The sequence below is a fragment of the Notolabrus celidotus genome, chromosome 20 (genome assembly GCF_009762535.1).
Source record: "Notolabrus celidotus isolate fNotCel1 chromosome 20, fNotCel1.pri, whole genome shotgun sequence".
Classification (NCBI taxonomy): Eukaryota; Metazoa; Chordata; class Actinopteri; order Labriformes; family Labridae; genus Notolabrus; species Notolabrus celidotus.
The window spans coordinates 13,968,578-14,089,676 of NC_048291.1; the positions used below are offsets into that span (position 1 = coordinate 13,968,578).

General features: G+C 40.1%; 8 protein-coding genes across 9 annotated transcripts; 5 read left to right on the forward strand and 3 right to left on the reverse strand.

Annotated features, from left to right (window-relative positions):
* Positions 1-23,459: 23,459 nt before the first annotated feature.
* Positions 23,460-25,019, reverse strand: cenpx (centromere protein X). Its single transcript, XM_034711394.1, has 5 exons — positions 24,918-25,019; positions 24,369-24,420; positions 24,210-24,263; positions 24,035-24,123; positions 23,460-23,629 (listed from the first exon to the last, which is right to left on the reverse strand). The coding sequence occupies exons 1-5, from the start codon at positions 24,951-24,953 to the stop codon at positions 23,615-23,617; spliced, it is 246 nt and encodes an 81-aa protein (XP_034567285.1). The 5' UTR covers positions 24,954-25,019; the 3' UTR covers positions 23,460-23,614.
* A 1,226-nt stretch (positions 25,020-26,245) lies between these two features.
* Positions 26,246-28,940, reverse strand: LOC117832698 (heterogeneous nuclear ribonucleoprotein A1). Its single transcript, XM_034711934.1, has 5 exons — positions 27,397-28,940; positions 27,124-27,215; positions 26,935-27,030; positions 26,669-26,812; positions 26,246-26,569 (listed from the first exon to the last, which is right to left on the reverse strand). The coding sequence occupies exons 2-5, from the start codon at positions 27,208-27,210 to the stop codon at positions 26,444-26,446; spliced, it is 453 nt and encodes a 150-aa protein (XP_034567825.1). The 5' UTR covers positions 27,211-27,215; positions 27,397-28,940; the 3' UTR covers positions 26,246-26,443.
* A 124-nt stretch (positions 28,941-29,064) lies between these two features.
* LOC117832697 (transmembrane channel-like protein 6) lies at positions 29,065-39,479 on the reverse strand. Its single transcript, XM_034711933.1, has 20 exons — positions 39,256-39,479; positions 38,458-38,546; positions 38,139-38,270; positions 37,911-38,060; positions 37,714-37,822; positions 37,541-37,628; positions 37,204-37,470; positions 36,374-36,594; positions 36,143-36,287; positions 35,530-35,673; positions 35,059-35,216; positions 32,622-32,712; positions 32,335-32,432; positions 32,157-32,252; positions 31,983-32,058; positions 31,754-31,887; positions 30,125-30,301; positions 29,883-29,961; positions 29,598-29,674; positions 29,065-29,476 (listed from the first exon to the last, which is right to left on the reverse strand). The coding sequence occupies exons 1-19, from the start codon at positions 39,309-39,311 to the stop codon at positions 29,621-29,623; spliced, it is 2,364 nt and encodes a 787-aa protein (XP_034567824.1). The 5' UTR covers positions 39,312-39,479; the 3' UTR covers positions 29,065-29,476; positions 29,598-29,620.
* A 1,517-nt stretch (positions 39,480-40,996) lies between these two features.
* On the forward strand, positions 40,997-44,350 carry syngr2a (synaptogyrin 2a). Its single transcript, XM_034711821.1, has 4 exons — positions 40,997-41,259; positions 42,413-42,650; positions 42,794-42,927; positions 43,039-44,350. The coding sequence occupies exons 1-4, from the start codon at positions 41,161-41,163 to the stop codon at positions 43,243-43,245; spliced, it is 678 nt and encodes a 225-aa protein (XP_034567712.1). The 5' UTR covers positions 40,997-41,160; the 3' UTR covers positions 43,246-44,350.
* A 1,695-nt stretch (positions 44,351-46,045) lies between these two features.
* Positions 46,046-57,418, forward strand: cant1a (calcium activated nucleotidase 1a). The gene is made up of 4 exons (XM_034712236.1): positions 46,046-46,275; positions 54,119-54,787; positions 56,207-56,410; positions 56,497-57,418. The coding sequence occupies exons 2-4, from the start codon at positions 54,142-54,144 to the stop codon at positions 56,865-56,867; spliced, it is 1,221 nt and encodes a 406-aa protein (XP_034568127.1). The 5' UTR covers positions 46,046-46,275; positions 54,119-54,141; the 3' UTR covers positions 56,868-57,418.
* A 1,039-nt stretch (positions 57,419-58,457) lies between these two features.
* LOC117832917 (galectin-3-binding protein A-like) lies at positions 58,458-63,251 on the forward strand. Of its 2 annotated transcripts, XM_034712241.1 has the most exons (6): positions 58,458-58,572; positions 58,900-59,007; positions 59,268-59,471; positions 60,546-60,680; positions 60,801-61,092; positions 61,208-63,251. In XM_034712241.1, exons 2-6 carry the CDS (start codon positions 58,923-58,925, stop codon positions 62,277-62,279), a joined length of 1,788 nt encoding a protein of 595 aa, XP_034568132.1. In that variant the 5' UTR covers positions 58,458-58,572; positions 58,900-58,922; the 3' UTR covers positions 62,280-63,251. The 2 variants fall into 2 exon arrangements, with proteins under 2 accessions (XP_034568132.1, XP_034568133.1); XM_034712242.1 differs by lacking the exon at positions 60,546-60,680.
* A 9,579-nt stretch (positions 63,252-72,830) lies between these two features.
* Positions 72,831-80,064, forward strand: timp2b (TIMP metallopeptidase inhibitor 2b). Its single transcript, XM_034711794.1, has 5 exons — positions 72,831-73,194; positions 78,088-78,188; positions 78,272-78,377; positions 78,467-78,591; positions 78,728-80,064. The coding sequence occupies exons 1-5, from the start codon at positions 73,065-73,067 to the stop codon at positions 78,923-78,925; spliced, it is 660 nt and encodes a 219-aa protein (XP_034567685.1). The 5' UTR covers positions 72,831-73,064; the 3' UTR covers positions 78,926-80,064.
* Positions 80,065-81,804: 1,740 nt separating this feature from the next.
* Positions 81,805-112,218, forward strand: usp36 (ubiquitin specific peptidase 36). Its single transcript, XM_034711793.1, has 20 exons — positions 81,805-82,052; positions 89,223-89,488; positions 89,586-89,807; positions 91,920-92,030; positions 95,948-96,050; positions 96,143-96,210; positions 97,216-97,286; positions 97,405-97,487; positions 97,641-97,752; positions 97,844-97,984; positions 101,225-101,325; positions 101,426-101,555; positions 101,662-102,024; positions 104,644-104,868; positions 105,298-105,422; positions 105,521-106,216; positions 106,343-106,572; positions 109,528-109,710; positions 109,821-109,936; positions 110,031-112,218. The coding sequence occupies exons 2-20, from the start codon at positions 89,236-89,238 to the stop codon at positions 110,160-110,162; spliced, it is 3,465 nt and encodes a 1,154-aa protein (XP_034567684.1). The 5' UTR covers positions 81,805-82,052; positions 89,223-89,235; the 3' UTR covers positions 110,163-112,218.
* The last annotated feature ends 8,881 nt before the right edge of the window (positions 112,219-121,099 follow it).

Here is a 121,099-nt window from a genome sequence, read left to right on the forward strand (position 1 = left end):
TATCCTGACAAATTTGTAGGAAAACTTAATTCCAGGGGATAATTTAAATGTAACGTGGATGTTTTTTCTATTCTTCACAAATATCATGAAGCTGAAAATGTATTGTCATGCAGCTGCCAGTATTTTTGGTCTTTATTCGCCTACCAGCATGTTTGATGGATCCTTACCACACCAGCACCCATCAATTTATCATTCATGTGTGCAATCAGCACTGTCTTTGAACGCCTTCACACAGCAGCCAAAATCCTACTTCTACTCCAAATGTGTTTCTATCCAATGCTTTAATAGCTGCCCTTTTAAGGTTATTGATTTATTTTATTTGAGCAGGCAGTGGTTGCCTGAATATAAGTGTTCTATCTCTCTGCCACATTTGTCAAAAAACAAGCCATAAAACTCACTGGAGGTTGAGGACAGAACATCAATTATAACTACCAACCGTCTTGTTCAAAGCGACACAAGATCCCACATAAGATGTGCTATTTGGTAGGAGATGAAGTGATGTTGGCTGCTAAATGTTGTGTATCAGCGTGGTCACTACAGCTCTTCTCTTATTCTGAAATGCAACATGTTAGATTCTCTCATGTTCAACCCTGATAGATTTTAAATGATTTTAAAAAGCAGGAGAGGATAATGAAGACCAGAGTGTAAACGCACTAGAGTTATGTTCAAAAAGAGAGGAAGAACTTGGGGAGATCAAACAGCCAATCTAATGACTTTGATGTTAGTCTCTTTCTTTTTGAATTGCCGTGGTTTCAGAATTTTTTAAAGTCTTTCCATCTTCCGGACACCTATTATTTGCGTGGTAATTTTATGTTTTAGTGGTAAAAAAAAGCAAGTTTGGCTTAATTTAAAGCACCACACCTCCTTTTCCTTTTAGCCATAGTTAATGCATGTTTTAATAAAATATTTAATTTAGAGGATCACTACCTCATGATGTGGACTTCACCTGTTTCTGTCCAACCTGTGTGCTGTGCAAGGAGGAAGCGTTCGATGTGCATTCACAGGGATGCTTTCATGCTGTGACTCAGCCTCGTTTTGTTTTCCTATAAGCTCTTACTCTGGAGCGAACCAACAGAGCCACACACACTGAGGTGCCAGCATGGGAGGCCCGGCTGGCTTGGCAGGCTCGCTCAGTCCATCAGAGCGGTCTGCCTTTTATGAGATTACATGAAAGTGCGGGAAATTACGACGAGCGTTTGATCAACAGAGACCAAGCTGATTTACAGCTGAACTCAACACTGCGGCTTCGACCTGGCAGAGCATCACCTACGCCTGCCTGTGAGGAAGATGAGAGTGAAACACAGCCCGTAACACACAGCTTTCACTTTCTTGTGGTTTACTACAATGGCTTTAGGTAGAAGTTCGGTGCCAAGCCTCCACCACAAAGCTTCACCTTTACAGGGAGGAACTAATGAGCTAATGCAGAGGAAATCTTTAACTTGAATCAGACATCTCTACTCAACAGAAAGGAATTAACAGGAGTCTTGTCGAACAAGATGGAAACGTCTGTTTTTCATTTCTGGCAATTATGTCAGAGGATCACAATCTACTTTTGAAGTTGTATTACCTGAGTGCGGTGGGAATATTACCCACATGTTTGTGCTGATTAAATAGTTCATAGATGATTGTGTTATTTGTGTTGGCAGTTGGAACCCTGGGGCAGTTTGTAAAGGTGCACCTGGCTAATTCTTAGCACCAGTTGTAGCTGCTTGAGTATGGTTTAGCATTGAAACAGATTGTTGATAGAAGTCATTGCCATAAAATTGTTATTGCACGTAACTAACACCAAATGCTGTTACCTAATGCTTCCCCTCTGAGTGTAGTCTTTGAAATGACTATTAATATCCGACTCAATGGCGACATTCACACCTGGTATTAAAGTGTGCCCTGGGTGATCTGACCACATGTTGACAGCATCAAGTATAGGTGCAGTAAAAATAGAATCATCATAAAATCTAGAAAAGCACATTGGGGGGTTCCTGAACACCGTCGTATGTGGTCAGTGCCACATTTGTTGTCCATAATGGAGTGTGCATTTGAGTTTTCAATATTGGATGATCCTACACATGGACAAGGGGAGATGGCAGACATCACCTGGACACAGGTGAAATCGGTATGTGACAAATGAGTTCTTGGTAGTGTTTAACACTGAATTATTAGTGTTTGTTCTGTATGTTATATATGCAAGTCTACCTATAAATGAAGAATTCAGTCTTAAGTGAAGGACGCATGTTACGTATAAACCATCGACTGTATAAAATGTGGACGTAGTATCTGCCGTCACCCATCTGTTTCTGAAGCGCTGTTTTGAGGCCAATCGTCGTCGGGAGCCATATTGCTGCTGTCGAGTGATTGTGAAGTAAAGAGGCGGGCTTTGAGCCTCCTACCCAACAGCTACAGTGTTCCTGCAGTCAGCTGTGCCTCTCATTGGAAGACTCGTAATCTCAAGTTGCCACGTTAGAAAAAAATTCACCCCCCTCACAGTGTGAACTGATCGAGAAATGAACTATTCAGACTACACTCGTCTTTCGTACCAGGCTGTAAAGATCGGCCCTTTCCCATTCATGTGTATGTGACTTCCGGTACTTCCGGAGCCAGCCTCAAGCGGGTCCTCGATGAACTGCAGTTTTTAGCACTTCCGCATTGGACTCATATTAACCAGACTTTGCCGCTTGATATAAACAGTCTTTTACCTGTGGACAAAAGTAGACTAAAAAGAGGCAAGCTTCAAAGATTGTATTCCACTGATACACATGTTGCAGTTTTGACTTTGTGTGATCATTTTGTGTAATTATCTAAATCAAAATCTGGTGTTGGAAACTGATTATGCCAAATTGTGTTGACAACTTACCAATATACTATTTCTGTGTGTCCAAAAGATAGTCCTTTGATGAGCAAGTGCGTGACTTAGATGGAGACAGAAGAGAAAAGACAGAGACCCACTGGAAACCACAGGAGTCAATGGCATGCTTTACAAGAGACAAAACATTGAACAAAAGAAAAAATAGGATAAAGGATGCATTTGCTTCAAAGGTCTTACTGTAAGTGTAATTTTCAAAAGGGCTGGGTTGTTCTGTAATTAAGTTCTTCACATTGGGTTTGTCTGGATTTAAAAGGACTATTGCCACTTTTCAACATGGATGTTTTTATATGTCTATGTTGTCTGTGGTGAGGGATGAAAGGGAGATGCCTTCCTCTGTCTCCTAAAAGGTCTTTACTCGAGTTGAAAGTAGACAAAGAAGAGACTCTGAAGTGTTTGAACTTGGGTCTCATGCCTTTTTTTGTCTTCAACCAGTCAACAGAGGTGGTTTTATTTTAATTGGTTGCTTGACACTATGGTGCTTTTGTTTTCTGTCCATAAACTCTGCCCAGATGACTCTAAACAATCCCAATAGTAAAGATGCTTTCAGAAGTATGTCTGTCTAAAGGTCTTTAGTGGCTCGTACTGATGAGGGATTGTGAAACTACATCTTCACAGACACTTATGGACAAGCTAATAAATCAAGTGTCTTGTGTGCTAGAAATGCATACATCTACGTTACTGCCCATGTCCCAAACAGCCATATGTATAGGCTACCAATTTTCAGTTCCTTCTATTTAATCTTTATAGCAATCATCTGCGACTTTAACGCATGTCTCATGCTTTCAAACATCTCCTGCTTGACATCAGTGCAGTGGCCTTTGCTCTGAAGGAAACCGGAATGACAATCTTTTTCAAGTATCTTACAAAGTGAAAATCTGATGACAGTAGTTGAGACTAGTGGACTGTAAAGCATTATCTGTGGTTCCGTGGTTTCTTCCTCAAAGTACAGCTCCGGGGCAGCTCTCAGAGTTCAATCACAACCCCTGCTCTGCTTCCAAGTAGACTCTTGAAATGACAATGATCCCCTGACGTCAGATGTGGGAGTTTTGCACACACAAAAAAAAAATCACAGGCAGAAGAATAATAATGATACAATAAGATGGGCCGGCTGATTTTCCTGGAAGCTCTGATTCATTGGAGCCAATGAATTTAAGCTTCTTTGCTTTCTTGAGTTTTTTCTTTGTGCGCCAGACATTATGTCTTTCTGAAGAAGGAAAGTCTGCAGCACTCTTCAAAGGCACTTAAGATGTATAATTAATAACAGAAATCAGTAATTCTTAATTACAGCAGACGACACCAGGGTCTCTTTGAACACATCAGAACTCTATAGATGGTCCTTTAATTAGCCAGAATTGAAAAAGTTGGGTGGGGTCTTTCTACCCTTTACCCACCACCTACCACAAGCACCTCCACCCAACACCCTAGATGAAGAAAAGGACATCACTTTGTTCTTATTTGACCACAAAACATAAGCTGAAGTCAACTTTTATTTTATGATCATGCCTTCTCTGAAAACATATCTCTTAAATCAGACAGCCACAGCATGACTAACAATCCTCACGAGCATCAAGCAGGGAAATGACATATTCTGCCCTCCTCTTAGGCAGGACTCTTCGGTCAGTCAAAGCTCCAAGATGAACCACAAGCCTCAACCATAGTCTGTCTGTATACTTCATGTGATGCAGTATCACACTAACCCAGTTTTTCTCTGGACCCCATGCATGGTCGGTATCTCAGGCAGCCTGGTGCAGCCATCAAATGATTGTTTAAGCTCTGCCAGCTTTGTTTACAGCTCTCCCACCCAGCTACGACCGACAGAGACACAAGCGCTAAATATAGCCAGGCCTGTGATTATCAGGATCATTTGAGAGTAAAGCTGTTGTTAGCTTGTAGTTACTTTTTTCCATTATGTGATAAGCCAGCAACCCAAACAATGACATGCAGAAGGTTGCTGGAGCATGACCGTGCATTGGCACTAACTAAAATATCTCTCAGATCCATTCCACATATTCACACAGCAGACATTTTCCTATGAAATCACTTAGGTTAAAGGTGACATATCATGCAAAATCGACTTTTTAATGGTTCTCTACCTGAATTATGTTTCCCTGGCATGTCTACAAACCCCCCGAGAGTGAAAAAAATCCATTCTGCCCCTGTTTTGATTTCTACACTTTTCTGTAAATGTGTGTGAAATGAGCCGTTTCAGACTTCCGTGTTTTTGTTACGTAACAACAATATCCGGTCTGTCACGGAGTCAGAGCTCGGAGCTTGTTCAGCCCATAGACTGTATAAAATAATACTGAATCCCCCCTCCGTTTTTCATTACCTGCATAAATGTGTGCTAACAAGGAGCTTAGGAGGGAGGCATGCTGTTGTAGGCTGTCTTAATAAACACAAAGGTCGGTTTTACTCCCCACGTCTGCAGATTTGAAGATCTAGTGGATGATTTGTATTTATCATTGATAAGTGCTAGCGCTAGTTAGCATAGCCACATAGCTATATGTTCGTAGCTGTGTACCAAGACACACGTCGACATACTGATAAATAAAACAACAAGAAACACTAAATCTATGACCAATCCTTCAGGAAGGTCCTGCTACAGGCGCCTCTCCGTCAGGATCAGATTCTGGATCAGATGAAGTAATATGATCTCTGAGCAGCCGTGTATATTCAGTCAACATGTAAACATTAGATCAACGTGCTGGAGAGCCGAGGGCACATCCACTTCCTGAGGGGGCGTGGCCAGAGAGAAAACAGAGTGTTCTGAGGAGGACTGAAGAAGAGGGATTTTCAGGCAGACCAAAATCTGATTTCAAAGTGTTTTTTTGAGCATAAACTTTAAAGACATGTTTTGGGGACCTCTTAGACCAATATATATTGATGAAAAAAGCGTGATATGTCACCTTTAAGTTCAGTGCTGTCATAATATTATTCCTCAGCTTTACTACAAGGTGTGATCTATAAAAAGAAAGGTACGTAATGGTTCTCATTTATCACCATCTGGATAAATTAACAATTTAAACAACAACTAGTAGTAAAATTTGGTTGGAAATCTGACAATTTTTTAGGTAAAACAATATGTTTGAGTCAACAATTAGCTTGTAGTCAAGTGCTTCCCATAGACTGTATAAAATATGGACGTAGTATCCGTGACATCACCCATCTGTTTCTGAAGTGTTGTTTTGAGGCAAATCGGCGGTGGCAGCCATGTTGCTGCTGTCGAGCAATTGTGAAAAAAGCGGGCTTTGAGCCTCCTAGCCAACAGCTACAGTGTTTCCGCATGCAAATCAAGTCAGCTGTGCCTCTCATTGGAAGACTTGTAATCTAAATATCTTCGAAATTGCCGCGTTAGAAAAAATTCACCACCCGTGCAGTGTGTGCCGATCGAGAAATGAGCTATCCAGACTACACTCGTCTTTTGTACCAGGCTGTAAACATGTTTATTTCAGCTGTGAAGATCGTCTTTTTTGAATTGGTGTGTATGTGGTTTCCAGTATTTCCGGAGCCAGCCTCAAGCCGATCCTCGATGAACTGCAGTTTTAACACTTCCGCATTGGACTCATATTTTTAGACCGGAGGTTGCAGCTTGGTGCTTTCTAGATAACATGCTGTTAGCTAACACTGAGTTAGTTAGCAAAGTATTTTGCCTTATTTGTTTCAACTTAAAACAAGGTTAGCTAGGCTTCTTTCTGTCCTCCCCATTGTATCATGACAAACTTAAATCTGGAATTGATACTAGCTTACAGACACTACCACACTAATGGTTATTGTATTGTAGCAGTTCACTGGAGGCTAATGTTAGCATTTGTCTGACTGTAGCTAATAGGAAATCCAGTATGTTGTTTTATCTTGATATGACAAAATTTCCCTCCAGAGTTGCACCGCTTTTTTGTGTTTTCAATGACGAAGTGAAGAAATGATCAGAGATGTAGGAAACCCCAAATTTAACAACCAAGAAAAAAGCAGTAAAAAAATAGAATCGCATTTAGCATCCCACCCTGAGCGTAACATCAGAGGAACATGGCTGCTGTGTCGATTTGGTCAATTTGGTGAGACAAAGCCTCCTGTCCTTCTTCTCTGTCCTCCCAGTATTGGTCATGCCATTGAGGCCTTAGTGAAAATCAGAGCATGTGGCCAGTCTCGTGTTTCTCTCTACTCTCTGTGGGTGGTCCAATGGGGGGCCGTTTGATTATTCTGGGATAATCTTTTGATTACAATTCAATATGGCCTTTTGAAGGAGAAAGCAAATGGAATTTTTCTTTTTTATTCTACCTTGTGTGACCGTGAATGAACTGATAACGAGAGGAAAAGCAGGCATCTTTCTACCTTGACATCAAGAAAAGTTCTGCATGTTTTCTTTTATTCTTGAAAGAAAATGTTTCCCTTTCCAGTGTATCAGATCTAATCTGTCATACCCTAACACTAGGTAGATGTCTGGGAGTAGAAATGTAAATCAAAAAGTGTATCCATGTATGCATACTTGGCAACATTTTGTCAGTGAACCATTTATCTTTTTTGACGTGTGCGTACAGGGGGACTTTGGGTATTCATGAAAGAGGTTATTTATTGAACGTAATGCACAGGAGCATTTGGAGTACGATTAATGAAACACCGCTATTTACGCAAGTGCAGTCTGGATGATGCAATCATCTACCAGGAAAAGTAACTTCAGCCAATTTGTTGCACCCAAGATCAATAGTCAAGATGTCTAACAACTTGGAGGACTGCCCTTGGTATTACCTCCCAGACTTATCTGGAGGACTTATTGTTTGTTGCTTAATAGTGTTATTTTTTCTTCATGTATGATGGTGAACAGGTGCAACTGTGAGGGAAATGTCTGGTTGGAAAATTGTTTAACTGTAGGGATAAAGCCTTAGTGTCTGGGAGGATACAAGAATGCAAGGACGCAATTGAAAATGTACTTGCATACTCCACTTGTCTCCTCCAGCCTCTTCACTGTCCATTTTTGTTTCCTGTGCCCATAAAGGGACATTGGAATAGCCTCCCCTATTTCCATGTGACTTCATCTGTGTTTGATTTGTCTGCCAACTTGAAATTGGCCATGGGGTTAACATTCAGTCCTTTGATCAGTCCTGCCAGGAATTAGACTTGTTTATCTTGTTTATCTGATGATGGCCCCTTAATGGGGGGCATACATTTGGAAGGGGCATGCCTTGATGTGGGCCGTGATAGCTGCAGGACACAGGGAGAAGAGAGGACCAGAGCTCTGTAATAGTCCGAGGTGAAGGAAAGACGATTACAGATGTGGCTCAGGGGTATCTGAACCCTGTTTCTCTCAGCCTTTTTCCTCCAGCACTTAGCTGACCCTTTACAGATGGCCCCTCATCATCTTCGAAAAACCACGGATATCCAGCATCCTTCCCCTCATTTTTTTTTTTTAGCCCAGCAGCTCCCGTCTGTGGCTCCCTGAGATTGACAGTTATTAATTCATATACTGACGGCCTTTCCAGGCGCACTATAAGTGCAGGAAATCACCCTTAATCAACAAGCTTCTCAAATGAGAAGTTCCCCAGTTCCCTTGTTCCTCTGTTCATTGACTTGCTGATGGAGATGTGAGGAAACCATGCGGGTAGACAGGCAGGCCCCATCCCATCACTTGCCTCCCTCAACCTCAGCCCCCTGAAATAAAAGCTTTCCTCTCCTATACCGCAGCTGGGCTCCAGGGAGCCTGCAGAGGCCCTGTTTATTTGTGCAACAATGTAATCAGGGGGTCTGTCGTTACAAGGCCTAGCCTTTGCACCTTCTCTCTCTAACAGCCCCACCCTTTCTTCTGTTCCCATCAGCTCCCCTCCCTTTCTTTTAACCATCTCTCTTTCACCACCCTCAATCTTTTTCTTTGAGCCTCATCATTATCCAAATCCTTTCACTGACCCTTGTTGACCTCGGGATGTGTTTGATGTGGCACTGGCGAAGAGAGAGATGAAATAAAGTTGAAAGTTTATTGTTTAAAGGGGAGATTTTCATGATTGGAGTTTCAGACATAAACTTCCACCTCTTTACCTAAGAGACTGCTGAGTCCTATGTGTGGGTGTGTATGTGTGTGTGAGAGAGAGAGAGAGAGAGAGACTGCGGGAGAGAAAAGTCTTGCATGTATGGTTCTCTGTGTGTAAATCTACCTCCATGCCCGTTGATGTTGGTTGACACATGCACACTTTCTCTTGCTCCAATCAAAGGGGGAAAAATGTGTAGTGTGGTAACATGCTAATAATTTAGTCTGTTCTGTTGTGGTTTAAATCATGAGATTCCTTCAGTTAAAAGGCAAGCGTAAGTAAACAAGCTCACACATGTGGCCACAATATTTCTGTTCCTCTGTCCAGAAAAGTTCTTTCTGTGGGAAAAGGGAGTGCTATCAATCCCCTCCATTCAGCATTTTCCAATGATGCATGACAGAACCTACAAGAGCCTCAATGTTTGAAATTGCAAATTCTAAATGCAGAGAAATTTACAGTCAAACAAACATTTCCTATTAGACAGCATTTTAATGTTTTGTCTTACAAGTTCATCTTTTGAGCATGTAGGCTCCATGACCAAGTCTATTTCAGAGGTATAATTCACATAGGTATTTAATTTCTGTATGAGAGAGGCTGTGTGAAGTTCTTGCCAATAGTTGAGAAAGCATGAAGGCCAGGCTACCAGCGGCTCGCAAACTGGTTCAACTTAAACAAGTGATACAAATGTGAAAAATGTTACTAAAGTGTGACCTCAACATAAATGCCAGTATATGTGTCTTAGTTTAAGCACTCTTCACATGTGCTCAGCTATCTTGCCTTACTGAATGCTGTTTTCTATGTTTATTTTGGTCTTTGGTACCTTCATTGAGAGGATATGTTAGTGGAAAGAGTAGGAAACTGGGAAAGAGATTGGAGAATGACAAGTGACAAAAGGCCATGGATTGGAATTGAACCCAGGCTGCATGCTTTGAGGAGTATAGCCTCTGAACATGGGATGCAGGACTCAACTGTTGGGCCAAACTGGTGCCCTTGAACACTGTTTTATGGACTTTTTTTTTCATTTTTAGAAGGTAAATTGGGAACTCAGAAAAGTTGAATGGAAATTTGTCTTGAAAGTAGTTTTTTTTAATGTTTTGTTACTGCACAATGACACAACCAATGGTTGATGACCACAGAATATGCTTAACTTATCAAAATACACTGTATTAGCTATTTAACAGGAAAAACTGACCATACATAACAAACTCTAGTCATTAGTGTGTCAGCTGGATAATGTTTAGCTTTTTGTTTGAAAAAAGTGCTCAAACAAACTGGCTCTCTGACGACAAAGTGAAGCTCTGAATAATTTCTAAATAGAGCATACAAGTGCATTGAGTCTAGGTCAGGGTCTCTTGAAATGAGCTAAATTACATAGTAAAATTGACCCATCTGCAGGGATTGACGGCCTGGCCTCCTTGACGGTTGTCTGACTGTTTTTTTAATAAAGAGGTCAAGCTGACCGGCATCTGTTGTGGGTAATACAGTGACCAGCACCTCATACAACCCCACTTAAAAAAACCCAAACTATCCTTTTAAAGCTCCAGTGTTTTAATGGTTTGTAGCCAAACAGCTGATACAATCTTGCCGATCATGCAAGGCAGCTGTGGTGTGGAGGAGGAACAGATCATCTTCCAATCAGAAGAATGGTGGTTCAATCCCCAGCCCCTACAATCCACATGTCCAATTGTTCTTGGGTAAGACACAGAACCTCAAATTGTCCCCTACTGTGTGCGAATGAAAAGCTGATAAAGTCCTTGCATTTAATGCAGTTATGTTAATTTGTAATGTGTGTGTGACGGAGTGAAGTTAAACTGTTGTAAAGCCTTTAAAGTGGTTGTAAAACAGACAAGGGGCTGTGTAAGTTCAATCCTTTCACCATTAAATTTAAGGTTTACAGGAATCTTACAAAAACTCTCCCATCGTAGAATGAATTCTTCAAATTCCCTCCATATTTACACATTAGAAGCCTGTTGTACTCTGCTGCTTTGAGTTAAAGCCAGTTGCTTTTCCTGCTCTCTAACTCAGAATGTGTTCCAAGTGCTTTGCAAATCTGTAATGTCTCTCATTTCCCTGTTTGTCTCCAGAGACAGACAGGCGGCTCTATTTGGGCTGGTCTGCCTTCTGAACAACAGCATCTCCCAGTCTGTTCTGCTACGCACAGAAGAAGCATCTTGTTTTTCAACTGGTGGTTTTCTTAAACCACAATGTTTGATGTGGGCTTCCCTTAATCACACAACATGCTCTCTAAACATGAACTACATTCATCTTCGCTCCACAACTCCTTCACCCACACCAACCCCCCTTGGTTTTATGCTGCGTTATTGTGCAACAGAGAAGTGAGACGAGAAGAAGACAGTGGCCTTGATCTCGATGAAGTGATTTTGATCTGGCCAATCTGGCAATTTAGCTACTGAGGGAAGAGTGAACCTCTAATCCTGGTTGGGACACATGTGCTCTTTGTAGTCCTAATGTCTCTCTTCCTCCTCTGTCCACATCACTATCTGATGGGACGCAGAGTGAGTATTAAACCAACCAGCTTCAGATGGAAGCCTACCATTAGGATGAGGATGCTGTGCTCTTTGAGGCTGAGGATTTTTAATTATAAGCTGCGGGCCCAATGTAGTTGTGTTTCCTCCATTTTGCTGAATAGAGGGTTTGCTTGGCGCTGGCTGGAGACCTGGTGCCAGGCTCTGGAGTCAGCGTGTCACTGGCGGGTACTTTGTGGGTACGAGACAAGGCATGCCGCTACACCAAGCGTGACTCTACAGGAGTCCCATTTGGGGGCAGAGATGAAAGACTTTTATCTCCCCTTAACCCCTTCCTCCCCAATGTCTCCTCCCCCTTCGAAGCACTGACTGGCAGAGAAGTAGGTGGAGGATAGACCTAGAATAACCAGACTGGTTGTTAACATATCTGCCATTGTTAGAGCTTCAAGGGCATCCAGCGAGATCAAAGTGAAGCATTCAGTCCGAGAGCATTACATTGTCTTGCTCAACAATTCATCAAGCCTCCAATTCAGCTGTCAGTGAATGAGGAAGTGGTCATGAACGGCAATGGGAGCCTTTCACTGTCTCCTAATGAGCTTTGATAATCCGGCACAAAGAAAGTGTCCTAATGGTCTCAAACTAGATCTAATGCCGTGTTTGTCATCTGTTTATTGCAGTCATTAAAGTGAGAGAAACCCAACCCACACCTTTGTGTATTCAGTAAATGATGCGTAATATCTGACAAGCAACTGCTACTTCTAAAGTGAGCCTCTTTCTTTCTTTCTTTCTTTCTTTCTTTCTTTCTTTCTTTCTTTCTTTCTTTCTTTCTTTCTTTCTTTCATCCTTACCTCCTGTACACAGCAGCTCTTTTTCCTTCCCTCTATGGGGTGCTGTTGTGAATGTCCCTCATCCCCTCTGGGACTTCTTTATTTTTCAGTTTAGTTTTGTTTGTCAGGCACTCTGCATTTACACCCAGCAGCCCTTTGATGTTGTTGCCTGGGTGCCTGTGGACAAAAGAGCCTCCATCAGCTGGATTTAAGGATGGAATGGCGGGGGTTAAAGGGGGTTTTGTGGAGGGGAGGGCGAATAAAGAATCAAAGTAACTGGAACGGGTTTGGGGGCGGAGGACACCATGTGAAACTTTGAACCATGTACCCCTCTTAAACATGGGCCAGGAGTTCACAGTTGTCATTGCTTTTCTTTTTCGGCTCTGTTCCCCTTTGTACTGCGTGTCATTGTCTCCATATGTCTATTTGTGGACATGCTTGTTCATGCCTTTGTTGGCACTGTATGCTCTTATTCTTTAAGGCCACCAATGGGGCTTTAAGGGCCATAATTTACTCTTTGCAGTCAGGTGTTGTGAAAGACCACCAGCTGCTGTTGCTCCAAGTTAAAGTTTCACTTGCTGCTTTTCTTTTTTGTGCCACAATTCAGCACTGTTCTGTTGCACCTTGCTCTCTGGCACTGCCTTAACCTCTTCCACTCTGTCCTTTTTCGCCCACCTAGACACGCACAGCATGGGCTACTGATGCCACTGCAGCACCTCACACTCCAACAGCAGGGGGGAGAAAAACTGGGCTCCCTTAGCCCATCAAATCCCCACAGGACCACTCTGGTCCACTGGAAGTTAATTCAGGGAGTAGCCTTTGGTGGCGCCGACACAGCAGCCCTCTTTCACCGAGGGCCTCATTAAACCTGACAACATCCCCTCAGCCTGGGCTTTATTGTTCAGCCAGCTTAATGCTAAATGGCAATTAAAGGCATCACCAAGGTGCAGGTATTAATGCCTTTGAGAAGCACAAACCCTTTGTGCTATGAAAATGACAGCTAACTGGTAATTGAAAGTTTTCTTTGCCATTGGAAGAAAGATACACTTTTTATAAGCTAGGTCAGCCTATGTAACCTTTATAATTGGGAAATTGGCATTGAATGGGCAAAATATCCCTGTAAATCTGTCTATCATAGATAATTTTCAAAACAGAGTGAGGAAACAATTTGGCTTTGCACAAGAGGTCACTCACTATGATGAACCAACAAAAAAATGTCAGCTAAGTGTGAAAGAACTTGTTTGGCTTTTAAATCTGCTCGGCTTGCACCTGTTGAATTTTTCAAGTCATTTTTCAACTTACCAGGCAACGAAATATTGCAAAAGATTCTTAATAGCTTTAAAAGATGGCCACACTTGCACCAATGTGGCAAATATGCACAATTGGCAAGTAGCTGGAGAACAAAGTGAAGCATTTAACAGTTAAAGAGCCATATGTTTCATTCAGGGGATGGTGGAGACCAAAACTAGAACTTAAAGATAGTGAGTAAGGGATAATGTACAGTGAGTGTGTGGTGACAAGACTACTCATGACTACACACTCAGTATGTATTATCTGACCTATTACCTGAAAACCAACTAGAGATACAAACAAGTTGATTTTAATTATTAATTTAAAGATGACTTGACTAATTTAAAGATGTTTTCGTTATACTATTGAAACATAGTCCCTTGAATCTAGTGTTGGTAGTGCTTCCATCGCCAATGACAAATCAGAATCAAGTGTTTCACACAGCCAGATGACAGTAAGAAAGCCGGAGAATAATGAATCTAAAAGGGTGATATGTCAGTGGGGCTCCCTTCTTGTTTCTGCTTCCCCCAAGTGGCCAAAATAATGTAAGCGTCCAGCTTTAAGGTCTTGGGTATACTGAGTGATGTTTTCAGGAATCATTGTCGACTTGTTTGTGCATCTATAAACGTTGTGATTGACAAATCAACTAGAACAAAGAGCTTCACCTGCTGGGCCTCCACATTTCTGTCAGGTTTGTTGTTTGCCAGGTGGAAAATTCAGGTAATGCAATCCAACTCATCACAGCAGTTTGGTTGCCAAGTTGTTTTCCACTATAATTAGCAGATCAAAGCGTAACATTCTGTGTCACTTGTTTAACTCAGTCCACATATACAATCATCAGAGTCTGTTTAGATCCCATACCCGCCAGGCATGCTCCGCTATGGCTTACTTGTGGACATACATCTTCACTTTTTATTTATTTGCTTGTGTGCAGTCACGGAACAAGCAGAGGGTAAAGAGCATGGGCTCCACATGCCGGAGGGGCTCTGCTATGTAAACCACCAGACTCGTGTTAGCAAATGGATCCAATTGGGGAATGGTCATAGCACAGATGACTGAAAACTCTGTAAACAGTCTGTGAACCATCAATATGTACTTCTACATAGTGGAGGGATGCAACTGTAACATCTGTCCCATCAGCTCCAGTGAATAGTGATTAAACTGTATTTATAGGCAGCACAGGAAACAGACCTACAGCTTATCTTGATGCGAACAGGTTTAACACAGCTGTTTTGAGAGGACAATGAGAGATTTCAAGGAAAGACAAGGCACTGGCTGCCTGTGCAGTATTTGGTAGCAGTATAGTGTGTTGTCAAGGCGTACTCCTCTGTGAATCCCGTCCAGCAGATTTTATCAGGAGTTTCTGATTCAAACGAAAGCCCAGAAACTGATGACAGTTCAGTAAGACTTCATTCACTCTCTCAAGACTTCAAACACACAGTGAAATAACAAAAGGAAGTCTGGCAATCAAACATGGCTGTGTTTGTCTGTCTCTATCATTACCACATTTTGAGGTTTCTCCTTTTTAAAAATCATGTCTGTGGCCATATTAGATAGACTTAAGTAGTTTACTCAGCTGTGGAAGAACAAGCTCTGCTTCCCTTCTCAGTGTCTGATCTGCAACAAAGGCGAAAAAAACTGCTCTGATGACTGTGTTTTTACATTGTTACCGAGCATCTGACCTTCCTTTACATATTGTGACAGTATTCCCACAGCTAAGAAAGATGAAGGAAGGAGATAGAGAGCCGTCAGCAAAAAGCAAGGTTTCAAAACCACAAATGCACAGTTCAGTTACGTCCTGTCCTTTCTCTGCTTTCTCCACTAGGGTCAGCAGCTTAACACCACAATCCCCAAAAATCACGTGTGTAAACTTTCTCATGACCTGAACTGGATGAAAATCTACCAGCTATTGAACAACTGTTTTGTTGCAATCCAGGCAACAGCAGCAGACCTAGTGAGTGCATCTCCAATTTTGTCTTTTAATGTAATTAAAAAAATATTTTTAGGCGTCAACATAAATGTTCCTACAGGGAGAAGAGTTCATTTGCAAAAACAGATAACTCTGTTTCATACATTTTAAAAAAACAGATTTATTTTTGATATAGACTCCTAATAAAATTACATTTTCAAGATAAATCTGATTAAACTAAATGAAGTCATTTAGACGTAGTCAAAGCCTCAGTTGATTGATAAAACCAAAAGATAGTAATAGAAAAAATGTGTTTTTTGAAAAAAAGATTTAGTTTTTCAAAAGTGAGTAAACTTTTTGCAAACGAACTCTTCGAATATTCACCGTCCATGTTAATTTCAATGGAAGTGTTCAGCTTAATGCTTTTTTCACAAATATGCAGGCTAATGTTTTAACTTGACTGTGAATTAACATGTTAAATTGAATGTAAGCTACAAGTACACTGATATAAGAGTTTTACCAAACGTGGAAACAGAGGGACTATTTTTAAACATTTAAAATCAATATTTTTTTAATCAATAAAAGCATCTTTAAATCAAAATATTGTGACAAATAATATGTTTTTAGTTTGTAGAGTGGTAATAAGGGGGGTAATATTTGTTAAGACTCCCTACATATAATGTTGTTTCATGCTCATCCTGTGTGGGATTCTAATTCACATAACCACCTGCTCACTACACTATCTCAACTTACTAATGTATACATGTCAAATGTAAGGTGACAGTAGATTTTACAGTGTAGTAAGTTATGGGGCTATTTTACTAAAGTACTGATATAATCAGTGGTGGTTATCAAGCATACCCTAAACATGTCTTGACATACAGTATTTGTATTTGGTTTCCTCCATTCAAATAACAATTTTTAATCAACTAAGTCCCCACTAATTCCTGTCTCAGCTCCACAGCTCAGTGATCTGGGTTCCAGTCCCACAGGGTGCCAGCTCCCCTGGTGCTATTAGCCAGCAGGAACCATTCTGGATGGGAGGAAATGGAGGAGGACCAGGGGACACCTGGCCTTTTCTGTATGGGCACTGAGACATGTCACAGCTTTGCCTCTTGACAGAATCAGGATGCAGGATATTGCCCTGCCATTGATGTGCATCCTGGAGCTCTTCGGGCCATGTAGTGCATCAATGCACCATCCAAGAGCACCAACAGGATAAGAAAGACAGTAGCAATGGATGGTCCTACTTCTATTCTGGGAGTTAGTCTGGTAGTCGTTGTTGCAAATGAGCTTCCATACCACATTAACCCGAGAACACTATCGCTAAAATTAGTAACACCATCACTAACGCCGGTTGTTTTTTACCCGATATAATATACCCAATAAAAAGTACTCGTCATCAAAATATATCAAAATATGACAATACATGACAATTAGAGTAGTGTTCTTTTATTTGCAACTGTGCCATGTCTAACAAAATAAAAAAAAAATTATAATTGGGGGACCCTATAAAAACGCTCCAAAATTCCTGAAAAATTTGGAATTCAGGACCAGAAATTCCTAAAACAAAAAATGATGAAACTGTGACTTTCCTAGTGAAGGCACAGTCTCCTTGAAATAGCTGCAGGAAAGAGAAACAAAAAATCACTATTGCCGGGTAAAAATCAGCCGAACATGGGCCTGTAGGCAAAAGTGGGTATAGGAATAGGGAAACACCAATGCCTTCAAAGACGTCAAAGATGATGCTGAAGCTACCCAGGGACCCATGACACTCAGACAAACGCAACATAATGAAAATCATGCAAATGTGTTTGCTAGGGTGAAAATCACCCGGCGATAGTGTTCTAGGGTTAATCAGCAACACCCCAAGGTACTGTGTGGGCTTAAAAGGCTCATTTATAGAATCATGATCAAATAGAGCTCCATTGGAAACCTTACTCCTTTGTCTGTTAATCAAAACTTAAAGGCTAACCAGAACCTTTGGATAGGGGAAGCTTGAAGAAGAATAAGTGGGAGAGAAATTAGATTTACTGCCAAGCTAACAGTTAGAGTCAGATGCTATAAAAAATGTATGCACAATAAGTCAAGTTAGATGTCTTGCTCTCCCTCTTTTTTCAGCTACATCTCTCTCTCAGTCGCTGTGTTTCATCGCCGTGTGAGCGATTGAGTTTTTTTTATAGCATACCGGCGCTTTGTTTTATGCACAGAAAAGTAAAAGCACCAGCGGCCCCTTTGAAGCCCTTTCAAATTTATTGTTGTTTTTTCAGGAGAAGGTTGGTTAAATTGCAGCTCATTTTGATTTGATCTGCTCCTTTGTTGTTTTTGGAGAGGGTTTACTCTTTATGCCTGGAAACAAGTGTGACTCGCTCCTCTCTGTCGGATGCAGGGAGAAAGGTCATCGGAGATTGTGGGGTAATATACCTCTTCACAGTTTGAAGTTTGAAACTTGTCTTTGACTGGGTATCTAAGAAATTCTCACTAAGAGCAAAAATCCAAACATGTGATTTAAAGACATTTCAGAGCCAATTCTTCCCCTACATTCGTAACCATACATCATCCAAGCTCAACTCGTATGATATAAAAGTTTGCATCACCTCTCTCTTTGTCTTCTCCTCCAGTCCAGTTGCTCTGGTTTGTCTCTAGCCTGATGTCAGGACAGCCTTGTAAATCTTCTCTCTTGGTCATCCCGCTTTCATGCAAGAGAAACAAAGAGAGTCACAGTTAACTCTTCCATTTCTATTGCACTTTATATGACAAGCAGAAACACCTTGCAGCAGAGCACCCTTCTGTGTGTCCTTTTGACCCTGGAGTTTTCCCTTACCTCCAGAGCTCCAGAGTTGCATGTGTGCAGAAACAGGTGCGCATTCATAATCCAAGGCAAATTTCCTAATACAACATACATAACAAGAAGCAAGCCAATTACAACAGGCAGGCCATGAGAGCAGCTTCTTCTTTCAGGCCGTATTCCTCATGAGCAATCAAACAGTAAATCACTAAAGACTCCTGTGACAGATCACATACATGTGCAATACTTTGATTTCCAGTGCAATGTCTCAACAACCAAGTGAATTATTGTAATTTATCCACTAAAATTTGCACTCTGACTTAGGCTAAGTTAACTTATTCATGTCTTAAAAGTACTTCAATACCTTTCTTTGTACAGATAGTATTTTTATTTAGAATTGTTAAGGTTAGTTTTTAGGTTTCTATATTTATTGTCCTTACTGTCTTGTTGTTAAATACCAGTGTTCCATTCACCACGTCAAATTCCTTGTGTGTGCATGCACTTGGCAATAACGATTTCTTGATTCTTGATTCTTGATTCTTGATTCTTGATTCTTGATTCTTGATTCTTGATTCTTGATAACCATTGGAGTTGGGATGTCAGTTTGGGCTCTGCCTGCTTTTGCCCTTCACACAGACTGTTTTTCCTGTGTATGCCAAAGCCTGCTGGTCAGTAGCCTACCACTTGGACACAAACTTACTTCTAATGCTTAAAATCCAGACCCCTGTGAACCCCAGGTTCAACATTTTTCTATAAAATCAACAAGTAGAGATTACCCAACAAGTGACCTACTGATCTATATTGCCAGTCAAAGGTACAGGCCTCTTTTAAAAGTAATCCACAAAAACAGAGCCATGGTCCAGTACTTGTTTAACTTAGAAATGTCCCAATATGAATTCATCAATGGAAGTTATGTGACCCAGTAAAACTGGAGCGAAGAGTCCCATACCTGTACCACATAGTGAGGCAATCACTTTGCTTTGAACCCGTATCACAAGGGATTACCGTTCAGGTTTGCACAACACAGCAGACAGGAAGCTGTTAAAGACAAGGACCAACACTGCCTCCTGACCTCTGACCCTTACATCCTGACCTCTCCTGCAATCTGACATGAACCCTTGTCCACATGAAAGCTGTCCTATTTACTCACCAGGGCTAATTTAGAGTTCCGGTGCCCCCGACCACTGTGAGGACAGTCAACACGCTGGAGGAGACTTTGAACAGACCTGTTTGAACCAATGCGAAAAATGTGCACTCTTGTTTACATTTGATTCTTTCAATTTGAGATTATTTAGTTTTTATAATAAGAGACAATTTGATGCCCAACAATCCAAAGTCTGATCTCCATAATCGCTTACATTTGTCACCAACATCAGGCAGCATTTTGCCCCAGTCCCAATTTTCTGCACAATCTGCATTAATTGAATATTAGCCAGCCGCAGAGAGTTTCACATGTCTGCTGATGAAGTCCTTTAACAAGTCTAACAAAGGCCAACCTCACACTGTGCCACCTGCCACCAGCTAAAGAGATTTTGGTCATTACTTGCTCCTTTTTAAATATCATCAAACATCAGGCCTTTCATCATCCCGACCGTGTGACCTTCAGGTTCACAGCCGCTCTAAGCCTCACTGACAGATCTTGTGAGGGTCTGTGCTGGGGTATTTTTATATCATTGCTTTTGATCTGACCTAAAAATAGAGCAGTCTGCTGACCTCCAGTCACGTCTCAGCAGCTCAGTCAAGGTATGAATCCACACCCCCCCCCCCCACACACACACACACACACACACACACACACACACACAGACTCCCTTTTGACGTCACCTGGAACAAACTGCTTCTTTATTTTTAGACGAGATATTAATTGAATGGTCTTGTTTCGTTGCTGTGTTATGTAAGGGGATTACTCTGATGTTATTGCCTATTCTCTGACCATGTAGGCCACCACACAGAGGAGGGAGGTGGAGGTGGAGAGTGGAGAGGACTTGGGGTGGAAGAGGAGGGTAATACAGTTAAGGTAGTAGTACAGAGGTCCAGAAATAACCCAGCTGTGGGCCTAATTGTACATCTCTCTTGCACCCTTTTCCCTCTTCAGCTGCATGCCAAGGTCCTTGACCTTATCATCCACCTCACTGGTTCCGGAAGAATCCTTTCCGCCCCCTGCGGCTACCAAAGCCCCGGCCGATACACAGAGCACAGCAGCAGACCATCTTCAGCCGCAGACTAACAGCCAAGCGCCACAATCAGTTAGGAGTGATCCCAACGGAGCGCCCAAGTGGCTCAAACTGCCAGGTATGTTCTAATCATACCCGGCATGGGCCCACAGGCTCCTTAACAAAGCTAAGCCTGAGGACCCCAGGCCCCTCAGAGAACCATGGGGCCTCCAGGCAACCCACATGTCACAGCAGTATATACAGTCAACAGGGATGCTACCACTGTATTTGCATTCTCTTCACTCACTCACGCAAGCTTTCTGTGAAACGCATGGGCACCAAATGCCCACAACAGTGTTTTGTTTGTGTTTTTTAGCCAAGGCTGTAAATGTTTGTAACTTTTCATGTGTGTGAGTTGCGTGTGGAGCATCGGAGAGGAATGCACTCGCTCTGGGTACCCTGCAGCATTCCTTTATGGTTAGACAGCTCCATGCCCATGAGGGGGCCACAAGGGCCTCCTGTCTCCTGAGCACTAATGCGTCGCAGCCCCAGATCAAGCACATGCATGCAAGCACATGCACACAAACATCTGAGAGGAGATGCATGCCATCACATATTTATCATGGAAGTACTCACAAACCTGTATAATTCAAATGATGGAGGTAAACATGACACTTAAAGCAAATGACACCTGTGGTTTCCTTGTGGATTAAGATTTCTTGTCATCCTCTTTGCTGACGAGAATTATAAAGGGCCTGCGTGACAGTAGATCCTACAAAAACAACAAGTATAGTGAGTTAAAAAAAAGGACACTTCAGCATTACCGATGAAATGATATACAAGATACACCCAATGTTTATATGCAAGCATTCATGGTTAAACCTTATTTCCTATGTGCCATATAAGACTTTAAATTTGATGTAACACATACTGTTTTTCTGCTTGCATGTTTGAACAATATTCTCAAAAAGGCCTGCAGACCGGGAAATGGAAATATTATCATCACCTGTCTTAGACAGAACCCTTGTTTGGGCTTGAGAAGAAAGGAGTTTATAGATGACAGAAAGTTGTAGAGATGAGAGATGTGTAGAAAACAGAAAAAAATCTCACAGATGAGTGGGGAATCAAGGACAAAAATCCGACATAATCCTAACATACCCTCATATGGACTCTCAAGAAAAATGTTGACAACTGGAGCCCAGACTAATATCACCCTCAACTACAAATATTGTATTTGTAACCAAACAAACTTATCAGACTTGAGCACAGTCACAGCACTCTATGTGTATTTGTACAAAGATTTTAAGGGAGCATGGGAAGAGCAGATGTTCATAGAGCTGATAAGCAGCATCTACTCTCAAGTTACTATAATGGTATGACTTTGGAATAAAATAACTAAGGGTGCATAATGCCTTAAAAAGTACAAGCTTTACCCCAACACAACAGTCCACTGATTAAATAGGGGGTAATGCAAATTTAAATTTAATTTACAAATGTTTGCTCAGAGTAATCATAAAAATCATCCAAAACCTATGTTGATATTGTCTTCAATCAGACTGAAAGTATTGAGGGCCTGATCCCACGTGAAGCGCTGTCCAAAGAGCAGCCAGAAGGCTGCAGACGGATCAGTCTCTGTCTCCTGGGAAAAGCTTCTCGCTCGAGAGCTTCTCCAAAGCGTCTGGACCGGCTGTCGACACTCCCTGCCTTTAATGTATGATCAAGAAAAGCTTTAACTCATTACTCTTTTCAATGCCCCTCCCCATTCTTGTCTTAACTGCTTTCGTATGTTTAATAATGCTGCCTTCAGATGTAATTTGTTCCACTAAGATGCATAAGGAGAAAAGTTGTACGGTAGTGTATTACTTTGCCAGTTCTGACTCCTTCCAACAACTCATTCTGGAGGAAAAAACAGTCTGTGAGATCTTGAGCAGAATAACACTTTTTATTTCATTTAAAAGGACTGATGTTTGGAGATGATACAAAATTCTAGGAAACAAACAGTGATATTACTTCTTCTATTTTCAAAACCTGACTTGTGACAGATTTGTTCCAGGAATGATCAAAAGTAAAAGTATATAGTTGTTGTTTCTTTGTAGAAGAGATAATTTGTTTTATATATGACCTTAAAAGGGTTGAAGTTGCTTCTATGAATAACTGTAATGACTACCTAAGCAAATTATTATCTTCACAGAGATCTTTTTGTGCCAATTGTCCTCATGGCATCATTAAACTAAACATCATTCAACTTAATGCACCTTCTCCTGAAGGCCTGCTGTGCAAGTGACTCCTGGGAAACACAAATCCAGTCTGGGCTCTCCTTAAAAAGGTGCTGGGTCAAATTCCAGGTGCTATGTCCTTGAGCACCTATCTGAGCCTGGACTCTTGACTTCTGCCTAAGTTGCTTCCAGCTGTCTTTGAGGCAGCATTTGTAAGCGCAGTGAGTCACCCGAGGGCCACACAAATAAATAGAGTGAGGTGTTGTACAGCTATGCTGACTCACAGTGAAGACACGTTGGTGAAAAAGACGATCGGTGGAAAGCCATCAGAGGCACTTGGGTTAGAAAACCCCACATTACCCTCTCCCTCACAGGTCCAACTTCCTCCTCTGCTGTGATGAAAGGAGAGAAAGCACCTCTACTACTCGCCTCTTTTGTTTATTTACCTTCAGAATTACACCCTACTCTTCTTGGACCATGTTCCAATGTGTTTTGTTATGTTTCCTTTCAAACAGAATATCTATGCGTGTGGTCTCCTCTCGTGTTTGGCTAACACATGCACACATTCGTGCACGCACACTCACATTCAACTTTCCCCCTGTGCCAGAGGTCCCCTTTGCCCTTCCCCCCCACCTCTAACTAAACATCGCAGGACAGCAAAAGGGAACTTCAAAGTGGCCGGAGGGGGTACTCCTTTTTTCCTGGCACTTGTCATCATCTAAGGGACTGGCTGCTCCCCTTATTACTCTAATTGCTTCCAACTGCTCCAGGAGGCTTTGATGAAGGGCGCCATGGAGCATGCTGGAAGCACCTGTTGTTGCACAGGGAAGCACAGGTGGGCCTTATTGGTGGTGGCAAGGAGGCGTGCGGACAGCACTGCTACTTTCCACTTAAAATCAAACAACTCCAATAATACAGAATAAGAATCTTTATGTTATAATACATTTAAGTAGTCATGAAAATGCATTTGTACAAAAAACATAAACATAAGTAAAACATAACTTGTAAATGCAGGGATTGAGGAGGATTGAAGGCAACACTCTGGCTCCATCCAGTGGCATCATTCTGCTAGAAGTCCAGCAGCTGCATTGAAAAATCAATTTTACATTGTTATGGATAGGTCAGGATAAGAAAAGCACTTCATTTTCACTGCTTAAAACAATGCAATAAAACATGTCACTATCTTCAATATAGGGATAATAATGTATAATAATGTATAATAATAATAATAATAATAATAATAATAATAATAATAATAATAATAATAACAATGTAGCTGCACAGAGAGACCCAGAGACTAAATTAAATTATTCAGAGTGCACATTACAGAAACAAAAGTAATTCAGGACATAGAAAGAAGCATAATGTCTCCTAGAAAGCCTTGAATTACTTAGTGAACAATAAAAATATAACTGAAATTATTATTTGGTTCCATCAAATAAATATAGTATATCAAAGTATACACTCCAGTTTAATTGAGCCACACACCAGCTGAGGAAGGATCTTCTCAAAGTGCTCGATGTCTACTTGGTCACAGTCCTCAGATTCAGCTTGTTTCTGTGATCGTGCAGCAGCCTCTGTAAATAGAACAACACATACATTATCATACTCGGTTTCATTATGCAGCAAGCTGTATGCAGCTGAACCCAACAGGACTATGCACCTTGAACGAAGACTCTGAGCATCTCTGCCATGAGCAGCGCAGCATCACCACTCACTATAATAATATAAGAATAGGAGTGAGACATGTTGAGGTTTGGTGGAGAATCAAAGTAAAACACTTAGCATTTTTGAGGAAGGAAACATTAATTATTCTGCTCACGTTTGGTTTTGTTCTCCTTGAAGAAACTTGTCAACAGTTTAGTGACGGTTTCCTGTAAATGAGAAGAAAAAGGAGTGGAAATGGGCAGAATGTCATGAACAGAAAGTTGACTCAAAAAGATTATCAGAACCTTTCCTTACACTTTCCTTATTACTGCTTTTTATGTGTACCTTGCTGTTGAGTTCACGTACGCAGCTGTAAAAAAAAAAAAAAAAAATACCAAACTGCCTTTGGAAAAGTTAAAATTGACATTCTTCAGGCGAAAATGACCTTTTAACACTGATTATACTGTCATCATGATATCCAGGATACATCACAATGAGCCGTTCTTCAATTCGGCGTACATATATTATGGGAATGCATTTGACAATTTAACAAGGTGGAAAGTTAAAACGCCCGACACACTTCCTATGAACCACACAGGAATATTTAACGGATGTAATCAAATACTCTCTGGAGAAAAGAGACGATATTCATTCCTAATTTAGCGTATGGGTTTGCGGTACAGAATACACAGTCATGAAAATTGAGATATATTGTTACTCCTACCTTTTTGAACCCGATTTCTGCCTCCGTCTCCGCCATGTTTGTGACGCTACGAAGAAACTTGGCGCTCTGCGTTATGATTGGTTAACCTTCTCTGACGTTATTGACACCGCCCACTATTCGCAGTAAACAAATGAAATAGCAAAGTCTGAAAAAAAAAAACGGAGGATGTTTCATGTCATTTCGCCCCCTAATTTTCGAGGTTTATTGTGTATTTTTTGATCCAATGAATTAGCCTGCAATATTAGGATCATTTGTCTATCAAGACCAACTTTTTTTTCTGAGGTACAAATTGTGACAATTGTTTTTAAGATAAGATAAGATGAGATAATCCTTTATTCGTCCCACAACTGGGAAATCTAAGTGTCAGCAGCAAAGACAGTGCAAAACAGTATAAATCAAACAATAGCATATATAGCAATTATTAAAAGTTATTAGCAATTAAAAATAAAGAAGTAAAAATAAGCATATCTTTAGAAAGTATATACACAACTAAATAAGTTAATTTACAAATATTTACAAAACCAGTGACGCGGTGAAAAATGTGCAGACTTGTAGCATAGGTATAAAACAATGTACAGAACAGAACTAAGAAAATGAGTAGAAAAAACGTATTGCACATGTAAGACGAGAGGAATGAGTAATTATTGCACGTTAATAAATATGGGTTAGATATTGCACATGAGTCCGTTTTGCTGAGGTTGTTGTTGGTTATAAAGTCTGACCACTGCAGGAAGAAAAGACCTGCGGTAATTCTCCGTGAGACACCGCGGGTGAAGAAGTCTGCAACTGAACGAGCTACCAAGTGTTGTTTTGGTCTCCTGCAGGGGGTGTGACGTGTTGTCCATCAGAGAAGATAGCTTTATGTCCTCTCTTTAAAAGGCAATTGGCATGACAAGAGCATGGAAAGACCTGGAGAGAAATTATTAGATAAAAAATCTTGCCATTTACAATTTGGAGCAAGATTTTGGTGTAAGTATTTTGGTAATTTTTTAAAATATATTTTTAAAAATTTAATTTTTTGATTTAATGACAATCATGTCCCCTAACAGTGTTTAGAGGGTTAAAAGTCAGAGTTAATTTTTTTTAAACTTTTTTTAACTTCCCTACTTTTTTGAAAAACACTAAACAAGAATCAGAATCAACTTTTTGTTTTTTTTTCCTTTTTTATTTTTTACAACACATTTCTTTGAAGTTTTAAGAGAGAGAGAGCTTGTTACATGAATAAGAACAATCTGTAAAAGATACCTAGAACAGTGTCCAAATAAGTGAAAAGTATATGCTTACATAAAAAAAAAAAAAAAAAAAAGAACAGCAACAGCAACAGCAACAGCAACAGCATACAATTTGCTAGCCAAAAAATATTTATTTTAATGAAACAAATCCCATTTAGAGTAAACACATTTCCATACAAAACTTCTACCAAGGACGGATAACAGGAGGCTGACAGGAGAATTATGGCCAAGCTGTCGTCTTTGATGGTCATATGCATATTTTGTAAAATAAATTAACTGTAGCACCGTATATTTTTATTCTTCACCTTCATCATCTAACCACTGAGCATCCTCCAGTATGTATCCTATGCCCATTGAACGCCGAGGGCGAGGCTTGCTGGTGGTGACTGCAGCAATCTCCTCTTGTGCATCCTCTTCCATCTGAAACACAGCTTTGTTACAATCAACTGAAGACACTACCATAAACAAAGCACTTTTGAAATCAAATAGCTCCAACAGCAGACAAGAGATGTGGCTCACCTTTGGGCTAACAACACGTTTCACTTCCACATCCCCTCCTATGTAGTGAGGACCAGCCCACTCTGCTCTGTCTGCTTCATCCTCTGTGGAAAACCTTACATACGCCACAGCCTTTGGCTCCCCTGAGTTTGGATTCTTCTTCACCTGGGGTCCATTGGATAGATTGGGAAACATTACATTTTCTTGTATTTATTAGGTCACAAGACTCCTTTATTTATACAAAAATATTTTTAAAATTGAATACAGGAGTATTTTTTTGTCTTCACCTTACAAGCTGTGACAGTACCCCAGTCTCTAAAGTAAGCTCTTACATATCCTTCATTAACATAGGGATTCAGGTCTTTAATAACCAATCCATGGTCCTGCAAAATGAAAGAAAATCAATTAACTTTTTGTCATGCTGTAGTGTATTTAAAAAAAAGTAATGCTTCATTAGAATGAGAGAAATTATTCACCAGTTCATATTTTTCAGCGAGAGCAGCAAAGTACTTATTTGGCATGCTGATGTAAACTCGTTTTTTAGGTGCCGTCTTCACTTCCATTTTATCTGGAGAGAAGATAAATGAAATATTTTTAAACATTGTGCAAAGGGGAACCCAGAACATGTATCAATTTGGACCGAAAATATAAAATGAAGATTAGCTTAAAGAAGTCTAAAGAACAAACTTTAAAATGTACAACCTCCTTTTTTGATGATAAGACATGAAAATAAGAAAGCTGATGCTTACCTGCAGTAATTTCAGAGCTGTTAATGAAACCAATAGAGTTGAGTGGACTGTCTTAGAGTACTGACAGAGTATTATCCTGTAGCATAGGTTGAAATAGTGTCCTTGTCACAACAAGAAAAGTCTCCTCCTACTTGAATTTTCTTGTGAATTTACAGGTTCAATTAACTTTTCAAAATACCCCCCTTACTTGTTCAGCCAGGAACGGGAAATATTGAAAATATGTTGTTTTTAGATTGCTGGTTAAAGCAACCTCTTCTGAAGTGTGACATTTCATGGCAGTGTGAAGCAAGAAGTCGATCTAGTTTTAAGCTGCTTGACTACTTTGTAATCATTCGTGAGAAAATGATGTTTCAAGGCATTGTTCTCTATTTTTATTATTACACTACAGAAAAGTTACCAACCGTCTTCACTACAAGTTGTGTAGATCTTATGGATAATACAAGTATGAATAAAGAGTTAAACCTTCAGCAAATAACACACACTCTGTGCAAACAGCAAAGCAAGAGTAGATACAGCATAATACATTTCTTCTACATACAGATACTTTTTGTTGTCACGAAAGCACCGACATAACCTTTTTTTTTCATCATTCATTTCATATAATTTTCAGTTATGTAAGGATGTATGAGTTAATAGAATGCCAATCAGACAGTTTGTGACAAACATGACATTAACCAGAAATATATATGCAGACAAGAGAAAAAAAAAGAATGCCAATCAGAGACCAAAAACATAGCAACTGTCCATATAACATCTATCCAATCAATGAAATACAGTATATGACCAATTTTCTATATGATAGGTCGATACAGTGAGTGACTAATCATTGAAAATGTAACAAAATTTAAATGACTGAGTGCTTCTTCATTTATGATTGTAAAGTAGTTTTATGCAACAAATAATCGATTTTATTTAGAAAGACTCAGGGACCAAGTGTGAACTAATATTTGTGTAACTCAAGAGACGAAATGTTGTGGTAGGAATTTAGTGCATCTCCTGTTAACAGCACTCACCATAGGTACAACAGCTTACTCAATGTGCTTTGACTACCTCAGTCGGCCGTCTGACAGTACACCAAGGAGTTTAACTTCTACCTGTTCCAGGAGCACACCATTAACTGACAAGTCAAATGGTGGCCTAGCTTTATGTCTAAAATGTAATACAAATATAACACTTTATGTTTTTGATAAATGAAGGACCAGCTTGTTGATTCATGTCAAATTAACAACAGCTTTCAAAAGTAGTAATTCTACTATATGTGTTGTGCTCAAAATTCTAAATATTTTTTCTAACCAGATTTTATCCCAGACAGTAGGTTTGAAGGAAACTTTGGACACCGCTACAAGCAGGAGGTTGTGTTTAGGTCAAGTTGGCAACTGCAGCTCTAGCATGTCTGATTTAAGTTCATCTTAAAGAATTGTAAATCATAGCGGCAGTCAGTGAGCAACATACACACGGACACAAGCTCATATTCAGCTCTTCACAAAATTCGGTTCCCAAAATGTGAAGTAAATGCCGCAACATAATAAGTGATTATTAACACTATGTTTAGATGTATGACCCAGAGAAGTACAAAAAATGTTGGGCCAATCAGATAAAGGAAACAGCAATTCCAGAGAAACAGACCGTTTGTTTGTCTAATTTGCAAACAAAACATCGAGTCAGTTGTTCCAACAGCAAACAATCTGTAACATATTTATTTTGACTTTTCATTAGATACATTCAAGATAATAAATGTTGAACTTTTTCATAAAAACACTTGGACATTTGCATCATAGACAACGGAGCTCTGTGTAGAAATAAATACTAGTAGAAACAAGATGATATATGCTGACTTTGTTTTGTGTTCATCCAGTAAATCAAGGACTCTCCAAAATTATAGAATGTGTTTTAAATTGACAGGCAGATTAACTATACAAAATAACACAACACACTCACTGTATTTTTACAGCTGCTTTTAAGTGACATCTCTGATAGAGGTGAAATTCAAGCGTAGAATATCAAAGAGAAGATGCTTTTCACTGACAAGATAATCTCTCCAAACTGCTCCAGTATGTTGTGAATGTTGTTCAGCCACAAACTACAGGGAAAGGAGGAAAAGCTTTTAAATGGAAGACAGTGCTCACTAGGTTATAAATATCATAAGAAAATAGAACAAATAGACAAAAATGTGTTGACCACATTGAGATTCGTCACCTTACCTGGGAGGGGAAACCAGACCACTTCATTCATGAAGGTCTTGCAATTTGGTGATGAGGAACTTTTTGTCTTTACCCTCCTGGGTAAAAAAGAAATGTAAAGATCCTTCTTCATTTTATCAAAATCAATATTGATCATCCATCCATCAAAGTACTCAATCCTACTGCAAATACTACCTCTTTATTTTTACAGGAGCATGTCAAAATCTGAATTTTGACAGTGTGGTTTGTGACCAAAAATTTGCAAATGAAGTAACTTTAGACAGGAAAACAATGGACTATACATACGTTTTCAATTTGCTTTTCCAACTGACTTATGATTCTCTTCTGGCCGTCAACAACTTGAGCTTGAAAGTATATCACCATTCTGAAAAAAAGCATCAACAGTATTCAACAGGGAGACACCCTGTTAACACCTTGGACCACAGTTTACAAAGGACACAATCAATGGAATATGAAATATGGAATGATATCATAATGGAAAAATTGGACAGTGTCTGGACACAGTAGTGTTTTCTTCAATCACTCACAGAAATACTCCGGTGGCGAGGAACAAGACCAGTGGATTCTCCAGCAGAGTGTTGTAAGCCCAGCTAAGCCAGGCCAGGATGGGGTGAGAGTCTTTCAGCTCCTGAGCCCACATCTGCCCCGACTCAAACATGGTGGTAAGGTTCCTGAAAGGGCCGCACCCTGAAGAGGGTTTAGTCCTGAGGAGGACAGATAAAATGATTTGTAACATGAAGCCCAGTTTTATCTTCACATGAAAACCTTTGAAACTGTTTAATCCCCAACCTCAAGATCATTGGAATTACAGGTTTAAGAATCCATGTAAGGTGATTTGTGCTGTACTGAGGGAACATGTCACCCAGTGAAAGAGTGATGCTAAGTGATGGAGGTCTGAAGCACAGACAAATGTACCGATGCACCTTGAAAAATTAGAATATCATAAAAAAACTACATATTTTTCATCAGTTAATATGTTCCAGATTCATTAACGTAGGGCAGACTGCTGATTTAGCAGTTGTCCAGAAGATGATCATCGACACCCTTCACAAGCTGGGTAAGCCACGGAAGGTCAAAAGGCTGGCTGTTTGCAGAGCGCTGTATCAAAGCATATGAATAGAAAGTTGACTGGAAGGGAAAAGTATGGAAAGAAACAGTGCACAAGGTGCATTTTGTTTGTAAATCAAGGTCCTAGAATCAGGATGAAAAGTGGAAAGGCACATAATCTGAGGTATTTGAAGTCTAATGTGAAATTCCTATAGTGAGGATTTGGGATGCCATGTCATCTGCTGGTGTTGGTCTACTATGTTTTTATCAAGTCCAAAGTCAACGCAGCTGTTTGCAAGAAGATTTTAGAGCACTTCAAGCTTCCATCTGCTTACAAGCTTTAAGAAGATGCCGATTTCATTTTCCAGCAGGTCTAAGCACCTGCCCACAGTGCCAAAACTATCAAATGGTTTGCTGTCAATAATTTTTTTGTGCTTAATTAGCCAGCCAACTCACCTGAGGTGAAATCCATTGAGAATCTGTGAGGTGTTTGACAAGAGTAGGATGTCAAACACCCGACAGACCAGCAGTAGGCCGCTATGATAGCAACCTGGGCTTTAATAACACTTCAGCATCGCCACAGGCTGATCAACTCCATGCCACACCAAATTGATGCAGTAATTCATGGTAAAGGAGCCGCAACCAAGCATTGTTTGTATAAATGTACATACTTTCCAAAAGTTTGATATTTCTGTATCTTGAATCCTTTTTTTTGTTTGTTTAATGTTAGGAAATATTCTAATATTCAGATTTGTTGGTCAGTTAACATGAAATATTTCAATTTATAGTTTTGTCGTGAAATTTGGGTGTACTTTTTCGGTCATTTCATAATACATGAAAAAATATTTACCCAGGAGTTATTTTAGTAGTGTATAGATGTCAACACACTCAAAATAAAAGTTAAATGTAACATCATAGTCATTATTGTTATTTTTAATCTCATACTCTCACCCAGACGTTCAGTCTGGCCAGTATTCTTGGAGCACATTGTCAGGCTGTCCTGTGTTTAGAAAAATGTGGTCTTCAGTCGAGGAATTTACAAATTGTCGAAACTGCGTGTGAGCATCCTTGTCATGGAGAGAGATGGGACAATTTTTTGTTGTACTTACGTCCAAATTGCATAAGTGACAGACACGGCAGCACCGAGAAATGAGGGGAAGCACAAAAGAAAGATGAACAGAGTTGTCATCTGGCTGGCCCTCCAGGGCTTCTTGGAGGCCTGACAGTTGAGTAGTAGGCTACTCTAAGAAAGAAAGACGACAAAGAATGTTCAAGAAACATCGTGGAAATATGAGTACACACTTTGAGATGTTGAAAAACACCTTCTGATGCGCCAACCTTTTTCATGTAAAATAGTACAAACAGTTTTACAATCTGGACTGCTGGAAGGAGCGGAGCAAACAGCACGCCAAGCCTGCAAAGAACCAATAATGTTAATTTTTATTTCCTTCTAAATACGATAAGATTATCCAAATAAGATAATTTCTTCAATATGGTATAACATGTTATTACCAAGTAAGAGTCTGTCCATATATGAGTTCCAGCACATTACGAGCAATGTCAAACACAGGCTTCCTGTTCCTTTTAAGCACCTGTTTGAAAAAGAGCCTACAGAGAGAAGATAAAGTTTTGGGTTCAGTCAGTGAGTGCTTCTAAAAGTTACATGACTGGGGTTAAAGCACCAACTTGCCTCCACAGGAATTCTCCTAAAAAAGTGTAAAGCACAGTGACGATGAAGTCCATCAGGAGCAGGCGATACAGCTCTTGCCCAACAAAGCTTTCCCAACACTGTGGATAACAGAAACACATCCAGTTCTCAGGTTAGCTCACATTATCAGGGCTGATGAGATTACAGAGATAAAAGCATTCTTTTAGTTTTTTCCAAAGAGCGATAATTGAGGTAAAAAACAAAGCACAGTTAATTGTTGCCCCAAATATATAATTATGACAAGCTGAAGTATGAAGAGGTTTATTTACCTGTAGACCATGACTTTCTGGTTCTACAGCAATTCTGCCCAACCAGCGGAAACACAACACTGCAACAATGCTGACCTTCAGCAACAGGTTCCTGAGAAAACAATGACAAGATTGTCTGTCTTATAACACCCTCAATACAGTAATAAATGAATACTTTAAAGAGAAGTAATTTAATCTACATAAAAAGAGTTTGTTAATAACTCTGAAGATTGGTTATTTTTGCCTTACCGGTCACTTATATTTGACTTACTATACCTTTATTGCTAATATTAGACATATTCTAACCATGTGTATTGCCTGGCTGTGTTAAATACTTTGTTCTGATTGGTCAGAACGCCATAACAGTAATTCCTTCTCAATACAAAAAGGGATGCCCCGACCAACCTGATCACACACTGATCACACACGATCAGGTTGATCAAGGGAAAGGACTCAGGCATTTTGCCTCCTGCCTGTTGACACTGTGGCAAAACGCTAGTTTCAGTCTCTGGCTGGTCTTAAGTGTCGGGGAAATAATGACCTTAAGCCTGTTCATCTTGTGATCTATTAGAAATGTGTATCATTTCTAATGATACCATCAATAGAAATGTTCAGTTCAATGTGAATTATACCAAATGAGCAGACAAATGATGATGATGAAACTTGACTGTGAGAGTGCTGCTCACCCTGTAGAGATTCTAATTTGCAAGACCACCTGCTCACTATACGTAATATACGTACACTAACCTTCAAAAGTTTGGGGTCACCCAGACAATTTTGTGTTTTTCATGAAAACTCACACTTTTATGTATCAAATGAATTACAAAATGAATAGAAAATATACTCAAGACATTGAGAATGTCAGAAATAATGATTTTTAGTTGAAATAATAATTTTGTCCTTCAAACTTTGCTTTCATCAAAGAATGCTCCCTTTGCAGCAATTACAGCATTGCAGACCTTTGGCATTCTAGCTGTTAATTTGTTGAGGGAATCTGAAGAAATTTCATCCCACGCTTCCTGAAGCACCTCCCACAAGTTGGATTGGCTTGATGGACACTTCTTGCGTACCATACGGTCAAGCTGCTCCCACAACAGCTCAATGGGGTTGAGATCTGGTGACTGCGCTGTCCACTCCATTACAGACAGAATACCAGCTGCCTGCTTCTTCCCTAAATATTTCTTGCATAATCTGGAAGTGTGCTTTGGGTCATTGTCCTGTTGTAGGAGGAAATTGGCTCCAATCAAACGCTATCCACAGGGTATGGCATGGCATTGCAAAATTGAGTGATAGCCTTCATTATTCAAAATCCCTTTTATCTTGTACAAATCTCCCACTTTACCTGCACCAAAGCAACCCCAGACCATCACATTACCTCCACCATGCTTAACAGATGGCGTCAGGCACTCTTCCAGCATCTTTTCACTTGTTCTGCATCTCACTAATCTTCTTCTGTGTGATCCAAACACCTGAAACTTCGATTTGTCTGTCCATAACACTTTTTTCCAATCTTCCTCTGTCCAATGCCTGTGTTCTTTTGTCCATACTAATCTTTTCCTTTTATTGGCCAGTCTCAGATATGGCCTTTTCTTTGCCACTCTGCCTAGAAGGCCAGCATCCCGGAGTCGCCTCTTCACTGTAGACGTTGACACTGGCGTTTTGCGGGTACCATTTAATGAGGCTGCCAGTTCAGGACCTGTGAGGCGTCTATTTCTCAAACTAGAGACTCTACTGTACTTGTCTTCTTGTTCAGTTGTGCACTGGGGCCTCCCACTTCTCTTTCTACTCTGGTTAGAGCCTGTTTGTGCTGTTCTCTGAAGGGAGTAGTACACATCGTTGTAGGAAATGTTCAGTTTCTTGGAAATTTCTCGCATGGAGTAGCCTTCATTTCTAAGAACAAGAATAGACTGTCAAGTTTCATATGAAAGTTCTCTTTTTCTGGTCATTCTGAGAGTATAATCGAACCTACAAATGTGATGCTCCAGATACTCAACTAGCTCAAAGAAAGGCCAGTTTTATAGCTTCTCTAACCAGCAAAACCTTTTTCAGCTGTGCTAACGTAACTGCACAAGGGTTTTCAAGATGTTTCTAATCATCCATTAGCTTTCTAACACGATTAGCAAACACAATGTACCATTAGAACACTGGAGTGATGGTTGCTGGAAATGAGCCTCTATACACCTTTGTAGATATTCCATTAAAAACCAGATGTTTGCAGCTAGAATAGTCATTTACAGCCTTAACAATGTATAGAGTGTATTTCTGATTAATTTAATGTTATCTTCATTGAAAAAAACAGTGCTTTTCTTTCAAAAATAAGGACATTTCTAAGTGACCCCAAACTTTTGAACGGTAGTGTACTGTTTTTACTATCTGTTGTTGTTGATCTGTTTGTTTGTCTTCATAAATAGAAAGATGACTGTTCAGTTTGATGTCGTTTCATAGTTCTCATACTCACCTGAAGATGGAGACATAGACTCTAACGCTGGGTGAGTCGTGCTTTTCTATCCATGCACAGAGGTTAAAGAGGCCAGGGAGCAGCAGGTTAATGCCAGACACCACTGAAGACAGGACTATCAGCTCAGTTTCTTTGAAAGTACTCCGTTTGATGTCCCTCTGTGTGGGAAAATATTCGAAGGTCAAGTCAGGTATACATGATCTATATCAATCAACAATTCTGGACCATTTACATTGTTCCTACATGACTCTAAAGGGAATTGTCATATGTGACAGTCAAACATAATGCTTTTTTAAAAATCAACAGTGTGAGACGTGTGAAACGCCCGGAAACAAAAAGGAGAAGTTAATGAGCGTGCCTCTTCATCACTGTCATTTCTGTGGTATGATCTTGAGAAAATGTCCCTACTGCTGCTCTGATGAACAGGAACTCTGTCATGTTTGACTGCACAGCAGGTTTTCTCTTTTGTACCTCTGATAGGAAGTGGACTGCTGAGGTGCCCAGGAGGATGCTGGCCAGACATATAGACCATGCTACCAGATGCACTATGAGGTGGCAGAGGCGTTGCATGCAGCTCTTTGTAGGTTCCCCGCTGATCAACTCAGACAACAGCTCCTGTGTGGGAAAGTTTGTAAAGTTAAACCAGTTAAATTTCATTTATCTTCACAGCTTGTTGATGCTCCAGTAATCAATGATATTGCTCTTTCAAGCAGATAACATTTGTCTCTTAAATTGCCTTTATTTTGGCCTCCCTTCGTACGCTAAAGAGCGTTCTCTGAACAGACACATGGGGTGTGAAATGTTTCTTTAAAACTTCCTGTGTGTGAACCACTTGCATTAACTGAAGTAGTGTAATATCAAGTGACTAAGCAAATGCCTACATCTGAAGACCAAGTTTGTTGCCAGTGTATTCATCTTTGTATTTTGTAATCATTATTTTATATGTTTCAAAATCAAGGAAACTTTGACAACCCTGCTTGGAAAGAAAATGGAGGCCATCTTCTTCCCAAACAAAGGTCAGTTTGTATTTGCATCTGAACAGATGTGTTGGTGTGTTGGTGGAAGTGTTCAAAAGAATGCATACTTTGAGCTGAGTGCTGATTTTCTCAGACTGCAGTCTCACAGACGTCTTCTTGCTGACTTTAAAATCCCAGGAGCAGAAAACTTTCACGGCCAGATTCCCATTCGACTTAAGGACTTGAAAACTCCTCCCGAAGGACTTGGACATGCTGCAAGACAACAGTTAGGCAATGAAACCACACAAAGATATAGGTAGGGTTAAGTTAATGCATAAGTAATCCACTCATTGTCCAACCTGTACACCAGGATAATGCAGATAATGAAGAAGGCGATGAGGATGGTGAAGAAGTAGGCTGCAGGTATGCTGTATGACACTATCTGGGGCTTATTTCTATCACAGACTGGCTGATGAGGTGATGCAACAGTGGATCTGTGGGTCTGGTCAGCAGCTGGACAAGTGTGGAAGATGGTGTTGGTGTAGTAGCCATAAAACATTAAGCTTTGGGAGAGGTAACCCTGCAGAAGACAACAAGATAGAGATCTGCCACTAAATAAACATGTGAGAAATGGAGAGAAAACAAGCATAGTTTTGTGATATTATGTGCAAAACCTGACGCCAAACATAAAGATGTTGATAGCCTATTCATTCTGCGTCATATTCGGATTTCCGTCTATAGATTAAGCAGTTCTGTCAACTAGTGTTTCTGTATTTCCTACTTCAGCTGCAACCTGTATTTTTACATTGCTAGTCGGACTGGAAACAAAGGTAATGCGCAGAAAATGAAATAATGGCCTGCAAACCATTGGCTACACCAGGAGAGGTGATAGCAAGGTCAGATCCAGACTGATTGGACTGGGGTGGCCCACTGGCATATGCTGGGGTGGTATGAAGTATACATGCACTCACACTAATTACCGTAATAGCATTTATTTAAGCCACTAATAAGATTTTCTTTGATGAGTAACAACAGAGTGGCAACATATCAATCTTCTGAGCTTCATTCTTTGAGGAATAAAAGATGCTTGTTGACACTAACTATTTAAATTACTAACAAAAGGAAATGTGCCACCTTCAAATGCAAAGAAAAGCTACAGGCAGCCTGTTGCTGCTCCATGCTATCTTACCGTGCCTGTTAGAAGTTCAAGACCGGTGAAAGAGTCACCCTGAGAGTCATTAAGTGGAGGACTAGGAGGGTGGACCGCTTGAGGGAAGACCAGGAACAGACCATTGATGACGAAGAGGAGGAGATTGAATTGCAGAAGGGTCCGGAGAAAGAGAAAGTAGGAGAGCACGCCGGTACCAAAACGTCCACTCAGCGTCTTCATGGGGGAATGCCACAACTGGAGGGAAGCGAGGATGGGGAGGCAGCTGAACAGGCAGTTACGCCAAGTCTGAAGGAAGAGCAATAAGTGTTAGACAAATATACATTAAGAAATGTCATACAGCATATTGTGTACTCACCCTGGAAATGTACACACTCAGGCGACTGTAGCACGGAATATTTCTGCTGATGAGGGAACTTTCAGCGACATCCCTGAAAGCAATCCGCCTGTGGAAAGATATGTGACAGACAGACTCCTCAAAATAGTTTCTTTACATCACAGACTTTTGGATGCTTTCAGATGAACATGTACCTGATTTTCATCTTATCCACCAGGCTATGCGGCATAGCTCGCAGCTTGCATATGCCCTCACTTACTGAGAGGCCTCGGAGATGGGACGCCAACTGCTCCACTTTGTTTTCTGTAAACCAACAAGTCCGAAAATTGATTTCTAATGTAAAGAGTAGGGCAAACCATTCCAACTAAGCAGGTTAGCATTTTCCGTCTACCTTCAGTACTGATTTCCTCAATATCTGCTGGGGCAAAGTCATCCTGGATTATTCTGGAGGGTTGAGGAGAGTCCTGAATGCCAGTCTGGTGTCTATGTTGCTGTGACAAGTGTTTGTCATGCTGGGAAATAACTGCAGCACCATTATGCCCTGTGTGGACAGACAACTTCCTTTTTGTTATCAGCAAACACTTCAGACAAATGATATTTAGAGAGGTTTTTCTCTTACCAGTGGTGCGACTGGGCATCGATGAGAGGACTTTTAGGGTAGCAGCTGACCAGCAGTGTCTTTGCAGAGACGTCCTCTGCTCCCTGTCAACTGTCTCATCGCTTGTATCACTGCTTGATGTTGACCAAGAGGCTGAAAACATACATATGAAAACGTATCACTTATTATGAGATGAACAAATTATATTCAAGCAAAGTGTAACTGTTGTTGCAGATTTGTTGGTTATTTACAAACTAATGAGGAATGTTTTCTCAATCAACCAATAGCACCAGTGGAACTGAGATTAAACAAGCAAATGGAAGACACTCTGTGGTTGTACCTTTCCTTATAACGGCCATCTGGATGGTTTCAGGACACCTCCGGGTGCTGGCAACTGAGTCATGAACCAGTTCACCTTCTCCAATGTTCCTGATGGACAGCAATATTAGTACTAAGTGGTAACAGTATCCTATTTTTGAGCACCCTCAACACTGTGGCAGGTACAGTAAAGGAGGCATGATACATCTTTATCCCAAAGCTTGATCCTCAAGGCAACTGGACTGGTAGAAATTCTTGAAGACGTTTCACCTCTCCTCCGAAAGGAACTGAAGAAGCCTTTCGGAGGAGAGGTGAAACGTCTTCAAGAATTTCTACCAGTCCAGTTGCCTTGAGGATCAAGCTTTGGAATTCCATGACCTGGATGACTGAGAACCCTCACGGACATAAATCTTTATCACTTCGTCCACTTTGTGGATTTACATACACAACTCAAATAATATCCACTTTAAAGTAAAGATGCTTCAAATTTCAAGGAAGTGCCTTCAAACTAGTTTCACTCAAAGCTTCAGCTACAAAAGCAGAGGAGAGGTGTCTCCTTTCAGGCCTTAAGAGCATGAACTTAAACAACGTGTGTGAATTATAGGTGGAAAAGAAATTTATACAACTGAATCAGTTGGATGTAATAAACTTCCAATTCTCGGCAAGAGTTAAATTACCTTTAATGCTTTTGAAAACATATGATCACCAAATTCATCACGTTGTTGTAGCAGCAAGAAGCAGAGCAAATGTCATAAATCGTTTGTTCATTCACTTATATGAAAAGCAAAAGTAAAGCAGTTGTTGAAGAAAGAGGACTTACTCATAGTCTGAGTCCATCTGAGAAATGTTGACACTGAAGCTCACGCTGTGTGCCATGGTTAATGATGATCTCTGTTCTCTCACTGCATATTTAGCATCACATTGTGGGTCAGAGAGCTGTGGGTTACCTATAATAATGTTTCAGACTGATCTTGACTGTCTGTCAGAGTGCAACACTTCCTCTATCTTTCTCTCACTCTCTCTGCCCCCACGCAGCTGTGCCTTATTTGCAATTTGTAAAGATGCAGCCAAGGAAATCAGTAAAGCATCACTTAGGTGCTTTTTATTGATGGTCCATGAGGGCACGTTACCAAAAAATAATGTAGCAGCACTGGTAGTTGTTTTGTTTTTTAATTATAGTAATAGTAGCATTATGACATGTTCTTGAAGACAGTTGGAGCAGACAGTCGGCCTATGTGATCCAGAATAATTAGTGTTTGTCTCCCTAAAGTGGTCACAGAGACGAACTACAGTTCAAAAAGTTAAAGTGTTGTTTTTTTTTCTACAAGCAAGCTGCTTGTAGTACAAGTTAATTAGAAACACGATAATAATTTTGCCATTATTAACTTTATTAAAACGCAGGTAGTACGTCATCAAACAGCCTAGTAAATTAAACAGCCTACTCGAATTATAGAAAAGGTGATCTTGCATTATTAGACAATAAAAACACACCTTAATGAATCTAATGTTTAGAGAAGGAAAAAAATATTTTGAAATGTAAATGTTTAATAGTAAATTTCATTTATTAACACTTTGGCACTGCTTTTCCTTGGTGATCGATACTTCTGTCTAAAACAAGCGGCAAACTCCGGTCTCAAACGATGAAGCCAATGCGGAAGTGATATAAACTGCAATACATCGAAAATCCGCTTGAGGCTGGCTGCAGAAACACCGGAAACCACATAGATATGAATGGGAAAAAGACGATCTTTGCAGCATTAATAAACATGTTTACAGCCTGGTTCAAAAAACGGCTTGGCCCTACAACGCTAATCTCTCTAATGGCATACACTGTACGGGGGGTGAATTTTTTTCTAACGTGACGGTTAAGAAGATATTAAGATTATGAGTTTTGCCCAAATAAGGACATAACTGACGTGACTCCCGGTCGGGAACACACAGCCATTGGCTAAGAGACTCACACTACGTCACACTCTGCCTAGTTGAGTTCCGCATTACCAATATGGCTGCCGCCGTCGATTTGCTTCAAAACAGCTCTCAGGAACAGATGGGTGACGTCACGGATACTACGTCCATATTTTTTACAGTCTATGGTCTAAAAAGACAACTATCTAACGCCACTACGGTACTTTCCATGCATTCACGTGCTCATATGATGCTTGGACTTCCCAAATTCCAATGTCGTAGTGGCGTGTTACCTAGCTTTGAGTCACAATGGCGAAACAACATTTAGTAAGTAGAATGAAGATGTAATGTATTTTCATTTCATGAGTAAACTAGGTAACTCTATTACATTTGATAGATACAGCCTTATGAAACATTACGAATGGTCAAAACGTTCATTTTCAAGATGGATTAAAAAAAAATAAAAGAATAATCAAAATGATTTGTCCATAAAACCGACGTTTATTTTATTTAAGTTATGTCTGAGTAAGTCATCCCCTGTCAGTGTCTATGGTCAGTGTTCCCAAACGCGGCGGACTGTCTTCACACTGTCAAAGTTTAGAACTGTTTTTTTCCGATTTTTTTACATGACTTGAACGCATGCTTATTTACTGATCTCCACACTAGCAGTTTGCGAGGAGCGCGTGGACGCCTCGGAGTGGGGCGGTCTTTGAAAACTTTTCAGGAAGCTGTTTGATAAAAACGAAACTGTCAACTTTGACAGAAAGATCGTCTCGCAGTTGGTTCTTTAGTTGTTCCACCGGCACTTTTAGGTGAAAAAATGCAGAGCAGTGCTTACGGGGCTTCGTTGGCTGGCGGTGCTTTTGACTTAGAGAACTTTATAAAGCAGCCACAGACCATTCTGCGCTGTTTGAGCTGGGTGAGTGAGGACACGGAAACGATCAAGCTAGCAGCTGTCACATCACAAGTTGTATTTATGTTAACAGATGTGGGTCGATACAAATCTGTCAGTGATCGAATTTGTTACTTCTATGAGCTGATAATACTGGACATGAAGTTAGAGTTGGATTGAAATCTAATATAAATGTTTTATAAGTGAAAATTTGATGCAGTTTTCTGAGCTAACGATCGCTAGCATGTTCAGTGCTGTGTCACACTACCTTCCCTACAACTTTACACTAATTTCTCTTTACTGGATTAATTCAAGCATCACATAGTATATACATATTTCATCTTGATTGTTTTCTGTGTGGGAAAGTGTATACATTATTTTTTTCTCACGTTAGCTGTTGTTCTGTTCTTGTTTGCACACTTCTGTGTACTTAATCAAGACCATGTTGCTGCTGTGTAGAATGCTTAGTCATGTATACACGACAGTTGCAACATTAATATTTAACTGTATTCCTTTGCAAAGTAGCTACAAAGGTTGTTTCCCTTATCTCCTCTTTCCTTTCCCGAACATCTTAGGATCTCAGTGAGTGAGTGGGATTATGAGGCACTGAAAGAGTCAAAAATATAATCTATAAAACCCACATCTATTTTATAAAGCAACAGGAAACCAGAGCAGAAATGCAATGATGGATAAAAGAAGGATATACAGTAGTAATTAACTGCTGTATTCTACATTGATTAACTGTTAAGTCCTTGAAAAGTCAAAGCAATAAAAACAAGTTCTGACAATGCATGGAAACACGTTTTACTTTGTGAAATGAAGCACCAAGAACCACATTCTATCAAGTTCAGTAGTGTCATCCATAAAAAAGCAGCACACCAATCATGTGAGATCTATAATTTACCAAGCCAGTGCCTTCAAGTCACGGTCATATGTAGTCAGGAACACAAGGTATGTCTCGTCTTTAGGCCACACTCTGTGTTTGAATGGATTATGTATTTCACATTTATATATATATATGATTTTATGTAGATTAGATATCCTCTTAAAGTGAAAGCATTCTTGTGATGTGAATCATGTGATCAGAATCATGTGCCCCCACATGGCCTCTTGACTTAAAGCATGCATTTTTCACCTCCTCCCTCCTTGGCATTAACCCCTGTGTGTCCCTTCTTTGCAGTTGTTCTCCATTGTGGTCTTTGCAACCATCACGGCAGAAGGCTACGTTAATCCAGTCACCAAGGAAGAAACCAAATGCATGTTCAATGAGAATGACAGCGCCTGCAGCTACGGTGTGGGAATCGGAATCTTGGCATTCTTGGCGTGTGTTGTCTTCCTTGTACTGGATGCCTACCTCCCACAAATCAGCAATGCCAAAGAGAGAAAATATATCGTCACAGGAGATTTAGTCTTCTCAGGTGAGAGTCGGTTTACACTGTAGATTGCTTTTAATAGAATAAAGGAACTGTGTCCAAAAAGAGGAACTACATTCTTGCATACTGCATACTTAACCTTAATCCTGATTATTTTCTTTTCTGTTTTAAATGTATTTATAAAACAGCTGTTTGGACTTTACTGTGGTTCATCTGCTTCTGTTACCTGGCCAACCAGTGGTCCAAAACCACTAACCCGTCTGTCCCTGGAGATGCTGCGCGGGCTGTCGTTGCCTTCTCCTTCTTCTCAATTATCACCTGGGTGAGACTCTCACCACTATGAGAATTTGACTAACAAAACCGTATAATGATACAGAATCTTGCACAGTGTGTCCACTAAAAAAAGCACCACTCACTTTTTTTCTCTCCAAAGGCGCTCTTGACCTACTTTGGGATTGGAAGGTATCGCCAGGGTGTAGATGAGTTTAACCAGGACTACAGAGACCCCGCAAATGACCACTCCTCCCCGTTCCCGCCTGCTCCGTACGCCAGCAGCAGCAGCGGCCCTTCAGGCTACCAGCAGTCTCCTTTCTCCAACAGCCAGGAGCAACCAGGGGAGTACCAGCCTCCAACTTATTGATGGACTAAGATTCACACTCTCGAATCTACCAGGGGATTTTTAAATGAATATGTGTGCCAATGGTTTAATTTACAACTTGGACTGCTCCCTGCACTCCTAGTTCGTCCTGCAGAACGTGTTTTGGGTGCACTGATGTGTTTTTTGAGTTCATTTCAATGTTGGAAGTTGTTTGATGGGTGTTGGCTGTGTCACTCACACACGGCAGACTTAAGTCAGTCATATTTTTTGTTCGGAAAACTTCCTGGTAAGAGTGAGGACTGTGCCAACTTTCTCTTTGCACCAAACAATGTTGTTTTTTCAGTTCTCCTTTTTGTTTAATGTGTGAGTGCAGTTTGATATTTTTAATTCAGTTTACTCAAGAAATCAGCTTTAAAATACTTTATTGGGATATACATTGTGAATATATGTTACTGTTTCGAACATGTAGATATGTTTTCATAACCGTCAGATTGCAGCTCAATAACACTGATGTTCATCGGGTATTGTTAACTGACCACGAAAGAAACCCATTATTATTTAACCAATGGGTGCATTGAGAATAATCCCTTTGAAACTACTGTAATGCAATGCGTTTCCTTTTTAATAATCAACCACTGAAAAAAGCTTTTATGCACTGAAAAAAAACAACATAATTTCTTTTAGCCTTTTTTCTGCCAATATCTGATCCAAGATAGTCGATTTTATTCTTTTAAAGTAAACTTGCTACAGTTTTGTTTATTTTAAAGAATGTTTTGTTTTAAGGGAGCCAAACTTAATTGTACAAGCTATCTCTGTTGTAGTTGAATGTGCCTTTCATGAGTGCAGTTAACAGTTGTCATTTTTATTGGGAATATCCAGTTCAGCCAAGGATTTACTTCAAGAATTCGGTGATATAGGGGTTAAATAGTATATTTATTATTTTGACAATCAAACCTTATTTCTTTTCTGTAACTGTCTCTGCTCACTTTTTCTCACCTTTATCACACTGTTGATGTGCCTTGTACACGTGTTGCAGTTTCACTGTCGTACTCAGTGGCTTTACACTTGTTTCACATGTAAGTGCCTTGTACAGTACTCTGTATTACACATGGTTTGCCAAATAAAAGTCTTTTTTTTTCATTTTGAACCTCTTGAGTCAGACTATGATTTCCATCCTCTTGTAAAGACAAAGCCGGACTTGGTGCAGGGCGGTGCTCTTTTGGCAAATATTTGAATAGTGATTGTGCTGATGAACTGCACTGTGATGGCGGAAAGACGCTCAGATATTAGCATATAGTTTACACAAGAGCTAGACAAAGATTTCCTATTACGACAAAGTTGTGTTAGAAGTGTTATTTTAAGACAAGTATGTCATGTCCCTTTTTGATTTTATATCAAGGGTTGTGTGCCAAATTATACCTCTACATTTTTTTCTCAAGATTTGTTTTTTATTGGCAAAATGCAAACTTTACAATACAGGTCCATTATTTCAAACGTTTTTTCCATGTTTTACACAGTCATATGAATGCATATATATACACATAGAAAAAAAGCAAAATTTATAATATATACGTATACAAATTGAAATAATAACTATATATATATTGTATATACATACATACATACATGTAAAAATAAAATGGATATAAAAGATAATAATATTAAATAAAATAATTGTATTTATGTGCTTCTAATAAGTAAACAGGTAAATAGCTGAATAAAGCAATGAATATTACAATAATTAAATTAAGGGTAATAATAGTAATAAAAATAAAGGTTAAATGTATCTTCGAAGTGATGATTAAAGAATCATGAAGAGAAAAAAAATAAAAATAAACCTCTAGAATTGACACGTATTGGGGAAGGTTTACATAACTTGGACATAAAAAAAGCTTCCATAGTTCTAGTTTTGTGCTAGTGGACATGCTTTTTATTAGTTTCTTATCACACCACTAAAATGTTTTGTAACTGTAATCTTAAAATTAATGACAAAAACCATCAAAAACTGTTGAAAGACTTTTATTCTTTATTAATTTTATTTTACAGAGTAACTTGTCTTATTCGTACTACTGAAGAGGTACTCTACACCTTTAACATGAAGTTCTATAATGAATCCACATGAGAATAAATCCTTATGCGTTTTAGTTCAGGGGTTCCCAAAGTTTGGGTCAGGACCCTTTGGGGGGGGGGGGGGGGGGGGGGGGGGGGGGGGGGGCGCAAGACGTCTTCCAGTTTTTTTGCTTTTTTGTAATAATTTAAACTAGCTTATTTTACCCATTATAAGATAAGATAAGATAAGATAAGATAAGATAAGATAAGATAGTCCTTTACTCGTCCCACAATGGGGAAATTCAAGTGTCACAGTAACAATGTAGACAGTGCAATACATATATATATATATATATATATATATATATATATATATATATATATATATACATATATACATATATGAATGTCTCCAATGCTTTTAATGTTTTAATGTAAAGCACATTGAGTTGCCCTCGCGTCTGAAATGCGCTCTACAAATAAAGCTGCCTTGCCTTGCCTTGCCTTGCCTTGCAAATAAGTAAGTTTCATTAGTTTTCTGCCTTTCTTTGTTGCCAGGTGACTCCTAAAGTTAGGGTTAGCTAAAAGCTGATTAACAAAAGGAGCAGTAGCAGCAGGTTAATATATAGCAGCACAGGAAACACAGCCACATGTGCATGGAGGTAAACTAAATTTGAAGCAACATTTAACCACTTTCAGGGACAGTGGGGGTTTACAAGTCTTTGGCACCTATATTTTGGGGGGTCGCGGGCTGAAAAGTTTGTGAATCCCTGTTTTAGTTGACACAGTCGTGTTCTAGTTTGAAATTTCCGACCGCACTTGAAGACACCGCTTGACAAACCCTCTCGTATCCAGAGCGCTACACGTCACGTTGCTGTCGTCATCAGTACATACAGGAAGTAATGATCCGCTGTGTGGTCAACGGAGAACGGAGGAAAAAAGAGCCGAAGAGAGAAGCGACACAACAATGTCATCTGTGCTCCAACCAGCTGCGGACTGAGAGCTGAAGATCTAACTCCTGTGGTGAGTAAGAAGCAAAACACGAAAGGCCGTGAGGTCAAACACGTTTCTGAACGCAGCGGTTTGTGATGGCATCCGTGTTAACCTCTGCGCTGCTGGCAGGAAAAGAACAAGGGCTAACACATACAAATGACATGTAGGTTATGTGTATGAAGGATACCTTGAATAGACATCTCCACCGAAGTAACTCCTTAAACAACCAGTTTATTATAATGATCATAGTTAGTGAAGCTGGTAAAGCTTAGAGCTAAGGTGCTCATTGGAATAATACAGCTGTTATAGCAAGTTGGAAGTGTAACCGAGGTCTGCAACTTTGAGAAATACTAAATATCCCAATTGTATAAGCACAAATTGCTCAGCATGTTCTCATGTATCATACCCACTCAAGTCAGCTTGCAAGTGTCATGCACATCTGTTCGGGACCCTTAGACCAGAAGTTTAGGAATCTGCCTTACAGCAATAAGTGAACTATTTATGGGCCTCACACTCGCTGTCTGCCTCCTTCATGGGTCTTCTTTGAAACTCACCTCCCCAGATGTCATCCTTTGTTGGGACACTGCAGTTCAGCAACCTTGGAGCAGGGGATCTACCATTTTGACGTATTCGTACATCATTAGAGTAGTTTGTTGATCAAAGGCTGTGTTTCTTAACTGAACATAACTTGGCAACAGTCTGTTGCAAACAATAAACACAAACAATGTGTTTAATTGATTAACAATCTAAAATGCCTGAACATACAGTATTGAGGTAGAAGTGCTAAATGTGACCCTGAACTCACAATGAGCTTTCTTTATATCATCTGTATTAATAATCATTTGTCTTGGAATAATGGTTGTGCAATCAAATCAATTATGTCATGTTATGGAAATTTTGGTTGCCATTTTACACTTAGTTATTGATCAAAATATGCCATTCATTAGTTATGTGTCTGCAGACAACAACTGAATCTGTTTTAATATTTTCAATATGGACATATAAGAAAACTTTTGTTACAGAACTTAAAAGCAGAAAACAGGGGCACCAGTTGGCCAAGCGGTTTAGCGCCTACCCCCTTAGTTCAGCAGGATGTGGAGTGGGCAGCATATGCCATTGCAGCTATCCCCTTCAGTGGTACGCCACCATATACATTTTTTGTCTTTGCAATGTTAGTGCTGCCTAGTAAGGTAAATGGACTGTGTTCATGTTGGGCTTTCTCTAGTCCTCTGACCATACAAAGTTCTTTACACCACATGTCACATTTATCCGTTCACACCACACTGATGGCAGAGGCTGCTATGTAAAGAGCCCATCAGTATTAAGTAATCCCATTCACACACACCGATCAATCAATCAGACATTATTGTGTGACATTGTAACACAAAGTGCTATACATAAAAACAACTTAAAATAGAATAAATAAAAAGACCCCCCCATCCTAATCCCGACCCCGACCCCAGCCCTGACCCTGACACCAAACCCACCCCACAATCCTAAGGTTAAGAAAACAGTATGCAATATTATAATTATAATTATAATTATAATAATAATAATAATTATTATTATTATTATTATTATTATTATTATTATTATTATTATTATTAATAATAATAATAATAATATTAATAATAATAATGATAATAATAATAATAATAATAATAATAATAATAATAAGGACACTTCAGCATGTGGACAGCAGGACAGATTGAGAGACAACCAACTCTACCACAGCCATCCCACAGCGTGTATATGATAGCTATCTGTCAGCAATTACTCTGACTGGCTATGGTGGCTAGGCTAAGAGTGTAAGGCTAAGGCGAAATTACTTTCACATCATCATGGAGGTATGAAACAACCATGCTTTAAACACACCATGAAACACAGACAAGAGAAATGTTCCTTTATTCACATGCTGCTGATCTATACCTGCATATGGCTTGGCATGCCAGCAGCCACTTTTTGAAGTAGGTGTTGCTGAAATGATACACAGGCTGATTGAGAAATGGTGTACTTACTCAGTTTGTCCAGCAGAGTGTGCTCAGACTCCATCATTTACGATCCTCTCAGCACTGTCTGCTATGGTGGCCCTGAAGTTCAAATCACAACGGCAAATCAGAAAACATTAGGGCAAATCGGAAAACACTACGACAAATCAGAAAACACTACGGCAAATCAGAAAACACTACGACAAATCAGAAAACACTACGGCAAATCAGAAAACACTACGGCAATTCCCTTGGGGGACATGACTCTTCGCTGATTGGACTGGTCTTTCCTTTGACCCAGAAGGACATGGTTTACATGTTTTCCAAATATGAGTGCCGACAGCGACAACATGCATGCTGCTATTACAGTATAAAACACATTTCTTGACAACCACCACGCTTTTCTCAACACTATAAGCACTAAACCCAGTATTCTTTAATAGCAGAATGTATGTTGTCGCTGGCGGCACTCATTTTTGGAAAACATGTAAACCATGTCCTTCCGGGTCAAAGGATAGACCAGTCGAATCAGCAACGAGTCATGTCCCCCAAGGGTACCTACTTCTTCCGGTTTGGTTAATGTCGTAGTGTTTTCTGATTTGTCGTTGTGTTTTCTAATTTGCCGTAGTTAATTTTAATTTATAAACCATTAATAAATATGATAATTACATAACCATTCAAAGATCTTTATTAAATTGACGTAACAACCCTAAATAAAAAGATTGTACTGTATTAGTCCCTGATTAGCCATATTATTTACAATGGTGTTATGCAACATTAGATATCAAATACAGAACTAACTTGGACTAGGCTTCAAGTCAGTCAATGTGAGATAGCACACTTCTAATGTTATGTTATGTTATCAACAATATCCCTTTAACTCATATTTTGTGTCCCAGTTTCTCAGAACTTGAGCATCAAAAAGAGTTCCATCAGTCTCAGGTCATATGGGAGTTTTGCTTCCTGTACAGTAGCTTACCTGTTTGTGTTGCAGCCCCTCTGCTGTTGTAATCAGACTGATCTCTGGCCACAGTCCAGTCAAAGCACTCACATTACATCACAGAAACACCCCCAGTATACAAACTCTTGAATTGACCGCATGTTTGTTCTTAAACATCCACTCAGCCTGCAGCATTTTCTGCTTTTCCTGGAGTTCTTGTGCAGGTGATAAAAGCTCCCCTCACCTGTTGTACCTGCGTGTTCAAAGGTTGCTCGAGTGAGTGAAAGCTGAATGAATGGCCTGCGAGGTTTGACCCTTTGGACTGGATGATAATCTTCCAAGTGTAGTTAGAGTTCATTGTAACAACCCTTAGTCATGGTAACACTGCAACTAATGTTTGATCAGAAAGGACATAAAGAGCTTGGGGGTGACTGTGCAGGTCGACTTTGAGGATAGAGCGGTAAAATTAATGCCACAAAATCTGAATCCTGGCAGGAGGAGACGAAGGGGTAAGCCTGTTCAGTTACTTTATGCATTTAGAATGTGTTGTAGGAAAAAAAAACACCTTTTTAACTTGTTATTCTAAGCAGGTTCTTGGTGCAATTTCAGAGAGAGTAGATCTCATCATTACGACCCTGATGTTACTGCAATAATGGACTGCTGTTTGGCTCCAGGCCCTCTTATAAAAGGGTCTTTGAGCTCCTCTCTCATAGAAATGCAGCCAGGTTTAGCCTGCGGGGTGCGGAGCTCCTGAGGCCGAGTTTAAAGGTCCCCCCTTGGAATGTGGTTATGAGAAGATTGCAGTTTTTAAGCCAAAGAGTCTGGTGGTGGTGGTGGGCTACCTACTAGTGTAGAAACAGCAGTCAGATAAGGCTCCTTCAGATGATAGAGCAGACACCACTATATGAACACAGTTTCCAGTGTTCGGAATATGACTTCTCTTTGAAACTGTATGATTAAACTCTGAATTATGAGCTTGTTAAAATGTTTGCGGTGTCCACGTCTCAGGTACTGAATGTGAATATCTGCAGCACTTTTGTTACAACTCTTAAAAAACAGCAGGAAAACCCAATTCCATTCCATTGTGTGTTAATTTTCTGTTTTACACAATTTAACCAAGCGGCAACCTCCGGTCTCAAAATATGAAGCCCATTCTTTAAACTGGAGTTCATTGAGTGTCAGCTGCAGAAACACCAGAAACCACATACACACCAATTCATAGAAGACGATCTTTGCAGCATTAATAAACATGTTTACAGCCTGGTACAAAAAACGGCTTCAGTCTGAAGAGCTCATTTCTATAATGGCACACAATATACAGGCACAGTTCAGATGATGTTTAGATTACGAGTTTTGCCCATATAAGGACATGACCGACTTCACTGACAGGCGGAAACACTGTAGCTGTCCGCTAGAAGGCTCAAAGCCTGCCGCTTTACCTCAAACTAGCTCGACAGCGGTTAGGTTGAGTTCAGCATTTTCAATACGGCTCCCACCGACGATTGGCTTCAGAAGAGATGGGTGACGCCACGGACACTAAATCCATGAATTGTACAGTCTATGCATTCAACTCATTCTTCATTTTTACAGTTAAAATTTAATTTATTTGCTTAATCAAATCCTAGTTGCAACATATTCTCACACGTCACGTAACCTTCTTTAAAATATAACTTTAATTACCAGGGTTACAAAGTTGCCCGAAATAAATACAGAAAGATGAAAAGCAGATGAGACAACACAGAAAAAAATATTTAAAATAAAGCTGGTAAAAATCAGATAAAATAACTGATATTAATTAAATATTTGTCTTGATATGATGACTAGATCCAAAATAGTGGCACATGTCCTTCACAGTTTTTCAGACTCAAAATGAGCAATTTTAATTCATTTTTGTTCTTCATAGACTGTAAAGCATGGATTTAACAACACCTATCCCAAGTGTTGGAGCCATGAGGGATTCAAGTGTTTGTATTTTATTATTTTGAGGTTTAGGGTAGGATATTGTTTGTATACTTTTTGTGGTGTTATTTTTTATGTTTGTTTACGATATGGTTTATTGTGGTATCAGTTAATTTACGGGTCATGTGTTAGGGGCGGGGATATTGAGTTCATTTAGGCCACCTGTGTTCTTTTGTTTTGCAGGTAGAGAGAGGGGATGAGCTGGGTCTCCGTACTTATTGTTGACTGCTATTTACACTATTTACTTTATCGCTTAGTTTACGCTTATTTTCGCTATTTTCTGTTTGTGCACTTTGTCATGAGTTGATTATCCTTTTTCGTTAATAAAGGTTAAACTTGCTTTTTTGTGCAATAGTGATTTTTGCTTTGCTTTCCGACAATAACTCGGCCCAGCGTCAGCCTCTCAGTGGCTTTTGGCTCTTTGTAGTTGCTACACCAAGTGAGGCCAGAAGTCTAGGTTTTAAACCACGCCTCTACCATTATAACACATCATGCAACATGGGTCAAACTAGAAAATTCAAATACATGTCAAATACATTTTTCACAAACATGCTTTCTGTTGGAGCAACTCGCTCTTATCATGCAGATTTATTTATTTATATTTACTGACAAACGAGGTTCCTTCAGTGTTCTGGATCAGATTATCAGAGTAGAGGAGGAACAGCGAGAGAACACGTAACAAACACTAACACATGAGCCCATGGCTGTGAATGTCTGCTTCAAATCAGACTGTAGACTCAGAGAGAGCTTAAATGTTTTCTTGCTAAGTTGAATTGAAGTCAGTCCCATGTCTCCACCAACCAGATCACTTCTACGCATGCCTCGGCTCCACCAGCACAATATGTCAGTGCACACTGAGTAGGTATCCTGGCTACATATCTCTCAATAGGAGGAGCACAGAGGCGTGGTGTCCAAAAAGTCAAGAAACACTGTAAATCTGCTCTTGAGAGGCTAGTAACATCAAATATTTTATTAGTTTGAAATGAAAATGAATAAAATAATTACCTTAAGAATGTAAGTGCTAATGTCAGATAGCCTTGCCATTAATTTTGATGATGATTAGCCTGTTAATTTTCATATGATCAAATTATTACTTCTTGCTCTTTAAAATAATAATAAAAAGAAATGTGTCTCAATAGAAATCTTTATATAACTTTTTTAAATATAAATAAAGGCTTCAGAGATTTTATATTCCACAAGACACAAATCAGGGAAAGCTTGAATTGCACCATTTTTTTCTTGATGAGTGACTTGAAAAACTCTCTTCTTGTGGTTTGTTGAGATGTTTGGTGACTCTTCTGGTGATCAGTTAGTCTTTTGCAGCATTGTTGTGATAAATGTAAAGCATTCCTTGTGAAAGTGGCATGCTGTCCACCAACTGGCTGGTTGTGTATTTCCTGATTTACCTGCTCACAGCCACTGTGTCATTAGTATCACTGAGTGAGCTCCTCCCGTTTTCCACGTGGACAAAGCTCAACGCTAGTTATTTGATATTCATCCAACCAAGGGCTGGGCCACTCCTTGCTCCTTGTCATGTTTGATTCAGGGGGCATACACTCACCTGTGTGAGCTCTGAGCTGAATTTGAAAGGATATTTGGAGGATGTGTTGAATGAATGATCAACCTGCCATCCACACTGAGGACCTGAGTCAGCGTAGAGTATGTGAGTAGAAAGAGATTGACATTTGGGGCTATCATGTTATAATGTCAGAGTAATGTCTGTAAGAATCTTGATTGGCTATTTTTTCTTGACAGCTTTTTTGTTTACCAACTGAAACTGTATGGTTTTGAACTGTACACTTTATGTAACAGGTTTATTTCCATTAAGGTTTCCACTTTCACAGTATTGATGCAAAGATCTGATCATAAGAACTGGAATATTAAAGTAAAAAGCTAGTAAAAAGCAATACTCAATTAAAGGGATTAAATGGAATAAGACAATAGTGAGTAATCAATCATTTAAAAAAGTAAAATTATGTAATTTAAAGCATGCACAATCCCAATTCCAAAAAATGTAGGAGGATATGCAAAGTATTGATTAAAGAAATATATTTTTCCCACCATCATGGATGCTTGTTTTTAAACTGTGTGCTTATACACACCAGGTGGACCCTCTCCTCTTCAGCGCAGAGGATGCAGTGTCCTTTCCAAAAAGAATGTCAAATTTTGATTTGCCACACCACAGGACAGTTTTTCCACCTCTCCTCAATCCATCTGAAATGGACACTGGCCCAGAGATGTCTCTGGCATTTCTGGAAATTATTAATTTATACTTTCTTCTTACAGTTTTAACCTGCATTTGTGGATGCAGCAATTAACTACGGACAATGGTAGTGACTTTGAGCCCATGCAGTGATTTCTCCTAGAGAGTCATGTCTGTTTTCAGTGCAGTGCTGCATGAGGGCATTAAGATCATAGCCATCCAGTATTTGTTTCCAGCCTTGTCCCTTTTGTACAAAGATTTCTCCAAATCCTCTGAATAGTTGGGAGATGTTCCTCCAGGTGATTTTTTTGGAATTGCACCATTTTGCAAATGTGTTGTTGTCCCTGTCCCAACTTTTTTTTGGAAATGTGATAAAATGCAGATTTTCCAATAAAAAAATTAATTTTGAGTTTAAAATAAAAGATTACGATTATTTTCCAACAATCAAAATTTTGTTTTTATCAACATTTTATACAACATCCCAATTGTATTGGAATCAGGGTTGCAATAGGTGCCATAGTAGAGTGCAAGATGATGGTCTTTGCAGAATACTTAAAGTGTTTTTAACATTGTTGCTCTTACTGATGAAAAGTTGACTTCATTCAGAATAAATTCATCACTGTTCAGTTTCTACATGAGACTTTGGCTTTTCTTGGTCTACAGGTGAACTACAGGTCAACATAGATGAGGTTTTTTACTTTCTTTGTGACGGTCTGCTACTCTGACATGCATCGTTCAAGCACACATATTCACTGTCTGTGTCTTTGTTGTTTTCTCCTGTAGGTCAAGCCAGGCCTCCGTCCTCCATGCCTGCTACCCCAGGCTTCTCCCGACTGGAGCAGAATGAGTCGATGAATAATCTGCGTATTTCTGTAGGAGGCCTCCCTATGTTGGCTTCCATGGCCAACACCACTGACCCTCGATTCCGCCTTAAATGGAAGCCCATTGTGGTGGTGGCTGTCTCCCTGGCCTTACTTCTGCTGCTCTTCATGCACTTGAGCCCAGGCATGCATCCCCGTTCCTATGTCGCCCACAGCTGGAGATCAAGCCTCGGTGACTCTGAGCAGTATGAGTCCCATTACAACGACACCTACCCCCTCAGCCCGCCTGAGCGCACGCCGCAGGGCATGCGCTACCGCATCGGGGTCATCGCCGACCTGGACACAGACTCTCTGAGTGAAAAGAAACAGACGTGGTTCAGCTACATGCGGAGGGGGTACCTGCTGGTGTCCCAAAGCGGAGACAAAGTAGCAGTTGAATGGGACGCTGATAAGGTGGTGCTGGAGAGCCACCTGTCAGAGAAGGGCAGAGGTATGGAGCTGTCTGAGCTGGTGGTGTTCAATGGAAAGCTGTACAGTGTTGATGATAGAACGGGCGTCATCTACCACATTGACGGTGACAAGGCTGTGCCGTGGGTCATCTTAACTGACGGAGACGGCAGTGTTGCCAAAGGTGGGTACAACCACTCTCGTACAAGCAAGTTAAATTTTAATCTACTTCATCTTCTCAGCAACATTTCAGGTGGAGACATTGTGCTATTTACTGCATCCTTTTCACATCTCTATTTGTAACTTTCTTTTCTCAGAAACATTTTAACATAGCTTCTAAATGATACACAATTTGGCTTACGACACCATCCAGCAGACAGCTGGGGCAACTTGTTTACAGTTTCATCCAGAATAGATTGCCCCTCTGTTGTGGAATTTTCATAGTTTTATATATGTATGTTAGAACTTTGAACACTTACATCTTTCCAGTCTAATGTTGCGTTCACACCAGACATGAACGATTGTGCTATTCGCACTGATACAAACGTGAGAAAGTTTTGTGTTTACTCGTTCTATTCGCGCGAATAACTCGCTCAATTTGCATGTCAAAATCACGTGTACACGAGTGCCCAAGAAGCGAATTTTCGCGAGAGGGATGGGGGGGTTCCCACGCCACACCAGCCTGTTGTTATCCAACAAGGTTGAGCTCGCAGACATTGAACAGGGAAGCTGGTTATGCTAAAGAGGGCAGAGCTAACCTACTACTACTTATTGTCCAAATATGGGTATGTAACTTCAATGTCTTCTTTGGGGATAAATACCACGCCTGAAGGATTGTCTGGCAGAATTGACTTGGCACTGCCTTGCACTTACCAGTCTGTGTATTGTTATGTCATTTCTCCTTGATCAAATTCAACATGAACTATTTTTCAACGTAAGCCATCATTCTCCTGAGTGTTCTGTGTCCAGTTTATTGATGAATTCCACCACACCCTCTGAGATCATTTCAGATTGTGTAATGTAATTAACTTTTGAAAGTCTTAAAAGGGAAGTTCATATTGTTTCTAGAAAAGAAAACTCAGCTGAAAGTCTCATAAAGAGTATTTAAATGTGTGTTAGAAATCATGTTTGTTCATTCTCTAATCATCTAATAATTACTGACCAATATTTGATGGATGAATATTAATAATCAAATAATGTAAACATCAGTCACTTGGCTATTTTTATGCTTTATGAGTAAAGACTGAGGTCCTTTTTGCTGAATTTGAATCTCTTAAAGGCACTTTCCATCAGGATTTGGTATACAGTGTGAAATATGTCCGCAGCCATGTTCTACTTGAGTTTCCCATCCAGTTTAAGGAGGTTCTCAGTTTTGAACAAAGAAATGTAGAAGGGCGAAGTCAATGCTGCATATATTATGCAATACAGCACAGACTGACCTATTTCTCCTATTGACTGTATTTACCAAGGACACTGTACCCCAGCATGAAACAAGAAAACGTCTCTTTTTTTGATCAGTTCTTCTGACATGACTTTTGTTCATCTTCTTAGGTACGATTATTGAATTAAGGACTCTCACATTTTTCATGCTTTCTCCTGACAGGGTTCAAAGCTGAGTGGATGGCAGTGAAGGACAAGCACCTGTACGTCGGCGGTCTCGGCAAAGAGTGGACTACCACAGAGGGCGTGTTTGTCAACAACAATCCTGAATGGGTGAAAGTGATGGGCTACAGAGGGGACGTACAACATGAGAACTGGGTTCCCAGGTACAAATCTCTGAAGTCTGCTGCAGGGATTCAACCTCCAGGTAAGGACGGAAACCCAGCCTCACAATTGCTTCCAAAATGTTTGGTCTTAGTTACTCCTTACCCTAATTTTCTGGAAACCCTGCAGGTTACTTAATCCATGAGTCAGCTGCCTGGAGCGACACCCTGCAGCGCTGGTTCTTCCTCCCTCGTCGTGCCAGCAAGGAGCGTTATGAGGAGACAGCAGACGAACGACGGGGCACAAACCTTGTTCTCAGTTGTGCGCAAGATTTCATAGACATCATTGTAAGTCGAGTGGGTGAGCTTAACCCCACTCATGGTTTCTCCTCATTTAAATTTGTGCCCAACACTGACGACCAGATTGTCCTGGCTCTCAAGTCAGAGGAAGACGCTGGAAAGATTACCACGTACATCATGGCGTTTACACTAGATGGACGCATCCTTTTACCCGAAACCAAGATTGGGGACGTTAAATATGAGGGCTTGGAGTTCATATAAGTTAATGGACATGCTATTGAGGCAACTGCACTGTTGTTCCATTTTGTTTACAATGCAGTCACTGTTGAAGGTACTGTGCTCGCTGCTTCCTCCTTGAGAAACGACTCCAACCCTTACAGTATCGTCTTCAGTGTAAAGAAGAAGTATGAACTGAAACTGTCAAATAAGGTCCTGTTTTGGGGTTTTGAGGAACAAATGCCAGCAATATCTTGTGATGGATCATCTCCTTCTCAGGCTGAATGTGACTCTCAACAGCACTGTAGCCTTCTCTTGAAATGAATGTACAAAAAAAAAAGATTTATCAGACTGTGACTACTTTTTCCTAAAGCATTTTCATTTGCATACTGTACACTCTCAAAAGGTTAAAGGTTGTTCCCTCTCTGCTCCATGTGAAACAATCACTCTCTACACACCAGACATGTTCTACATTGGAATAACCTAAGGTCTGATTTTATTCTTCCTACAACTCAACACAAATTGAAGGACATTTTTGTGAATCAATCTGTGTGTAATGTTTTTGGTGCGATGGCTGAGTAAAACCTTGATTCTTATTCTATGAGTCTTGTTGCTTAATCCAAATGTGACTCTCTACACCATGTTCAAATTATTATGCAAGTTGCATTTTTGTGAATATTTTAAAAACTATGTCAACAGTCGTTTTCAAATTTGTCAAGAAGTCAGATAGTGAATATATTTCTTCAACTATGTGGTTGAAATTATGCTTTTCAAAGTGCGTTGGCTGTATTTTTAAACAAATGCAGATTCTGCAGAAATGAGCATGCCAAATTATTATGCAAGTTGGTGATAAGAGCATATAACTTGTCAAAATTAAAAACTGGGTACCATTTTAAAAATTCTATTGATTGAAAATAATAATATTTGGCCTGAACCAACTTGGCCTGCCTGCTTACCTGATCTCAACTTGTGGTCAATAAGATCATTTACAGTAATGGCAAGAATTACAGCCCAAAAGAGCATATTTGGAAAGCCATACAATGTGCAGCACACAGTGTCAGCAGAGAAGTCATCAGAAACTTCACTAAATCTGTTTACCAGTGACCTCTGACCCTCACAGAAAGAAAAGGAGGTTATATTGGACATTTGAGAAACACTTAAGATTTGAAATGTTTTAAAGGCTTAAACAATTTTATTTTGAATACAAATGTAAAGAAAACTGTTGTTTTTGTTGAAGTTTGAATACAGTTGTAGTAAATATTATTATTTTCAATCAATAGAGCGTTTAAAAAGGTGCCTAGTTTTTAATTTTCACAAGTTATATACTCTTATCACCAACTTGCATAATAATTTGTCACGCTCATTTCTGCAGATTCTGCATGTATTTAAAAATACAGCCGAAAAGCATAATTTTAACCACACAGTTGAAGAAATATATTCACTATCTAACTTCCTAATACATTTGAAAACGACTGTTAACATAGTTTTTAAAATATTCACAAACATGAAAAGCATAATAATTTGGAACACTTTCCGCAAACATGCTCTGACTGGACCAGACACTGTTGTGCAACGTCCCATTTGTTCTGCCTTTTGATGTGAAACGAAACTTCGCTAAACAGCAGGAGTGAGGAAGTGAACCTGCGCCTGAACCCGCCCTGTTTTTTAGCAGGACTTTAAAAGGAGTCAGATTTTTTTGTCACATACTTGTCAAGGGAGAAGCACATTTGAGAACAACAACACGGAGAAGGTAATATATATATTTATATATTAGGCACATAGGCTATGTCATATTTTGAATGCACAGATTTAGTATTTAGAGTTATAAACTAACAAAAAACACTTTTTTTTTCTTAATGAACAAATTCAAATGCAACTTAAAGCTATGGTGGATTCCCCCCCCCCCGTTTTAACAACTAATGCATTCATTGATATGCAAAACTACACATACAACATTACTACAGTTTGACGCCTAGCTCTTGGGTTATATTGAATTCATTCAAAGCATTGTCTTGAATTGTAAGTTTAGGGAAGCGAGCATGTTTCCTACATCACTGCGTCTTTGTCTTTATATCAGAGTCCTAACACTGATTTCTGGAAATGCTCACACATCGAAACCTGTGCACTCTGTGGCTTCTGCTAATTCTCCATGGGTCTGGAAATGCAATGAGATTTAACCTGTTCAGTAAGTATTCCAGATATCTTATCTGTGTTTAGATTAATACACCTCTCAGTTTGCCTAGAGAGTAGATAAAATAGAAAAACCTAATGCTCAGCTTACTTAGTTTCTGAAGTATCTATTATATGCAAGGGCTGTTTCATAAGCTTTTTTGAAACACAGTGACCGTTAGCTTATTCAATACAGACGCAAGCTTATTCAAATGTTTGTATAACCTCTCTGTGTCATGGCCTTGGTTCATGTCTTTGGCCTGTGTATGCATTCAGGAAAACCCCCTCCGCTGCAGGACGGCGACATTAGGCTATCCGGCTCGGGTAGAGCTTCAGAGGGCCGTGTGGAAGTCTACCACGAGGGGAAATGGGGAACTATTTGTGACGATGGCTGGGACATGGCCGAGGCCAAGGTGGTGTGTCGCCAGCTCGAATTCCCCGGAGCCAAATCGGTTGTCAATGGGCATGACTACGGAAAAGGTGCCCTCCACTTCCATTTTCCCCCCACCAGAGGGCAGTGAAAGGATTGCTTTTAGTGAGGACTTGTGATTGGATTGAATATACTCAATACACATTTAGCCACCAATTTTTTTATTTGTTTATTGGTATTAAAGCACTGCGGCTTAGTCAACCAATCATGTTGGTCCTACAGAGTGCCAAACAGTGTCCAAGTGATGGTGCAAGATGAAGAATTAATTTATTCATCAGACAAGTCTGCAAAACAAAACAAACAGTCAATAAATGATACTTTTGAGTGTTGTTAAAATAGGGGTTATAGTTTTTACAGATTGTTTTCAGAGAGTATAAAGGTTTAATGCTGCTCACTCCTGCCTGAGACCCGCTTTTTAAAAATGTTCTTGTATTTTCTTTATTGAACATTTTATAATGATACACTTACAAACACTACAGCCATGTGCTCAAACAATTGTGTATACAATAATAAATATAAGAGACTAGGAGAAGAAAAAAAAGGAGAAAAAAAAAGAATGGGACATATAACTCATTAAAAAAGTCTACTGTTTTATTGCTTTTTTGCTATCAATCAATGTAAGGGTATTTTTAAGTATAGTTTTAGTTCCTGGAAACAACAGGGGTGTAGGGAGTGCACTTTTTTTATTTTACAATTGTGAATATGTAATTTACCATATACTACCAATTTATGATTAATTCTATTTTTTCTTCAAAAGATGAATGCGCAAAGTCACAATTTTAGGTACTAAAAGGGGCAGGTGCTACATTAAAATGCTACTAAAGCTACAATGGTTGATTTTAACACAAGTCCTGCCTCTGACAACGCAAGTAGCTGATCATGGTTTAGGATTTTTCCTGTAACAAGGACGTCAGGCTGTTTTGACTTACTTTTGATAGAAAAATTCATGCCAAACAGATTTTAGAGATTCTGATGCTTAGTTTAACCCTGCAGAGTTGGTGAGATTATTGTTTGAGCTTGAGTTTAAATAATTGTGTTGCCTGCATACATCTGAATATGGATCTCTGGGCTAAGCAAGAGCTGGTCAAATTAACACTTTTACTTCCAATAATTTTACCTCGTAGCATCTGGACCTATTTGGCTGGACGATATTGACTGCAAAGGCACAGAGAACTATCTGTCAACTTGTGCTTTCAAAGGCTGGGGACTAACCGACTGCTCCCACAAGGAGGATGTAGGAGTTATTTGTGACGCTGATGGTACTTATCTAAACTCTTACTGACAAAGGAACCTTTATCTTGAACAAATACTGACATGATCCTGTAAAGATAACAACTCGACATGTAAACGTGTTTCATTAAAATGTTTTGTGATTCAAGGCACAAATACGACCATCGATGATTCTATCCACCCGCTGGACCACAGCATCAGTTTGTCTGATGAGCTCGGCCAAATCTTTGACAGTAGGAAGAGCTGTGATTTCCACATCGTAGCCCAGAGTGCTACTGGAAACCGAAAAGAGGACGGGACCCCGGAGATTGTTGAGACAGACATTTGTGCACACAAATTGATCGTGTCACAGTTTCCACACTTTAATGCTTCAGAGGAGAGCACAAGTGTCACAGTCAGCATCAGCGAGTCTTGCCAACCATATTTCACCTCCCTCATCAGGTAAACTTAAAGCTACTATAACCCAATTTGACCTTTATTCATATTTGTTTTACACAGGGAAGTAAAAAGAAAGTAAACTCATTGGATAACATCTATGAAATCTGGTTTCTGATAGGTATATTTACACTCGAAAGATCGATGTGAGCTTCACCTCTGCGCAGTGCTTCCACTGGATGGCCTCAGAGTTTAGGATGAAGCAGCTGATGGAAGACACAGGGCGGCTGTTCACTAAAATCCTCCCAGAAGATGCCTCATTTCAAACCCAGGTGTCCCTCTATAAGTATGCAGAAAAGACCGGGGACTTGGTTCTCCAGGAGAACTGTATTCAGTTTCTGGCCTGGAACTACCAAAACCTGACTGCATCCCCTGCTTGGACCACCCTCCCTGATAAGCTTCTTGGGGCCATTCTAGCCCGCTCAGACCTGGTGGTGCATGATGAGTACTTCCTGCTTGAGACAGTTGAGAGCTGGATCAAAGAGCGGGGCAACTCAATCAGTTTGGAGACCCAGGTTGACCTGCTGAATGGCGTTCGTTTCCCCATGATCCCTGCCGAGAAATTGTATGATCTGGAGTCAAAGTCTTCTCTCTATAGCACGTTCACTAATTTGTACCGTGAAAACATGTTGAAAGCATTCCAGTTTAATTTTCTCCTCTTGAGCAAGCTCCAGTCCAATTCAAAGTTCAATGAACAATACGATGATTACAAGCCAAGGATCTACACCTCTGAGGCATGGAGCACTGTTTTAGGTCCATTAAATCTGGTCCAAAACCGCATTAGATCTTCAAACAGAAGAAATGGTTATAACTCTTATGCATATCCTACTTCCAGTCCATATGCTAAAACCACTACATCATTCACCACATCTGTCCACAACAGCCTGATCCTCAAGGACAAACGTGCGAACTGGCAGGCAACCGTCTTCAAGGAGCAACGTGATTGTTCTAACTGGGGCATTAGGTGCGAGTCGGTTCCAGCAGTACGGCTGGTTGGCAGCTACAACCAGCAAAGCAACATCCTCTTCCGTAACCGGCTTCTGCTGATGTGTCAAGGCAAGTATATCTGTCAGGTTCAGGACTTTAAGGAGAATGTGGCTTATATCCCTAAGGGAAATGAGACCCAAACTGCCTACCCCTGTCCTGATGACCAGTACGTATATCACTTTGTAGTGAGACCAGAGTATGTCTGATCCAGTAAGAGGTAAAGCTTGAATGATTCTCACATCTAATCAATGTGTCTGCATATCACTCAAAAATTAGAGTGATACTCTTTCTATATATTTTTTTACAATATAGCAAAGAGTAGTGTTTAAAAAATAGATTGATTATCATGAGGCTACAGATGCGCTGCTCAAAATATTAAGGAGCTGTGTCAACTAACTCTTCTTTTCTTTAATGCCATGACAGCCCCCACTGACAACAATTTCAAGGTGCTTCTCACCGGCACTTCTGCTTCCGATAGTAGTAACCAGTCAAGTCTCTTTTAAAATGCTCTTTATGCTTGATATTGGCTCATTTGAGAGAAAATGCGCAAAAAAACAGCATAAGTTAACACAGCCCCTGCTGCAAAAAATATAAGTCAAAAAAGTTTATCAATGTAACAAGGGATGTCATGTGATTTGTTTTTTTATCCAGATTTTTCATGTTCTTTAATGAAAATGAATTGTTTTGCATTATTAAATCGTCCATATTTACAATGTAAAACAATTCCTATGAGTGTCTTGATTTGTGATTTAAATAAATGCAATGAAATATACTTTATGATCTCCACCTTTAGATGTATTTCTCAAATAAATGCTGCAATGCTACACCAGTGTGGTCTGAAAGCATGACTTAGAATTAGAAGACGGCTCCGAACTGCTCATTCTTTGAAATGCAGAGTTCATCTTTTTATTTTTCAAGGGATACACTATAAAACATAAAGAAATATGCAGAAGTGCATAAACAAAATGTCCAGATGTGTTATGAGAAAGGAGAGGCCATAGTGACTAATCTCAAACGCAGCTATGAAAGGTTCCTTTGGCGAATACATGGCATTGTAAATATTGGGTAAATTTGTTGAGTCATTTACTAAGAGTATGTATCATGTGGCTTTCTTTACATATAATGTATCCTCGCTTGCTTTTATGAAAATTTTCATCAATAAAGTGATTTCCAAATCATTTTCTGTGTGTTTTCATGGTTTTGTGCGACAGTAATTTTTCTTTCATGACGTCCAATTCCCCCCTCACAAAACCAACATACATTGAACTATGCAAGGGGATTCAAAATTTCGAACAGCCAGAAATTCATCCCACTGGTCTGGAGCAGCAGATCTGGCCATGAACGGGCCTTGCACTCTCTTGCATGCTGCATAGCAAACATTGTGATCGGGCTGAGAGCTGGTACAACTTCAAAATTAGTTGTGCAATTAAAAACTCAGGTCAGAATCGGTCTTAATTCTCACAGTGGATACTCTGGAAAAGCATAAAATGGTACAAAATGCTGATTCGTTATTCTTGGCTGCCAACCAGTTTCATTTTTTAAGTCTCCAATAGTTGCTTAAAGGTATTAGCTGTCTTGGTCAGTAGTCCTGCACATAACCCCCATTAATTCCAGAATTGTTTTTACATTGTATTAGGGCTAGCTGTTTCCCTCCATTTGAAGTCTCTAGCTAAGCTATGTTTCAGGCTAAGCTAATTACCTTCGTTCAGAAGCCTTCAAGGCTGACTTAAAAGGCAAATTACAAATATGCTGCAGAAAAGTGAAGAAGCATGTTTTTAGATGTTGAACTGTTGCTCATTTTGATGATGTATCTGCTCTGTTTTCACATTGCAGGTATTTTTTATTTGTTTTGTTCACTTCTTTTCATGTGACATGTAACTTAAAGTCATGGTTTGTCATCACGCTTCTCTGAAATAATTTGTTTTTTAAAAAGGATTTGATCGAGGCTGAAAGCAGTTTTCTACTCATGAGTCATGGAATCTTCCCAAGCTATTTTGTTTTCTTTATACACTAGACTGTCTTCAAGTCTTCCTGCATTTTTCTTACACAACAGACAGTCACGCTTTTGACGACATGCAGGCTTACATGCCTGAGCAGGTGGGTTTAACAGCCACATACTATAACAAACAGTGACTCATGAGTTTCTGAGAAGAGTGTCAGCGTATAACTGCAACAAACAATGACATCACAAAGATGATTGATTAGTTTTAAAGGTAAAATGATCACTGTATATTTAAACATGACTCTTCTGCATGCACTCATGCATTAACGTTGCATTAACACATAAGAATTTACTTGCACACTGGAGGTGGTGAACTGTGATTCATCTGCAGGTCATTTTGTGTCACCTTCTGGGAAAAAAAGAAAGTTGAGATTTTCATCACACCATAGACTTGTGAGCAATACTTGGCTCCACTTTTATTGTTGTATCATTCAACCTAACAAATAAATGACCCTTGATCAAGTCATGACAGATTCTGTTTATGCAACTTGGTTTTATGAACAATGGATCCAGTAATCTCATGAAACTGCTCTATCTAAAATGATTATCTGGAATTTCCCAGTTCACTCAATGTAAAAACAAAAACATGTTTCTTGTGACAACAAATATAACCAATTAAAAAACAATCACTTAAATGCATTACAAGAATTAGGTGTGGTTTATTTTGTCATTTGTACTTCCCAGCAGTGAAATGGAAATCTTTATTTTAATAATATGTTTTCAAATGAGGATCTCACATTTTGATATTACAATTCCTGCTGTTAATTGGTAGAATTGGTTTGGACGGTTTTCTTTCCAGCCTAGTTTGGCTCAAGCTCAACCTTGGTAGGTTTAAGTGATGTTGAGGCATTTTTTAAAAGACCAAAATGCATTTAATGGTATTAAATTGTTTATTTAGACTGGTCTGTAGTTCCTGTTGGGCTTAAATAGAGTTGTGGCTGCTGAATCTTGTGATGCTAATATGCTGTATTTGAAGCCATATGAATAGGATAATAAATTAGCTGTAAAGCTTTGTAGCCTACCATAGATATAAAACCCCTAGATGCCACCTTGTCTACTGCTGCTCATCCTCATCCCGACCGCCATATTGAAGAGGGTGAGTCGCATCTCCTAATTATGACAGGCAGTTTTAACCTCTATTACAATATTTCTAAATAGCTGAATTGTGAATCAATTTTAAAGTTGTTTATTTGTCACAAAGGTTAGATATGTATCTATTATTCAGTACAGTTAAATTATTCAGTTATCACATAACTAAATTATTAAGAATAACAATGACATTTTTTATACCAAAATGTGATATTCGATACACAGACACATCTGGCAAGCCAAGAAATGGCCTCTATATCTATAAGGTCCCGTATTCATTCTGTAGCTTTGATTAGTAGTAGTAATCGGACGTTTTTCAACACACACAGAAAAGAAACACAAAAAGAGCAAACCATTTTATTAAACAAAGTTTATTTATGAATTTTTCAATACAATAATAATAATGTACAGTGATGACATATACTGATTAATAGAATCCCCCACCACCCCCACCCATGGTAACATTAAGAGGGAATACAACTTAATATCAAAACATTACAATGGAATGAAATAAAAACAAATGAACAAATAATAATAATAAAATAAATAATATGAAATACAATACATAAATTGAAATAAATACCAAAGTTAAGAAAGTGAAATGTTATGGGTTAAAACAGTACATTATTATCTAGGGCATACACAAGCACTGAAACACACAAAAGAGGGGAGAAGCCGCATGAGCCAAAGGGGCATCTCAAGGGTCCTTCCATTTTCATATGCCTCTTATTGCTTACATTGATATGAAAGGTTACTCATCCACAAAATTATCAGAGATTAAAACATCAACACGACTCAGAAAGGGCTGCCATATCAGTAAAAACTTGTTAGCTGATCCCCTGACAGTATACCTTATCTTCTCCAGCTTTACAAAATGTAACATGTCTCCAATCCACTGTTTAAATGTTGGAGGGTTACAGTCTTTCCATCTAATCAAAATTTGTCTTCTTGCTACAAGTGTGGCAAAAGAAAGAAAACTCTGTGTCTTTGTTCAAAATTAGGTGTTGTGTTGCCACACCAAATAGCGCTAAGAAAGCAGACAGTTCTAAAACTCTACCTGTAGTTTTGGAAAGTAGATCAAATATTAACAGTCAAATATTGGATAACCCAGGACATTCCCAAAACATGTGGATTAAAGTGGCTTCAGATTGTTTACAGCGATCACATATAGGGTTTATATTGGGCACAAAATGAGACAGTTTAACTTTGGTCCAGTGCAGTCGGTGGAAAATTTTAAACTGCATAACAGTATGCTTCATACATATCGAAGATGTATATATTCCCCTCATCATCTTAGACCAAAGGGTCTCTGAGATTTTCTTATTAAGATCACCCTCCCACTGGCTTTTAAGGGAGTCTAGACTTGTCAGATCTTCTTCCATTAATAGGGAATATATATCACCTATCTTTCCCTTTCTGGATAATCTGAGATTATTAATCAAATCTAGGAGTGTATCTGGGGGCTGTGAAGGGAACCGAGTTAAATTAGAAGATGTGAAGCTACGAATCTGTAAGTATCTGAAGAAGTGAGACCTGGGGATACCACACATCTGGACTATCTGCTCAAAGCAGGAGAACAGGCCATCTCTGAACATGAGCAGACCCCATGCTTGGGCCAGGCGCTGAACAAGGCGTCCGTCAAGAGCAAACCAGTTTAAACACAAACAAATGTACTAAAACAGTGCTGTCTATTCTCAAAGCATGAATACATTAAAAGGAACGATGCAATCAGATGTTCTAGTCTGCCCCCACTGGTCTGACGCTGTCAAGCAAACAAAGCTTCCTCTGCCGTTCCCTGTTAACTTTGTGAAGGTTCCAACATTATTTTACTTCACTGTTTTCTCAGCAACCAACTGGTGAACAGTGACGCCCTGACAGGTTGAAGGCCTGACATCTTTGTCAGTAGTAGATGAGGAGCTAAAGGAGAGTGTTTATTGGACTAAAAGAAGACAACAACAGAAAACAAAAGGACATTTGCTCAGTGTCTCTTGGTAACACAAATAGCTTCCCAACAGTTCTTTGAGCTTGATTCATCTAAAGATCATTCAGGGCTTTTAACATCTCTATTCAGAGGATGGACAGCAGAAAGAGTATAAAACTATAGGACCAGAAGGTGGGGTATGACATACAGGAAAGAGTTGCATGTCACACTTGAACCCAGTCTACCTGCTTCAAGCCTCTGTATATGGTGCATGCTATTTAACCAATAAGCTAAACCAGAACCCAAGCCTCACAACAATTTAACTCTTAATTTAACTTATTTATTGAATACTTTTCACAATCCAATTTACAAAATGCTTTACTAAGGCAGCAAAATACAGTTCACAAAATTAGAAGCGTAATCAGAAAGATTAAGATATGTGCATTTTAAAATACAAAATTAGAAGAATTAGAAGAATGATGAATAGATGTGCAAGATTAGACACTTGCACAACATCAAATTGCTGTTGGAATTGTTCACCATTTTAATTGCGGTCCCAGACATTCTTGTCATGGTCCAGCAGTGTTGTGGGCTGTAGAGGAAATGACTGCACTGTGTTTTATACGTGAGAAGAAAAGTAAGAGTTCCCCTGAATTAACACATAATGTATTTATAGTGGCAATAATTCCACTGAAATGATCTCAAGAGATGAGGATGCTCGGACAATGCAGCAGACTCATTGTGGTTCTGTTGTGACACCCACCTGAGGGTGTGCCCCATTTAACCTCAGAGTCAGTGGAGTCATATTAAAAGTTTCTTCGTCTTTATACCAGATGTTCTCCTCCTGTCCCTGCAGGGAATCCACAAACACTGATTCACTGTCACCAATAAGATGTGAATAGCCGCTCTGACAAATGGAAAAAGGTGGGAATTACCCCTGGGTCGCGGATGGATTAAATCAAAACAGATTGGGGAAGGGGAGCCATGCAGCCGGGGAGGGATTTTCTTGAAGCTATGTGATGGTCAGGTCATGTGGCATGTGTGAAGGCAACAGGGCAGAGGAGGTGGGAGTCAGAGGATGTTGGTCAATGCCGCAGCACCCACCAGTTCCCGCAATGAGACCCTCTTTTTCTGTCTTGCCAGGCACTTCTTTCAGAGAGTATTCCTGGCCCTTGCAAGTCTGTAATTTAGAGGACAGAGGTTCAAGCCTTTTCTAATTCCTAAGCCCCTTTTTGGAGTTTGTAGTGGGTAATGTACACAGGGGGCTGCTTACATTGCACTTCTTTGACAAATCTGTGCTCTTTCAACAAATTAAAACCAAATGTTGATACAATAATCCAGATTCAAACAGGCAAGTAAAACCCCATTCTAAAGGGAGAGTAGCTGTGTGGGATATAGCTCAGGATGGTCATGCTGTGAGGTCATTTGCAATATGCCCAGGAGCCAGGGACATGGCTGGGATTTGAGCGGAGCCCACCACATCAGTCAGCATTTCAGTGCAAAGGAAGCCGACTGTTTGGACAGGGGGCGGCAGGCTCTACCCAGAAGAAGGCGTTTGCTATTCCTCTGATGCTTTTGGTAAACTCTGCAAAGAGACAGAGGGATACTTCTACTCATTTCATCTTAGATGTGTCACTTCCTTTCACGTGTCTTCATTTTGGTCCCACGCCCAACATCTGTGTTGTTTTCCGTGTTACGTTTTTTGAGTCTGGTGACTTCCACTCTGCTTATCGAGTCATACAGGCTTGCAAAATTTCTAGAGATTTGGGAATTTTCCTTATCAAACTGACGGCAATCTTAATCTAAAGCTAAGACAACATCAAATTTCCCTTCAGGAAAAAAGACAAAAGGGGACTTTGATCATTAAAAAGAAGACTTTATTGTCCTGTTTCCCTTGCAGTTACGCCCTCTCCCTGCTTTCTTCTTTCCAGACATCAGGTTACAGTGTCCTGTGGAAAAGCAACCAAGCAAAAAACTGCTCGAAAAACAGTGGAAATATTTGCCAGGGTAGCCAGAAGGCTGACAGTGGCCAAAAATGATGTCAGGGAGCGAGGCAGCAGCAGCAGCAGCAGCAGCAGCAGCAGCAGCAGCAGCAGCAGCAGCAGCAGCAGCAGCAGCAGCAGCAGATACAGTCGTTTCTCTGTCTTTCTCTCTCTGGCCCTTTTTATTATTCATCAACAGCGCTAATCATTAAACACATCTCCTGCCCTCACTGTGATCTCCTGTTCTCAGCCAGGATCAAGACCATTGGCAGCAAATCTTTCAGGATCCTCAGCTTCCGGAATTGGTATTGCAGCGATGAACTTTCCAACGAGACCATCTATTTCTGACTAAGGGATGAGAAACAACAAAAGAATTTGACTATAGTATAATGTTTCCTCCACAGTATTGCAGAGGGGTTTAGGTAGCTTACACTGGGGAAAACGCTTCCAGATTGAATCTATTAAGTTTAAGGGGATGATGTCACTTCTCTCCACTCCACCTCTTCTCCTTCGTTCTTCCTGAGTATTTTCATCTGAGTCAAACAGTAATTCTACTTAACTGAGTATACGTACATAAACACTCTCACTTGATTTAAACCACACAGTGTGACCTAATTATTACTCAGAAACACTCCTAAGTATTTCCACATATTCAAATTATCCTTAGAATAAATGTTTAAAAGCTGTTACAAATTCAGTGCATTACGATAAAATCAGTTTTTTTATTGATTTAAAAAAACATGATCATGACTTAAACCTGCTTCTCTTCTCCACTCTATGTCTAGTTTCAGCTCATGTGCAGGCCCTGCAATAATTTGACCTTGTTTTCACTGCTCTTAAAGCTCCCGAGGAATGCCTGAGTACTGTCCTTTTCTTTAAAGTTAAACATAAAAACTCCTCACAGGAGCTTAAAAGTATAATTTCCAACTACTCAAGCACAAATATGTTATAGGAGATGAGCTGGTGAACACGTAACTTTAGCAGCCAAAGAGACCAAACCAGTGTTACTCCTAGACAAGCTTGACACTGCCATTCATTTTAATTTTAAAATGTTTAAGCTGCACAAATGAGAATGCCTCCAGATTCAGTTTGCTCGATCTATAACTAATCAGGGCAATAACAAGTCTAACTCACACTGGGAGTGAGCGCCAGCGATACATTGACTGACATAACTTAAGTATATACAGTGGTGGACAAAGTAAACAGCTTCATTAAGCCAAAGAATAGATACTCCAGGTCAAATATTACTCCAATACAAGTGAAAGTTGCTCTGTCAAATTATTACTTGAGTTAAAGTACAGAAGTACTTGCTTTTAAAAATACTGAAGTATTCAAAGTACTTCTTAAAAAATCTCAACAACTTAGTTTGAAATGTTCATCTGGAATACAACAAATGTTACGTAGCTCAACACGCTTTCTCAGGTTGGACAGTGAATTTTTGTACAGTATATTTGGGCAGAGTGGGAAATAGGGAGAACATTTCAAACGATACGTATCATTCTTCATTTCAAAAACTTCTAACACAGGCTGAAGATATGCCCATGGGTGCTCAGGTAGAGAATTATAGCCATCATTACCACCTCTAAATGAACTGCCTGATCTGAGTGAAATTTGGTCTGTGTTTGCTCCATGCTCAACATGTGGAGACGCACAATAAACATAAACCACTGAGACAGAACTACACAAACACATGTTACTGTCTTAGGGATCAGATTTCAGAAAGAGAAGGACATTCATGAGCTGAAGTCAAAAGTAGTGAGTAACTAGAGCATTGATAGAAATGTAGTGGAGAAAAAGTACAATGATTGTCTTCTGGATGTAGTGGAGTAAAAGTAATAAGCTTTCCCCCAAAATAATACTAAAAAAAATTTACTTAAGTATAGTAATCAAGTAAATTAACTCTGTTACTGTCCACCACTGAGTATTTATTTGATGGAAGCAGTGTGGACAGCAAGTGTCCATTGCTGTGAACAATGCAAAGCTCTAAATGACACTTGCATATTGGAAGTGCTGGGATGCTAAGCTATGTGGCTAGTCCTAACATCAAATTTGAATAGCTTCTAGTTCAAAATAATAAACAGAGGTTTGGCATTACATGATTTGCCAGCTGAAACATTTCATTTGTACTTAGCAGGGATGTCCTAAAGTGACTACTGTCCTAGTCGGTGAGACAGAACATTTAATTCTAACTAGCCGGCCTTACCTTTTCTTCTCAAGGTAGGAAAACAGCAACAGTCAAAATTGTGCATTATTTATTCAACACATCTAAACATGGGATCACAGAGTCTGAAGGTAGACAAGTGTGGCTTAGGTTAGCAGAGTTAGCACCACCAGTCTTCAGTCTTCCTGGCAGTTTAACTTCCACATGCCTTACATAGCTTTGTCCGGTCAAGTTAAGCAGACACAGTCTACTTAGATCAAAACACTGCCAAACTGCTAGGCAACGAAATGCCATCTACCAAGGGTGAGGACATTAATCTTTTAGAGAACTAAACGCACACCTCCCAAGTTCTTAGAGTGAGTTGTCCAGTTTCTGATTAGACACAAATAAAGCAGCCAACTTTATTATTGATGAACATGTCTCAGTGGCACTTGATGGGATCCATTATAGGAAAAAGTGCTTCAATTAGCCTCACTAAAGCTGGATTTAAATGAGAACAGAACTATGTGCATTCCCCATCAGCAACTTTGAGATTGAGGTTACAAGTTCATCTAAACACTTCTGGAAATACATTAAGAAACAACACTGTTTTTAACATTGTGAAAATATGATAATTTAATGTGACACAAATGGTTTGTGTGGTAACTTTAACTACGACAGCATGGAGGAAGTAGAGACCAAGGTCAGATGTGGGTCAGTCTGGAACCCTTACGGCTTTTAGTCAAGCTTCTATCTAGAACAAGAAATAAGCTCATTTGCCCTGTGGTTGACCACCAGAGAGAGACCAACACTCTCTTTTATTTCACAGAAGTAGTTAATTTGCAAAAACAGATAACTCTTTTTTTTATACATTTTCAAAAAACATATATTTTTTTAATATAGATTCCTAATAATGTTAGATTTTCAAGATATCTCTGATTAGTAAAGTCATTTTTACTTAGTCAAAGCTACCCAACCTCAGTTGATTGATAATACCAAAAGCTACAAAAAAAATTGTTTTTGGAAACATTTTTTTAGCTTTTCAAAAGTGAGTTAACTGTTTTTGCAAATGAACTCTTCATTTATTTTTCTTCACTGAATAAACTATTTTGACTGCTGACCCTGTGACCTTCCCTTTCACCATACCTGCAAGGCAATTTTGTATAATTTCCCCTTTGTACACACACTTGAATGAGTGGCTTGTTTACCATTGCTTTATCAAAGGAACTACATTCAGATTATTTCTTCGTTGCTGAGAATGAGTGTTAGATTTGATTTAATAATTTAAAAGTGAATGTGTGAATCTGTCAATTGGAGAAGTTGGAGGTGAAGGTTGATGGTGAGTCATAGGGGGTGAAAACGTGAGTAAAAGTTGATGTTCCATGTCATGGAAATTGTTGATGGAAAAATTTCATGTTTATGTGGGTTGCCTGGGGTTACTTGACATATATTGTATGTTTCACGTCACCCCAATGTTTAACACAATCATCCACCCCTTCGTGCAGCGTAATTGTGACAGATGGTGACGGGGTTACGGGATGGATGTGAAACCTTTGGGATCCCGGACCTCTGGTTGCAGCGTTTCCTGGCTGAGGGCACAGCAGGGGGAGGAGCCTGTGCTAATAAAAAGCGCCTGATCTCAGACGGTAGTAGAAAACAGACTTGAAGGAACCTGAGTGCAGACTACGACAGGAATGAACTCTCTGTAATGCCTTGTGCATCTCTGTGTTTGACAAGCGGAGCATCAGTCACCTCGAAGCTGTGGACAGTTTTGGTTCTTTTCTTGTAGGTTTTCCAGGGTGTTTCACTTCATTCCCTTTTTCCCCCTTTAATATTTTAACATCCTAGTTTCCTAAGATGACCTGGACAGCGCAAAGTTGTTTTGTCACTCTGGCCATCCTGTTTCTCTGGCGGGTGGAAGAAATTGCAGAAGCCTGCAGCTGCTTCCCGGTGCATCCTCAGCAGGCGTTTTGCTACTCAGACGTTGGTAAGTAGTTTTAAAAGCAAAGTAAATGAATGTGAATTAGCATGCAGTCGTTGTTTGTTTGGCTTATTGAAGTTGAGAAGACTTTAAATTGTTTTATGCAAATGAAAAGTGAGTTTTGAAGTGGCACACTGTGCAAACTAGCACTCCTCTTGTGTTTACAGTTACAGGGGGAGGAGGATGGAAATTTCTGTCTTTCACTCTGTTCTTTCCACCCCCCCCCCCCCCCCCACCCCCCCCCCTCTCACCCCCCCCCCTCTCTCTCTCTCTCTCTCTCTCTCTCTCTCTCTCTCACCTTTTTTTCCTTTTTTTTTCTTGAGTCATTTGCTAAAAGCTTTGATTCTGCAAAAAATGTAACCTAAGTATAAGGCACTTCTATTTCACCTGGTAGCTAACTGTTGAGCTCACTTTTCAGATCAAATAGAAACCCAACATGTAAAATAGTTGCAGCTTTTTTAGAAGATCTTTAACCAGGCATATCATCTGACAAGCATTGAGTGCTCAGAATTTTTAAATGTAGGAATGTATACATCTTAAAGTATCATTTGTGGGGGTTGTTTCAAAAGAAAACAGAACAGGCATGGGATATCCAACTTATTGTCCCGTCAAGGGAACTTTGGAGTAAGTTTAACAGCAAAAGCAAACAGTGTTACCATCCTCAGCTCAGTAGTGGAGAGGTTAACGGTGCACTCCTTTTAATGACTTCTGAATGGCAATTGAAATTGGAGACCATGGGAATAGTTTCCCCCTTACTTACCTTTTACAAAACACTGCCTGTTGCTGATTTCACGTTCAGGCCCTGAGTCTCAACAGTGACCAGCCTGTGTAACTATTTGAACCCAGCTTTGCTGAGGGTCTTTTTTCTTGGTAGTGAGGCTGGATCAGTGTGTGTGGTATGTACACAGAGCTGTCTTATTCAAAGGTTTCTCTCTACCGTTGGATTCCTTGACTGAGGCTGAGGAAACCAAATTATCCTGCTGGGGAGTTTACTGTAGAGGGAAAGTGATTTTTCAGCAGTTCCTTGTAAAGCTTTCATTTAAAAGTTGTTGCCAGAGAGATAGGAAATTAGTCCAAATTCTTCTCGTGTTTACGACTGTCTCAGATGGTAAAGTGTAGATAATTGGTACTTCTACCACAAACACAAATAAATATAATTAATGCTAAAAAATGTTTGGCATACATTGCCTACAAATACAATCAGTGCAGTCAACTTTGAAGCAATGTAAAAATTACTTTTCTCATCACTGTTACATTTTTTTTGCATCATTTCTGCTAAATACCCTGAGAGGGATCACTTAAATAAGTTTTAAATGCAGGCTTTCATTTATTTGATCAGTCAGGGGAGAACGAGCTCCATTCATTTAAAGTTGTGCGTGGTGGTCATGAGACCTCCTATACTGGTCCATACTTTCAGAGTATCTGAGGCCAGATCCGAACATTACATTACACACCCCCACCCCCACCCCCAAATGACTCCTGCTTCAGCACCATGGATAGACCCTCCTCCTGACATAAAACAGCATTTTGTCATTTTGTTTTTCTCTGTGTAGCTTTTTTTTTTTAACCTAAAATCTTCATAACAACAAACATTTCAAAAGTTCAACAGTTTTCAGTTGTAGGTTCTGAGAGAAAGCATGTTAATTTGATGTTATAGCTATGTTAATTTGCTGGCTGCTGCAAAGAAAATGATTGGGTGGCTGACTCCGCAAAAGATGCTACACTCAAAATGATGGTCATTCTTAGCTCTGCACGGCACTCTGTTATTAAGAACATCTTTGTGCTCTGTTTCCAGTCTAATGTCCTCTACACCTCAGGTAATTTCCCCCCTGTTTCACCATTCAAAGTTATTTCTATTAAGCACAGCATTATAAGGAGATAATCATTTGTATTTTTTCCCATGCCGTGTCTGCACAAGTAAGACTTTGCCTTGAGGAACCCCTACTTACAGTCAGACAGTTTGCTGAAGTGAAAGTATTATTTAAGTCGAGTGTCTGGAGCCAACGGGAGATTACTCAAGAGCATGAGTAGGTCGCAAACTTCTCTAAACTGAACATTTTCAACTGTCAGGAACAGTTAAAATTTGCTGAACTTGCCCTTTTCTTTCCTTTCTTCTGGGGGGAGGGGTGTGGAATAGTCTGATCAGACAGAATGCAGTTCTAACTGGACTCACCACCTTTGTCTTTGTTGACTTTGCCATGTTATGTATTTTCCTGGAGATTGTCTTTTCTCTCTCAGCTCTTCTTTGGAGTAAATAAAAACAAAACATTTGATCAGTTTGACCATGAAGCTCCATTTATCCTGGTAAATCAGGCCAAGCGGGAACAGATCATTTTCCTCATAAATTGAAATCCATCCCTCTTTGGGTGTTTGGCTGAAGCAGAGGAATGTTAGTTGGTCATATGCTGAACTCATTATTTGTGTTTTGCAGTTTATTTTAAAAGTCTAAATGATTGTAGAATGTTCCTAAAAGACAGCTATGTATCTATGCAGTGTATGTATTCAAGTATTTATTATTGTTGATCGATTATTATTATTATTATTACTTCAGTGATCTTAAAAGGAAGCTAGCCTTATTATGACTGCCTGCATAAACTAGGCCATGGACAACAAGCTGTGCAAACAAGAGCTGACACTAACAGATTGATTATGATTATCACCTGTGGCAATGCATTGCATCGTGTCAACCTGGTGAATTCTTAATGTGCTAAATTAATGACTGTGTGGGACAACAGACGTCTACATTTCAATATCATAGGAACAATAGTGCAAGAAAGACTATACAACATATTTTTTCAAATTAGATAACAGTGGATTAAATCCATGTTTCCTTACAGAGGATCAGGAGAGGATTCAGTTTGAATTCATAGTTTAGTTTTCCTCGTTCGCAGTCTGACCACTTTGTGGCTTTCTTCGGGGATATGTTAAAGGCACTGCAATTACATGACATGCATTTGCTTTCTTCTCTTTAACTCTTTGTTTTTTAAAGAACTGCCATAACCACAACACAATGCTCAAGATAATGGGTTTATTATTTTAGTCACTCAAAAACTACACGGTTCAATAAAATTCACAGTTTTCAGTAACGTATGATTTTGAAAGCTCTCACTCAGCTTGTTTATTTAAACACCACCCAGTCCTCCCAGATAGACTCTACCAGTACTGATAACATAAACTAGATTCAACTCTGTACAAACTCAAGAAACAACCTGTACAGTATTATTACAGCTTCAGAGGGGTGTGTAGGCAGAATGAAAGCGTTTCTTCATTGTATTGATGATTTCTTCTTAAATAAATTGCTTTTATGAGAATGTTCTGCTAATGTTGAGTAACAGAAAACTCCCCTTTTGAAGCCTGAATGTTTTCATAGCACACATCCGTCACATAAGCCCTTATATTTCATTGTTTTTACACACTGTGTATATTTTCACCTGCCCTACTTTAGACCAGTAAACGGAGATGTGGTCTGTGTGTGATTTTTCACATTCAGGCGAACAGGATTTACCACTAATCCACTGTGTAGCCCAAAAAGTTGGACAGTTTCTGTTCTCAGCACTTCTAACTCGGAATGTTTGATGGATTTTGTAAACCAAAATCATCTTTACTTGGTGTATTTCATCATCCCACATTGTGCATCTTCTCTTCCTTCACTGCAGTCGTGCAGCAAGACTCCTTATTTATCACATTTTTCTCGGCTTCAAACTCAAATTCTATCTCTTTTGTTATTGTGCTCTCTACCTCTCCTCTTCCTCACCGAATCAATGTTTGTGACTGTTTTAACTTTAAAGGATTCTCTTGTCCTTGTGCACACAGGACACTTGTACGCTAATGCTACCTCTGCACTGCAACTGTCCGTTTTTTCCTTTGATCCTTTGCACGGAGAATGAAACCGCTCCATCTGTACACACACTCTTATTTTCCCTCTGTTTTCTTCTCTTCAGAGTCCACTCTTTAGACCCTTAAAAGGAGATGTTCTCTAAGCCTCTATTGTCATCAAATTAGGGCACATGTGGCTCGCAGCTTCCTACCTTCAGTCATACAAAAAGTAAATAAAAGGCTTGATCTTATTGTTTGGCTAGAAGCACGGCTGGAGATGGTCCGAGGCCGTCAGTAGCTGCCACCTTGTGAAAGAAAGGGCTGGACTCAGAGAACATCTGGTTATCATTAGCTCTGTCGCTACTTTCCTCCACTTGAAAGATTTTCACTATGATCTTATAAATCTATTTTTTACCGTAGCTGTCATGTAGATGTACAATAATCACTGCCACTTAGTAATCCATAGGTATTTAACGATGTCTGGCACATGATCAATGTTTTACTGTAATTGATCATCCAGATTCACATGAAAGTAGCAGCCCTTGTGAGACACTTGAGTCATATTTTGTTAAGTACTCAGTATTTGAGCTCAAAAGCTCATCTGTATGGCTCTGATAATATTTTCCACTTGAACTGTTGTTTTTTTCCTCTTTGAATCTGGAAGCTGCAACTGTGGAGCGCAGAAGAGAGAAGGAGAGAGAGGGGAAAGGGAGAAGGAGAGGTTGATTTGCTTGTCAGCACCTCTGCAGAGAGGCCTGGGGGCGAGCATTTTAGTTGAGCTTTTTCAAAGATTGCTGACTAGCTTCCTCCTGTGTCGGCCCGGCAGCCTGGGAGCAGGCAGCGCACATTCCTTGCTCTGATTGCAGCTGATGAAACTCTCATGTGCCTCTTTCTTCTCTGCACCTGGCACATACAAACTCCTCAAGATCCAAGCCACAGCAGTGAATCATAGCCAACACCAGCATGCTGAACCTGGCAGGGCTTATATCAGACCCAGATCTAGATCAGTCGTACTATAACAATAGTGTTTGAAGCTTTGTTTTTAAGCTTAATGTAAACACACATTGTTTTGTGTCTCTCCAGTTATCAGGGCAAAGTTGGTTGGAGTGAAGGAGGTTGAGGTTGGCAATAACATCTATGGAAACCCCATCACACGGATCCAGTATGACCTCAAACAGATCAAGGTACACAAGATAAAGCTATTCTTAAACTACAGTAAAAACAACACAATGAATCTCAATGTGCTTTCCTCTGTTTGTTTCAACAGATGTTCAAAGGTCCAGACCAGGAAATTGATGCCATCTTTACCGCCCCTTTCTCTTCAGTGTGTGGAGTAACTCTAGAGACTAATGGCAAAGAGTACCTGATCACAGGTAGAACTTCTAACACAAGCCAAACATTACAAAAAACGCAAAAACGTATTGTTCCTTGGTGCATCTAACATACCGTCCTTCCTCCACAGGCAGACTGGAGAGCGACGGGAAGATGCATGTAACACTGTGTGACTTCATCAAGCCGTGGGAGGACCTGAGTGCCACCCAGAAGAAAAGCCTGACTCAGCGCTACGAAATGGGCTGTGATTGCAAGGTAGAAATGTTAAAAAGACACATTCAACAAAGTCGAATTAGCCACTTCTGAGTGACCACACACTAAAAGAAGCTTAAAAATACATACTTCACGCTGTAAGCACAATCCCTGATCCTGGTCTCTTTCTGTTTCTTAGATCACTCACTGCACCTCCATCCCCTGCACGATCAGCAGCCCGGCGGAGTGCCTGTGGTTGGACTGGGTGATTGACAAGACAGTCGACGGAGAGCAGGCCAAACACTTTGCTTGTATTAAGAGGAGTGATGACTCTTGTGCTTGGTATAGAGGGTCAGCGCCGCCCAAAAGGGACTTCCTGGACATCGAAGACCCTTAGCTCCACTGCTGTTCAATGGTCTGAGGATATAGAGATGGATCAAAATACAAATACCAAAAACAGCAATACATTTACAAAGAAAACTTTGAATTTTCTTGTTAAGAGGGCCAAAGGGTTTGTGCTCTGTGGTCAGGATGAAAAGGGTGAAATTGTTTTTCATGGACTTTTTTAAACAGCAGTCTTATGAATTCAGCACTTTCAGATACTTAAATCCAAAGCACTTCAGCTTAAACCACTCCTCCCTCTGCTGAAATAAATTGATAATCATTTTCAAGTTTTACTGTTTTGGGCAATTTTATTCTTGTGCTGTCTTTTCATCAATTCCTATGTTAATCAAAGGCAGTGTTTAAAGGGAAATATTTTGCTATAATACAACACATACATACCTTTAAGTCATAACAGTTCTGTGAATCTTTGTTTTCATTAAAAACATTAGCTGCCAATTTACACTCTTCAGTATGTGACAGCAGAGCTATCACAAGGAAGGAATTCTTTCTCATGCTGAGTACACAAAACATTTTCCCTTTTTTTAAAGGTGTGGTCCGCCTGTTTTGGGTAAATATTTTACTTTTGATAATCCTGAAAAGAAAAAAACGCACTTTTAACACAATTTTCACAGTGGCCATATTGTTTCCTATATATCTGTCTGATAAAGAGGATTGAATCCTTCTTTTTGTATTTTTATATTACATCTCTTTTTATGCTTCAGTGTAAGAGCATTTTTAATTTAATAAGATAAAATGACTAATCATATTTTATTCAAAAAAAGCCATTTTGATACATACTGTGACAAATAAAACCATTGTGTAAAGAAAAGACCACACGTTTTTATAGCATTATCAAAGAACACATTTTTAATGTGCGTAGATGGCCAAGTTGTTGGCCTTGTTATTTAAAGAAGTAATTGTAACCAATCAGCTGTTGTATTGATGTGACCGTAAAAGTATCGAGCAATTGTTTTTTAACTTTAATAACTAATATAAGACTGTAAAATTCTTCTTCATTTGAAACTGTAGCCAAAAATGCTGTCTTGTGCTGGTTTCACATGAGACATTTGAAGTGATTTTTGCATGCATATCCATTTGAAACAATACTGTACATTTTTTGACTATAATATTAAATGTCAAACCCTGTTTGAATGCTTTGCACTGACTATTTGTTATCCCTCTGACAGCACTTCAGTGTTTTCACATCATTGTAAATTCCAAAGTAAAATGAACATTCTGCAGGTTTTGTTCTCAATTATCAAAGCAAAAATATAGCAATGTTCCAACCAACACGGGCATGCAGTATGTTACATGGAGCTTGTGCCTTTAAATTAAGAGAATGGTCATAGAGCATATAACAGAAAAAACACACACCATATTCAGTGGTGGACGTTAACAAAGTAAATTTATTTGAATACTGTACTTAAGTACATTTTTTGAGTATCTGTACTTTAGTTGAGTATTATTTTTGTGGGGAACTTATTACTTTTACTCCACTACATTTAGAAGACAACTATTGTAGTTTTTACTCCACTACATTTCTATCAATGCTCTAGTTACTCACTACTTTTGCTTTGTTGTCAGCTGATGAATTTCCTTCTCTTTTCTAAAACCTGATCCCATGGTTGAATGTGGAGCAAACACAGAGCAAATTTCACTCAGATCAGGCAGTTAATTTAGAGGTGGTAATAATGGCTATAATACTCCACCTGAGCACCCCTGGCCATATCTTCAGCCCGTGTTAGAAGCTTTTTAAAATGAGGAATGATACATATCGTTTGAAATGTTCTCCCTGTTCCCCACTCAGCCCAAATTTACAAAAATTCCCAATCCAACCGGAGAAAGCGTGTTGAGCTACGTAACGTTTGTCAAATTCCAGATGAACATTTCAAACTAAGTTGTCTGTGCTTAGAGTAATTAAGTTGCTGTTTTTATTCCATGGTATACTTTTTAGAGATTTCAAGTAATGTAACTGAATGCACTCTTATGTATTCTTGACTGCACTTATGTTTTTTGAAAATACAACGTTTAGAGATTTTTTAAGAAGTACTTTGAGTACTTAAGTATTTTTAAAAGCTAGTACTTCAGTACTTTAACTCAAGTAATAATCTGACAGAGCGACTTTCATTTCCATTCGAGTAACATTTGACATGGAGTATCTATACTTTGACTTAAGTAATGAAGCTGTGTACTTTGTCCACCACTGCTCAAATTGTGTGCAATTTTCTATATTTAAAAAGACTGGGTAAATAGTATGAGCAGCAGTGACTGTTTTGCGACACTATATCAGCTGTCTGCTGCCGCCAAGTGGTGAACACAAATAATGACATGTAAAGACATTCCCTCACGAGCCTATCCATGTGAACTGATATGATATCGCTACGACATTCTCAGGTTTTCACGCTAAGAAATTAAGTTACATAATATTTATTTGATATATAGCCAAGCCAACCTTTTGAACGTGATCATATTTACTATTGAGACCAGAGCAAATAAAACAAGATTGAAAATGGCAGTTTAATATATATTAAACAACAACAATAAATACAAGTACAATTTAAATACACAATATGTCATTCAGGCTGAAAGGTAACATTCAATTTGGCGTTGGGCGAGCCATTCTGTGCCCTACCAGTTTGTTGGTTCACTACATGAACGTTAAATAAAATGACAAGTCCAAGGGTAAGCCAATATACCGACATTTTTGATAATAAATACATGGAAAATAATGGGGGGATGAAGTAACTCGAGAGTGTTATGTGTGTTAGAGGGGGCTTAGTAATAGAGACATGTTTCCAGCCAGTTGAAACACACTCCATCACTCCATCAAATACATTTACTCTCATAGTTAGATTGAAAATTGTGAGCATGTACCTCGCCAAGGATTGCATCAATGGTAAACAGCGCTGGCTGGAAGTCACGTGTGGTTCTCCCTCGACAGCGCTACGTCACTTCAAGCGTTGATTGGCTGAACCTTTCAGCTATGGAGTGACCTGTTCTCCCATTGGTCCTTTATACTTGTCAATCATTGTCAGCTCCGCCCTATGATAATGCAGCATGGGCGAAAATACCAGACTCGAAAGCTACAGCTGAGGAAGCAGATCCTTTAATGTCAAAGATTTTGGACGTTTGAACGAAAGGTGGGTGAACGAAGGCTGTGTTTATGTTCTTAATATGTTTAAGGACATGCCTCATGTGTTATTTCATAAATTAAACGGACTAGATGTGGCGGTTGGGGGACTGTTAGCCACCTGAACGCTGAGATGCTAACCCACATTGCAGCATTGAGGGAGGCTGGAGGCTCCGCCACGTTAAGCTAGCTCTCTGGCTAATTTTCCCGCTGCCACTGTGAAGCGTAAAAAAGGCTGAAAATGAACCAACAGACGGCAGATAGAACTCCATGATAAGAGGGGTAAACGTGTATGCTAAAACACTGTCGATGATCTGTCAACAAACCTGAACGTTGTGGTCGCCATTTACGTAGCATTGGTGTATGTTAGCAGCCTAGCTTTTTAAGCCATGATGACTGGCCCCAAAGAGTTGAGGCTTCCAGATGTGATATCGATAATTACGAATGAAACCAGTGAAATCGCCCAGCCAACTTGTCGTATAATCTATCACGATCCATAGAAGGGTTTTAGAAGTGAAGCAATACCTGTGGTGCATTCAGGTGCTTCCCAAAAAAATCAATCGTTCGCGTTATTAGTCCATGAGGAGATACTGTGTGATACCAATGCATGGTGGTAAACGTTATCGTTCAATACAGCAGGTATACTACTTTACATACAATTTATGAAGTATTCAAACATGATGCAATATAGCAGCAAAACATCAGTGTTAAAAATGTACATTAACCCTCCTGCTATGTTCCTTTCCCTGGATCAGCAATACCGTTCCTGGGTCAATTGACCCGGGGCATATTCATTTATCCAAATGTGTCAGAACACCCCCCCCCCCAAAAAAATCCCAAAACACTTTTTTTTTAAATATAATGTTTAATTCCGTTAGCATTTAGCATTTGATAGAATCAAACAATTAATGTTAAAAAGGAGAAACTAGTCATGTATATTCCATCATTCCACGCACATAACATTCTAATACACATGGTTCTCTTCGTCAGTAACATGTTTTTGATGGATTTGAAATAGACATTGGATTGAGTTACAGATTTTAAAACGTGACAGATATTAATGTCAGAAGCAATATTGCATTATTTTATACATTATGACAGAATGTATATAGAACACCAGCCAGGTATTGTCTTAGATCTGATATGCTGTCATTCAAAACACTTTTTTTTAAATATAATGTTTAATTCCGTTACTAACCATTTAAATCAATATTAAGTCAATTGAGTGTTCTTTTATTCTCACAGATCATCGTTCAATGAGGATAATTCGCTCGTTCTTTAAGAAAATTCATGTTAAACCTTTTTTTTTATGTACATTGGAAAGCCCTAAATATAAATACAAAAATTTACATGACTTAGATTTTTGTTTATTATACTTCACATTTTGATTTTTTTTAATGAAGTGATATTGATAAGTTAACAGGACACCTCTTCTGTCACATGCTGACCAGATTTTTATGCTGCATTTAGCTGGTCTGGAAGGCAGATATTGACTAAAATAGACTTTAAAAAGGGTCAATTTGACCCGCAACATAACAGGACGGTTAATATTAGACGCAAACCAAAGTACATTTCACTATCAACTAATGTGCTGTGTAGTTTTTCACTTAGTCACCCCTAATTTTTTTTGTTTTTTGAACATCATTAACCCTCCTGTAATATTGTGGGTCAATTTGACCCATTTTAAAGTTAAAAAATCTAAAGGAAATTGTTAAGTAGTATTTCGCATTTCTAATGTCACAGTGGATGAAAGGCTAGTGGTATTCAGAGGTTCGTTCCATCTTCAATCAATCAAGCCTTATTTTTAAAGCACCTTTCATACAAATCAAATGCAACTCAAAGTGCCTTACAGCGATTGAAAAACAAGAAAGAACTAGAAATAAAACAATGGCAAGACATAGTAGGGGAATGCTCACCAAAATTAAATTAAGATAAGTTGAAGCATCAAAATTAAGAATACAAATGGTTAAAATAAATAGATTTAAAAAGGGTAAGGATAAAGTTGAAAATAAAACTAAGGCTAAAAATATCAATAAAACTGAGTAGATAAATAAAATAAATGAATGAATAAATAATACATAAAAATAGAAAAAGATAACAGTTTAAAATTACTACAATAGTAAAGCAACATGTTAGTCAATATTGCAGTAAAAGGTAAGTAATAAAATTGTTTAACCTACATAAAAGCCAGACTGAATAAATACATTTTTTTAGTATATGTTTAAAAGTATAATATCTCTGTCAGCTCCTCTCAGATCCTCCGGCAGGCTGTTCCATAGTATAGGAGCACAGTGGCTGAAAGCAGCGTTGATACGTTGAGAAGTTCTTTGTGTCATTCAGACAGAGAACTGTGACATCAAACACATGGAAATCTGTTGCAGCAAAACACAGCATCATATTTACTTATTTGTTTCAGTAAATCTGTTTGGTAGGACTGCTCTAGTCCATATCTCAAAGCTATATCAAGTGCGGCAGTGATTAAATGAGGGCCACAGACAGGTTCCCTAAAGTGTATTATACCAATTTTCAACCCGTCTTAATATGGGATTTCTTATATGATCTTATATAAAGTTATCATTTTTATTTGATTTTTTTCAGTAATGTAGAAAAATGAGGTTGCAGCACATTATAAATACTTTTTTTCTCCTATTACCAGTATACGTTTCTTGAGGACATCAAGAGGGGAAGCATTCATTTTGGGATGTCACCACAAACTGATCATACAGACATTACTTGATATTGGTGGTCGAGAGCAGGTCGGCCGATGGATGTTATATAATTCCGTTATCATGCTGCTGTTTAGCATTTGATAGAATCAAACAATTAATGTTAAAAAGGAGAAACTAGTCATGTATTATTCCATCATTCCACGCACATAACATTCTAATACACATGGTTCTCTTCGTCAGTAACATGTTTTTGATGGATTTGAAATAGACATTGGATTGAGTTACAGATTTTAAAACGTGACAGATATTAATGTCAGAAGCAATATTGCATTATTTTATACATTATGACAGAATGTATATAGAACACCAGCCAGGTATTGTCTTAGATCTGATATGCTGTCATTCAGGTGAAACTCTATCATTTAGAAAAGACTACAGTGACTGAGGAAATTTAGGCACACATTTACAGCAGGGTGCTTGAGAGTTACAGTGAAGACACAGGGCTCAAAACTAACATCCTCACCTCTGTGAGACTGTCTCAAAGCATATTTTTAGATGCTTGTTTATTCTTTGTTGACAGACTCGGCTACAAGCCAAATAGCTTATCTAAGCAAGGAAAGACAGAAAAATAACTTTAGTCACTCTCACTACACAACCTGCTCGTATACCATCCATCAAGTGACAGGAGGGAGCACTGACGAGGCGGCCTGCAGTGTCTGCAGACATTTTTTTAAATCAGCCGATTATTTCAAAACACCATTAATCAGCCATTTATCTCTCCTTGATATAGCTGTACTATAGAGCAGTGGTTACGAAACTTTCAGCCGGCGACCCCCAAAATATAGATGCCAAAGACATGCGACCCCCACTGTTCCTTAAGTGATTTAATGTGGCTTCATATAGCTGGTCTGCAGAAAATGACCCTACCTACATGAGCATGTGTTTTTCCTGTGCCGTTATGAATTAACCTACCGCTAATGATGCTTTTGATAATAACTGTTCACTTACCCTAAACTTAGGAGTCATCTGGCAAAAAAAAGGCAAACAACTAATTACATTTTGTATTTTCAAGGTTTTATTTTTAAGTTTAGCTACTATTTTTGTTGATATTTTCTAGTATAATGGATAAATAAAACTATTTTTAGATTACTTTTGTCATTCAACATTTTTTTTTGCATTTTTTTCAGTATTTCTTTGTTCACCCATGAGTTAATAAATTAAATATAAGTAATACAAAACCAACAGCAAGAAGAGAATATAAATAAATGCAAAAAAAAATAATAATAAAGAAAGAATAATAATAAACAGAAAATAATAATAAAAACAAAAGTAAATAATAATAATAATGATTATTTTTAGATAAGAAAAAAAAAACATTCTGAAAGACATCTCACAACCCCCTGTTGGTGTCTCGCGACCCCCCACTGGGTCCCAGCTGTTTTGAGGCCAGTCGGCAGCGGCAGCCATATTGCTGCTGTGGAGCCAGTGTGACGTAAAGAGGCGGAGTTTAAGCCTCCTAGCCAACAGCTGCAGTGTTCCTGCAGTCAGCTGTGCCTCTCTTTGGAAGACTCGTAATCTCAATATTTTCAAAGTTGCCGCGTTAGAAAAAAATTCATCCCCCTCACAGTGTGAGCTGATTGAGAAATGAGCTATCCATACTACACTCGTCTTTTGTACCAGGCTGTAAACATGTTTATTTCTGCTGTAAAGATCGTCTTTTTCCCATTCTTGTGTATGTGACTACTTACGTAGCAGCCTCAAGCAGATTCTCAATGAACTGCAGATTTTAGCACTTCCGCATTGGACTCATATTTGTAGACCGGAGGTTGCCGCTTGGTCCCAACCCATACTTTGGGAACCCCTGCTCTAGAGTAGTAACATATATTTTGTATGAAATGTTCTGCTTTGTCATGGTGTAACTAAACGTAGTAGTTGCGTATGGACAACGTTCTGTGTCTGTGCTGGGATAATAGGAGTTGTAGCCTCCTCTTAAATCCACGCACAGGTTTCTTCACTCATCACCTCACTGTTTAAAAAAAAAATGTAACTATTCCTTTAATGAGCAAACATTGCTGTCATTTGAGCTGTTATGACATTCCATAAAAAACAGTCACGACAGAGATCCAGGGCTCAACTTAACGCCCAGATCACATCCATGTGTTTGTGGTCAGTTTGTCAACATCACTGCCTGCTCCTCTCGTTGCATCACTGCAGTCGGCTGTGTCCCTGCAGGCCGCTCTGTCGCTCTTACTTGTATCAGTATCAGCAGCATGTGAAGGTCAGTGTGCCCTTGTGCATACAATGCATGTTCAGCCCTCCTTCCCTCCTCATGACGTCACTGCCCACTCTGATGAAGCACCACTCTTCGGGGCACTACATGGTGTTTTCGTTGTAGTGCTGTAACATCTACATAATGTAAATGCTCTCACTGTCACAGGGGGTTGTAGTGTTTGTGGCACCTCGGCTACATCCAGAGTAAATAATGCCGGCTACTCGTGAATGAATGATAGGTTTACTCACTACTCAGGCAGCTTTTCAGCAGAACTGATCCACTGTGCTGACTCTGACAGACAGTATGTGGGTATGCATGCACTGTTATCTACTAAAAAGCTCCTTCTAGTGCTCAGCAACACTGGATTTAAAGGGAAAGCGGACAGCCTGGGCAAATGTTCTTTTGTTGTTGTTGTTGTTTTTGAAGAAGGTTGAAACAGGCAAAATAAACGATAAGAAAATGACCTGACGGTTAACAGCAGCTGTTAACACCTTATTTGCTCTACACGCTCATCTTCTCCAGCCCCATACGCCCCCACCACCCACTGTCCACCCCCACCCTGTTACCAACGTCTAATGTCTTGCATAACTGCGAGGACAGCTGCCAAGACCCAGCTGGCTCCTGAGATGTACTGAGTACCTCTATGTATGTGGCCTGGAGATGTGCCCGCTGAAACACAAGCAGACACTGAGCTTTTTATTGGGCACTTTGGTGATTATCTCAGGGATAGATTAGACCTTCATACGATCAGCTTAATGTTTATGTTTGGTCCTGTAGAGGCTATCAACACTAACTGCAATGTTTGAGTTCAAAGTCCAGACATGGTGACCAAGTAATGTGGATCATGTCAATGTAAGCGAGATGTTCCTGAACCTGTTAGCTACACACTAACATGGCCCATATCAACCTGATGTGGTCTTAAGATAGCAGTTTCTTGCCATCCCTGACATTGATTTTTTTTGTTGCTAGTTTTAGTAATCTTAATAGGGGTGTACGAGTCGTGGTTGCCGCTACGATTAAAGGAGGATATTGGCTCATTTAGAACAATACGATCCAAAACGATTCAGTGACTTGAAATTGATTCCGCATCTTTTCAGCCAAAAATTAAACCAGTGTGACTGAAATAAATACCTTGATACTGGACAGTACTGGATTCCTGTTGTTTCTTGTAAGGTAATCAGGTATACATTGATTATGGATATAAACAAACAAGGCCTGAGGCTTCTGCAGAGCTGATGTTACCTTGCGCTGCTGCTGCAGCGGGAGCGCTGCAAGAGGTGCCTGGACGGTCGGCATTGTGTGAAATCCCATGCCGCCTTAGTAGGTGGTTGGATAGATTTGTGGTGTTGCCGTGGTACTTTACTTGACCTTTACATATCTTAAAAAACAGCGAGCGACTTATTTAGAACATCTCTGTCTTTGCAAAAGCCAAAGTGTTTCCACACACTGGACCGCAGTGGTGGCTTCATAATTTCTCGCTTGCTGGCTTCTCCTCTGCCAGCCGCCATGCTATGTTTTGTTGTCTGCTGGCGCATAGCGATGACGTCACAGACAGGCAGCCGGAATTGAGTAACGTTTAACGTCTCTATCATTAAAAGTGCAAAAAAACACATCCATATAAAGTCTGCTGTGCTTAAATGCAACAAGTTATTTCCTAGTATCGATACAATTGATTTATTACCTTTTTAAAACGATGTGAGACCGATATATGTCGTCCGGAAGGCCAACTTCCCGGGCACAGATGGATGTAGTCGGATCCTAGGAATATAAATTGATACATAGATGTAGGGGGTGAATCGTTACACCCTTAAATCTTAACTTAAAAAAAAAAACTAATAAAGCTTTCAAATATGTGATGGGATGACACTACATGTTGTCATTTCTCCATCTCTAGGCAACAGTACACTCTTAGCAGGCAGTGCAGTGTTGTTGTTGTTGTTGTTGTATCATTGTTCAAAGAGTGAAAAATAATGAATTCCAGCTAAATTATCAAACGTTCTGACAGCCCTTACGTTCATTAATTATTATTGAAGGCTTCTGTTATGAAAAACAGAGTACATATTTTGGTTGCCCAGTAATTTGTAGTTGTAGTTCAGAAGTTATGGACATTGAGTATTTCAAGCTGTACTGGAGGGATTTCTGAAACGACTGTGTGGTATGTTTTTTTAAAAAGGGGAGACCTAAAGGAACTTGCCAAACAAAGCTTTGTTAACAACATTCAATCCTTCTTTCTCTACAGTGATGTTCCAACAATGCCGATAGTGGATAAACTCAAGGAGGCTTTAAAACCTGGCCGAAAGGAGACGGGCGATGAGGGCGACCTCAACAAACTCTTGGCCTCTTCTGCAAAAAAGGTCCTTTTGCAGAAGATAGAGTTTGAGCCTGCCAGCAAGGGTTTCTCTTATCAACTGGACAGCCTGAAGAACAAGTATGTGATTCTCAACCCCAGGAATGAGGGCGCTACGGGCCAGAAGGCCGCAGAGCCCCTCCAAATAAAGAGGCAAGGTAAGCGCTGAAACCGAAGAGGAAAAAAAGAACGCGTTTGTTGATGGTTCTAATAACAGTCGTAAAAGCTTACTGCTGGTCTGATCTCCTTCTGCAGTGTCAGAAAACTCGGTCGGGGGCCAGAGCGATGGGATCCCAGCCCCCCAGAAGATGCTCTTTCAAGGGAACAAGCTCACCCTTAAATGGGAGCGTGTGTACAGGGTGGGAGCCGGCCTCCACAACCTCGGGAACACCTGCTTCCTCAACTCCACAGTGCAGTGTCTCACCTACACCCCGCCACTTGCCAACTACTTACTCTCAAAGGAGCACAGCCGTGCCTGTGAGTACTTGAATTGTGCTCTTAAATGCTGTGACACTTGAAGCATGAACACTCCCATTCATTTTACCTCACATGGTGCACACCCACATTGTTAAAACCCAGCTACTGTAAGACCTTTGTGCTCACACAAACACGTGTGCTCGACTGTCACTGTGGAATGCAAACTAAGGCAGCTGAAGATGACAAAAACAAAACCAGACGCCTCAGTAGGCCACCTTGCCTCCACTAAGACACTCAGCATTTTATGATTTATGACTAGCCAGTGAAGAAGATTCACTGACCTCAAAGTTTTAGAGCACTAGGTTAAGCTGTAAAACGTCTTAAATGGACAGAGTTGAATGCAAAGACTTTTCAGCAACCCTCCCTATGATGAGGGCCGCTCATGATGACTAACAGCCAAATTCCACCAGATATGAGTCTGTCTCCGATCTGTCACGCACAGGATCTGATAGGTTTCAATTCTAGTCAATGTGTCAATGCATCAATATGCACAGAGCACATGGAGCAGAACAGGAAGTCAGGCACCAAAACAAATTAAAACATCCAGTTAATTTTCAGAATAAAACACTCTGTGTTATCACCTGGGCCCGTATGCACGTCCAGCCATTCCACAAACGGGACCATTAGTCTTAACGTACCATTATGGAATTGCCCATTTGGCACGACCGCAAATAATTGGCCAATTAACTAATTGCGCCATGAAATCGAGGCTGGTTCAAAACATCACATGTCCAGGGAACCACCTGGAAAACCCCTATCCTACAAGTTCGAATTGCGCATGCCTACTACATTTTAACAACAATAAACATGGCAAGCGGTACCGGTGTGACTGAGAGAAGATCAAGAAAAAATACATTTTCAGCGGAAGAAATGGACATTTTATTACAAGAATATAGAATAAACAAACAGCTATTATCAGCAAGTCAATTGTCAAAGATAAACAAGGATACAGAGAAAGTTGGCTGAAGATCTTGAATCGGGTAAACGCGTGTGGTGTTTCTGAGCGCACAGTAGAAGGCCTAAAAAATAAAAAAAATGTCTTCACATATTTCATCTTAAACGGTAACGCATGTCCGCCAACAGCCTTACAGGTGCGGTAATCCTGCCGTTAGCACCTGTAATGGTGGGGTCTATCGCCATTAAAGGTGACAGAGACAGACCGCTCACGGATGTAGTGGGAGTCCCATGACAGCCAGCACAATTTAATTTCAAAAACATGTAAAAAGGGACAAAACTTAACTAATGAAGTCTCTGGAGCGATTACATTGCCTTCTGAATACTGTATTTAAGGTAGGGAAGGGACGATTCACCAGTTTCAGTGCCACCACTGATGTCCTGTTCAGCCACTGTGGATTTTACAATACTGTCATCTCTAGTTCTAGTTCACATATCAGAGATTTTCTTCCCTCGACACCTATGCAGCTGCTGCGGCCAGTAAATAAAAAGTAGCGCAGCAGAGTAATTTGTTATCCACAAAAGCGTAGTTTGGTACCCCGGTCCTTTCTCTCTTCCACTGGTCAAAGAGCACCACCTCCTCCTTGTGTTGAAGCAGGCGTCATTTGTTAGAAATGAAAGTGAATCGTAGCTCAGCAAGTCAAGCCTCCAAAGTTTGATGTCGAAAAAGTATCAACGCTGCAGGGATTTGCATCTCACATTGCAGTGGCTCTTCGTCCTGTAAAATGTTTCCACTGATGACTCTGTTGTCTTGATTCCAAGATGAGTAACAGAATAGACTGTAGCTGTGACTCGTGGTCAAAAGAGTGACTATTAATACTGTAACTGTGTACAATCACTGCTGATTGTGGCTCTGCTGAAGCTCACTTGATTCGATGATGAAAAGATTTATCGTGACAAACTCTTAGACTAAAAGTCTCCTCTTATGTTGTTCTGAAACAGCCATATCAGGAAATCAAAGTAACTGCTGGCGGCCTCTAAATCCATAAAAAATGAAACCTTTGTGTCGTCTGAGTTTCATCCTTAAACAGAAATACCTCTCTTACTTTGAAACTGTTTGATCTCATCAACCTGACATTCAATGTGTTAAAAATAGCAATGCTTTCCTCTGCTTTGTATTGTGTCTGATTGTATTTGCTGTTGTGGGCTCTGTTTCAGGTCATCAGTCAGGCTTCTGTATGATCTGTGTAATGCAGAACCACATCATCCAAGCCTTTGCCAACACGGGCAATGCCATCAAGCCTGTCTCCTTCATCCGAGACCTGAAAAGTAAGACCACCCTCTTCCCTTTTTAAGTCTGTGTTATCTTATCAAGCAGTTAGTTCTGGCTGGCTTCACTGTGGGGTCGTGTCAGGAGTCGCAGACACCTGATGTTTGGGTGAATGCTGCCTCGGGCTCTGTGATGTAACGCTGGCCACATGAGCGCCATGTGACAGCAGCCAGTTACTGCAGTGTGAAAGTGGAGCGGACAGACTGCAGGGTGTGAATGAAAGCCATGAGAAAGAGTAGATATGGAGTGTGTGCTGCACCTTGACATGCTGAGGTACTGTGCTGTAGGCTCACAGTAGTCCCCCCCCCCCCCCCCTCCTTTCCAAGCCCCTCCTCTCCCCTACCTGCCTGCTGCTTCCTTATGTGCTGCTGCACTCTTTTTCTGCCTCTCCCTCCCTCCCTCCCTCCCTCCTCTGCGATGCCCTCTCTGTCTCCTTGTGACTGCGGGCTGAGAGGAGCAGCTTTAGCACAAAAATATACAGTCCACCTTTTTCTCTCTTTTCAACCCAGGGCATGGAAACGTGCTGTTCTCTCCCTTGCCTTTTTCTTTAAAGAATGTTTGAAATTAGAATCACAGATACAACAATCTAATCTCATACAATAATAATAAAAAATCTATGCCTTTTGCTCAGTACACATCCCACTGGTATCTAAAGAGCTTGCTGTATAATCATCCAAGGTCTCACAACCTCATCAGCCCAGTCCAATTTCATGTCTTCAAGATGTTACCTCCCTTCTCTCTGAGATGAGATGTCCTAAACAGGACATTAGAGAGCAGTGTCTTATTCTGTTTTCCTCTCAGCAGTGACTCATGGACATACAGGGATGCTCTGCCAGGAATGTGGTAAAGATGATGATCACAATGTCATTAACTAGCTTCAGCTTTTTTCCATTATGAAAATTACAACAGAAGCAAACGGTTCAGAGCTACGTTAAAGCTGAGATGACTGATGATTTTCTCAATATAAATATAACAAATGTTCGATAAAAATAAGATGGGAAAAAGAAATGTAATTACACCCCCCAACCACTGGAATGGAAGGGGCGCTAATATGGCTAGTTGCCACCTAATGTTAGACAGGAGAAGATGACTGCATTGGACAGCCAATCATGTCGCAGGGTGAGAGGTAGGCAGGGCTTATAGACGTTCTGCTCAAAACATACCAGCTCAAAGCAGAGTCGTTTGGCTATCACTGTGCTGACTCTGCGTGACTATTTACTTAATACTAGGGATGTACATTTTAAGTATTTTCCGTGATCGATTTTTGGAAATGTTAACGATCAATTATCGATTAATTGATAAGAAAAATATTATTATTCTTACGTCAAAAACAATGCCAAATAGGTTGTTTTCCCCCTAAATTTTATTTTTTACAGCAACAAAATGCATATCACTGACAGGATTGAATATGGGCACACGTTTGACACGCAGAATGTCAACGATCAGGCTCATTAAAATATTCTCCGCAGACATAATCTTATACAGTGAAGGCTCATAATACTAACAGAAAAGTACTTCAGACTCACAGTGTCCAGTTTTCTGTCTACTCGTTCTTATTGAGAAAAATAAACGTGTATTGGGTCAGGTGTCAGCCGGGAGCGCAACCGGTTCATAATCAGTCCCGCTGGAGAAAAGCCCAGACGGTTCTGATGTTGCTGGTCTGAAAACGTAGCGTACCAGAATTTCCCACCTGTCTGTTGCCTTTGTACCCAAAGGAGGGAAATATCCTGTTTAAAGCTGTCAACCGTTGTGTCCGTGTTGTTGTTGGCAGCAGTTTTGTATTGATCCTCTTTTAAAAAGCGCACGTGGAGACCTGACGCACAGCCGCCAGCTGTGCGTCTCCGCTGTGCGCAACACCTTTAACAGCTGATTCACATCCAAACATGCTTTAAACTTAAAACACCTCCCTGATAGATGAGTGCAATATGAGACCACATGATGTTTGTTCCACGTGACGGAAAATTGATAACAAAAATGTGTGTTTCGAGTAATTTCTTAACAATCAATTAATCGATAATCGATTAATTGTGGTCATCCCTACTTAATACACTTCATTAAATATACTTTCAGGGTGTGGGTAAAGGAAGAGCATGGAGACAACTTCTGCTGTTCATTTCTGACGCATTAAATGTCAACCAAGACCGTAGTACAACTGAACAGGAATAAACATGATGCATTCACTGCACTGTGGGAAATAACTATCTGCCCGTAAACTTTATTAACCCTAAAGGGGAGTGCACTACTCAAAACCTTACTCTACTAAACTGATACACAGAATGCAGTAAAATATATCTTTGTTGCAAATTTAAATCAAATTATGCAAACAACCTCAACCTGAGAAAAATAAGAATCTACAAACTAAAAAGTCACAAAAATGTAATCTCCCACAAAATACCTGCTTCTCGTTAGCACCGTCAGAAATTATGGATTCCAGAAGTTTATCAGAAAACTAAATCCAGATACAAGCCAAGAAAACTGTCTGATTTCTTCAACTTTCACTCGGGACTAAAAATCTGCCTTTAAACTTAAATGAAATAATTTGATATTTATCGTGATAATTATCGATATGGACTGATACAGAATATTTTAATTGTGATAACATCATAATTTTCAATATCCCCCAGCACTAGTTTGTACTGTCTTCCTGCTTAGAGAAGTCCTTTGCGTTCAGCAGCGTGCTGTTGCCAGGCAGGGTAGCTCTTTCTAGTACCATCTGTTTTTGCCAGCAGCTGAGCTGAGTGGACAAAGTGGTCTTTGCTGGTACATTTGTAATTAGTGCTTCCTAACAAAAAATCTCATCTTTCTCCTGTTTGAAAGTGAAAGTATCACTCAGTGAGAAGTTAAACTGTGGAACAAGTGAAAAAGGGCTGAATCAGCAGTGTTTACCCCCTGCTGCCACTGGTTTCAGACATTCTTTTTTTTTTTTTTTTTTTTAAGTTTTTTTGCCTTTTTGCCTTTTATTTTATAGGACAGCTGAACAGAGACAGGAAATGTGAGGAGTAGAGAGCGGGGGAAGACATGCAGGAAATGGTCGACCGGCCGGGAATCGAACCGGCAACCCCTGCGATGAGGACAGTAGCGATGACTGTAGCCTCTGTACGTGGGGTGCTTAGACCGCTAGGTTACCACCGCCCCTGGTTTCAGACATTCTAAATGTTTTTTTGAAACCGTCTCTGTTCTTGTTGATGGTCTTGTTTGACATTATTTCTCGTTCTTCTATTTGACATAAAAAAGCAGTCTTTTTCAAACCACAGGACCTTTAATGTCATCATTTTTCATCAATGCTAAAAAGAAAGCAGGGGAACAGGACTACAGGAACCTCACAACACCTGATCCAGCTCTTTTGTGTCTTAACGGTCTAACTCTGTTGAAATGTTTTTTTTGACAAATCAGTCTATAAATAGTGCTTTGTTCAGTTTAGTTTTTAACAAGTTTCTGTCTTCAAGTTTGACCACATCTCTGGCATATAGTTGTCTTTTATCCTCTTTGTTTGGTTGTGCTATTTTCCTCCTCTGTTTTTCTTTTCTTGGCCACAGTCGACTGACTGACGTTAAATCTATGAGACTTCTTTTGGAGTCTGAGATCAGAACTGTGTCCATAGGTCCACTCCTTGTAGCAGTGGTCTGTTATACAGCAATAACAGGTCATAAAATGCTGTGATTCACCCATCAGGATTAAGTACTTGACTAAGTGTGTGTGTGTAATAATCCAGTCTGAAAAGAGAGCATGTTTAATGCATCTCACATTTCAACCTGTGCAGTAAATGACACATCAGTGTTCCTTTTTATGAAACTAAAAGTGTTAGTTATTAGCTCACGACTGTCTCACTCTCATGTGTCAGTAAGCTGTGTGGCTAAAGACCTCAGGGTTGAGTTCAGTTAGCACACAACTAACATGCTCTTTTTGTCTCCTGCAGAAATTGCCCGACACTTTCGCTTTGGCAGCCAGGAAGATGCTCACGAATTCTTGCGGTACACCATTGATGCCATGCAGAAAGCTTGTCTAAATGGATACCCTAAGTAAGGCTTTGTTCTAGTTGTGTTCAATTATGATTGTAACGAGGTATTTAATGAAACTATCCGTGATCGTCTTGTTTCCTTACTGTCTGTAGGCTCGACAGGCAGACCCAGGCCACAACGCTGGTTCATCAGATCTTTGGAGGTTACCTCAGGTCAAGAGGTATTGACGTTTTTCCCCGGACATTAATGTAGAAAAGAGCTGTGCACTTTCAGCCGCTGCTAACGCACTATTGATCCAATAAGTAGACTAGAGTCGACTACAGACAATGTCAACAAATGATGTACTGTATAGTGCTAGAGCAGGTTCACTTCACTGCTACATCCACACATGTTGATGCATACAGATACTTCCATCTTTTCATGTTAACAAAATAGCTTTAAAAAGGTGATTCATTTTATGTGAAGTCAATCAATCAATCAATCAATATATCTATCTTTATTTGTACAGCGCCAAATCACAACAAACGTTATCTCAAGACGCTCTTACAAACATAGGTCGTCTAGATCACTCTGTCAAATTATGAACAGAGACCCAACTTCAAGACAGGGTAAGACTCAGTCTGACCCCACCTTAATCCATCATGAGCATTGCACATTGCAGTATTTAGCTAGTTACAGTGGCGAGGAAAAACTTCCTTTTAACAGGCAGAAACCTCATGCAGAACCAGACTCATGTTAGACAGCCATCATGCCTCGACCGAGTTGGGCCTGAAGTAATGAATGTGATGTAGTGCTGGGCGATACAATACCGAATACTTTTTTGGCAATTTATTCAATACCTGATACCGATGCCGATACTTTCAGTGATTTAAAAAAAAATCAGAAAATGCAATGCTTAATATGCAAATCCTTTGGTGGCCTTTTTTTAAACAATGAAATACATTTAGAAAAACACACAAATAATTAACAACTTTAACAGCCTCTTCGGAACAAAACTTTGGAGTAAGTTACCCTCAAAGAATCAGAAGTGACACATTCGCTTTTATTTCACATGTATTAATTAGTTTTGCTATTTTATTAAAGTAATCGATACCCAAATGAGTAGTGTGTGAGAATCGATATATTGATACCACAGACTCAAATACGCCCATCACTAATGTGAAGTCAGATTGTCATGAGCACTACTCCCCCATTTGATCTGATTGTTCTTCATTTTGTGTTTCAGTGAAATGCTCTATTTGTAAAAGTGTGTCTGACACATATGACCCCTACCTGGACATCGCTGTTGAGATTCGGGTATGTAACACACAACTCCAATTTAACCTCTATTACCATGGGAATAATGACGTGTTAAATTATGTATATTTTAAACCTGCTTAGCATCACAAGGTATTTCTGTCGTGTTGTGTTTCAGCAAGCAGCAAACATCGTCCGAGCCCTGGAACTGTTTGTAAAACCTGATGTACTAAGTGGAGAGAATGCCTACATGTGTGCCAAGTGAGTCCCATATATCTAGTCTGACAAAGCACCTCATCTTTAAGTGAATCTGCAGGGCATCGCAATACATCTCTCTTCCACAGCTACACTTACTCACATTAGACGCCCCTTTTGGATGACCCATGATGACTCTCTCTTTGTTTTTCTCTCCAGGTGCAAAAAGAAAGTGCCGGCAACCAAGCGTTTCACAGTCCATCGAACGTCTAATGTACTGACCCTCTCACTGAAGAGGTTTGCCAACTTCAGCGGAGGAAAGATAACAAAGGTGAACAAAGACTTCTCACACTATTGGTTGCGGGACAGAACTGTCTCATTCTGTCAGTGGTCTCATCTTTCATTTATTTTTCTTCCTGTAGGATGTTGGATATCCAGAATTTTTGAACATCCGCCCATACATGTCTCAGAGCTCAGGAGATCCTGTCATGTACGGTCTTTATGCCGTCCTGGTGCACTCTGGCTACAGTTGTCACGCTGGTCACTACTACTGTTATGTCAAGGTAAGAGGCCTCCTTGTTATCAAGGTCTTCTTTTTCTTAAGGTCTAAAGGCTGGTTTATACTTCTGCGTGGACCCTAAGCAGCAGTGGTCAACGCAGATGTGAGCAGCACATACTTTTGCATTGATCTGTCCGTGTCGCGCAACAATCCTCCACCGAAACGCTTGAGGTCAGTGTGGTCTCTCTGCTAGTCGGTCCCCTGTTTCCGGCCCCGCTACAATCTCTGCTTACTTTTTTACAGCGATTCCGGAAGTATTATGTTAATTTATAGCTGATACATGTTACTGTTTATCATACAGGAATGATTACAGTGAAGAATAAAGAGGACATGTCAGAGGGGGTGAAATATTAGTTGATGAGCGGTGATCCTGGAAGTGCTGTAAATGCAGGAAATACAATGTTGCCAAGCAGACCAATCACGGGGCTTGCGGTACGCGTTGATTAAAGGCATAGTTACATTTTGGAGGAGGTTAGCTACGTGCATAGGCCTCTGCGTAGGTACGCAGACCTTTATCGCAGGCTACGCTGGCAATTCAAAGCAGAAGTAAAATTAGGCTTAAGGGTCTTATGTTTCCTGACATTGTGAGAAATTGATCAGGGCTGTCTTTACAACTCAATTAAAAAAAGAATGAAGAAGGTTTGCTTTAAATATGCAGTAGGTATAAAATTAGAGTAGCCTCTTTGGGCATATTCAAATTGAATGCCAAGAAACTGTTTGGCTCCCAGATTGAAAGATTGCTTTAATGTGTTATTCCAGATGATTTGTGGCTGGAGAGAACTGGTCCTTGGAACATAGCCACACTCCTGACCTTCAGACAGAAAATGGGGATAAACAGAGTGTCAAATAAAGAAAGAAACAAAAGAGGTGAAAAGGCTCTCAGAGGCTCCAAGTTAAAGCATCCCCCAACAAGTCCTATAAATCGCCCTTCTATCTGTATGACAGAAAAAAATAACTGAAAAAATGTAATATATGTTCAGAGTTTTAGCAACTCTTTACTAAATATGTTGTCACAGAAGCAACATATATCTGTTAGTATTTAACTATTCCAGTATTGTATGAATTTGACTTGTGTTTCCCACACATAGACAAAACCAGTTCGAGCTGCCTTAATATGTTTTTGGGCTGCCCAAGTATAATGCAGACCACTTGCATTTTTTTATATCCCTGTAAGATCACCAGCCGTGATTAATAAATGAGATGATCTCATCGCCTTCTGCCCCTGATAACCTGCAATGCCTGACACAGTCTACAGGAGATCAGAGCAGGAGAGAGTGAGGGTCCTGCAGTACATCCTTTCTCTTAATGTCTTCCCATGTTAAATATGAACTTTCTCATATGGCTGCTATAAAAGCTATGTGCAGCTGGTTGCTGCTGATGTCATTCTGCGCTATTATTAGCGATGGGTACCTTTCACATTTGAACCGATACCCGGTACCTGGGAATCGGTACTGGTACTCAACGGTACCAATTTTCGGTACTTTTGTGTGTGTTTATGTGGTAATAAATCTTAATAAAAAAAAAATAACATCTCAAATTTGTTTAATTTAACATATTTATTTAATTTAACATGAAATGAACAGAAACAGGATTATATAGGTGATTAGATATATAAGCTGACATGCTCGTGGCGTCTAATTGCTCTTTCGGGAGTTTATCAATGAACACACGTGAACGCCTGCAGACGGGGAAAAGTCAGTTCTCCGTCTCTTTATAATAACAGGACACACAACTTACTTGTTGGGCATTCACACTAGGGATGTACATTTTAAGTATTTTCCGTGATCGATTTTTGGAAATGTTATCGATCAATTATCGATTAATTGATTAAGAAAAAACATTATTATTCTTACGTCAAAAACAATGCCAAATACGTTGTTTTCCCCCTAAATAATATTTTCTACAGCAACAAAATGCAAATAACTGACGGGATTGAATACGGGTACATGTTTGACACGCAGAATATCAACGATCAGGCTCATAGAAATATTCTACGTGGACATAGTCTTATAAAGTGAAGGCTGAGACTACTAATACAAAAGTACTTCAGATTCGCAGTGTCCAGTTTTCTGTCTATTCGTTCTTATTGAGAAAAATAAACATGTGTATTCAGTCAGGTGTCAGTCGGGAGCGCAACCGGGTCATCAGTCCAGCTGCAGAAAAGCTCAGACGGCTCTGATGTTGCTGGTCTGCAAACATAGCATACCTGAATTTCCCACCAGTCTGCTGCCTTCGTATCCAAAGGTGGAAATGTCCTGTTTAAAGTTGTCAACCTTCGTGTCTGTGTTGTTGTTGGCAGCAGTTTTGTATTGATACTCTTTTAAAAAAGCGCACGTGGAGACCTGACGCGCAGCCGCAGCCCCCAGCTGAGCGTCTCCGCTGTGCGCAACACCTTTAACAGCTGAATCACGTCAAAACATGCTTTAAACTTAAAACACCTCCCTGATAGCTGAACCAAATATGAGACCACATGATGTTTGTCCCACCTGACGGAAAATTGATAACAAAAATGCGTGTTTCGAGTAATTTCTTAACAATCAAGTAATCGATAATCGATTAATTGTGGTCATCCCTAATTCACACACACAGGAACGGTTATTAACAGGGCAGGTAGTCGGAGCGAGAGGGTCCGTCTCAACCACAGTATGTATAAAATAAACGTAATCTTCCCTCAGCTCTGCCTCGCGCTGAGTGCGCGCGCCCGTCAGCTGCATGCTCCGTTTGGCGCGCTCTCACACAGATGCAGAGAGCAGAGACGTCCACCCAATCAGTCTCTGACTTTATTACAGGGCGAAAGTATGGGAAAATCGCCTATTCTTCAACTCCCTCACAGTCACAATGATGCGTTCAGGTACCGAAACATGGTACCGTTTGATTTACGTGAATTGGTACTTGGTAGTACCAACGGAATTCGGTCGGTACCTATAAAAGTACCGAATTCGGTACCCATCCCTAGCTATTATAGATTCAGATAATTGCGAAACGCTACGTCATTAGCAAGCGTAATCAATACACAGATTAATTGTTGTGATGAGGGAATATTGAATCAAACCTTTCAGAATGTGGGTTGTGTTGTTTTGGGTGTCTTTATAAAACATGCGGCTTCTGATAATGGTCAAAAGATCCAACATGCAGAGAAGAAAAATGCTAGTCAGTGGGACGGCACACTGTAGCGGGCTTGAAGAGAGCAAAGCTAGTGTTGCCTCCTTCTTTATATAATGGTTTCATCTTTGTTTCTTCTCAGGCAAGCAATGGACAATGGTACCAAATGAATGATTCAATGGTGCACTCCAGTAACATCAAAGTGGTGTTGAACCAGCAGGCGTATGTGCTTTTCTACCTGAGGTAAGACCCTGTGATGTGCTGCAAGAGATCCACACAGGTGTTCTCCGTCCCTCCTGGATGTGAAATGAAATAAACTGATGTCTTTATTTGTACATTAAAGGATCCCTGAAACAAAGAAGAATGCAGACGGGCAGTCAACCAAGCAGGGTGTGTTGCATCCTGGGAAGAATAGTGAACAGATTAAGAGAGCCAACTTGAACGGGCCTCTGTCATCCCCACAGGTCACAAAGGTATGACAAGTGTCAACCAGTTGACTCTCTGGACTTCATATTTGCTGAAAGAACTTGCTCATTCTTTGTTGTATGCGAGTTATAAATACAATCCACCTCTCTCCAGAAACTTGAACCTGCACAACTGCGCAAGATCCAGTCTATGGACGGCGGTTTAGGCCTGCCCGTGTCCAGGAACGGCGTGAGCTCTCAGCAACAGCCCCGAATTTCCAACTGGACGTCGTCCACCAACGGCCCACCCAAGCTGCCAGGTGGACCCACGGTTATTGACGAACCTTTCAAGAAGCTGAAGAAGCCCGCTCCCCAGAGCCAAGCGCAGTCCCGCAGCAGCACTCCAACTCCTTCCAACAACGGGGTCAGCAGGACGGAGGGGGATAAAAAGCAGGGTGGCGAAGGCAGAGGCATGGCAGCGTCTACCTCATTTAAGTCTTTGTCTGACTCTTCCTCTGCCGACACCGTTGACTCAAAGGTAATACTTGCACCGAAGAGACACACATTTATCACTTCCTGTGTCCAGTCACTACAGTGCACTTAACTTAATGAGGTATTTATCATGGCATTGCTTCTCATGCCTCTGCCATGTAAATTTTAAGTATTTTCTGTGATCGATCTTTGGAAGTTGTAACGATCAATTATCGATTTAATCATAAAAAAAAAACGACGCCAAATACGTTTTTCTCCCCCTAAATCAACTTTTCCTTCACGACAGAATGTATATAACTGACAGTATTGAATAGCTACGGATCATGTCGAGGCGTGCAAAATGTTAAACACGCTGAATATCAATGTGTGGAGCGACCTGTCACTCAGCCGCAGCCCCCAGCTAAGTGTCTCCGCTGTGCGCAACGTCTTGAGCAGCTGATTCACATCAAAACATGCTTTAAACTTAAAACACCTTCCTGAAAGCTGAACGAAATATGACACCACATGAGGTTTGTTCCACGTGATAGAAAATCGAAATCAAAAAGTGTGCGTTCGAGTAAGTTCTTAACAATCAATTATGTTAAAATCCCTAGTAGAACACAACAGTGACATCGAGTGGTGAAACTGTTTACCACAACCAACTGTTTTAATGGTCCTGATGAAATTATCTCTCATGGACAAAAGCAGAAATAAAGATCAAAGTCATGAAACGTTTCTAAGGAAGGGAGAGCAGAGAACACTCTGCAGACGTCATTCTGCCTGTAAAATCATCTGCTTCTCATCCTACAAGTTATCTAATTTACAAAACGACGGGCCATGACAGCTGGTGTTTTACAGAGGACTTAACACCTCCGAGCTAAATGTAATATTTAAAATGTAACTTATGCTCAAGTTCTCAGCTGATGCAGCCCCTACAATCTTGGTCAAGCATAAACGTGTCCTAAATGAGAAATTACGAGTTTAAAATGGACTGAATATAGTGATTATTAGTATTTAATGCCAAAGAAAAATATGTGAAAAATGCATACAGGCCGTTTAATGACACATGGACCCCTTATTCAGTAATGATCGGTTAGCTTTGATGATCCCTGAGTTGCTCGTTATTGTCTCAAATAAAAGTTGGATGTGATTATAAGGTCTGCAAATGTGAATATGAAAATCTTCCAGGGTCAAAGAAATATAAGTTTTACAGTAACACAGGCCTATTCTGACACTAGGAGAGTTAAAATTGATCATTTTGGCTTTGTTGTCCACAAAATATAACCAATAACTGATTATAAGAATAACCAAATATTGTCCATATTGTAAATCCAAGGCCTGTTTCAGTTCAATCCAGTCCAATCCAATCCAAATCTATTTATTAAGCAAATTAAAAAAAACGAGGGTTGACCAAAGTGACGTACAATCAAATAATGAGTCAATAAAATATAAAAATTCAAAGGTAATACATTTTATTGTGTTAAGATGTGCGTAATATTAGTACGTGGGATGCATCAATTAAGGGAAATCAGAGTCAATACTGATTACGATGCAAAAAATAACCAATACAATTTTTTGTTGTCGTTGTTATATCATTTTTTCATCCTCGCCCTAATTCATTCTTCATTATGAAAACACTGGCAGTGATAAAAGTCATTCAGGCCTTCAGTACACTATCTTAAAGGAGCACAGATTCAATTGCAAAACTGTACTAAACCATCTTTAATTGAACCGTCTGTCACAAAATTATAAACTTGTTTGAAGAAGTAACTGTTAAAGCTTCTGAAGCTGCTTTATAATCACAAACTCGGTGAGAAGCAAGCACTTGAACAGATCAACAAAAGCTTATTTTTTTCAATATAAAAGTGTTGAAATACATTTAAATTAATATAATAATACATTTTATTTTTATAGCACTTTTCTTAACAAGGTTACAAAGTGCTTCACAACAAAAAAAGCAGAGAATTGCAAAGCATAAACGGTGCAAACGGGGGGGGAAAAAAGACAGAAGCAAAACAAGACATCTGAATGCAGAGCAAATTTAAGAATTAGGGGTGGAGAAATGCCTTCTTTATATAAAAAAATGTTTTTAGTGAGGATTTAAAAGCAGTTAAGGTTGTGGACTGTCTAATTGTCAGTGGCAAGGAGTTCCACAAACTTGGAGCTCTGATTGAAAAGGCCTGGTCACCCTTTGTTTTAAGTCAGGATCTTGGCACAACCAGCAGAGATGCATCCACAGATCTGAGGGGCCGCCCAGGCACATAGGGGGGTAAAATGTCGCTTAAATAGTTTGGGGCCTGTCCATTTAAAATTTTAAAAGTAATCAATAAGATCATAAAATCAACACGATAAAAAACTGGCAGCCAATGTAAGCTGGTGAGGACAGGAGTGATGTGTTGATATTATAAATTAAATGCACAAATTGTTAGAAAGCAGTAAAATGTGGTAATCTAAAATAAGAATAATGTTTAGTTACAAGTATGAATTAGCTTTCATTCAGCTCCTGTATTGATTTCACACAAACGTTTTCTTTGTTTCAAAAACAAAAATACACCCAGCTGATTAAGTGAATCATCCCCTCTGAGTACACCATGCATGCTGCATTCAATGCCTGAACACAATTTCAGGCCAGGTGTCACTACACAGAAGTCTAACCACAGTCTGTGATTGCCCCCATGTTTGCCAGGACTCTGTGGGTCCCAAAAGTGCACCTGTAGGAGAGACTCCCTCCACCCCACGGAAAGGCTCCAACAGCGTGGCGTCCCCGGCCAAGAGCGTGGAACGCTCTCAGAGCACAGAGGAACAGAAGACGACGAAAATCAAACCCCCCGCTCTCAACAACATCTCATCGGAAGCCACCAGCACCATGTCGCCCCCGCCTGCCAAGAAGCTGGCACTGTCGGCCAAGAAGGTGAACCTCTTTCCCATCCAAAGCAGGAGCACCACCTCCTGTTGTAGCGAAAGACTATGATTGGTTTCCTGTTGTCTCACTCAAAACTGCTATTTGACCATTGATTGCAGTAAGTAGTTATACTAAGGCCAGTGATCTCTTCTTTTCTAGCTAACTTTCTGCTGTATATGATGTTATTCCTCCAGCGTGCACGTCTAATCAGCCACATGGTTTAGAGTTTGTCTTCTTTTCCTTTATTTTGTCCTTTTTTTTCTAACCATTTCTAATTCTTCTCTGCCATACCCTTTCCTCTTTGTTTCTCCCCCTCCATCTTTTCCTGCCATCCTTTTTTAACCTTCCTCTTCCTTATTTGAATCTCTTCCTTATTTTTGTCACATCATGGCTATTTTTTTTAGACCACCAAGTTTTTATTTATGTCGATAACTGCAGGCTCGCAGCCAGAACCCGAGCAGCATTGATGCTCTGCCCCCTTCGCAACGCCAGCTGTCCAGAGACCCCACACATCAAAATCAACTTAACTCCCTCATCTTCGCTTCACCTTCTCACAATCACAGGTATGAACTCTTCGAAGCTTCTCTCACACATGAAAGGCATGACAAACTTGGGGTAATTGTCCACAATGTTCAGGTGTTCTGTTACCTTCTCTTCTCAGAGCTGGTCCATTCCATTCTCCTGAAGTCCAGTCATCACCTCAGCTTTTCAACCACTCGAGCGGATCCTTTAAACAGCAGAGCCCTCACAAACAGTCCCCTCTCTCCACACTGCAAAAACCAAACCCCAGCCTTTCTCTTAAAACAAACGGGCTTCACAGTGCCAGTCCAAAGAGCCCCAAGTTTTCCAACAACCTCAGCTCCCCAGTGAAAGAGGCAGACCTTGTTAGCCCTGCAGCTCAAAAGAAGAAGAAGAAGAAGAAGAAGAAGCGGCGTCACTCAGAGGTGGAGGATGAAGCTGAGCCAGTCCCATCTCCAGCTGCTGAAGTGACACAAACCAACTTTGAGGAATCAGCGAGCGAGAAGAAGAGGAAGAAGAAAAAGAAAAAGCGAAAGAGGGAGAACGAAGATGGAGGCGAAGAGAAGAAGAGAGAGTGCGTGCCGACTCATTTGGACACATCAAACCAGGAGGAGGATTGGTGTCAGGGCGGCATCTGGAGTCTGACATCGACTTCAGGTACAGAGCAGACGCAGCAGAAGCCTCAGGTAGATGCTGCAGCTCTGCAGACGCAGTGTGAGCCTAACCAGAGCGAGCAGGAGACGGACTCTGTGAGGTTAAAGAAGAAGAAGAAGAAAAAGAAAATGAAACTGTTGGAGTCTTTGCAGGATACAGCTTCAGCGTGCACTGCAACAGAGAGGTGAGAGTTTTTATTTCCAGATAATCTTCACGTGGCTCAGGATTTGTCATGGAGGCACATCATTCTGCTTACTACTTATTCCAATATTCTATGCAAATATTTTTCAACTTAACCTTCCCTCAACAGCGCTTCAGAGATGAAGGCCACAGTTGTACAGAACTATACAGGGGATTTGACGGTGTTGAAAAATAAATCAAAGACGAAAAAGAAGAAGAGGCTAAAAGAAGAGGTGGGGCTGTGGGAAGAGAGCAGGCGAAACTCTGATGTGAAAAAGGAGGAAGAGCTTGAGGCAGCAGCGGAGCCCCCTTCCAAAAAGATCAGCACAGAGAACGGCAGTCTGAGTAAACAGAGTGAAGGTATGTTGAGTTTTGACAATACACTTGTAGTTGTACTAATAGAGCGATACATTTTAAGAGCACCTGTTGTTGTTCAGCGACTTCAGCATATTCAAAATGCTGTTGCATGAGTCCTGGCAAAAACTAAAAAGTCTGACCACATTACTCCAGTTGTAAAGTCCTTACACTGGCTTCCTGTCAATCAGAGGATAGATTTTAAAACCTATCTGCTGGTATATTACACTCTCTGTGGCTCAGATCCAAAATACATCTCTGACATGCTTTTGTCATATGAAACCACAAAGACACTACAAACATCTGGGCTGGCCTACTGACCATCCCAAGTAGGGGTGCAACGGATCAAAAAACTCACGGTTCGAATCGTATCACGGATTTCAGTCACGGATCGGATCATTTTTCGGATCAACAAAAAAAAAAAAAAAAAGAAAGAAGAAGAGACAAATACAACTTTGTCCCTCTATTTATTTTGCAAAACACTTTGCCCATTAAATAAAAACAACATTCAACTCAAAATTTACTGCATGTGCAAAGCACCCTATCTGTGGGCCCAGTCCTGCCTCATTCACTGCATTTCATGGCATGGCAAGTGAAGGAGCAGAGGAACTTCAAAAGTTTCACTCCATTCTTCTTTCATTTGCTAATTTTCACCGTCCACTTTTCTTTGAGCAGCAAACTGTGAACACACCGTATTATTCTAGGGTCCTACAGTTGGCAAAGTGCCAATATGTGAACTGCTCCATAAACGAAAGTGAAAGTTAAAAATTGCACTCGCGGCATTGGACTCTTAAGTGACCCAGTAACAGCCTGTCTGCGTATCGTTGACATGGAGAAAAAAATCCCGGTAAACACGTGGTGACCCGACCAAAACACAGAGTGAAGGAGTAACAGTTCGGGGGCCACAAATAGGCGGCTGGATGCGGCCCGCGTATTGCCTCTGGTCTAGTGGGTGCGCGACGGAATTTCATAACGTGGCTCAAGCACATTCAGCATTCACTGTATTTCACAGGGAAACCAAAATGCTCCAATACATGTGACTTCCAAGATGCAGGAGGGTTATAATGTTCCTCTGCTCCTTCACTTGCCATGACTACCACTGCGCTTGACGAGTGAGTTGACGCCCAACCTTTTTTTTTCATCAACCGATCCGCGGACCACGTCCGTGCCGAACCGTGGAGAGGCATCCGTACGGATCACGGATCAACGATGATCCGTTGCACCACTAATCCCAAGAGTCAGAACAAAGCATTGGAGAAGCAGCATTTTGTTATTATGCAGCACAGACCTGGAGTCACCTCCCAGATACTATTAGACAAGCTCCAGACTAAAAACGTTCCTCTTTCACGCTGCTTACACGACTCACTAATGGACACAAACCCATTTTTAAGCCATAAGGTGCATTTCGACCAAGAGTCCTGGGGTATTTTAGCCCCCAGAACTACTTTCCCCAGAACTAAAAGGTTCCTGTGTCCCCATTGTTGTCTGCGTTTCGACCATGGGCTGAAGTCCCAGGTAGATTGTGCAAATCGAACAGTGACGTATGGGGAAAAAAAATTATATGAAAAAATATTTTGAAATCTTAATAAAATACTAAAATTGCATGCATTTCCAGGAACTCCCTATTTGTTTCAACAACTGTGTAAACTCCACAAATACCGTTTAGTTCAGCCTAAAGTCCCAGGACCATTGAAAAGTACTACCCCCCAAGCAGGGGATTTTCCGGGGGAAGATTAATTACCCCTGAACTAAATTTAGACCCTGGTTCCTCCAGTCGAAACGCACGTAGTTCAGGGGTACAGTTCCTGTGGTCGAAAAACGCCTTTAGTTTTTATTTCTTTAAATACACATTTTTAACATTTTTGAGAAACATTTCATTTCTATTGACAAACTGAGTTTTAATAGAATATTTTGACTAATTTTACTTTCTGTCTTTCTTTCTTCATCTTAGATTTTAAAATCTATTATGTTATAATGTTTGTTTTCTTAATTTCACATTTTAAATTGGTTATTTTCTGACAAGGTATGGCCTCATGGCCTGCAGGGGTGTCAATAGGTCTGAGCCAGCTTTGGGCTGCGCCCTTGACACAGAAAAGTATCTGTTAACCCCCACTGGATCTGCTCCGTCGCGTTCCGGCTGCGTCTCTGACCCGGCAGGTCAGAACGCAGCAGATCAGATGCGCAAGACTTTTGCTGCACACCAGAGCACGACGCATCAATTCAGCACATAGCAGATGGAGCGGGACAGGAAGTCAGGCACCGAAACAAATTAAAAACCAGGTTCATTTTCAGAATAAAACACTCTGTGTTATCATTAGATCGTTTTTAACTTAACTAGTACAAAAAAATGTCATTTAGAGCGGAGCCAGGCCTGGAGTTATCAGTTCAGAGGTTTTCAGAGGACGATAAAGACAACATGGGCGAGGAGAGGAGGAGGAGAATCCTTCATTCAGTGATTGCTGTGGGAAAACCTTGGTCACTTCACTCCAGCTGTCCGACGGTCCTGCTCTGTGCTGCATTCAAAAAATGCAACCGGTGGGTGTTGACGAACGAGAGAGCACGGAGCCGGACCGCAGCGGATCGGAGACGGACCAGACGCGTATCTGTTGGAAGTCCCATGTAAGATTCTGCAAGTTACGGACTTCAGAGCAGTGAAGGGGACTGACTATCTATGATAATCCCTCCTTATTTAAATAAATAAGACGCAACACTAAATACAATTTACGTTAAGTTACATAAGTACAGAGAGAGAGAGTAGATCAAACATAACTGGCCGCATAAAAATTTGTAATGCTCATAAAATGTTTTAAGTGTTTGCTATATGTTATGTTGATTGTTACCGTTTTGTTTTTGTGGTTTTTTTTTTAACTCTGTAAAGCACTTTGAATGAATGGTGCTTTATAAATAAACTTGCCTTTCCAGGTTTCAGGTTTATTTAAAGTTTTGTTTTTGTACGTTCAGCCTCAGTGATAATGTGGGACAGTCAAGTGAAGGATGGCTACAAACGCAGCCAAGCTCCAGCAGCTGACACTGACAGTGACAAAACAACCCGAGCTGCTCCTGCAGCCTGGGATGGAAAAAAGACCAGTGGGGTGGTGGAGGAGCTGCTCAGGAATGCCACAGATAAAGCCTACGGAGCCAACGGTAGAACACTGAATGTTGTTTAAAGCTGGATATTTGTGCAACACCTGTTCAGTTAAGAGTTAAGCAAAAGCATTTATATTTATGAGTATTTGTTTTATTTTGTCATCTAGTCCTCAGTTGGGATGGAGAGGTCTCTGCTATAAGTAGAGATGCTGCTGAAGATGTCCGTAATGCCCAGTGTGACACTGTGATCGATGAGTGGGATGAAGACTTTGACAGTGGAAAGGTGGGTTTACATTTGCATGAAATGTGCAACACGGATAAAAGTCACAGTAATGCTTATAGTCACCGGCTCTTTTATGCACCACTCTAACGCACAGGTGAAGAAAATCAAAAACTATAAAAGAGAAAAATGGAGAGGCGGCAGCAGCATCTTCCAGAAGATCCAGGACAGGCGGAACAAGTGGTCTGTGACACCTGGAGGGAAGAGAGTTTTTGGAGTCCGACGCTGAGAGTCTAGATTGCTGTTGATGTCATGCTGACTGGAATCGGAGACAAAAACACTGTACACCAAACTTCTGTTCCTTTCCTCCATCTTTTTTTTCTTTTCAAAGTCTCTTTATCGTGTTCAGTTTACAACAAAACACCTGAATTTCATTTGAGCCTAAAGCAGCATAGATTACATAGATGGTTAACTCATCCAATCTCAATTTTATACAAACATGAAATGTTGTTTACAGGTTTTAGTAAGAATGGCCAGTGAGATTTGACCACTTAGATCCACTTTTAAACAACCTCAAGACAGAAGAGGCTCAAGCTTTTCTCTGCAAATTCAACAGGAGTACTCGCAGCTCAATGATGGCTCCTTTTGAAGCCTTGGCTATTGCCTCAATATTCTAAAGCTGCTATAAAATAAATACACATTTTAGGCTAAGGATTAAAACCTAAAACTTTATCTGTCTCATAATGAAATCGAGTAAAAATCCATGGAGTGAACTTTTACAGACATAAGGCCTGAGAGATTAGAGATCTTCCCCCTGCTTCTAAAATAATAAGTCGTAAATTTCAAAGATCCAAAACAAGTTATTTTAGATTTCTGTACACATCTTTTTGTATTTTATTACATTATTTACTATTATTTTACTTTTCTGCAGTGTCTGTGCCATGGGGCTTCTTTTTAAGGACCAAATTTTGCCTCCGTATTGTTGGTAGAATGAGGGTTTAAGATTGCCACCATGTTTTAAAATATGCATGTCTGAACTGGTTCAAAAATGAAATTGGGTGAATTCAGGTTTTTTTTGTTTTGTAATGTTGCTTATATGCACCCCCCCCCAATTGAATAGATATTTTAAACCACAAAAAAGATGCTCTATGGTATGCATCAATAATTCAACTGTGGAAAATGAAAAGCAAATCATTGGACTTTGAGATCCCTCACATCTGGATGTTTACTGGGACTCAAGTGTTTTTTGACTGTAACAGCATGGTGCAATTTCAGAGTTCAGGTTGGGGTTGTTGGAGGAACTCAGACGGGAGCCTTTTTATTCTACTGTGCAGCTATTCAACGCCGTAGCTCATCTCAACAGTCCAGTGTTCAGAATCCCTTGATCTGAAGATTGAACTGTTCCATCTCCATAAACTGTAGTCACATCAAAGGGTTACACTTCATACTTTAGGCACTGTGTTAGAATGGGACTGCCACATGCTGACACTTTCTTTTTCCCTTGTCCGTTATATCTCTATGCAATTTTCTGACAGTCATGCTGGTCTCCTCGAAACTGGGCTAAGACTCAGGAACCCAGACGTCCTACATCCCATATTCATCTCTGATCAGACTCCCCTGAGTCAAATCAGAGTATTCCCTCTCCCTGAACGAACATTTTGCATCCTGTACATCCTGTAGAAACTGTTTTATACAAACTATTTCAGGTGTGGAAACCATTGGAACATCTTACACCAACCCAGGCACAGATGTTTAGAGTAAACAACATTAAAACAAAATGCTTTGCCATGGTAGAAGACTGTACAGTCCATCTTGTGCTACCTGTTTCCCTCCAACGCTGTAAAGATCTGCCCATGCATTTCTTTTCATTCTAGAGATGTTGCCTTGAATTGGCTATAAAAAGTATAGGATTTAATGTTATAAATATATAATTTAAAGAAGAAAAGACAGATCTTTAATGTGCTACTAATACTCAGATCAGTCGGTGGATATTAACCTGAGAATTAATCTGCAAATGTGTTAGTTCATTTGTGTATAAGAGAGTTGTCCGATTTCATGCAAGACCTTCCCTCTGTCACTGTAGTGTGTACAGTACAAGAGAAGCTACCACAGTCTGATTTTCATAGGATGTTCTTGTCGGCTGTGAAATCGAAGTAGTTTGTGACTCTCAAACTGACACAGAGGAACATTTACCGGTGTGCGGATGAATGATTCACATGTTTGCATTGATGGTTCTATATTTGGCACCACCTTTTCTGACCAGGGAGGAGACCTTTCATAATGAAAGCGGCTCTTACCACACTATGGGTAACTATAAAGGTGCAATAAAGTTGTGACTTTTGTGAGCTGGTTGTGTTTTTTTCCTGTCTCCTGCTTTTAATTAGTGTTACCTTTTTAATTGTGATTAAATAGCATATAGTAGTAGAAGTAGCACTTTATAAACGGGAGTGTGACATTTTAAAGTCCAAATCCAATGTGAACGTTTAGCTCAAACACAAGGACCGAAAAAAAAACTTTGCACTTGCTATCTATTGACAAAATGTCCAAACCTGTTCTGAAAGTTCAGACCTAGCATTGCTGTGACATCACCTTCAGCAAGAGGTACAAAATATGCTGGATACAGAAACTTTGAACCACCAAAAATCACATTTTAAGATTATAAATGGGGTGCTCATTGCGATTAATGTTGAGACAATTAATGATGAAAAGCTTTAGTGATTTGTGCTGCATCAGACGTCTCTTTTCTTCAAACAGCAGACGAATACTTGGCCACCAAACCGAACCTTTATCAACCAGTGCCAAGAGATATGAAAAAATAATACTCAGAACTTCTTACTGCTGCCCCCAAGTGGACGAAAGTATCAGAACAGCCAAATCCTTGCCTTTGATGAGGACTGGGAAAAATATAAATAGTTCCTAATGACTTAAATTGTTGGATTACATTTTTTAGGATCCATTATTTATCCTCGCAAAAGTTTTTTTTGGTATTGGCTGATTTTAATGTGTGCATTTCTAAACCCAGCTGTCAAAAACAGAGTAGAACTTATTCCATCTCATTATAAGCATCTAAAAAAGCTTGTTTTCTTTGACAACTTTGAGACAACCATGACTATAACACATTGTGTCAGGGCCACATTGTTGACTGGGGTGGCAAAATTGAGGGACTGACATGGGCAGGGGTGGCAGGAGTATGTATGCACACAAACATAAAATGATAGCGTTTACCCTTCAGTGTCTACTTTAACAGTTGTTATTTAAGTATAATACAGCTGTTATACACCTGTCTGTTTGTTTTTTACTTTAAAAAGAAACACAACAAAGCGGTAATGCATAAATCTTAGCTTTCACATTCTTGCAGGTTCTAAAAGTGTCACAAATGTAGACACTAACAAAAGTAAATATGCTGCCTTAAAATACAAAAAAAAAAAAAAATAACTTCCAATCTGTTATATGACAAACCCAATTAGTTGATTTTGTCAAAGTCCCGCCTCTAACAAAAGGAATAGCCAATCATTTTTGAGGATTTTTCGGCAGCACCTGTGAAGGACAGTCAGATTTCTTTTGTGTGTTGAAGGCACTGCTGCCCCTGGCCATTCCTCTGAACAAGCCCCTGCTTGTGCAAACATATTGGTTCCATCATTCCAGATGCACCTGGGAGATTGCAATAAAAAAGGAAAAGGACTTTTTTTTTTTTAAATATAGGAAATAAACAGTTGGTATATGATTACTGGACACCACTACTTGCAAAAAAGAAAATAAAGAAAAAAAGAAAACTTAAAGATATAATCAACATTGTGGTAATGTTCGGTCGCAAGGTTGATTCCCGGTCCCGATATGATTTGGTGCAAGTCATTCGCACTTCTCTCTTCCCACATTTCCTGTGTCTCGAGCATAGACTGTATAAAATGGTCTCAAACTCCCCTATTGTATGGTGGCCCTGAGGGTAATAGTATAAATATTTCAAAAGCGCAAAATTAATTTCAAGAAACTAGAAAGGGTAGGACCATGGTACTTGTTTGTGATTGGCTAAACCCAAGTCTGTCCGGCATCAGTCATTTATCATTTCCTGTTTACACTGGATACTGCATTAGCAGAGCCAGCACAACATTTCAAGTGTTTACCAGGATGGAAGAGGAGCTTGAGTTTGATAGTGCAATACTTCAACAAGGGACATACATATAATATGTATACAGGAAATGATAAAAAACTGATGCTGGACAGACTTGGGATTAGCCAATCACAAAAAAGTACCATGGTCCTACCCTTTCTGGTTTCTGGAAATTTATTTTGTGATTCTGACATTTATTTTGTGATTCTGAAATGTTTTTCTGATTCTGATTTTTTATTTGCTAAGTCAAATTAATTTTGCATTTTTTAAATATTCATTACTATTGGCCTTCAGGGCCACCGTACAATCGAAATGAGTGTTCGGCAAAGTTGTTGGTTGAAGAAGTTAGAGCGTGACATCACATCTGTGATGGGCGGGGCCAGCATGTGCACCGACTTCTCTGGATAGATATCAGCAGTCAGACAACATCCGCACACACACAATCATATTTCTAAACGACAACTTGGGACAAACAAAACAAAAACAAGCTGAAAAGTATCATCTTGCGGATAGAATACCTGCCATAAGACCCACAGTCTGGGAGACGAGCTACTGCAGAGCAAAGGAGAGAACGAAAAAGGAAGGAAGAAGGTATCCGGAGGGCTGCGGACGCTGGGCGGACAGACATCCCGGATCCCCGGGCAGTGACGCCTGCAGCAGCAGCATCAGGACCACCGGGATGGAGGGGGAGAATTACGGTTGGTCTCCATCCTCCACTCTGACATAGTCACTCAGTTTAGCCTATGTAGCTGCTCCATGAGTGTGTGCTTTTTATATTAACACTGCTGTCTGCGGTGTTCAAGCTCAGTCGTGCCAAGAGTACAGAAATGACAGACAGTCTTGTGGGCATAGAGGTTCACACTGCTGCCAGTCTGACAGACTGGGACTGTTCAGATGACAGCATGACTGACTATACTGTTCCCATTTATCATTTTGTGAAATCTCAAAGGGGCAATTCACCATTTTAACTGAATTAAAAGCATGGAATCAGGTGCTCAGTCTTGGTTTAGGTTTTAAACAGGTTGCCTCTGAAGTATCCACAGCCAATGGGATAAAAATGATCTGTTTAATGAATTATTAAGCATCATACTGCAGCTATGACAGAAGTGTGGACTATCCACATATTTACACTGCAGAATTAAAAAAAAAGAAAAGTTTCTGTTCTTGTGGGAAGATACAAACTGGTTTATTTATATCCTGCTGGTCTGAGACGCTCTTCAGATGACACACTTTTACAAAGAAAAACATCCTGCTTATAAAACTACCCTCATTGCCAAGAAACATCGTCAGTGGTCCTGACACCATGTACATGATGACCCTGTCCCTGATGATGTCGGGCCACGATGAGCTAACCGACTGCTCGGCATAGGCGATGATAGAGGCTTCATCTCAATTATTTAGCAGTTTAGTTTTTCTGTGAGCTTAATGCATCTCAAAATAGAAGCAGCAGCCATGGCCTCATTGCAAGATTTCAAGTGATGCTCTGCTGAGAAGGGGGTCTGGAAGAAACTCGGAAGCATTCTTTTTGTGAGTCACTAGAAGAGACAAAAAATAAGTTCATAGCAGCATCTAAATGAAGACAATAAACAGTAGGATTTGGTTTAGATACACAGAGTACAGTATTTATTTATTTCACTCTGCAGTTTATTTACCTCCCAAGAATTGTTATCATATAGATTCTCTTCTCAGTACTTTCCTTTGTGTATTCCAGCTGAAGAATCATTTCACAGTTATGTTATTATCTGCATAAGTGTGAGCACATTCACACTTAAGCACATTCAAATCACACCCTCACTGTCCCTGACACCTCCTTAGTCGAATTAGCTGCATGTGTAGCTCTGTATTAGTACGTGTAAGTCATATCTTTTCTCCTGTCCCTGAGCTCCAAGACTGTTTAGCATATCTGAGACAGAGAGACAGCAGCTTTTTAAGATCCTTTTCTTATTTTGTCAGAGCTTTTCTGCAGTTTCCCCCCTTATTTTATTATTAATGTAGAATAGACATCTGCAACAAAAACAGTTCTACTCATGTGGACTGGAAGTCTGTCTGAGGATAATCTGTATTTTTATAGCCTTGTTCTGACACATGTTGGGCCCAATTCTAAAATTTACAACAACATTACCATACTGTGTTTCTGCTCTCTGTTTTTATTTGATGTTGCTCTGTGCCGCTGCCCCAAAACCAGCTATCTTTGCATCCTTTGGGTGCCGCTCTGTTTCAACGCTCACTTCAAAGGCTCGGAGCTGCAGGTTGTCAAAATGTCTTTGTTTTATCTTCTGCTCTTTTGCCATCTACCTGCACCTGTCAGTGCGGCTCAGTTTCCCTTTGCATAATGAAATTTGTGCATACAAAGGAAGCACTGCGCCTCTTTATAGGCGTGGTGCATTAAAGTGGCAGGTATGTTTGGTTTCTGCGGTTAAGGGTGTCATCTGTCCGCCTAGTTTGAACCCTCCCCTCTTAACTGAACGACTGTCAGAGGCATAGTTGCTTATAATACTGAGTTGATATATGTTTTCTGTTCTGTACTCTCACAATCCACTCATGTGACACAGTTCTACTCCAGCACTAAGCTCCTCTCTTGTTCAAAGCACACCACAGAGAAGAACTGTCAAAGCATTTGCAGTGAAATCTCATTGGACTTCTGCAAGCATGTCGTTGTCAGAAGAGGAGAACAGAGAAGTTGAAATATGCCGCCCCTAAGTTCCCAGATGTAGTTGTTCTTCTAATTAATCACGCATAACACAAGCCTAGAAATAAACTTTATAAATTCCATGGATTAAGCTGAGTGCTAAAATCTGATAAAACATCATTCCTGTTTTATCCACCATTGAAACTGCACAGAGCAGAAAGAACTTCACATAAAGAGAAGCACACAAAGGAAGGAAATCAAAGCTTTGAGGCAGCTGGATTGAAAGTAGGGCAAGATGATGCAATTTACTATTAAGACAACTTGCTACTTAGTGCATCAACTCTATAATTAGCCTTTTTTAGCTTTATTCTCATTTTATTAAGACTTCTATTTAGCATTCAGTTGAGTTTGTACCAGCCAAGCTGCTGGTCTGCTCCTACCCAGCCAGTTGTTAGTCACTGCAGGTGATGCTAACATTAGGTGCTCTGTAGGAGTTCCACCAACTCAGATTGGAGAGCTTGCTGCAGGTTTTAATACACAACTAGGTAAAATCCCTCATTACACAGAACTTATCTGATGCCACATGTTTCTAAAACAAACAAATGTGACAGATTTTTATTAGTAGACCATCTTCTGAGGCAGCAGAAGGATTACCGTGTCGTATTTGTCTATGATTGTTCCACAAAGTTCTTAACTTGTTTTCACTTTATAGCCAAAGTATAGCTGAATCACATGACTGAAACCTTATGGCTTGAACTAAGAATACATGAGTAGTTCCATGCTGTGTCCACCTGGTGGCATTGTGCATTAAAGTGCCTATGTAGATCTGCTTTAAGGATCTACAGAGAACATCACATGTCATCAGCTGCTAAATTAAGATGTTTTGCTCATGATGCGTGATATGCACATTTAATCACGTACACAAGCAACATTTTTTGTACTGTTAACGTGTGAGGGAAGTATGGAATGCAGAATCAGCTGCAACAACAGCAACTTTGAAAGTATTACTTTATGAAGGATTGACCCTGAGTAATGTCTACTCTGCATCTGAGTGGATTTGGCACTTGGCAGGCTGGGACAAATTTCCCTGCAGATTCTGTGTTTCATGCAAACACTTGACCATTTGCAGTCAATTAAACAGACAGGGGGGGTGTGTAAATATATATGTGCCAATAAAAGAAGAAGTCAGTGATTTTACATACGAAATATGAGTTAATTTGAATAATATCGACAGTTTTGGACAAGTCTGAACTTAGTGTCACCATCCTGCAATCTAGTAGCAAACCTTTTGTACAATTGATCATTGTGGCTCTTGGACACCTGTGGGCTCCATCCATGAGACTCTTGCAAACCACTCCCTACTCCCTCTCCTATAACACACTCCCACTCTGTTTGTGAGCTCATAGAGCGCCTGCCACACTTAGTGCTGTCCAAACCCTCTGTGTGTGGAGTGAGAGTAAGAGTGGGTTGTTAAACCTTTCAACAGTGACCCTGCACCAATGCTCACTTACTGAATAGATGTAACTCTGTTTATTGTTTGCCATGAAAGATGCACTGTAAGTTGAAGCCCCATGTATACACACTTTAATCAAAGTAAAAAAGAACATTACGATGCAGATGATAACATCTACATTTTACGATATATTCAAGATCTAATTGACTCCATTCTGGTCCTGCAAACTGCAAATGTGACAATAAGATGCATTTCTCATACAGCAGATAGGTTTTTGTGAATCTGCCTGATAGTTATGTCTGTAAACTATTTACTACTTTTGTGACAAGAAACCATGTTAACATAAAGTTCCTGTTGCTGCAGGACTGAAGGGTGCTCACCCCAAAGGTTTCTGTTGTAAATTATCCCTGAAAAGCACGTCTGTCGGCTGTGAGTGTGACTTAACACAGAGTTCACTGTAAAGAGGAGTGAGGGTGGGGACCTATAGGCGTTTTTCCACCGTAGGAACTTTACCATGGAACTAGGGACTTTACTCCTAAACTACGTGCGTTTCGACTGGAGGAACCAGGGTCTAAATTTAGTTCAGGGGTAGTTAACATCCCCCCTGAAAAGCCCTTGCTTGGGGGGGTAGTACTTTTGAAAGGTCCTGGGACTTTCGCCCTCTAATAAAGTTTGAGACTGATCGGGTGGAAGTCTCTGCTCTCTGCATCTGCGCGGGAGCGCGCCAAACGGAGCCTGCAGCTGACGGGCACTCGCACTGACTGCGAGGCAGAGCTGCAGGAGGATTAAGTTGAGACTGACTCTCACGCTCCAACTACCTGCCCTGTTTATAACCGTTCCTGTGTGCGTGAATGCCCAACAAGTTGTGTGTCCTGTTATTATAAAGAGATGGAGAACTGACTTTTTCCCGTCCGCAGGCATTCACGTGTGTTCATTGATACACTCCCAAAAGAGCAATTAGACGCCACGAGCACGTGTCAGCTAATATATCTAATCACCTATATAAACCTGTTTCTGTTCGTTTCTTGTTAAATGAAACAAATATGTTCAATTTAGAAATTTTGAGATTTTATTACTAAACAAATTAACATTTCTGACCACATAAACACACACAAAAGTACCAAAAATCGGTACCGTTGAGTACCGGTACCAATTCCCAGGTACCGGGTATCGGTACCGTATCGGTTCAAATGTGAAAGGTACCCATCCCTATATGTCACTGGCCTGATTTGCACAATCCACTCGGGACTTCAGCCCACGGTCGAAACGCAGACAACAATTGGGGGCACAGAACCTTTTAGTTCCAGGGAAAGTAGTTCTAGGGGCCAAAAGACCTCGGAACTCTTGGTCGAAATGCACCTTGGCTGTTTTCGAAACTGCCTACTATACTAGCAGTACGTACTGATTTGTCCAAAATTCAGTATGTAGTATGTAGTATTTGAACAAGAGCAAAATCTGCAGTATGCCAAAACTCCCCAGATGTCGTACTGAATCGGGGAAATTTCAATGTATGCATCAGACCAGTCTGCCTCGTGTACCGTTTCCAACAAAGCACAGCCCTCGTTACGCTTTTTCTTTTCTCTTCTTTTTTTGACGGGGGGAACTCAGTTTTTAGGTGCTATGAAAATTAGTAAATTCCATATAAACCACTTCCTAACTTTTTAAATCATAGGTGATGCTAAAGAAGCAGTTTCTCTATCGACATTGGCCGTTGTTTACTTCCGCATACGGAAACCGGAAATCCAGTGATGTCTGGCCCAGCGTACTGCAAAACAGATTGAACAGAACAGTCATACTACATACTAAATTCAAACACAGTATGTAGTAGGCAATACCTACTGCCTACTACATTAGTAAATGGTATGTAGCAGGCGGTTTCGAAAACAGCCAAGGCCTTTCTCAGATAAGGGCTGTTTTCGAAACGGCCTGCTACATACTACCTACTAATGTAGTAGACAGTAGGTATTGCCTACTACATACTGCGTTCGAATTTAGTATGTAGTATGACTGTTCTGTTCAATCTGTTTTGCAGTACACTGGGCCAGACGTCACTGGATTTACGGTTTCGGAAAAGCGGAAGTAAACAACAGCGAAGCCGATAGAGAAACTGCTTCTTTAGCATCCATTTATGATTTAAAAAGGTAGGTAGTGGTTTATATGTAATTCAATAACCTTCACAGCACCCAAAAACGGATTTCCTCCCGTCAAAAAAGAAGGAAAAAGAAAAATGCGAAATGAGCGCTGTGCATTATGGGAAACAGTACATGAGGCAGACTGATCTGATGCATACTGTGAAATTTTCTCGAATCAGTAGACATCCGGGGAGTTCTGGCTTACTGCAGATTTTGCTCTTGTTCACATACTGCTTACTACATACTGAATTTTGGCCAAATCAGTACGTACTGCTAGTATAGTAGGCGGTTTCGGAAACAGCCCTCATGTTTACCTGCACTCAGTCTTCTTCTTCCCTGTTTTTGTTGCTTTACTGCCACCTGTAGACCGGAGGTGTATGGAGCAATTCACATGCACATTATTGCCAAGCAGTGCTAAAACACTGCTGCAGAGTTCTTAAGAGCTTTCCTGTTAAACAGTTCAACGTTTTCAGAGACTACAACGTGCTCTTAACTTCTATCCATGTCTCTCTGGATGGATAATAACCACCATGACAAAACATGAACCTTTATGAGTTTCAATGTAGTGTGATTGCTGCGGCTTATATGTGCCCACCTGTTGGCTTGTTTACTCTGCGTGTGCTCAGTCACTTGCTGACTTCACACTCTTGTTCAGAGAGGTAACTTGGAGTCGAGCGGAGCGGGGGAATATACAAATTGCTAATAGAGAAGAGAAACATTAGTGCTGAGTTCACTGTGCACTGTGCTGCTGTTCCTCTTGTGACAGGGCTGCTCCTCTGGCTGATGTGCAGCTGCAGCATTTTAAAGGGGCCAGTACTGACTTTGCTGTTCATGCAAGGGTCAATCTGAGGGAACTGGCCCTCTGGCAATAAACAGGACAGAAGTTGTTGTATTGGAGATGATG

Bases quoted from the DNA above. Each gene is read 5' to 3' on its own strand.
- cant1a (XM_034712236.1), top strand. From the start codon at position 54,142: ATGCCTGCTACCCCAGGCTTCTCCCGACTGGAGCAGAATGAGTCGATG. The intron at 54,788-56,206 runs GTGGGTACAACC...TTCTCCTGACAG, and splicing joins AGACGGCAGTGTTGCCAAAG to GGTTCAAAGCTGAGTGGATG. The intron at 56,411-56,496 runs GTAAGGACGGAA...GAAACCCTGCAG, and splicing joins TGCAGGGATTCAACCTCCAG to GTTACTTAATCCATGAGTCA.
- timp2b (XM_034711794.1), top strand. From the start codon at position 73,065: ATGACCTGGACAGCGCAAAGTTGTTTTGTCACTCTGGCCATCCTGTTT. The intron at 78,189-78,271 runs GTACACAAGATA...TTGTTTCAACAG, and splicing joins ATGACCTCAAACAGATCAAG to ATGTTCAAAGGTCCAGACCA. The intron at 78,378-78,466 runs GTAGAACTTCTA...CTTCCTCCACAG, and splicing joins CAAAGAGTACCTGATCACAG to GCAGACTGGAGAGCGACGGG.
- usp36 (XM_034711793.1), top strand. From the start codon at position 89,236: ATGCCGATAGTGGATAAACTCAAGGAGGCTTTAAAACCTGGCCGAAAG. The intron at 96,211-97,215 runs GTATTGACGTTT...TTTGTGTTTCAG, and splicing joins AGGTTACCTCAGGTCAAGAG to TGAAATGCTCTATTTGTAAA. The intron at 106,573-109,527 runs GTATGTTGAGTT...TTGTACGTTCAG, and splicing joins TCTGAGTAAACAGAGTGAAG to CCTCAGTGATAATGTGGGAC.
- syngr2a (XM_034711821.1), top strand. From the start codon at position 41,161: ATGCAGAGCAGTGCTTACGGGGCTTCGTTGGCTGGCGGTGCTTTTGAC. The intron at 41,260-42,412 runs GTGAGTGAGGAC...CCTTCTTTGCAG, and splicing joins TTCTGCGCTGTTTGAGCTGG to TTGTTCTCCATTGTGGTCTT. The intron at 42,651-42,793 runs GTGAGAGTCGGT...TTTATAAAACAG, and splicing joins AGGAGATTTAGTCTTCTCAG to CTGTTTGGACTTTACTGTGG.
- LOC117832698 (XM_034711934.1), bottom strand. From the start codon at position 27,210: ATGGAAGTGAAGACGGCACCTAAAAAACGAGTTTACATCAGCATGCCA. The intron at 26,813-26,934 runs GTGAAGACAAAA...AATGGACCCCAG, and splicing joins GTACTGTCACAGCTTGTAAG to GTGAAGAAGAATCCAAACTC. The intron at 26,570-26,668 runs GTGAGCCACATC...GCTGTGTTTCAG, and splicing joins AACGTGTTGTTAGCCCAAAG to ATGGAAGAGGATGCACAAGA.
- cenpx (XM_034711394.1), bottom strand. From the start codon at position 24,953: ATGGCGGAGACGGAGGCAGAAATCGGGTTCAAAAAG. The intron at 24,421-24,917 runs GTAGGAGTAACA...TCTCATTTACAG, and splicing joins CAGAAATCGGGTTCAAAAAG to GAAACCGTCACTAAACTGTT. The intron at 24,124-24,209 runs GTGCATAGTCCT...TTCTATTTACAG, and splicing joins GCTCAGAGTCTTCGTTCAAG to AGGCTGCTGCACGATCACAG.
- LOC117832917 (XM_034712241.1), top strand. From the start codon at position 58,923: ATGCTCACACATCGAAACCTGTGCACTCTGTGGCTTCTGCTAATTCTC. The intron at 59,472-60,545 runs GTGCCCTCCACT...TTTACCTCGTAG, and splicing joins TGGGCATGACTACGGAAAAG to CATCTGGACCTATTTGGCTG. The intron at 60,681-60,800 runs GTACTTATCTAA...TTGTGATTCAAG, and splicing joins AGTTATTTGTGACGCTGATG to GCACAAATACGACCATCGAT.
- LOC117832697 (XM_034711933.1), bottom strand. From the start codon at position 39,311: ATGGCACACAGCGTGAGCTTCAGTGTCAACATTTCTCAGATGGACTCA. The intron at 38,271-38,457 runs GTACAACCACAG...GTATGTTTTCAG, and splicing joins GATGGCCGTTATAAGGAAAG to CCTCTTGGTCAACATCAAGC. The intron at 37,823-37,910 runs GTAGACGGAAAA...GTTGGTTTACAG, and splicing joins TGAGGAAATCAGTACTGAAG to AAAACAAAGTGGAGCAGTTG.